The 142,876-nt window shown below is 42.9% G+C and overlaps 3 protein-coding genes, 2 non-coding genes and 1 pseudogene across 15 annotated transcripts in view; 3 read left to right on the top strand and 3 right to left on the bottom strand.

Moving 5' to 3' along the window:
• Positions 1-16,382, bottom strand: part of DIO1 (iodothyronine deiodinase 1) — a 17,019-nt gene extending 637 nt beyond the window's left edge. Inside the window, exons 1-4 of one of the 5 annotated variants that reach the window (XM_025399779.1) lie at positions 16,028-16,382; positions 5,879-6,022; positions 4,148-4,347; positions 1-500 (exon numbers count right to left, since the gene is read on the bottom strand). The exon at positions 1-500 is cut by the window's left edge and continues 637 nt beyond it. In XM_025399779.1, the coding sequence (XP_025255564.1) occupies positions 432-500; positions 4,148-4,347; positions 5,879-6,022; positions 16,028-16,364 (750 nt within the window). In that variant the 5' untranslated portion in view covers positions 16,365-16,382 and the 3' untranslated portion in view covers positions 1-431. The remainder of the gene's footprint in view (positions 501-4,147; positions 4,348-5,878; positions 6,023-16,027) is intronic. The other 4 variants (XM_025399795.1, XM_025399803.1, XM_025399787.1 and 1 more) reach the window with 4 other exon arrangements.
• A 4,487-nt stretch (positions 16,383-20,869) lies between these two features.
• On the top strand, positions 20,870-60,487 carry YIPF1 (Yip1 domain family member 1). Of its 5 annotated transcripts, XR_003115726.1 has the most exons (12): positions 20,870-20,991; positions 21,243-21,461; positions 21,727-21,806; positions 27,482-27,645; positions 32,065-32,145; positions 32,385-32,472; positions 39,601-39,717; positions 44,248-44,414; positions 44,789-44,971; positions 51,099-51,196; positions 56,855-56,905; positions 59,935-60,487. XR_003115726.1 is itself a non-coding variant. In XM_025358065.1 (11 exons), the coding sequence occupies exons 3-10, from the start codon at positions 21,776-21,778 to the stop codon at positions 51,186-51,188; spliced, it is 921 nt and encodes a 306-aa protein (XP_025213850.1). In that variant the 5' UTR covers positions 20,870-20,991; positions 21,243-21,461; positions 21,727-21,775; the 3' UTR covers positions 51,189-51,196; positions 59,935-60,487. The 5 variants fall into 5 exon arrangements, 3 of the variants coding, with proteins under 3 accessions (XP_025213850.1, XP_025213875.1, XP_025213866.1); XM_025358065.1 differs by lacking the exon at positions 56,855-56,905; XR_003115729.1 differs by lacking the exon at positions 21,243-21,461 and having other exon boundaries at positions 20,890-20,991.
• Positions 60,488-71,144: 10,657 nt separating this feature from the next.
• On the bottom strand, positions 71,145-71,474 carry LOC112627389 (annotated as a pseudogene).
• A 2,675-nt stretch (positions 71,475-74,149) lies between these two features.
• Positions 74,150-142,671, top strand: NDC1 (NDC1 transmembrane nucleoporin). Of its 3 annotated transcripts, none has more exons than XM_025396904.1 (18): positions 74,150-74,838; positions 77,396-77,516; positions 80,483-80,584; positions 84,911-85,085; positions 87,193-87,331; positions 93,753-93,861; positions 97,961-98,012; positions 99,917-100,052; positions 101,512-101,604; positions 103,694-103,775; positions 106,555-106,710; positions 110,538-110,783; positions 110,879-110,994; positions 114,718-114,768; positions 119,186-119,249; positions 121,437-121,537; positions 135,498-135,658; positions 140,110-142,661. In XM_025396904.1, the coding sequence occupies exons 1-18, from the start codon at positions 74,782-74,784 to the stop codon at positions 140,171-140,173; spliced, it is 2,025 nt and encodes a 674-aa protein (XP_025252689.1). In that variant the 5' UTR covers positions 74,150-74,781; the 3' UTR covers positions 140,174-142,661. The 3 variants fall into 3 exon arrangements, with proteins under 3 accessions (XP_025252689.1, XP_025252698.1, XP_025252707.1); XM_025396913.1 differs by having other exon boundaries at positions 74,491-74,838; positions 85,031-85,085; positions 140,110-142,671; XM_025396922.1 differs by lacking the exon at positions 77,396-77,516 and having other exon boundaries at positions 74,491-74,838; positions 140,110-142,671.
• LOC112615627 lies at positions 97,328-97,431 on the bottom strand. Its single transcript, XR_003117425.1, has one exon. It is a non-coding gene; the product is annotated as a U6 spliceosomal RNA (small nuclear RNA).
• Positions 136,828-136,963, top strand: LOC112616107. The gene has a single exon (XR_003117566.1). It is a non-coding gene; the product is annotated as a small nucleolar RNA SNORA58 (small nucleolar RNA).
• Positions 142,672-142,876: the final 205 nt, after the last annotated feature.

The raw sequence follows: 142,876 nt of genomic DNA, 5'->3' as shown, positions 1-142,876 counted from the left end.
TAAATGCAAATTGGATAAAATGAATTTCCCTAGTAGAAGGAATGCCAGCTTGAATTACTTGGTATCGGAGTGGCTGGAGAGAGATACCGTACCTCAGAAGTGTGCCTGTACAGTGCAACTGCTCTTTCAAAGATGGTGTGCAGGGAATGTGGTCTCCACAGTGGGAGCAGTGTCAGGCTGTACTTTCTTCAACAGGGAACTAGCCTCAACAGCTCAAGTGTTGTGTCATTTTCTGATAATAACAATTTGTCTTGATTGGGTGCTGTGGCTTGCATTCCTCAGCTGGGAATTGTTTGCTTAGATCAGAAAAATTTGAGCTAGCGATTCAGCTAGGGACACAGGTCAAAGGTAAGAGCCAGCTGGGTCTCAGGGAGAGCCAAGCCTTGAGAAGCCCTCCCGTTGGTCACCTAGAATTGAGGTATCTGTCCAGATTAACTGTAGAGCTTTTCCAGAACAGCACGAACTTCTTCTGGATTGTAGTTCCAAGGGCCAGATTTACCCTGCAAGAGAAATGAATCAGGCATTCCCAGATTTCCAACTTGCAAGGAACATGTAGCTCTGGAGGTTAGTTGCAAGATCTGGTCAAATGATGTCTATGTAGGAGCTGTCAGCATGGCTAATTCAGTGGCAGATGCAACCGTGAGGTGGGTGAGAAAGTGTGTACAGTGGCATCAGCAGTTAACAGGAAGGTTGGACAGAGAAGCAGGAAAACTAGAGGACATAAAGTGACATAGTCTTTCAAAAAGAGAAGAGTTCTGTACAAATAAGCTTTTCTTCCATACTTAGACCTTCAGACTGACCTAATCTTCTCCAGCCTTCACATCAAGTTCTACCCATCCTACCTCAGAACCATCTCTGCCTCTCCAGTTCTACTGCCCTAGGTCAGCCCTTTTCATCCACAACTTGGGCAGCTGCCACCCCTCCCAACTATCCCCAGTCCTTAGTCCCTGCTCCCTCCTGTCCATTTTTCAACCAGGAACCAGTGAACTTTCTTTTTTTTCTTTTCTTTTTTTTTCTTTTTTTTTTGAGACAGAGTCTCACTCTGTTGCCCAGGCTAGAGTGCAATGGCGCAATCTTGATTCACTGTAACCTCCGCCTCCCAGGTTCAAGGGATTCTCCTACCTCAGCCTCCTGAGTAGCAGGGAATACAGGTGCACTCCACCACGCCTGGCTAATTGTTGTGTTTTTAGTAGAGATGGGGTTTCGCCACGTGCGCTAGGCTGGTCTCCAACTCCTGGCCTCAAGTGACCCACTCGCCTTGGCCTCCCAAAGTGCCAGGATTACAGGCGTGAGCCACCACGCCCGGCCATGGAACCAGTGAACTTTCTTTTTCTTTTCTTTTTTAGAGAGTCTCACTCTGTCACCCAGGCTGGAGTGCACTGGCACAGTCTTTGCTCACTGCAACCTCCGCCTCCTGGGTTCAAACAATTCTCGTGCCTCAGCCTCACAAGTAGCTGGGATTACAGGTGTGCGCCACTACGCCTGGCTAATTTTTTTGTATTTTTAGTACAGACAGGATTTCACCAGGCTGGTCTTGAACTCCTGACCTCAGGTTATGCACCCACCTGGGCCTCCCAAAGTGCTAGAGTTACAGCCGTGAGCCAGTGAACATTCTAAGTACAGGTCTGATCATGTCTCTTTCCTGCTCCAAACCTGTCAGTGGCTCTCCTTTGCCCTAAGATGAAGGCCAAACCCCTTGGTCCAGAATGAGACCCCTGTGTAACCCCAATGTCCCCAATTCTTTATTCACACTCTGCCCTACTAGGCCTCAGTGCCTCTGCCCACCCTCTTCCCTATACTGCAGTGATTTTCACTCACTGTGCTCACTGGGCCAACTCCTTACCCTTTAAGGCCCAAGCAATTGCTGCCCCCTCTGAGAAGCCTACCCTTCCCTAGAGGTTGAAAACCTTACAGTCTGAGAGCCAGACCAGTCCTGATGCCTCACATGCTTTCATTTGCATGTTGTCTGCAGCTGCTGTTGTGCTATAACAGCAGAATTGAATTGTTGCAACAGGGATTACTTGGCACAAAGTTGAAAATATTTACTATCAGGCCCTATACAGAAAAGGCGTTCTGACCCCTGCTCTGGAGTCCCCCAGCAGTTGGGACACTGTAATAGTCTTATTTGGGTCTTCCTTATCCCTCAGCCTGTGAGTAAGGGTGTGGGCCATTTTCTTTTTTTCTTTTTTTTGAAACGGAGTCTCGCTCTGTTGCCAAGGCTGGAGTGCAGTGGCACAATCTCGGCTCACTGCAACCTCCGCCTCCCGGGTTCAAGCAATTCTCCTGCCCCAGCCTCCCAAGTAGCTGGGATTACAGGCACATGCCACCATGCCTGGCTAATTTTTGTATTTTTAGTAGAGACGGGGTTTCATCATGTTAGTCAGTCTGGTCTTGAACTCCTGACCTCATGATCCACTTGCCTCGGCCTCCCAAAGTGCTGGGATTACAGGCGTGAGCCACTGTGCCCGGCCGGTCCTTTTTTTTTTTTTTTTTTTCAAGATGGAGTTTTGCTCTTGTTGCCCAGGCTGGAATGCAATGGCGCAATCTCAGCTCACCGCAACCTCTGCCTCCTGGGTACCAGCTATTCTCCTGCCTCAGTCTCCCAAGTAGCTGGGATTACAGGCATGCACCACCACAGCCATCTAATTTTGTATTTTTAGTAGAGACAGGGTTTCACCATGTTGGTCAGGCTGGTCTCCAACTCCCGACCTCAGGTGATCTGCTTGCCTTGGCCTCCCAAAGTGCTGGGATTACAGGCGTGAGCCACCGTGCCCAGCTAGGTGTGGGTCATTTTCAATTCATTTTTGTGTTTCCGGTATTTGCACAGGGTCTAACTCAAGGTAGGGACTCAGTGCCCAGGGTACCTCAATCATGCCTGAACCATGTCCCAAGGTACAGGAAAGGATGAAGGACCCAAATTCTTCTACCGTGACCATTGCACCATGGGGAATTTGCCTGCAAGTTTTTGCTTGTTTTATCTGAATAAGTAGGGTCAGCTTGATCTTGATCTGTGGACAGAGGAGCATCCATATACTTGGTTTCATCTGCTCCCTAAGGCTTGAAATCCCTTCAATCGCTTTAAAACGTAGTTTCTACCTTCTTAAGGGAGGCCAAGCCAACTGTGTCTAAAGAGTCAGAGGCTATGCACTTACCTCCCTCACCCTGACCAGGCTGGAACTTTCGAGAGGAAGCAATCACAAGAAAGGGAGCCTGAAATGCATTTCTGCCTCACATCCCTGTGTCCAGCATTTCCAGCTCCAAACCACGGGTTCCATTCCCCTTGAGCCTTCTACACCACCAGTCCTGGTTCAGGCCTGTCTCAGATGTTAGCAGCTTCAGACCTTCTCATTTCTGGCCCACCCGATCAGGGGATTTAGAATCGAAATCAGAGCCTTGCCCAGTGTGACCTTGGACAAGTCAATTCCCCTCTCTGAATACTGTTTATAAAACAAAAACAGACTGGGCATGGTGGCTAACACCTGTTATCCTAACACTTTGGGAGACCAAGGCGGGCAGATCACTTGAGGCCAGGAGTTCAAGACCAGCCTGGCCAACATGACGAAACCCCGTCTCTATTCAAAATACAAAAATTAGCTGGGCATGGTGTGTGCCTGTAGTCCCAGCTACTTGGGAGGCTGAGGCAGGAGAATCGCTTGAATCCGGGAGGTAGAGGTTACTTGGGAGGTTGAGCCAAGATCACTCCACTGCACTCCAGCCTGGGCAACAGAGTGAGAATCTGTATCAAAACCAAACAAACAAAAAACAAAACAAAAACAAAACAAACAAAAAAAACCCAAAAACCAAAACCAAAAACAACATTCTCTGTCTCTCAGTTTGAAACCAGACCAGGACTGGGCCATCATCTGGGTTCGAAAGGCAGCCGGGAGGATGCAGCTCCAGTCCAAATGCTAGGGACTTTTGTGTGCATTATTTCATCCCCTGTGAGGTGGAGACCAACATTCCCATTTTGCAGAAGAGGAAACTGAAGGTACTCCAAGAAGTGAAAACACTCGCCCGTGGTCACATGGTTGGTAAATGGCTAGGTGGTGATTTGAATCCAGTTCTGCTTGATGCAAAACCTTCTCTTTGCCCTTCCCCTCCCTGGGCCCCTTTGCCCTCCCTGGACCCTCTGTCCCCAGGTCACCACCTTGAAGAGGATCCTGCCCTCCTGGATTACGTAGAGCCTCTCAGGCAGTGCTGCGTAGAGCTGGCTGCTCTGGTTCTGCATGGTGTCCACCACCACAGGGCACTGGGGGCTCCTGGCCAGCAGTAGATGGGCTGCCTGCAGGCGGTCCTGAAGGTTCCGGTGATTTCTGATGTCCATGTTGTTCTTAAAAGCCCAGCCATCTACAAGAGAAAGGCCAGGCACCAAGTCCCACTGACATAGCACACACTTCCTGCAGACTAAATAGCCCCTCACTTTTTTTTTTTTTTCTTTAAGACACAGTTTCGCTCTTGTTGCCCAGGCTGGAGTGCAATGGCGCAACCTTGGCTCACCGCAACCTCTGCCTCCCAGGTTCAAGCAATTCTCCTGCCTCAGCCTCCCGATTAGCTGGGATTACAGGCATGCGCCACCATACCCAGCTAATTTTGTATTTTTAGTAGAGAAGGGGCTTCTCCGTGTTTAGGCTGGTCTTGAACTCCTGACCTCAGGTGATCCGCCTGCCTTGGCCTCCCAAAGTGCTGGGATTAGAGGCATGAGCCACCGCGCCCAGCCAATAGCCCCTCACTTTTAACTGAGGTTCTCAGAACCCTTGGCAATGATTTGGTCTAGTTTCCTATTATGGTTGAATGTGCAAGGTCACATCAGGAATTAGTGATTGATCCAGAACTGAAGCCCAGGGCTCCTGGCTGTCAGGCCCCTGCTCTTCAATGTGAAATAGTCCAATAAACCAGCACTCCTTGATCTTGAATGTGCATGAATCATTTGGGGACCTTGTTATAGGAAGATTCTGATTCGGTCTGTCGAAGGTGGAACTGAGAGTCCTTCTAACTCCCAGGATGCCAAGACTGCTGGCACCTAGACCATACTTGGAGAGGCAAGGGTTTAGATCAGCAGTTCTCTAAGTGTGTGTCCCCAGACTAGCAGCATCAGCATCACCTGGAAGTTTGTTAAGTAGTGCAAACCCTAGACCTCAGCCTAGATGGACTAGGAATGGGACCCAGACATCTGCATTTTAACAGCCTTCCAGATGATTCTAATTCATACTGAATTTAAGTACTACTGCTCCAGAGTCTAAACACTTTTCTCCTAATTCTTCACCACAGTGTTCTTTCAAAAATGCAAATATAGGCTGGGCGCAGTGGCTCATGCCTGTAATCCCAGCACTTTGAGAGGCCAAGGTGGGCAGACTGTTTGAACCTAGGAGTTTGAGACCAGCCCAAGTAACATGGTGAAACTGTTTCTACAAAAAAATACAAAAATCTAGCTGGGCGTGGTGGCGTATACCTGCAGTTCCAGCTACTTGGGAGGCTGAGACGGGAGGATTGATTTAGCCCAGGAGGTTCAGGCTGCAGTGAGCCATGTGAGTGCTACTGCATTCCAGCCCCAGCCCAGACGACAGAACAAGACCCTGTCTCAAAAAAAAAAGTTCTTCTCCCTTAACTTCCCTATTTATCCAATCAAAATGTTAGAATCCTCTCCTAGCCAGACCCTGTCACTCCAGGTGTTCTGCTCTCTGTACCCTGGTTGAAAGCACAGACTGTGAGGTTAGCCTAGTGCAGGGCCTGGGAGTGATGGGTGCTCAGTGAATAGTGGCTCTTTCCCTCTCCCCTCCTCTTCCTTCTTCTACCTCCCAACCTTGAGATGGGGTCTGGGGAAAAGGGAGAGAGAAAAGAGAGTGAGAAGAGGTAGAAGAGGCAGAGAATCTTTCTGTACCTGATGCATGTGCTTCTTCAATGTAAATGATGAGAAAATCTGCTATGGATCTAAAGTCTTCAATAAGCCTCTTGAATTGGTCGAATTTGAACATAAATGAAGGTCAGGTACAACTTCCAAAATTCAGCACCAGTGGCCTATTGCCTGAAACAGCAAGAGCCATCACAAACTGAGAATCCACACACAGTTTTCTTTTACAAGCACCATTTTCACTCCTATGTTCAATTCTGTTATTTTTATTGCCCCCCCACCCCCAACCCCAGGATGGGTCCTAGGCACTGGGGTCCAAAGCCTAGACAGCATGACTTAGCAGGGCATGAAACTGGTTTACTCCTCTCCAAAATGAGAGGTTTTTTTAGGTGGTCTCAGTGGACCACCTGTAGTTGCCGCATGGTAGTTTAAATATAAGAGGAGTCCCTTTCAGGCAGTTTATAAGGCAGGTATGCATCCATTCTCTCCTGCGATGGGATTAGTAATACAGCAAGGTTGGTAATTTTTCCCCCCATTTTATAGACAAAGAAACTGAGTTTTACATACTTGCTTCAGGTCACACAGCAGGTCAGTGAGGAGTTAAAATGAACATTCTGGTTTCTGAACTCTCAATTCAGTGCTTTCTATTCATAGCACTTCAGTTTCCTCATCCACAAGGGGGCATAATAATACTTTGTAGCATTGTTATGATGATTAAATAAATTAATAGAGATAAGGGCTTAAACTGGTTCCTGGCCCATAGTAAGTGCTTAATAAATGTAAGCTCTTGCTATGAGCTTTTATCTCCTCCCTGAGCTATGAAGTAGGGAGGCACCGAAGGCAGCTCCACAAAGACAGTGAACGCTAGGAGCAGGACCAGCTGCATAATTTGCTGGGCCTGCTGCCAAATGAAAATGCAGGGTTCTTTGTTCAAAAAGTGGGGGAAAGTGCCGTTAAATTTATGAAAATATAAAGACTTTTCTTTCTTTTTGAGATGGAGTCTCGCCCAGGCTGGAGTGCAGTGGTGTGATCTCAGCTCACTGCAACCTCTGCCTCCGAGGTTCAAGTGATTCTCCTGCCTCAGCCTCCTGAATAGCTAGGACTCCAGGTGTGCGTCACCACACCTGGCGAATTTTTGTATTTTTAGTAGAGATGGGGTTTCGCTATGTTGGGCAGGCTAGTCTTGGACTCTTGACCTCAAGTGATCCGCCAGCCTTGGCCTCCCAAAGTGCTGGGATTACAGGCCTGAGCCACCATGCCCGGCCCAGAATACAAAGACATTTCTAATCTTCTGCAGTCCCTCTCTTGACCTGGCATCGTGTATTTTAGTTGCTATTTAATGTCATATTCCCCTGGCACAGGGATATTCATAGAGTGAGAGCAGATCCTCACAGCTACCCAGCACCCCAGAGACCGAGTGTGCGTGTACTTCCCTCTCCCTCCAGCCACCAGACCAACATGCCATGCCCTGCCCAGCATCACAGAAGTTGAGCCAGACATGGCCCCTTCCCACCTGCCCACCACTCCAACCCACAGGGTACTGCAACCACTGTAAGGGACATACTAGGTACCTTGATGGGGAAAAGGATGGGCAAGAGGCTTCCCCCACCCTCAGTCACTTGGCGAATTGCACCATGGCACTGCGAGTCCAGGATGGGGACAGCTGCCATGCAACACGGGGATGTGACACCTGCCCCCACCTTCCTCACATCTGTATCCAGGCCCACTCTGGGGTCAGGAGATGGCAGAAGTCACTGGGTGGGGGCAGGAAGGAGCACCTGGGGATGGGAGAGTGGGCCTTAGAGAACATGTCCTGGAGGGGCAGGGAGGCTGTGGAAGACAGGAGCCTGTGTGAGCAGAGGCTCCAAGTCCTCGGGACATGCTCCATTGTCCCATAGGGTTTCACTTACAAAATGCAGATTCAAAGATAAAATTACGAAGAATTTCAAGACATACTTTGCAACTCTGGTGTGCTAAAAACAACAGCAACAAAAATTCAAGACAGCTGCTGCAGAACATTAAACCTCAAGGACAAGGCCCTTTTGAGTGTAGGTCCCTGTGTGCTTCACTGGTCCCATATCCATGAAGCCAGCCCTGAGTGGAAACCTTCTGTAACTCTCCATCCTAGACCAAGGACAACTCTGAGGAGCAGCCGACCCCCTCTGGTTTACGACCAGAGCTGACGTTGTTGAGCCCTTACCATATATTTATTGGAGCATGGCTGGTCTTGCACTGTGACATGGCCTGTTTAAGTGTCCACATACCCCCAAATCCCCCTACTCATTGTCCCCTGAGGGCAGGGCCTGTTCCTCATTCATCCTCAAATCCCCCGCATGTAGCACACTCTCATTCTATCTACAAGTATTTATTCAGCACTTTAAATATGCAAGTCTCCCTGCCACACACTGGGGATCTGGCAGAGAATGAGACCAGCAGCTCTCTGGCTGTGTGCAGTTTGAAGTCTGCTTAATGGGGAGACAGGCAAAAAAAAGGTAAGTAAATGCATAAATGAAGAAGTTTCAAATTGTGATCAGTGTTATGAGAGAGGCTGTAAAGGAGTGACCTACTTTAGACAGGTGGGGTAGGGAAGGCCTCTGAGGAGCTGCCATTTAACCTGAGAAATGAAGGACAGGAGAGAACCAGCCATGGGCAAAGGGAGAAGGAGATTCTAGTCAAAGAGACTCACACAGAGCCCCCAAGGAGGGACAGAACTTGGTGTGTTCAAGGCCCCACAAAACCACTGGCAGGAAGCAGGCATGGAGAGCAACAACAGAAGGGCTAGAGAGTTAGGGATGGACCAGAACAGGCAGGCTCCCATAAGCCTTTGTAAAGAATCTGGATTTTATCCTAGGTATGTGGGCTATCATAGGAATATAAAGCAAGGGTGGTGAATATTGTTGCATATTTTCTTTCTTTTTTTTAAGAGACGAGATCTTGTTATGTTGCCCAGACAGGAATGCAGTGGCTATTCACGGGTACCATTGTAATACACTACAGCTTTGAACTTCTGGGCTCAAGTGATCCTCCTGCCTCAGCCTTCTGAGAAGCTATAACTATAGACACACTTGACTATATCTGACTCATTTGTTGCAATTTTGGCTGCCCAGCTCTTAACTCTCCTTTCTACTTAGAATTCCCTATTTTGTATTCTATTTATCAAACAGTGTGCCCAGCCTTGCTCTATGGAAGACAGAAGGGCCGGGTTCACACTCTGCCCCTGGCAGCCAGGGCTCAGGCAGTGAACCCAGCTGGGCTAATTATACCCTTCCACATAGATCTTTGATTCTGGGAGTCATTGAGATGGCAGAATTCATCCACAGCCCAGTTGTGGTGCCCCGTAAGGGATGGTGATGGGTTCCCATGGCAACCACAATGACAGCAGGATCCAAGCCCAACTATTGATGCTAAAAGACAGTCCAATCAAGACCAGCTGGTATTGTTTCTGGAAAGCACTCAATATCTTTCCAGTATGTTCCTTTATGTACAAATGTGTGTGTGACCAAGAAAACCAGAGGGAGCTTCTGTTGCTTACAAGCCAGAACCCTGACAGCTACAGTAGGGCCATGTAATGACCAGACGTACACTTGAAGATCACTCTGGCTGCTCTGCGGAGAAAGGACTAAGAGTGAAAATGAAAGTGAGGGATAAGCAGTTAGGGGGCACTGGAGAAGTCTACATGAAAGACAACGGGCCTGGACGCAGTAGCTCACACCTGTAATCCCAGCACTTTGGGAGGCCAAGGCAGGAGGATCGCTTGAGCCCATGAGTTTGAGACTACTCACAGTGGGCAACATAGTGAGACCTCATCTCTGTAGTCCCAGCCACTCAAGAGGCTGAGGCCGGAGGATCCATTAAGCCCAAGAGGTTGAGGCTGTGGTCAGCTGTGATTGTGCCATTGCACTCCAGCCTGGGCCACAGAATGAGACCCTGTCTCTAGAAGAGAAAGAGAGAGAATGGGAGCCTGGGCTAGCTAGTGTAGGGCAGTGGAGCTGGGGAGGAGGCAGAATTGACAGAGTTTGCTGAGAGATGGGGAGTAGAGGGCATCTTAACTTGCATGTGGTTTATTTGGTTAACTATATCCCCTCTGTGTTCTGCAAAGAATTTAAAGCTCCTTACACCTATACTAACACATTAAATCGAATTTTTTATTTTTTATTTTTGAGACGGAGTTTTGCTCTGTCACCCAGGCTATAGTGCAAAAGCGTGATCTCAGCTCACAGAAAGCGTGATCTCAGCTCACAGAAACTTCCGCCTCCCAAGTTCAAGGAATTCTCCTGCCTCAGCCTCCCAAGTAGCTGGGATTACAAGCGCACACCACCATGCCTGGCTAATTTTTGTATTTTTAGTAAAGACAGGGTTTCTCCATGTTGGCCAGACTGGTCTTGAACTCCTGACCTCAAATGATTCGCCAGCCTTGGCCTCCCAAAGAGCTGGGATTACAGACGTTAGCCACTGTGCCTGGCCAGAATTTTTTAAATCATGCCCCTCTGGGAGGCAAAGAACAGGAGGGGAAAATGGAATACACACAGGCCATAGGTCCCATGCATTTGTTGTAACTGAGCTATATTTTGACTCTGAGTTTCCTGGTGGCCAAGTAAAAGAAGAAACAAAATTGGCTTATAGTCCTCAATGTTTAGTATATGAGAGGAAAGCAGACTAGTTTCACTGGACACACGCAGCAGCTCTCCTTGTCTTTGAGTCACAGACTTTTTCCTAAGAGGCCTGAGGAGGCATTAAGTGACCTCAGTCTCTGCTGGTTGACTGCACTATGATTCCTCACCCACGTGACAAGGAGGTCCAGGCTTCAGGAGGGCAGCTAGCTCAGAGGTCAACTGTGGCCAAGTGGCCGGTCACTGGCCTCCGATGACCCCAGAGAGTCAGTCACTGTGTCACTCTTTAGGTAGGAACCCAAAAAGCCTGGGCAACATAGCAGGACCCCATCTCTAACAAAAAATTATCCAGGCGTGGTGACACATGTCTAGTCCCAGCTACTTGGGAGGCTGAGGCCTCAAGACCGCTTGAGCCCAGGAATGAGGCTGCTGTGAGCTATGGTCATGCCAGTGCACTCCAGCCTGGGCAACAGCGTGAGACGCATCTCAATAAAAACAAAAAATAAAGAACCCGAAAGACTTATGGTCATGATCAACTCTAAGTATCAGCGGTATGAAATTTTGTTTTTAATTGGGAAAAAAACTCAACATCCACTGATTCAGATGCTGGAAGAAACAGTCATTTGTTTAATTATTTATAGTGTGGGTGGGTACAGTGGTCAGTATTGAGGGCAAAGTTTAAACTAAGTTCTCTGCTTTCCTCAGCAGCAGAGAGATAAAGGATGGGTGCATGGGGGCTGGCACCCTGCCCATGTCCACAGACCACAGTGCAGAGAACACCATTTCCAGAATCCAGTGAAGACTATCAAGTCCAACTCCTTTGTATAAATGGGAAAACAGCCCAGACCACTAAATTACCCCCGACATCAGGATCTCTCAACAGAGAAATCCTATTTATAGTTATTGGACAACACTTGTAAGTACACTTGGAAAGATGTTAGAAGATTTTAAACAGGGGCTGAAATAAAACCAGTTTCAGATTAACTCTCAAGTATCCAGAAAGTAAATCATCCAGAACTTGCCTTCTGCCACACCATGCCAGTTACTCGATGTTTTATTCTGTGTGTGTCCAAGAGTGTGTGTATATTGTGTTATTGTGTTTGTGCATGTGCATGGACACACAGAGGGCTGGAGGTGGCTGAGAGTTTCCCTGAGCTCCTGTTGTCTTATCCAGGAACAGCAAGTGCACGAGCTGAGAGTCAGAAGTCCAGTTCCGGCTCTTCTAAGAATTCACTGTGTGACGCCAAGCAAGTCATTCACCTCTCTGGGCCTTTGCATCTCAAAAACGAAGCAGTTGCTTTAGATTATCAGTAAAGATTCTTTATGTCTCTCTGTCTGTGGCTCTGAGTTCAGAGTTCATACACAAAGCATACAACAGAGCTTTTTGGTGGCCTGGTGGGTTTCCAAAGTAGTTACAACATGTCTTTTTTTTTTTTTTTTTTTCGAGACAGAGTCTCGTTTGTTGCCCAGGCTGGAGTGCAGTGCTGTGATCTCAGTTCACTGCAACCTCCACCTCCCGGGTTCAAGCGATTCTCCTGCCTCAGCCTCCCAAGTAGCTGGGATTACAGGCACCTGCCAGGATGCCTGGCTAATTTTTGTATTTAGTAGAGACAGGAGTTCATCAGGTTGGCTAGGCTGGTCTTGAACTCCTGACATCAAGTGATCCACCGGCCTCGGCCTCCCAAAGTGCTGGGATTACAGGCGTGAGCCACCGCGCCTGGCCAATGTCTTTCTAATAAGCAGAACTGATCATGTTTACTTCCTGCTTGGAAACCACTCCAGAACTCACCAGTACTCTCAGGATACAGTCAACCTGCAGCTATGACACACAAAGCCCCATAAGCTCTGGTTCCTGATGATGCCTTCAGCCTCATCCTTCACCCCTTCCTGCCTCTGGGACCCGACTTGTCCCAACCTGAATGTTGCTCCTCCAACTGACCTCTGCTCCTCCTCCTCTCTGCCCTGCCCAGCTCCCCATGCCCCTCTTCCTCACCCACCCCAAGGTTTCACTGCCCCTAGACAATCAGCTCACCATCCTTTCCTCTAGGAAGCTTTCCCTTGGCCACCTCCTTACCCTACTCTTCCCCTAGTGCCCTCTGCTTCCCTGTCATGACACCATCTCTCACTCTGGGTTATGAGGCCTTCCAGGACAGAGGCCCATGGTGTTTATTTCCGTATTGTTAGTACCTATGATTTCAGGGGACTTTAGGTTAATGTGTTGAAAGTAAACTCTATTTTGCAAATAGATTTTTTTTTGCCTCAGTCCCGTCCTCTTACCATTAAAAAATTTTAAATTAATTAATTAATTTTTGAGACAGGGTCTTACTCTGTCACCTAGGCTGCAGTGCACTAGCACGAACACAGCTCACTGAAGCCTAGACCTCCTGGGCTTAGTGACCCTCCTAACTCAGCCTCCTGAGTAGCTGGGACTACAGGCTCACACCACCTCATCCCACTAATTTTTAAATATTTTGTAGAGACAGGGTTCCACTCTGTTGCACAGGCTGTTCTTGAACTCCTGGGCTCAAGAAATTCTCCCACTCAGCCACTCACAGTGTTGGGATTATAGGCATGGGCCAGTGCACCTGGTCACTCTTACCATTTTTTAGTCTCAGCTGCAGCAGCAGGGAGCAGAGACAAATTGAACAGTTTTTTATTTTATTTTATTTTATTTTATTTTTTTATTTTATTTTGAGACAGAGTCTCTCTCTGTCACCCAGGCTGGAGTGCAGTGGTATGATCTCGGCTCACTACAACCTTTGCCTCCTGGGTTCAAGTGATTCTCATGCTTCAGCCTTCTGAGTAGCTGGGATTACAGGTGCATGCCACCATGCCTGGCTGATTTTTGTATTTGTAGTAGAGACAGGGTTTCATCATGTTGGCCAGGCTGGTCTTGAACTCCTGACCTCAAGTGACCTGCCCGCCTCAGCCTCCCAAAGTGCTGGAATTACAGGCATGAGCCACCGGGCTCAGCCCAAATTCAACAGTCTTTAACATGTAAACTGCCTCACTGAAAGTGGACAGTTACATGATGCAAGTACATTCGTTTCAGGGAACTGATCTGCAGATGATTGACATTCAGCAAATTGGCCTGGTTCTGTTATAGTGCTTGGCACATGGGCATGTGGTAAGTTAGTTATTACCATTCCTCTTACTACCAGTGGAATTAGTGAACATTTGTTGAATAAATTGAGGTCATCTGTGCACTGTGGTTTAAAATTATGAATGAACAACAACAACAAAAGAAGCTCTTGCCTTCCCCTCTGAAACACTCTTCCCTTTTTCCTTGTCAGGCTACAAAAGTCTTACTCATTCTTCAAGGCCTAGTTCCAGAATCACCTCCTCCAGGAAACCTTCCAAGTCCTCCAGGCAAAAGTTCTATTTTTTATAGCCTCCCCCATTTCATGGGACTGTAAGGATTTGTTTATTACCTCCATCTGTTCTATGGAACTGTAAACTCCTCATGTGCATACGCTCATATGCACATGAAATTCCAGGAGGAGGATATAGTATTCAGGGATTCCCAACTACTTGGACCAGGCAACACTACATAGTGAAGCATATCTGTGGAACTTAGGTTCTAAAGAACATGCTTTCAAAAACACAGGATAGGCCAGGCACAGTGGCTCATGCCTGTAATCCCAGCATTTTGGAAGGCCGAAGTGGGTGGATCACTTGAGTCCAGGAGTTCGAGACCAGCCTGGGCAACATGGTGAAACCCCACCTCTACAAAAATTGCAAAAATTAGCCAAGCATTGTGGTGTGCACTTGTAGTCTCAGGTACTAGGGAGGCCACGGTGGGAGGATGACTTGAGCCTGGGAAGTCGAGGATGCAGTGAGCCGTGATCATACCACTACACTCCAGCCTGGGCAGTAGAGTGAGACTCTGTCTCAAAAAAAAAAAAAAAAAACAACAAGAAAAACACGGAATAAACCAACTGCCTCAGGTGCCTTCTCTACCTGCTGTATCTAGGCCCTGGGCCAAGCATGCTGAAGAATCCAGAGAAAAATCAGACACACACCCTCTCCTGAGGCTCTCCATTGGGCAGGGAAATAAGACTTGTGCTTAGGTACCAGGTGCTGAGCAGGAAGCAGCAGTGTACAAGGACAGGTGCAGACAGAGATGCATGAGCCGAAGGGAGAGAGCACATGCCTAGCTGTAGGGAGCTGAGGTGGCTTCATGGAGGACAAGGCGGCATGAGAGCTGGACCCACATGAATGAGGGGGATTTAGACAGCAATGGAGAGGGGAAGGGCATTCCTGACCAGCTGATATCAGCAAAGGCAAAGACAAAGGAAAGTACAAGAGATGCATAAGGCCCAACAGTTTGTCCGAAAGAACTGAGTGTGGTGGGGAGCTTGGAGGTAGAATTGAGAAGAAAAGCTGGAGCCTGACCAGAGAGGACCTAGAATCCACAGCTGAGCCTGGGCTTCATCCTAAATGCAGAGGGGAGCTGCTGAAGGTGGTTGAGCTGGGATATACTCACAGAAGAGTAATCTGGCAGTCATTCACAAGCTGGGATGGCTGAGTGGGCAAGTAGGGGAGAAGGAAGTTCTGGCAGGAAGAGAAGCTGGGAGGACAAAAAATAGAAAACTGGAGAGGTCAAGAAAAGTAGATGAAACTGGTTTTCCTGGACTGGGGAGTGGGTGGAGTTAGAGAAAACTGAGACTTTTTTTTTTTTTTTTTTTTTTTGGTGACGGAGTCTCTACTCTGTCGCCCAGGCTGGAATGCAGTGGCGCAGTCTCTACTCACTGCAATCTCCGCCACCCGGGTTCAAGCGATTTTTCTACCTCAGCCTCCCGAGTAGCTGGGATTACAGGTGCATGCCACCACGCCCGGCTAATTTTTGTATTTTTAGTAGAGACAGGGTTTCATCATGTTGGCCAGGATGGTCTCAAACTCCTGACCTCGTAATCCAGCAGCCTCAATCTCCCAAAGTGCCGGGATTACAGGCATGAACCACCACGCCCAGCTGAGAGCTCTTTAACAAGTATTTACTGAGCAGGTACCATGTCCCAGCATCAGGCATGGGTGTAATAGTGGGTGAGAGCAATGGTGTCAACCTGCATTGAGTTTGCAGGCTAGTGAGGGAAACAGACATGAATCCTAGCCAGCCATACATAATTACAAACCACGACAGGTGAAATAAAGAAAAGTTTAGGATGTTAAGCAGGCAGATGAGAGAGGGTACTCTAGTATGGGGGAGTTGGGCTTGGCTTCTCGAAAGAAGTGTCGTTGAGCAACAGTCTGAAGATTGAACAAGAGTTAACCAGGCAGAGGGGTGGGCAAAGAGCAGCCCAGGCAGATCAGCCTGTACAGTAAGAGCAGTGTTCCAGGGGCTGAAATGCCAGACAGGATGGTTTGCGATTTGAGTGCCTGGGAAGGTGGTGATGTTTCTTAGAGAAACAATCTACAAGAAGTCCTAATTTCAGGAAGCAGGAAGAGGACAAGAAGGTCCAAAAGGAGCAGCAAGAGTAGTAGGAGAATTCAGGACTTTCCAACCCATCTCTTCATCCCCCTCTACCACTGCTATTTCAAGCACCCCTCAAGTGTGCGGCAGCCTCCTGACCTTGCATAAAGTCCCAAATGTTGCACCTCTGTCCTGAGAGGCGGACCACTGGGCAGTTTGGGGCCAGACCCCCTAGCTCAGTCGTGTCCTCTAGTCGCTGCCAACGGACCTTCAAGACGAACCAGAAATACTGGGTGCTGAAAAAGGTCGGGATCCAGTTGTCGTGGCTGAAATGGGGGTTCCTGGTCATACCGGTCTTCTCGCCCATGGCCAGGATGTTCCGCTTGACTCTGTCTGGAAACAATATCAGAAGCACTTTACCCACGACCACATGGACAGCCACCTCCAAGAGCACCCAGAGCTTCTTCACCCACAGCCCTGACTGGGGCAGCCCCATCTCGGCACAGCCAGAGTAAGCTCTGAGGCCTATGGGCAGAGAGGCTGCAGCCAGGCGACACTGGGCGGAGCCGAATGAAGGCTCAGGGTAGAAGCAGCCAACCCTGGGCCAGGGGAAGGAGTCAGGTCAGAAGGTGTTTGCCTTTCTGTCATGAGACAGAAAATTCCTAACCAGGTGCTCAAAGGTCTGTTCTAATCACTATCATTTCTGATTCTTTGCCTTAGCTTTTGAGAGATTCTTGGATTGGTAGATTCCACATCTTAAATTCTCCCTCTGATTAATTTTTTAAAAAACAAATACTTAAAAAGACCACACTTAAAGAGACCCTGTTAGATGCTCTCTCACAAGTCAGTAGGTTTGGATGTTAGTTTTCTTTATACACAAACTCTTCTGCTACTAATGAAAGATGTTTTTCCCAATCATGGTTTTTTTTGTTTTTGTTTTTGGAGATGGAGTCTCACTCTGTCACCCAGGCTGGAGTGCAGTGGCATGATCTCGGCTCACTGCAACCTCCGCCTCCGAGGTTCAAGCAGTTATCCTGCCTCAACCTCCTGAGTAGCTGGGATTACAGGCGCCTGCCACCACACCCGGCTAATTTTTTTTTTTTTTTTTGAGACAGAGTCTCACTCTGTTGCCCAGGCTGGAGTGTGGTGGCGTGATCTCGGCTCACTGTAACCTCCGCCTTCCGGGTTCAAGCAATTCTCCTGCCTCAGCCTTCCAAGTAGCTGGGATTACAGGCATGCACCACCACACCCAGCTAATTTTTTGTATTTTTAGTAGAGATGGGATTTCACCATATTGGCCAGGCTGGTCTTGAACTTCTGACCTTGTGATCCGCCCACCTCAGCCTCCCAAAGTGCTGGGATTACAGGTGTGAGCCACTGTGCCTGGCCCCCCATCGTGGCTTCTAGCTGGTGGTTGACTATTTCTGTAGTCAGAGCCCTCCCCAGGGAACATGGATCTGAAACCTTCCAGGGCAGAGACAGAACTGGGACCATCCCTAACAAAACCTGGGGCCTGCAACTCCCCTTAGCACTGGGAGTAGAGCAATAAATAAAACATCCTCTCCTCTCAAGAAGTCATGGTTTAGTGAGGGGAATAGACAAGTAAACAGAAAACTACCATTTCCTAAATGAAGTCCAGAGGCGGAGTGTGTGTGGGGGCTACCAGAGCAGGGAGAAGGGGAAGCTTATTCTGATTAGAGAAGTCAAGAGGACTTCACTGAGGAAGTGATTTCTATGCTGAAACCAGAAAGACGGCAAGCAGTCAGCTGACCAAAGTGGGGCTAGTGTACTGGTGGAAGGAAGCACGTGGCCAAAGGCCCAGAAGCCAGAGACAGCATGGCTCATTGGAGAAACTGAAAGAAGAATCGTAGAGCTCAGAGTTGGAAAGTGTTTTAAAACACAACCAAGATTTTGTTGTTGTTGTTGTTGTTGTTTTTAAATAATTGAGAGGGGGTTTCCTTGTTCTGTCACCAGGCTGGAGGGCAGTGGTGTGATCATAGCTCACTGCAGCCTCAAACTACTGGGCTCAAGCCATCCTCTCACCTCAGCCAGGGTAGTTAGGACTACAGGTGTGCCACCCAAACCCAGCAAATTTTGTGACTATTATAGTGTCTCCTTATGTTGTCCAGGCTGGTCTTAAACTCCTGACCTCAAACAATACTTCCTTGGCCTCTCAAAATGCTGGGATTATGCGAATGAGCCACCACGCCCAGCCCCCAACTTCTTAAAGTAATCAGGGCCGATTTTCCCTACCATGTGTCACATTTATTTATTTATGAGACAGAGTCTCGCTCTGTTGTCCAGGCTGGAGTGTAGTGGCACAATCTCGGTTCACTGCAACCTCTGCCTCCCAGGTTCAAGCAATTCTCCTGCTTCAGCCTCCTGAGTAGCTGGGATTACAAGCGTGTGCCACCACACCCAGCTAATTTTTGTGTTTTCGGTAGAGATGGGTTTCGCCATGTTGGCCAGCTGGTCTCGAATTCCTGACCTCAGGTGATCCGCCCACCTTGGCCTCTGAAAGTGCTGGGATTACAGGCGTGAGCCACCGTGCCACTCTTTTCTTTACCTGCTGGTGCAGTGGTATGAGAAGCCAAAAATGCTTAAGTGGCAGTTACAGCTTCCAATTCAGCGGAACTGTAACTGGAGTGGAAGTGTTCTCTCTCCTCCTTCCCTACTTCCCTGGGACCAGGATCTCCAACCAAGCAGAACTTGTGAGGTAGGAGGCACACATTCTATGTGTGTAGGTTTCACTGAAAGTGATAGTAAGAAGTGCTACCCCTTGGTTTGCAAATCTATAGGTATTTAGAACAAAGTACCATTATAAATAATTGATAAACCATTGGTTTAGTGTATGTACTCCGTGCTGGAAGACAATGCCTCAATCTCCTGAGTGTTTTCCCCAACCTGGAGCCCTAACTGTGCCTTTAACAAGCCATTCCACCATCCTATTAGGCCACCTACTGTTGGATGACTGAGTCACATGGTAAGACCAGTGGGTAAGACCCATGGTTTTGTGTCACTGTTGCATGTTCTTTACAATTAAATTGGTCCCTTAGTCCAAAGCAATGTTGTGCAGGTAATCATCACAGGATCTCTAAGCAAGAGGACTTCGCTTTCCTCTAACAAGGGGGAAGGGACTACTTCTGCCACCGCCACCTTTCCCTTGAAAGATTCAAGAGAAACTGGAAACGAGGGATGGTCAAGTCTCAGGCTTTCCCACCCAAATATCCTCATCCCAGTTCTCCGGTTCCCATTCATTTTCTGACAATGCCCCAGCTTTGATGGAGGAGACCTACAGAGGCTGTGCATTCAGTCTTCGTTGCAACTTTGCCACCCTTACAATTAGATCTTGGGCCTGATTTTCAGTCCAGTCTTTCTCAAGGCTATAGAAGAATAAGAATCTTCAAAACTTCCATAGAGGCTCTCTAGCTTTCACAAAGTGCCTCAAGTTGACAGTTGGCTGTTCTAACTCTGCCATTTTATTTTCAAGGTTTCCAATGGAGTTAAGAAAACCCAGTTAATTCCATAGTCCTTATAATTACCATTGTCCTCTTAATGTTCCAGTGCCACAGCCACTAGCTAACTTAGCACCTTATCTTCTACTTGCACCTTATCCCAATCAACTGTAGACAGACACCTTAGTAATTGTGATGCCATTCTATTCTAAGTGTTATCACACCACCACCACCATCCTCCTTCCCTCTGCCCTTAACACCAGCAATATATTTGTTGTTGCCATGTGACTGGTGAGCCGTTCAGTTGCAAAATGCCAACCTAAGGTTTTATTTTCTGGGGCCACTTTTGGTACCAACATGCCTTCATATTGGTTCCTCATATGAGTAGTTTATTGGTAAGTATGAATCCAAGGACCAGGAGTGAAGGACAGGGCTTGTAAATCAGGGAAGGAAGGAGACCTATTGTGAAGATGCATTATCAAATGCGTCACTTCTAAAGGCATTTGGTTGCTTAATCCTGCTAGGTAGTTTGAAAGCTATATGAAAAGGCGCCTGAGGGGAAAAACAGGAAAAGCATGTATTCATCAATTGTTGACCCCATTGGTCAGAGATTTGCCTCGTGAGAGATTAACAACTCTCTACCTCTACACTTCTGGGATGCATCTGTCTGGGTGCTGAGTAGTTCCAGCAAGGTCCCATGACCTCATAGTATCAATAAACAAGCCTTGAAGCAGAAGGTGAGAAGCCTGAGGCATAGACTGGAGGCAAAACTCAGTCAGGTTATATCTGCTGACGCTGGAATAAGATGAGTGGCGGTGAAATAAGCAGCAGGCCAGGCCAAGATGATCTGAAATGGGACATAAGAGGTGGCTGATATACTAGCACAGCTGAATTCATGAACTGAGATTCATTCCTGGTACATATTCAACCAAAAGTGCCCTGCTCATGCTCTAAACCTCAGCTTTCTCTTTGTAAAATGAGGATAATCACCCTAAGATAGCAGGATTATTCTGATAATTAGAGATCCTGCATGTACAAAGCCTGATCATAATAATCTTGGGGAAAAAAAATACACTATATATGGCTACTATTAGATGTAAAGTCTTTCCGATTGCTCACTTACTTGGGGTGTTCATATGAACAGACATCAAGCTTTCGATCACTCATTCAGAATGTAATTGACTCATGCAACTTCTCACTGGTGAAATTTTTATGGCCAAAAGAAACTGAGGGACTGGTAACACAGGTGACTTATTTTTTTTCTTTCACAGTCGTCTTCCATTACCCGATTTTATATTTCCATAGCAAAAGAGGTATAAACACACAGTAAGAAAACCCTAAACTCGAGAATTTTCTGCGTTCCCTGGAGCAAGGCCAGCCAAAGTAGTCACACTCAGCGACCCCACCACTCCGCCCTCGCCTGTCTCTTTAAGAACCCGAGACTCACCCTCGGGAGAAGGGCGGGAGGGAGCGGGCTCTGAGCGCCGCAGCACGCAGGTGTCTCTGGGAGCTGCTGCCTCTTTAAGCAGGCGGGGCTCTTCCCGGAGGAGGCGGGGAAGTTCCACCCCCCGGATCTCCGGCTTCCGGCAACTGGGCTGGACCGAAACCGGCGCGGAGCGACTGAGGCCCGAGCTTTGCCGGGACCCGGGGGACGCCTAGCCCCGCGAGGTGAGGCGGCCGGGTTTGCGGGACCAGTACGGGGCTAAGGGGACTCAGGATCTCCTGCTCGCCGGGGCCGCCGTAGCCCAGCTTCTCTCCCTGAAACACTGCCTCTGCTTCGCGGTGTCCCGGGCTGCAGGGTCCCCGACACCCCATTGCCTACTAATTGCCTGACTCCGCGCTAGGCATCTTACACGCACTGTCCCATTTAATGACCCCCGCACTGTGTGACTAGGTACCATTATGCACCCATTTTACAGATGAGGAAACTGAGGCCGCGGGGAGCGCGCACACAGCAGAGAAGCAGCAGAATCGGGAATCAAACCCAGCTCTGTCTGACCCCAGAGCCTGTGCCCTTAACCACTGGCTAGGCTGAACTGCCTTTGTTCTTCACTGTCCCCATCACCTCTTTCAAACCTCAGCCTCATCCTTTCTCATCGTTATATCTCTAGGCTGCACCTGGTCTCTAAACTTACACAGTGAGTTGAGATTCATTCCTGGTACATACACAACAAAATAAGGTTGAATTGGAACCTTTGGACCCCCGGGGTTAGTTTCTTTGTAACAATTTTAATATTTAATAATACCTGACGCTTAGTGGTTATCTTTATATAAACCTATTAAACCCCACTGAAAAGGGAGGCAAGGTAAAGTGATAACATTTCTAATACTGAAATAAGATTTGTTTGCAGATGCTTTATACTGTTATCCTATTACGTTTACCTGTTTTTTTTTTTCTTTTAGACCCCTGCAAATTTTCTTCCTCACAACTGGGAGAAGATTCACTGGCCGAATGGCAGCAGTAGATGACTTGCAATTTGAAGGTATATCAGTTGGGTGCCCACCTTTATATTCATGATTACTATTTCCACAGTTACAGCAAGTACTTTCATTGCTATACTGCCTCACACATTGAAGGATATTATTTCAAACATCTTGGTGGCTGTTGGCCACATCCAGGTATTTTCCGTTTGTCCACACCAGCTGTTTTTGTTTTTTTTGCCAGATAACCCTTCAAATTGGTAGCAAGTATCATAAATTTAGTACAGTGGTTACAGAAAATGTTTATACAGTTCCTGCTTTAGTTCAGAAAACATTTATTGAGCACTTACTTTGTGCTTAGAACCGTACTAGATACTGGAGATAAAAAGATGAAGAAGTTTATCCACTGGTGGAGTAGATAAAAATGTAAAAAGATCATTAGGATGAAATGTGATCAGAGCATTCCCTCATTGAATCAGTAAATATCTCCTGATTGTGACCAGGAACTGGGCAATTGTTCTAGTTATCAGAAATAGAAGAGTGAACAAAGTAGTCAGTTTCCTTCCTTGTGAAGCTCTCAGTCTAGTGAGGGGGACATTTATTTATTAAATGATCATTTAAATATATACCTACAAACTATGAAAGTGCTAGAGGAAAAGTTCGAGATATTAGAACTCATAACCCAGAGCCTGACTTAGGCTGGGTATTGATGAACACTTTGTTTGTTTGTTTGTTTTGACGGAGTCTCGCTCTGTCACCCAGGCTGGAGTGCAGTGGCGTGATCTCAGCTCCCTGCAACCTCTGCCTCCCGGGTTCAAACGATTCTCCTGCCTCAGCCTTCTGAGTAGCTGGGACTACAGGTGCCCGCCACCACACCTGGCTAATTTTTGTATTTTTAGTAGAGACGGGGCTTCACCATATTGCCCAGGCTGGTCTCGAACTCCTGACCTTGTGATCCACCTGCCTTGGCCTCCCAAAGTTCTGGGATTACAGGCGTGAGCCACCATACCCGGCCCACTTACTTGTTTTATTAACACCTTACCTAACACTTACTATATGTCAGGCACTGTTCTAAATGCTTTACAGATAACTCAATCCTTATATCAACTTTATGAAATAGTTACTTTATTCCCCTGTTTTATTAATGAGGAGACTGAGGCACAGAAAAATAATTTGCCTAATAGTCACACAGTTAGTAAGGGATAAAATCAGGATTTGAACCCATCCAGTCTGGTGTCACAGCTTATGCTGTCTCTGTTATCTAAGGAAGAGATACACGGTTTAAAAATAAATCTATTTCATTTGCAAGTACTAGAAATCCACCTCAATTTGAAAATACTGTCAACTCCATCTTCAAAATTAATCTAGCATCTGACCACCTCCGCCACTACTCTCACCATGCTCAAGGTCACTGTCACCTTTTGTCTGAATTATAGCCCTTACCTTCCTTCTGGTCTTTCTGCTTCCTCCCTTACTCCTCTACAGTCTGTACTTTGCAGCTAGAGTAGTCCTTCTAAAACTCAACCAGATCATGTCATTCTTTCAGAACCTTCCAGTAGCTCCCATCTCACTAGAATAAAAAGCCAGGCAGTGTACAGTGGCTCACACCTGTAATCCCAGCACTTTGGAAGGCCGAGGAGGGCAGATCACCTGGTGTCAGGAGTTCAAGACCAGCCTGGCCAACATGGTGAAACCCTGTCTTTACTAAAAATACAGAAATTAGTCGGGCTTGGTGGTGCACGCATGTAGTCCCAGCTACTCTGGAGGCGGAGGCAGGAGAATTGCTCAAACCCAGAGGTTGCAGTGAACCGCGATTGCACCACTGCGCTCCAGCCTGGGTGACAGAGCGAGACTCCATCTCAAACACAAACAAACAAACAAACAAAACCCGAAAAAGCCAGAGCCTTTACTGTGGCTTAGGAGGCCCCTACATGATGCAGCCTCTATGCCTCTTATTTCATCTCCTACTGCTCTCATCCTTTCTCTCTCTGCCCAAGCCGCATGGGCTGTCGTAGTTCTTCCTATGCACCAAGTACATTCACAGCTTGGGACATTTGTGCCATCTTTCTGTGTGGGACACTCTCCCTTCAGATAGCCTTATGACTTGTTCCCTTGCTCTGTTCGAATCTCTCCTCATTAGAGAGGCCCTCCTCAGCCATCCTGTCTCGGAGTGCAGTGCAAGAAAGTTCAAGCATAGACATTGGCCCTTGCAAAAGTCCCTGTGGAGTGAGGAAGTTTAATTTTTTTCCTGAAGGATTGGGAGAACGCCTGTGTTCAGATCACGGATGGTGGGGGAAGCTGACACAAGGTGATGCTTAGGAGGAGGCAGGTGACAAATCACCTAGGGCTTTATCAACTGTGTTACGGACTTGGGTCTTTAGAAAAGCACACGGGATGCTGGGGGTGGGGTGGGAGGGGTGGGTCATGGAAGGCTTCTCTGGTGGGGAACGGTAGTGTTGGATGAAAAAGTGGAGGTCAGAAGCCTTCAGGTGAGAGACATTGTTTCAGGAAAGGAGCAGAGGCCAAAACTAGCTTAGGATATGCCAGGATGTAAAAGCAGAGAATGTTGGTGGCAGAAATAAGACACATACCAGTTTTATGCTCAAGGAGCCGAGATGGACAAGAATAACCAACACAGAGCGGACTGTGAAGAGTTGTCACGTTAGGGGTGCACGCAACCCACACTCCAGTCAAACTATGCCATCACTGTCCCTCCATCATGGGGCACACTTTCCATCTTCTGGGTCTTGCTCATGCCCTTCCCTTGGCATGAGATGCCATCCCCAGCGCCTCTGGCCATCCTTCTCATATGGTATCTTCTCCAAGAAACCTTTCGTGATCCCAACAACTAGAGGAGTTACTGTCCTCCTTGGAGCCTTTTTACCCTTTATATTTGTAAAGTGGTACTGTCTGTTCCTTCTTTTGGCATACCTTCCCCCTGGTAAACTACTGCTTTTGAAAAATTTTTTAATTTTCGTGGGTACGTAGTAGGTGTATATACTTACAGGGTGCACTCATGTATTTTGATACAGGCATGTAATGTGTAGTAATCACATCAGGGTAAACAGGGTGTCCATCACTTCAAGCATTTATCCTTTGTATTACAAACAATCCAATTATACTCTTCTTCTTCTTCTTCTTCTTTTTTTTTTTTGAGACCGAGTCTCGCTCTGTCACCCAGGCTGGAGTGCAGTGACACGATCTTGGCTCATTGCATCCTTCACCTCCCAGTTTAAGTGATTCTCATGCCTCAACCTCCCGAGTAGCTGGGATTACAGGTGCCCACCACCATGCCTGGCTAATTTTTATGTTTTTAGTAGAGATGGGGTTTTACCATGTTGGCCAGGCTGATCTCGAACTCCTGACCTCAAGTGATCTGCTCGCCTCAGCCTCCCAAAGTGCTGGGATTATAGGCATGAGCCACTGCATCTAGCCCAGCTATACTTTTCTGTTTTTCTTTCTTTCTTTCTCTCTCTCTCTCTCTCTCTCTCTCTTTCTTTCGGCAGAGTCTCACTCTGTTGCCAGGCTGGAGTGCAGTGGCGTGATCTCGGCTCACTGCAACCTCGGTTTCCTAGGTTCAAGCGATTCTCCTGCCTCAGCCTCCCAAGTAGCTGGGACTACAGGTGTGCGCCACCATGCCCAGCTTCAGTTATACTTTTCTGGTTATTTTAACTACTGCTTTTTGATTGTGAGACTTAAGTATATCCTCATTGGTCTAATTCCCTCCAGCAAAGTTGTGACTGTCTTTTTAAATGTCATTGCCCTGTACAATCAATAAGAGGTACCTGTAATGATAGTTACTATTTCATCATCCTCAAAATCTCTTTGTGGGGTAGGTATTATCTATGTTTTATAATTGAAGAAGTAGAGACTCAGAGCCATGGAGTAATTTGCTCAAGGTCATGGAGCTATTGAGTATTAAGAGTCTTACCTTGAACAAAGGACCATCTCACTCCAGAACCTCATGTTGCTTAAACTACCCAAACATTGCCAATTGAGGCTTCAGTAATTGTTACATATTAGCTACCCAGTTAATTTCAGTCAGAGAAGTTCAGATAACTTTAGTGTTCTCCATAAAATTGCTCATATAGTTGAGAGGCAATAAGAGTGAACTCAGTTATCCTACTACCAGGACTGGTGCCCTGCTTGTAGTGTTATAATGGTGCCCTGCTGGCACTCTTCCTTTGGCCTTCAAAGGTTCAGAGCTGCCCTGAGTTTTGTTCAAGAGCAGCTGAAATAAAGTATGTTAGGATATTCAGAGACAGGAAGTCTCAATCACTGCTGGTGGACATAAATAGGGAAGGTTCTTTTGGAAAGCAGTTTAGTAACGTGGTTCAGGAGCCTTGAAAATGGTTTGCACCCTGTTGACCTAGTGATCATACTGATAGGTGTTCATCTTAAGGCTGCCCCCCAAAAAGCTTTTTCTACACAGACACTCCTTTTGTATTTGTAATAAAATCTTCATTGATGGAATATTATGCAGTCACATAAGTGATCATTTTAAAAGACTGTTATAATATGAAAAATCATTTTTTTGTATAATCCCGAATTATACATAGTCTTGACAAAGCAGGATGCAAAATTAATTATAGTATCATATTCTAGATCAGTACTTGGCACATTGGGGACATGCAGTAAATATCTGTTGAATAAATGAATGATCATCAGTGGCATGAATCTCACTATGTGAAGAAAAGGAAATATACTAAAATGTTAATAGTGTTTGCCTTTATATGGTGGAACTAAGAGTGTTTTTTTTTGTTTTTTGGGTTTTTTTTTCTTTTTTTTTGAGACAAAGTCTTACTCTGTTGCCCAGGCTGGAGTACAGTGGCATGATCACGGCTCTCTGAAGCCTCTACCTCTGGGGCTTGAGCAGTCCTCTTGCCTTGGCCTCCCAAAGTGCTGGGATTACAGACATGAGCCACCATGCCTGGCCTAAGAGTGATTTTTATCCTGTGATTTCTATTTTCTTTTTTCCTTTTTTTTTTTTTGAGACATAGTGTCTCTCTGTCACACAGGCCAGAGTGCAGTGGTGCGATCTCGGCTCACTGCAACCTTTGCCTCCCGGGTTCAAGTGATTCTCCTATCTCAGCTTCCAGAGTAGCTGGGATTACAAGGCATACGCCACCACAGCCGGCTAATTTTTGTATTTTTAGTAGAGACGGCATTTCATCATGTTAGCCAGGCTGGTCTTGAACTCCTGACCTCAGATGATCTGCCTGCCTCAACCTCCCAAAGTGCTGGGATTACAGGCATGAGTCACTGTGCCCGGCTGATTCCACTTTCATTTTTGTTCCCATATTTTCTGTAGTGATTATGTAGACTTACTGGAAAAAATAACTTTCATTAATATTTTTTGGACTTGAATCGAGAGAAGTTTAGGACTTAGGTTATATTCCTAATTCTCCCAAAAGTATTCAAAATAAATGTTATTCTACCCATGATACAGATGAAAACACTGAGGTTTAGAGAAGTTTAGTTGCTTACTTAGGCTTGTTTATTTAGTAAGTGGCTAGCTGAGCCAGGACCAAAATCTAGGTCTGACTCCAAATTCTGTTGTCTTCATAGTCATTTTTCTGTCAGATTGATCTGATGAGATTTTTTTTTTTCAAAGCCTTTTGTATCAGGTAGGGTCTATAGCAAAGCTGAGGTTGTGACAGCTTGTCTTTAAATGGAAAATAGAGCATTTCTAGTGTGGGTAAGGTTTCTGAGGCCCTTGTGCTCTAATTGATTTCAGAATTTGGCAGTGCAGCCACTTCTCTGGCAGCAAACCCAGATGCCACCACAGTAAACATTGAGGATCCTGGTGAAACCCCAAAACATCAGCCAGGACCCCCAAGAGGCTCAGGAAGAGAAGAAGATGATGAGTTACTGGGAAATGATGACTCTGACAAAACTGAGGTTTGAACTTGTCTTTGAGATCTTTTTTGAACAATTTTTAAAACTTGTTTATGTGCTTATTCACTGTCTACTGTGTGCCAGGTATAGTGTCAGGCAGTGACAGCTCAGAGATAAATGACACATGGCCTCTTCCTTGGTGGGGGAAACAAGCAAGCAGACCGTTATTATTTGTAAGTACACTGGTGGAAGGGAACACTGGGGTAGTGAGCAGAGAGCCTAGCTTATGGAATGCGGGACTCCCATGCTCAGTATTTTCTAATATTGGAGTAGGAAAGAACCTTCATGGCCCCCTGTCTTAGCGTCTCTCCCAAGATATTCCTGGCTGTGTAGGAAGGATAACACTTGGAGCCAGGCGTGGTGGCTCACGCCTATAATCCCAGCATTTTGGGAGGCTGAGGCGGGCAGATCACTTGAGCCCAGGAGTTGGAGACCAGCCTGGGCAACATGGTGAAACTCCTGCTCTACAAAAAATACAAAATATTAGCCGAGCATGGTGGTGCACACCTGTAGTCCCAGCTACTCGGGAAGCTAAGGTGGGAGGATTGCTTGAGCTTGGGAAGTGAAGGTTTCAGTGAGCTGAGATTGCACCACTACATTCCAGCCTGGGCAACAGAGTGCGACCCTGCCTCTGGAAAAAAGAAAGATTGAAAACCCTTGCTTGAATACCTCCAGGAATGGGCTGCTGTTTACCACCATGTAAGGCAGTTGCTGCCATTGTCGACTTTAATTGTGAAAATGTTTTTCTTAATTTTTTTTTCTTCAACTTTTAAGTTCAGGGGTCATGTGCAGGAGGTACAGGTTTGTTACATAGGTAAACATGTGCCACAGTGGTTTGCTGCACAGATGACCCCATCACCTAGGTATTAAGCCTAGCATCCATTAGCTATTCTTCCTGATGCTCTCCCTCCCTTGTGTCTATGTATTCTCACCATTCAGCTCCCACTTATAAGTGAGAAGATGTGGTGTTTGGTTTTCTGTTCCTGTGTTAGTTTGCTAAGGATAATGGCTTCCAACTCTATCCATGTCTCTGCAAAGGACATTATCTCATTCCTTTTTATGGCTGCATAGTATTCCATGGTTGTATCTATACACACACACACACACACACACACACATACACACATATATATATCATATTTTCTTTATCCAGTCTATCATTGATGGCCTTTTAGGTTGATTCCGTATCTTTGCTATTGTAAATAGTGCTGCAGTGAGCGTATATGTGCATGTATCTTTATAATGGAATGATTTATATTCCTTTGGGTATAAACCCAGTAATGGGATTGCTGGGTCAAATAATATTTCTGCCTCTAGGTCTTTGAGGAATTGCCGCACTGTCTTCCACAATGGTTGAACTAATTTACACTCCGACCAACAGTGTAAAAGCATTCCCTTTTCTCTGCAACTTCATCAGCATCTGTTGTTTCTTGACTTTTTAATAATCACCATTCTGACTGGCATGATATGATGTCTCATTGTGGTTTTGATTTGCATTTCTCAAATCATGATATTGAGCTTTCTTTAATATGTTTGTTGGCCACATGTATATCTTTTGAGAAGTATCTGTTCATGTCCCTTGCCCACTTTTTAATGGAGTTGTTTTTTTCTTGTAAATTTGCTTAAGTACCTTGTAGACTCTGGATATTAGACCTTTGTTAGATGGATAGATTGCAAAAATTTTCTCCCATTCTGTAGGTTGTCTGTTCTGTCTGAAGATTGTTTTTTTTGCTGTGCAGAAGCTCTTTAGTTTAATTAGATCCCATTTGTCAATTTTTGCTTTTGTTGCAATTGCTTTTGGTGTTTTCTTCATGAAATCTTTGCCCATGCCTCTGTCCTGATTGGTATTCCCTAGATTTTCTTTTCTTTCTTTCTTTTTTTTTTTTTTGAGATGGAGTCTTGCTCTGTCGCCCAAGCTGGAGTGCAGGGGTATGATCTCGGCTCACTGCAACCTCTACCTCCTGGGTTCAAGCGATTCTCCTGCCTCAGCCTCCCGAGCAGCTGGGACTACAGGTGTGCACCACCACACCCAACTAATTTTTGTATTTTTAGTAGAGACGGGGTTTCACCATATTGGCCAGACTAGTCTCGAACTCCTGACCTCGTGATCCACCCATCTTGGCCTCCCAAAGGGCTGGGATTACAGTCATGAGCCACCACACCCAGCTGGTATTCCCTAGATTTTCTTCCAGGGTTTTTTTAGTTTTGGGTTTTCCATTTAAGTCTTTAATCCACCTTGAGTTAATTTTTGCATATCATATAAGGAAGGGGTCCAGTTTCAATTTTCTGCATATAGCTAGCCAGTTCTTTCAGCACTATTTATTGAACAGGGAATCCTTTCCCCATTGCTTGTTTTTGTCAGATTTGTTGAAGATCAGATGGTTAGAGGCGTGCATTCTTATTTCTGAGTTCTCTATTCTGTTCCCTTGGTCTATGTGTCTGTTCTTGTACCAGTACCATGCTGTTTTGGTTACTGTAGCCTTGTAGTTTAAAGTCAGGTAGCATGATGCCTCCAGCTTTGTTCTTTTTGCTTAGGATTATCTTGACTATTTGGGCTCTCTTTTGCTTCCATATGAATTTTAAAATAGTTTTTTTCTAAGTCTGTGAAGAATGTCAATGGTAGTTCAGTGGGAGTGGCATTGAATCTATAAATTACTTTGGGCAGTATGCCATTTGCACAATATTGATTCTTCCTAACTATGAGCATGGAATGTTTTCTCATTTGATTATTTCTTTGAGCGGTGGTTTATAGTTCTCTTTGAAGAGGTCCGTTACTTCCCTTGTTAGCTATATTCCTAGGCATTTTATTCTTTTTGTAGCAGTTCATTCATACAAAAGAATGAGAGTTCATTCACAATTTGGCCCTCTGCCTGCCTGTTGTCGGTGTATAGGAATACTAGCAATTTTTGCACATTGATTTTGTATCCTGAGACTTTGCTGAAGTTGCTTATCAGCTTAAGAAGCTTTGGGGCTGAGACCATGGGGTTTTTTAGATATAGGAACATGTCGTCTTGCAAACAAAGGTGATTTGACTTACTCTCTTCCTATTTGAATACCCTTTATTTCTTTCTTTTACCTGATTGCCCTGGCCAGAACTTCTAATATTATTGAATAGGAGTGATAAGAGAGGGCATCCATGTCTTGTGCTGGTTTTCAAGGGGAATGCTTTCCTTGGTTGTGGGGGGTGGGTGTTCCTTTGTCTCCATGCTGCTCCTTGGTGAGCCATCGCCCCACCCTGCTTTTCTTCATTCTCCATGGGTCGAGCTACTTGCCTAGTCAGTCCCAGTGCAAGAACCTGGATATTTCAGTTGAAGGTGCTGGATTCATTCAACGCTTTCACTCCTCTCTGTGAGTACTGCGGACCACAGCTGCTTCTAATCGGCCATCTATTTTCCTTTATAATGAACAAAAAATATCTGCGTATAGCACCTACCCTTGTCCTGCAAAGCAGCTCAGTGTTCACCTGTACTTTTTGCTGTATGAATTCCCTTCATACAGCAAAAAGATGACAGGCATAATTCCTGGCATTGGGCCTGCATTCCGCCACCAGAGAGCTGTGTTATTGGGATAGGTGTGGCCCTCCTCGTGTGCCTCTTCTCAATTGGAATTTTTTTTTTTTTTGTCAGAGTAGTAATATTTTTAGTACTTTAGAGTGAGTCAATATATCAGATTTTTGAGAATTCAGGTGGCCATAGTAGGGAGGATTGTGGATGGACTGGGGAGGAAGAGATATTTACACTGCTGGGTGCAGTGGCTCATGCTTGTAATCCCAGTGCTTTGGGAGGCTGAGGTGGGAGGATCACTTGAGCCCAAGAGTTTGAGACCAGCCCGGGCAAAATAATGAGACTCTGTCTCTACAAAAATTAAAAAATCAGCTGGGCATAGTGGTGCATGCGTGTAGTCCCAGCTACTTGGGAGGCTGAGGTGGGAAGATTGCCTGAGCCCAAGGGTTCAAGGCTGCAGTGAGCTATGATTGTGCCACTGCACGCCAGCTTGGGAAACAGAGTGAGATGCCATCTAAAAAAAAGAAAAAAAAAAAAAGCGAAAAGATATTTACACTGACTGCCTTCTGTATGTGTTGTATGTATGTATATGTATTTATTATTGTACATAATTCTATATACTATTGAATCTAGATGAGAGAACTAAGCCTGACAAGAGTCTAGTGATTTGCCAAAGCTTCCGTCAGTGCCGGGGGGCAGGATTTGAACCCTTTTGGTGTGACTTCAAAACCAATGCTTGTTTTTCGAATCAGGCTGGGAGCTGTGAATTGGCTATTTCAGAGTTAGTTACTGAATGCAGATGAGCCTATTGTTTCAAATGTTTTGATTTTCCATTAGATCAGATCCCTCCTGCACCCCCACGCAGCTGGAATTAAGAAATTGCTTATGTGTTCGTTATGTTTTATTTTATTTATGACAGTTACTTGCTGGACAGAAGAAAAGCTCGCCCTTCTGGACATTTGAATACTACCAAACATTCTTTGATGTGGACACCTACCAGGTTTGGAAACCAATTTCACCTTCGCTTTTACGTGTAATAGAGACTTGTTTCTTTAATGGTTGAACAACCAAATAATGTGAAAGCCTTTATATGCTGGAAATGGTCTTACAAAAGTAAAGGGTTATAAGCATTTGAAAATACTGTCATAAAAGCTCTAATGACTGAGTTTCAGTTTTGTAGTAGTTGAATTTATTAAAGTTAAAAAACTTCAGTAGAATTACTGCTATGTTGTTTTCCAGGTCTTTGACAGAATTAAAGGGTCTCTTTTGCCAATACCCGGGAAAAACTTTGTGAGGTTGTATATCCGCAGCAATCCAGATCTCTATGGTATGTGTAGTACTGATTTGTTTACCATATTTCAGTTGACTTGGGTGAGTGTGAGGGTTGCCTGGAAACGTGGAGAACTGCACTATTGGTGGGGCATGCCATGTTTTATTTGACTCTTCTGAACTTCAGTAGCAACTCTTGGAAATAATTTTGGAGAAATACAATTATGTGTTATATTAGTGCCATGTCGTCATTACAAGTACTAGTATATCTTTCAAAGGTCTTTAAATGGGGCTGGGTGCAGTGGCTCATGCCTATAATGCCAGCACTTTGGAAGGCTGAGATGGGAGGATCACCAGAGACTAGGAGTTTGAGACCAGTCTGGGCAACATAGCGAGACCCTGTCTCTACTGAAGGCTGGGTTGGCACAGTGGCTCCTGCCTGTAATCCCAACACTTTGGGAGGCCGAGGCAGCAGAACTGCTTGAGCCCAGTAGTTTGAAACCAGCCTGGGCAACATAAGGAGACCCTGTCTCAACTAAAAAATAAAAATAAAAATAATTAAAAAAAAAATTCTTCAAATGACATTACAACTTGAGACAAATTTAGTCACTTTGACTAAGTGGAGATTGGACCATTTGATGTTGGAGGAGAAGGTATTCTCACACTTTTTCATTGATATGCTGAGTTCCAGCTCTGCCCTCAGATGAGCTGGCTCCTTTTAGGATTTGGTCACCAGCAGTGGAAGTCTGAAACAGGATTGGGCCAGGGATGGTTGTCATCCCTGACCTTAATGCTGTCTGAGAAAAACTCAGAGGTCCACCCAGTACTCCTGAGGAAAAGGCCCCAACAGTGGCCTGTGTTTGAGGGGAGAAGAGAGTGCTGTCCGTGTGCCAGGTGCTATACCAGAGACTGTGTGTGTACTTGATCATATCTCATTCTTGCAACAACCCTTGCAAAGTATCCCCACTTTTCAAATGAGGAAGCCGATGCTCAGTGAGGATCATTGATATATATGCTGAATCTGAAATGATAAATAGTAAAGCAGTCATATATGTTGATTTTAAATATGGACTCTAGGGAGCCTGGTGTGAAAACCATTGCATTGGCCCATGCTTTTCATCTGAGGGTTGTCAAGCGGGTGTCGCTGTCTATCTCATTCATTCTTACTTGTAGCCTGAGAACATCCTGAGGGGCAGGCTCTGTGTGTCAGTGTCTTTAGTGCCTGGCAGAGGCCTTGGCACACAGCAGGTGCTCAAACAATTTTTAGCACCTTATTTTATGCTAGGCCCTGCGCTAGAGGCTGAGGATTTAAAGATAAGGCCATAGTCCCTAGCCCCAGTGAGGAAGAAGAGAGAACACTAACATCTGTTGAATACCTTATAAGTGCCAAGCGTGGAGATAAGCACTATTTTAGTATTTTATGCTATTTTATTTCCTATACTCCAAGGTGGCCTTATCTTACAAAAGAGAAAACTGAGGTTAAGGAGATAACTTGCTCGTAGTTACAGAGTTAGCAATAATAATGGCAAACACACATATAGTGCTTATTATGTGCCAGACACTATTATGAGGGCAGTACTTATATTAACTCATTTAATCCTTGTGACAGATCCAACTTTATGAGGCAGATACTATTATTATGCCCATTTTATAGATGAGGACACTGAGTCACACAGAGGTCCAGTAACTTGCCTAAGATTATACAGCTAATAAGTGCTGGGCTCAATTTTCAAATCAACACTGTAGCTCATAATCCATTTTTTCATCACTGTGCTATGCTGCCTCTCATGACAAAGCCAGGGCTTGAATCCAAGGCTTGCTTCTTTTCTGTGACACTAGTAGCCTCATTAGCTCATAGACATGGTTAAAAGAAGAAGGTACAATATAGGTGAAGTGTTTGACAGCAGAGAGGATTAGGTTTTGTTGTGGGTGGAGGTTAGAGGAAGGCAGTTAAGAAAAAGATGATAATTTGACCGGGCGCGGTGGCTCAAGCCTGTAATCCCAGCACTTTGGGAGGCCGAGACGGGCGGATCACGAGGTCAGGAGATCGAGACCATCCTGGCTAACCCGGTGAAACCCTGTCTCTACTAAAAAAATACAAAAAACTAGCCGGGCTAGATGGCGGGCGCCTGTAGTCCCAGCTACTCGGGAGGCTGAGGCAGGAGAATGGCGTAAACCCAGGAGGCGGAGCTTGTAGTGAGCTGAGATCTGGCCACTGCACTCCAGCCTGGGCCACAGAGCGAGACTCTGTCTCAAAAAAAAAAAAAAAAAAAAGATGACAATTTACAGAGTGTAAGGAAAAGATTGATAACTTTGACTGAATTTCAACTAAAATTTAAAATTTCTACACAACAAAATAAACCATAAACAAAGTAAAAAAATAAACCACAGACCAGGGGACATACTTCCAATGCATGTAACTAACAAACAGTGAGAAACAAGAATATATGTCAAACTCCCACAAATTACAAGAATAATAACAAGCAACTCTGGAGAAAAAATGGCCAATAAATATATGAAAAGATGCTTAGCCCTACCTGCAACCAGGGAAATAAAAAGTAAAATAAGATTATTTACGCTCATCATTTTAGTAAACATATACAATTTGGCTTGTCTTCATTTATTCATTCAATTCATTCAACATTGAGCTCTTACTGTTCTAATACTGGAGATACAGCAGTGAAAAGAGATAAAAATCTCTACCCTTAGGCAATTTGTAATGTACTGAGCTTAACAATAAGCAAAGAAAAGTAAAATATATAGTTTTCTAGTAATGAATGCTTAGGTGAAAATTTAAGAGCAGACAGAAGAAGGACATGAAGTGTTTGTATAAATGTGTGAATTTGAAAATTTAAAAGGGTGAATTTTGAGTAATGACCTGAAGTAATTGGGAGTGATTTATGTAGATAGATCTAAGGGAAGAGCACTTGAAACAGAAGGATCAGCAAGTGCAAAGGCCCTGAGGCAAGAGCTTGCCTAGTACGTTCAAAGAACAGCAAGAGGCTACTAGCACTGGATGAGAGTGAACATGGGGACCTAGAAGGAGATGAGGTGAGAGAGACTGTGGAGGGGCAGGTAAGGTCTCATAAGTCACAGTGAGGACTTTGGCATTTGCTTGAATGCAAAGCCATCGGAGGGTTTGGACAGAGGAGTAACATACTTTTTTGTTTTTTGGGACAGGATCTTGCTCTGTTGCCCAGGCTGGAGTACGGTGGCATGATAATGGCTCACCGCAGCCTCAAAATCCTGGGCTCAAGCTATCCTCCCCAACCTCATCTTCATGAGTAGCTAGGACTACAGCCATGTGCCACCATGCCGGGCTAATGTTTGTATTTTTTGTAGAGACAGGGTCTCACTATGTTGCCCAGGCTGGCCTCAAACTCCTGGCCTCAAGCAGTCCTCCTGCCTCACCCTCCCAAAGTGCTGACCTTACGGGCATGAGCCACTGCACCAAGCCAGGAGTGACACACTCTAAGTCAGATTTCATGAACATTGATATTAAGTGTGGTCAAGGATATGGAGCAGTGGAAACTTTTGTATGGTGGGTATGTAACTGGTGGGCAGGTAACTGGTACACAAGTTGGAGCAGTTTGAAGATGCTCATACCCTATAATTCAGCAGTTTCACTCCTAGGTAGATAATTTTAGAGGAATTCACATATATATGGGACAACATGTAGAATATTATTCACTGTAGCAGTATTGCTTGTAATAGCAAATATTTAGAAACAACCGAGATATCCATCAGCAGGAGAATGGACACATTATACTACTGTATTCATACATGGAATTCTGTAGCTTAAAAAAATGAACGAGAGCTAAAAGCATAAATATAGATAAATCTCAGCACAATGATTTTAAAAAGCATGTTGTGGAAGGATATAAATAGTATGACACCATTAAAAATATATATATATTTTTGAGATGGAGTCTCATTCTGGTACCCAGGCTGGAGTGGCAAAGGCGCAGTCTTGGCTCACTACAACCTCCGCCTCCTGGGTTCAAGTGATTCTCCTGCCTCAGCCTTCCCAAGTAGCTGGGACTACAGGCATGGGCCACCACACCCAGCTAATTTTTGTATTTTTAGTAGAGACGGAGTTTTACCATGTTGTTCAGGCTGATCTCGAACTCCTGACCTCAAATGATCTGTCTGCCTCGGCCTCCCAAAGTGCTGGGATTGTAGGTGTGAACCACCACGGCCGGCCTAAAAATATTTTTTAAAAGTGACATGATAGGTAACCAGTGTTTGTGTTATTCTTCGTGCTTTTCTATATGTTAGAAATTTCATAATATAAAAATGCATAATATGAAATTTTAATTATAAATACAACCTAAATTAAGGCTCTCTCCCACCCCCATCCCATAATAAGAGTAGGAATTTGGCAAGAAACAGGGAGAAGGCAGTATGAAGCAACATGGCGGGTCCTGGGATGAGTGGGTGTCGTATGTCTCTGGAGTCCAGCCTTCTGCTGGGGGTAGCTGGAGAAGTTACAGAGCCCAGATCCTGGGGCCTTTTATATCAGCCTCAGGAATTAGGATTTTGTCCTTAAGCAGTGGAGGTTCACTGAAGAGTTGTAAACAGGGGAGAGGGATGATAATAGGAGAGGGACAAAAATGCTGAGGGCTGGGAAGGTTTTCTTGCTTGTGTCCAAGGATGAGCATTGGGCCACATAGAGGTGGTGGGTGCGCAGGTGTTGGACCTTTCAGGCCACCTGAAAATATTGTTTCTCCAACTGTTCCTGTGCCAGAGTTGTTAGGTAACTTAGAGCATGGGGCAGCTAGAGAATGCTAGACAAGTCTTCAAATTAGTATAAATATCTTCCCATACCAGCCTGCCTTTAAAAAAATTAATTAATTAATATTTTAGTGACAGGGTTTCATCATGTTGCCCAGGCTGGTCTTGAACTCCTGAGCTCAAGTGATCTGCCTGCCTCGGCCTCCCAAAGTGCTGGGATTATAGGTGTGAGCCACTGCATTCTCCCCCGCCCCCATCATTTTTTTTTGAGATGAGGTCTTGCTGTGTTGCCAAGGCTGGAGTACAGTAGCTATTCAGAGGCATAATCATAGCTCCCTGCTGCCTCAAACTTCTAGCCTCAAGTGATCCTCTCACCTCAGTGTCCTGAGTAGCTGGGACTACAGGCTTATGTCACCAGGCCCAGTTCACAGGCTTCCTGTTGCCCTCAAGATAAATTCCTAACTCAACAGGGCTTCTAAGACCCCTCATGATCTGACTCTGGCCCATCTCTTCAATCTCTGGTTACTCCTGACCTGAAACTTGGCCTTGAACTGTTACCTCTTACTTCAGAGTCTCTGCTCCTGCTGTTCCCTCTTCCTGGACCTCTCTTCAGTCCTCACTTGGTGAACTCCTGTTCTTCTTTAGATCCCAGCTTACACATACCTTTCTCTAGGTTTTGCACCCTCCCTATCTGCTCCCATAGGCACCCTGTACTACCCTCTGAGATTAGATATTTTATTGACTGTCTCCCCGAAGTGCATGGATGCACTAGAGGCAGTGACTGTGTCTCTGTTCCACATCATCGTGTCCCCAGTAGAGGGTAGTGGGTACTTAGTAAATAATGACTGAGAAGACATGATATTCTTGGTTTTCTAGTTATATGGGTATCGTAAGTTAATATTTTGGCCACTTGTGGTCATATGCTTGGATGGTCTCAGCTCATCTATAACACATGGTCAGTTTTATTCATTCATTCAATAAAGCTTTTTGGCTATAGGGGTTTTGTGGTGTTTTTTTTTTTTTTTTTTTTTTGCCGCTCTTATGTGTGGGCCCTCAGAACAACACTGTGAAATTTAGTCCTTGGCTACAGCAGAGAGTTTCCGCCTAGTGAGTAAAGAGACAGTTTGTGGAGAGCTAATATTGGTGACTTTTTGAAGCACCCCATTTGATTGCTTGTGTTCCTTTTCCCACACTCAGAAGCCAGTGCTTGGCTTTGAAAAGTATAATCTGTTTCTGCTAGTCATGTCGCCTATGATAGTAATGTTCTTAATTTTGTGACGTGTCAGGGTACCTGAAATTATCCCAAAGGGTGTTGCAAAGTATTAGTGAAATTGAAAAATGAAATTCATGTAATTTATTAAAATCTCTCAATCTAAAGATTGTATTTGTTCCACATAGTACTTTTTCTAGATGGGGAGAAACAAGGATAGTATTCATGAAATCATGCAAATAATGTAAGAGATTTGCAAAACATGGTCCACTCATCTGCTCAGTGGTATATCTTAAAACTATTAAAAAAGAATAAGCTGATTTTTATGAATAGTTGTGATAGACTCTCCAGGCTATATTAAGGTGAAAATAGCAGGATACACAGGAGGACATGTATGTATCTTATCTGTATAAAGTGTACACATACACACATATGCATTTGCTTATGTACATGAGTGGAATATTCCTGGCAGTTTTCATCAGAAACAGGTTACTTGGTGAGCTTTAGGGAGGAACGATACAGAGCCAGGGCACAGAGAGGGAGTGGATCTTGCTGTTCTCCATATTCTTTTTGTACCTTTTGAAACACTGGACCATATACATGTATTACTTTTTAAAAATTTTTTATTTTAATTTTTGTGGGTACATAGTAGGTGTATATAGTGCATTGTATTACTTTTTCATTAAAAAAAAGACAAAGCCTTAAGCACACACACACACACACACTCACACTCAACACGGCCGCGGTGAGCTGGTAGGTTTCATCGACTCTGCCCTCGTGGGTTCTGCTTGCCCTGCTCTTTCTGTGTGCTGCAGAAGCTCTGTCTGATTTCACTTCTTTTTCTGTGATGCTAACGTTTGGCACTTAGATAAGGGAAGTAATCTTTACTTCATGTATTCCGGTGGAAGGTTTAATAAAAAGCCTGTGAATTTTTCTTTGTCGGTGGTGATCCTCCAATAAAAGAAGCTATACACAAATCAGTGTCTTCATTCACCTAATTGTGGAAGGCATTTTGGCCTTTGGATTGGAATACCAACCCCCCACCTTCTTTAAGGCAGCTAATTACTGAGTTGTGTTTAACCTTTGAAAAAAGAAAATTTCCTTTAAGCAAGTGTTGATCCCATCTAGAAAATTCATTTTCTTTTGCTAACATGAATTCAAGAGGAAGATAAGAAATTCTGTAAGAATCTAAAGGCTTGTGCTTCATTTTCTTGTTTCTGAATTTTCTGGTTTCCTTTGCAGGCCCCTTTTGGATATGTGCCACGTTGGTCTTTGCCATAGCAATTAGTGGGAATCTTTCCAACTTCTTGATCCATCTGGGAGAGAAGACATACCATTATGTGCCCGAATTCCGAAAAGGTTGGTGAATAGCTTGACTCATTTGGAATGCTGTCAGTTTCTAGCTTTGAGTTCTTTTTACCCCCTGAGCTCCTGGGCCCCATCTCTAGGTGCTGTAGCCCTGCTTTTGTGTTTTAGGGTTCAATGTATCTACTCAAATGTGTAGATGAGCTTACCACCCATCTATATAAATCCACTTAATCTTTTTCTTCTTACAGTGATAAAATATATGTTACATAAGATTTACCATTTAAATGTGTAATTCAATGGCATTAAATACATTCACAATGTTATGAGTCCACATAATCTTTGGGAAAGCTGTAAATCAAGGCCCAATAACAACTGCAATTTATTTCCCCCACTTTTTTTGAGATAGTATCTCACTTCATTGTCTGGGCTGGAGTGCAGTGGCGCAATCACTGCTCACTGCAGCCTCCACCTCCCTAGGCTCAGATAATCCTCCCGCCTCAGCCTCCTGAGTAGCTGGGTTCATAGACATGCAACACCATACCTGGTTAGTTTTTACATTTTTTATAGAGACAGGTCTTCCTATGTTGCCCAGGCTGATCTCAAACTCTTGGGCTCAAGTGATTCTCCCGTCTTGGCCTCCCAAGGTGCTAGGTAGGATTACAGGTGTGAGCCACCACAGCTGGCCACAAGTGGAATATATTCTAAGACAAGGGTACAAAATAAGTTAAAGGTGTGCGTGAAGGTCTCCTGTGTGGCATGATTTGTATTATCCACATTTTGGAGACGATGGAAACATTGTTTTAAGTTGTGATGGCTCAACTAGCTGGGGTCATCTGCAATTGCCAATCACAAAGCACCTAGAGCAATGTGGAAAATTCATAACTTATTCCAAACTGGTGCCTATTCTGTTAGCAACTTTGTTGAAGAGAAATCTGGGTTGGGCATGGTTGCCCATACCTGTAATCCCAGCACTTTTGGAGGCCAAAGTGGGAGGATTGCTTGAGCTGAGGAGTTTGAGATCAGCCTGGGCAACATAGTGAGACCTTGTCTCTGAAACCCAAAGCTAAAAAAAAGTTACCGGGTATGGTGATGCATGCCTATACTCCCAGCTACTCAGGAGGCTGAGTTGTGAGGATCACTTGAGCCCAGAGATTGAGGCTGCAGTGAGCTGTGATTGTACCACTGCACTCCAGCCTGGGTGACAGAGCGAGTCACTGTCTCAAAAAAAAAAAAAAGAAAAGAAAAAGAAAAAAGACACCTGGTGTGGTGGCTCACGCCTGCAATCCCAGCACTTTGGGAGGCCAAGGTGAGTGGATCACAAGGTCAGGAGTTCGAGACCACTCTGGCCGACATGGTGAAACCCCCTCTCTACTAAAAATACAAAAATTATCCGGGCACAGTGGCACGTGCCTGTAATCCCAGCTACTCAGAAGACTGAGGCAGGAGAATCGGTTGAACCCGGGAGGCGGAGGTTGCAGTTAGCCGAGATCACGCCACTGCACTCCAGCCTGGGCAACAGAGAGAGACTCTGTCTCAAAAAAAAAAAAAAAGGAAAAAAAAAAAGGGAGAGAGGTCTGTAAATGATCAAAGACTGGAAGGGAAAATGCAGAAATGAATGTGTCCAGGGATGGGCTTGTGAATGACATTCTTGTTTTAAAACGTCCTTTCTTGTGTCAGTATTGGTACTTAAAAGAAAAAGCAAAACAGCTTTTAGAGACCTACAGGTGACAGCTGCCCCCAAATGAGGAGGTTTGGCTTTGTCAGAGATTGACCTGTACCACTTTCTCGGTTCCCTGGCTCCCTCCCTGCCTGCTCTGCTGTCGGGGGGCTCTAAGTAGCCTGGATAAGAGCACTAGTTCTGGAACTAGACTGCTAGCTTCAGTTCCAGCTCCACCACTCACTAGTTTCTACTCTGTTGGGCAAGCTATTTCATCTGTCTTAGCCTCAGGTTCTTCGTTGGTGAAATGGAAATAATAATATTTCTGTTACAGGACTATTGTGAGAATAAAGAGTTAATATATATAAAAAGCTTAGAATAGTGGTTTGTACCAAAAAAAGTTCAATAAACATTACCTATTACTACACACACACACACGCACACACAAAAATATGTACACATATATTCAATCCCATTATTTATCCAGTAACCTTGGTTTGAGTTTAACTCAATAAATATTAACCATGAGATAGAACCCTGCCTTCAACTAGTCCAATGTATGTGCATAGAAAGATATGTATTTGCCTGTGTGTGTGTGTGTGTGTGTGTATGTATGTGTGTGAGAGAGAGAGAGGTGAGAGAGACAGAGAGAGACAGAGAGAGAGAGAGAGAGAGAGAGAGAGAGAATGTATCCATGTATCCTTCCTTCTTTTCTTCCCCTCTACCTTCCATGCCCACTTTCCCTTCTTGTCCATCATGGAGTCAGACTTGGATTCAATCCCAACTCTATCAAATAACCTTGATTTGAGTTTAACTCAGTAAATATTAACCATGAGATGTAGATCTTGCCTTCAAGTAGTTCAGTGGTTAGAAAGCTAGTGAATGACTATTGCTGTAAACAGTTTACAGCAATAGAGCAATAATATGTTTACAATGTAAACATATTAACCTCTATATCAGAGATAAGTGTAGGTATATTGACATAGAAGAAGGAGTGACCTACTTTGCCTGGGGATCTGGAAACTCAGGAGAGTCTTTATCTGTTCTTATCCTCTTTGGCTGGGCATCCCAGTATCAGGAAGAGTTGTCATGTATATACTGGTAAAGTGGTCATTGACCCTATCAATAAACATTTTTCCATTTCATGTAAAAAGTATGAGTCACATCTGAGATGAGATCCTGCTTCTACCAACTTGTTAATTATGTGACCTTGACCAAACAACTTAGCTTCTCTGACCCGTTTTCCTCATCTCTAAAATGATGATATAGATTGTATGAAATAAATGTAGCTGCATATTAGTTAACAAAATAAACACTAATTCTTGACTGAGCATTTATTGTCGATCAGTCACTCTTCTACTTAGAACAGTTCTTACCTGCTTTTATTCATTTAATTCTCCTATTAATCTTAGAAGGTAGTATATTATTTTTCTTCCCATTTTATAGATGAGGAAACTGAGACAGGAAGGCTAAGTAACTTACCCCCCAGAGTTACTTTTCCTAGGACTAGAACCCATGGAATCTGCATACAGAATCTGTGCCCTTGACCATTATTCTACATTACCTCTCAAAAAAGCACCGAGTGTAATACCTGATGCCCAGTAGTTGATCAGTAAGTGACAGCTATAGCCATGGGAGTAATTCCCTCCTCGTCCCTTAGTTATCCAAGAAAAAGGCAGTATATCAGCAGAATTACGTTTGGCCTAATGAGGCAATTCCCAGTGTGAAAAAACTGTTCTGGGAGCTCAAAAAGTTTTGGGCATTCATGTCTTAACCAGAGTCTGACTATAATTGTTAGGGGTGCCTTTGTTCTTGCCAAGATGCATTAAGTGAGTTACCTGCTGATTTCATGTAGAAAGGGCTGATGCCATGGTTTACCCATAACTTCATGACCCTCCACTCCAGAAGAGGGAAAGGAAATCCTCCAGGGCATGCTGCTACTAGAGGAAGAGGAGAGATGTACATGGATATGCAGAATGTTGCTGTTCTGAGGAGCCACTCAATAGCATTTTTTTTTTTAAGAGACAGAGTCTTGCTCTGTTGCCCCGGCTGGAGTACAGTGGTGTGATCTCAGCTCACTGCAAGCTCTGCCTCCCAGGTTCACACCATGCTCCTGCCTCAGTCTCCCGAGTAGCTGGGACTACAGGCACCCGCCACCACGCCCAGCTAATTTTTGTATTTTTAGTAGAGACGGGGTTTCACCGTGTTAGCCAGGATGGTCTTGATCTCCTGACCTTGTGATCCACCCGTCTCGGCCTCCCAAAGTGCTGGGATTATAGGCATGAGCCACCACGCCTGGCTCTATTCAATAGCATTTTTGCCACAGTGGCAGAATTGTTTATTTAAGGAAGAAAGTAAAACTGGAGAATATTTCAAGCAGTTAATCAGTGAGCTACATCTCCCAATTTCAGAGACAGAGGAACTCTAGAGAGCATGCAGAGTGAGTTAATCTCTACCCAGGGCTTTTTGATACATTTGCTAAAGAAGTCAGTGTCAGCTCTCGTTATACCAAGGAAGAGAACGTGTTCTTCCAAGGGGATAGTCGGTTTTTATTTGATTGAAATATCTCCTATATATAAACATTTGCAGTGTGGCCCTCTGAAGTATTTCATTTGCATAGTTCAACTGTTTAATAATATTAGTTGTTAGTTATTAAATGAATTATAAAAACCATATGAGGGACTATTGTTCCTCACCACAAAGACGAATGGTAAAGGTTCATTAATTCAACAAACATTTCTAGAGTACCTACTGTGTGTTAGGTATTGTGCCAAGCTCAGGGATTACAGACCAGTAAGACATGATTTCATGGTCCAGTGAAGTCAATTGACATGTTAGGATTTAAGTACAATAAGGTGTTGGAAGTGCTCTGATAGTCTATTAAGGCATAATGGAGATTGAAACTTGTATCCTGTCATCCTCAGTGTCCATAGCAGCTACCATCATCTATGCCTATGCCTGGCTGGTTCCTCTCGCACTCTGGGGCTTCCTCATGTGGAGAAACAGCAAAGTTATGAACATCGTCTCCTATTCATTTCTGGAGATTGTGTGTGTCTATGGATATTCCCTCTTCATTTATATTCCCACCGCAGTAAGTACCACACTTAGGGAGCAGATTCTGAGTGATGCCCTGTTCTTGGTGGAAACTGCAACCAAGAATTTGACCTAACATCATTATTTCCAGTGCAACACTCATGTGCTCCTGAAAAATCTCCTTTGAATTTAGAAGTTCAGCATGAAAGGGGTCTGGGGAGCCAAATGCCTTCACTGGATCTTGGGCCCTTTGTTATGAAAGTCTATGCCTCAGTCTACATGCTGGTGGTGTTCCTCCAGCCTATACTGAAAAACCAGAGTGGCAGTGGGGGCCCAGCTGCCGATTGGCTCAGGGGCCTTTGTAAACATATGTGCCTGGAATGAACGAATGCCTCCCAAGACCTCCCCCCTCCTCCTTTTCTCTTCTTTCAGATACTGTGGATTATCCCCCAGAAAGCTGTTCGTTGGATTCTAGTCATGATTGCCCTGGGCATCTCAGGATCTGTCTTGTCAATGACATTTTGGCCAGCTGTTCGTGAGGATAACCGACGGGTTGCATTGGCCACAATTGTGACAATTGTGTTGCTTCATATGCTGCTTTCTGTGGGCTGCTTGGTATGGGTTCATTCCTATATTCTTTTGGTGTGTTTTATATCCAAATGCTAAAAGACCTCAAACTCTTAGACACAACAGTTCTTTTAAAATTGACTCCATGGGCTGGGCACATTGGCTTATGCCTGTAATCCCAATATTTTGGGAGGCCCAAGTGGGTGGATCTCTCGAGCTCAGGAGCTTAGGACCAGTCTGGGCAACATGGTGAAACCCCGTCTCTAGTAAAAATACAAGAATTAGCTGGGCGTGGTGGCTTAAGCGATCCTCCCACCTCAGCCTTGCAAGTAGCTGGTACTTGGGAGGCTGAGGTGGGAGGATCGCTTGAGCCCAGGAGGTGGAGGTTGCAGGCAGCTGAGATCACACCACTGCACTCTGGCCTGGGTGACCGAGGGAGACCCTGTCTCAAAAAAAAAAAAAAAAAAAATTTGATTCTGTGAAATAAAATTTCATTTTAAGTAGACTCATCTACATGGAAAGTGGTGAAATTATGAGAATTTGGCTTTAGTCTTTGGTTTTGCCTAATTTCAGTAATCTGATCAGAATTTGGGGTCTGACCAGAGCAAATAGAGATGGATGAGTGTCTATATACATTTGTTCCTCAGTATTGGGGTTGTGGGGGTGTGGTTGGTTCCAGGACCCTCTATGAATACCAAAGCATGGATGCTCAAGTTCCCTATATCAAAATGGTGTACACACATCCTCCTATGTGCTTTACATCATTTCCAGATTAGTCATAATACCTAGTGCAATGTAAATGTTATGTAAATAGTTATTATATTGTTTTTTAAAATATGTGTTATTTTTATTGTCATATTGGGTTTTTTTACTTATATATTTTTAAAAAATATTTTTCATCATGGTTGGTTGAGCCTGAGGATGCCGAGCCTCTGGGTGTGGAGGGCTGACTATATAGGGCTAGGGAGCTGGGGTGGGGGATTCTGTTTTTGGATGCCTTTGCTGATTTTCTGCACATACCTAGAAAGATTTTTGAAATTTAAAGTTTTATTTAAATGTAGAAAGTTTAAAGTTTAAATTTAAAGGTAGAAATTAAAAGTTTTAAATTTGAAGGTAGAAAGCTTGAAAATGAAGTCAGATATGGGAAAGTGGAGTTACTTTTAAGGTGAACAACATTTAAAATAGTGTTTGGGTTCATATGTAGATTCTTTTTAGGGAGAGCATGTGCTTTTGAGTCAGATTAGCAGATTGAAGACCAGCTCTGTCACTCATTGGCTGTGTGAACTTGGAGATGTTATTGTTCCTCTCTGAATCTTAATTTCTTAATCTGTGACATGGGTATATTTCCTGCCACAAGATTGTTCTGAGAGCCAAATAAAATGATATCTATAAAGCACTTAACATGGAACTTGTCCTATAAATGCCCATAAATTAGGTCCCTTTCCTTTGATCCTAAGGAGCCATGGTTCTGTGTCTTCTGTATGCATTGTACACAAAATTTGCTGTCCACGGCCTTAACAAGCCCTGTTGCAGGTTTTGAAAAAAAAAAATCCGAGTCCAAGAATGTTAAGGTCCCTAATGAAGGAAAGGACATGGCCATAGGAAGGTGTCTTATAGCACTTAGAAAATTGTCCACATGGCAGGTTTCCAAACCCTTGGTCATGTTTTGCAATTTTAGGAGTAAATGTTTCTTTGGCATCATTTGATCTTTAACATTTTTGTGTAGATAACCTGTCTCATTAAATGCATCAATGAGATCCCAATGCTTTATCATTAAACAAGTTTCATAAAAAGTGCCAAGTTGTGAAACACAAACCTAGTTTTCATGCACTTTACATGTGCGTAAGCTTTAAACCCTTGAGGCGGGCCTGTTGGTTTGACTCATGGCAGAATGACACTATTCATTTCTGGCACTTGGAATCTCTGAGTTGATCAGTTAAAATGCTGCCGTGATTCTTCTGGAACTTTTCTGTCTGCTGAAGAACATCCTTTTCATTGTGACCAACTCTCACTGGCATCTCTTGTCCCTCACTGGCATCTCCCGTCTCTCTTCTGAAGTTCTTCCGCTCATGTACATGGCTGAGAAGTTGGTGAGGAGAAGGAGGCAGGAGAGGAAGCATTGCCTTTCTCATTTCTCTAAGGAATAGGAGCAGGGCAGGTTGAGCAGTGGAGCAGGGAGGTATTATGGTTATTATTAAGAACCCATTTCAGGCCAGGCTTGGTGGCTCACGCCCATAATCCCAGCACTTTGGGAGGAAGTCGCAGGCAGATTGCTTGAGCTCAGGAGTTTGAGACCAGCCTGGGCAACATGGTTAAACCCTGTCTTTACCAAAAATATAAAAAAATCAGCCAGGTATGGTGGCATGTGCTTGTAGTCTCAGCTACCAGGGAGGCTGAGGTGTGAGAATCGCTTGAGCCCAGGAGGTGGAGGTTGCAGTGAACTGAGATTGCACCACTGCACCCCAGCCTGGGTGACAGAGCGAGACTTCATCTCAAAAAAAAACAAAAAACAAAAAAAGAACCCATTTCATCTAGTACCTATGGCAGGACCTTTTACCTCCTGTGCCTATTGTTGCATTTCGGGGCAGAAGGCGCTGAACCCAGCATTTACCTGCCCATCTCGCTGCTCAGGAACTTTCTCAAAGAGAGTATAATTCTGAAGCAGGGAGTGCCCTGGACTGAGAGGTGCTCAGCGCTGCAAACATAGGCAACAGACTTGCTTCTCAGAACCTTGGTTTCCTCATCTGTGAAAGGGATTGTTGTTTTCATGGGGTTTTGTGAGATGCCGTGAGCTGGCTGTGAAAGCCCTCCACATACTGTGAAGTGTTCCTCAGATGCAAAGTCATTAAAGGAGCCTGTGTTGTCAGACGCGGTCAGGGCCAGTATGCTGCCTATTCCTCCACAGCACCCAAGTGAGAGTGGTCCAAGGTCCCACAACTAGTACTGAGGCCAAAGCTGAAGTCTCCCACTCTTAATGACAATGCCCTTCCTTGATGCCTCTCACTGACATCTTCTCATCTCTCCTGAACTTTTTACCCATTACACACCTGGATGAGAAAGCAGTGGAGATGAAGAGGCAGGAGAAGAGGCTGTTCAGTCTGTAAGGGACTCAGAGGAGCAGGACGGGTTGGACTGTGGAGCAGGGAGGTCCTTGTGGGGTACAGGGCCTCTTCCTGGAGCGGAAGGCACAGTTTTCTCCTTCTGGAGGAAGGGAACCATCCTGTGGTCAGGTGTCTAGCCAGGGGCCTACCATGTCTGGGTTTTGTTCTCCACAGTGACCAGCCCCTCCTTTTTCTTCTGGAGGCGTTGTTTACTGCAGAAGGACTGAGCCAGAAGTTAGGAAACTTGGGTTCCAGTCCCAGCTCCACTACCGCCTGCTTGGGTGATTTCCCTTCTCTGGATTCCTGCCCTCAGTTAGAAACGGGCCAATGGTGCATGCCATGGCAACGTCTTTACTGTTGCAAGGATTGAATGATATATGCAGCATGGAAAATATGATGAGTCATGTAAATGGAAGACATTATTGTTAAGGCAGAGGGAGGAACTGGCAGGGGAGTTATTTGAGCTGAGGGGTACCGGCTGAACCAGACAGCTTGGCTTGCTCACTCTCCCCTGGGGAACACAGATTGGTGTTTTTGCCTTAGTGCAGTGAAGCATATAACAGCCCCACACCTGCCAGGGGCCCCTCGGTGATTGCACATGTAAATGATGTCTAAGTTATACCAGAACACACCTGGCAGGGATGACTAAGGAAGCACCTAGAGGCTGCACCCTTGGTGTATGTTGGGAGATGTACAAGCCTAAGTTTGAGGTGGTTACTGCCGGCTTTTACAGAGAACTGTGCCCTGTCTCTACTCACAGAAAGCCTGCTGATTCAGCTTCGAGGTCTCCATGGTGCCTAGATCTGGACTGGACATAGACTAGGCAACAAATCGCAGGAAGTGGTGGAGAATTAGAAAAGCACAGACTATGGAGATGGACTCAACTGGATTGAAATCCTAGCTCAGACACATAGTTGTCTAGCCTTGGGAAAATTCCATCTGTTTGAGTCTCAGCTTTCTCATCTTTAAAAGGGATAAAATGGCCTGTTATAGCATTTTTTGAGCAGATTAATGATCAAGTATGTGTCTGGTGCACAGTAGGCATTCCCCAAATGATGGCTGTGATTATTATTAAGCATTTGTGGAATTAATGAATCATAGAATTCAAGATTGTTCAAGGAATGGTCCTAAGAGATCATCTTTTCTTTTTCGAGTCAGGGTTTCCCTCTGTCACCCAGGCTGGAGTGCAGCAGTGTGATCTAGGCTCACGACAACCTCCGCCTCCTGGGCTCAAGCAGTTCTTGTCCCTCAGCCTCCTGAGTAGCTGGAATGACAGGCATGTGCCACCACGCCTGGCTAATTTTTGTATTTTTAGTAGAGGTGGGCTTTTGCCATGTTGGCCGTGCTGGTCTTGAACTCCTGGCCTCAAATGATCCACCTTCCTTGGCCCCCCAAAATGCTGGGATTACAGGTGTGAGCCACCACATCCAGCTGAGATCTTATTTACTTGCCTGCCTTCCTTCCTTCCTTCCTTCCTTCCTTCCTTCCTTCCTTCCTTCCTTCCTTCCTTCCTTCCTTCCTTCTTTCCTTCCTTCCTTCCTTCCTTCCCTGCCTTCTCTCTCTTTCTCTCCCTCTCTCTCTTTCTCTCTTTCCCTCTCTCTTTCCACCACACCCAATCTCTCTCTCTCTCTCTCTCTGGAGCCACCACGCCCAGCCCCAAGATCATCTTTTCTAATCCTTAAATTTTATAGATCAGAAAGCTGAGGCTGAAGTGGGTGGAGCAACTTGTCCAAAGTCACAGTGTGAGCTAATAGCAGAGCCAGGTGTAGAACCTGGGCGTCTTTGCTCATTCTGTCTTACAAGGGTGTCCTGCGGTAACCTGGAAGAAAGACTTTGTTCCTGCATCCTGGGGGCCTGTGGCACAGTGCACCTGTGGGAGAACTGGAGGAGCCCAGCACTAGCACTGCGGCCCTATCCCCCACTTAAGTTAGGGACTCTTCTTTTCTTGCCTCAGAAAACAGCTGCTAGAAGGGTTCCTAGGGAGGAAGCTTCTTAAAAGTAATAGAGTTACTCTGGGAATGGGGCAAACTAGAGGGAGTCTGCAGAGAAAGGCATCATCTGGAAACTTCAGAAAGTTAACACGGAATAGCAACAGATAGGGTAGAGCTCCAGCATGTTGTGTTGGTGCCCCCTTCTGGCTGATAGAGAGCAGAGCTGGTGAAAGATGGTTGTTGGCTTTCTAACAGTGTACCTTCCTAAGGGCACTGACCCCAAGGTGGTGTCATGAATATTCAGTGGGCCTTGATATAGTAACAAATTCACCTTTCCTTTGAACAACCAGTATTCAAGGGTAGTGAGATTGGTATTTTCCTGGGCTCAAGTTAGGCTTCGCTCAAGTTAGGCTTCTCTAGACCTTGAGATGGGTGGAAAGATTCTCCTTATGTCTTCCCTCCTCTACCTCCGTCTGACTTTTGACAGCTAAGTTGTAGATGGTGAGTGGAAGCACTTAGCAAACCTTTCGTTTCCCAGCTGAAAAATTTTTAGGGAAAGCATGCCTAGCACTTTCTTTTCAAGGTCTTCGCAGAAAGCCAACTAACTAGTTTAGCAGCAAGCTGATGTAGTTCAGTTCATTCGGTATTGATTGGTTACCTAGTATGCCAGGCCCTGTGCAGGGGTGCTGGTGACACAAAGATGAAGAAGGATACAGCCTTTGCCCTGGAGGAAAGACTGTATAATGTAGTGATTAAGAGCTTGTGCTTTGGAGTCAGACAGACCTAGCTTTGAGTTCTGGCTTCACCACTCATTAGCCATGTTCACCTGATCAAATGACAATCTCTCTGAGTCTTAGTTTCTTTATCTGTCTAATGAGGATAATCCTAACAACCTCATCGGGTTATTAAGAGTAAGTCATGTAATATAGTAAGTGCTCAATACATGGTAGCTAAATTTTTAAAAGTACTCACAATTTAGTGAGACAAAGGTAAACAGATGGTTGTAGTTTAGTGTGATGACAAATATGGTGGGAAGAACTTAGGGACCGTGAGAGCCCAGAAGTACTGTTAGCATGGACTCTAAAAAATACTTACCCGGACCATTGTCTTTTTAACTCCCTGCTGGGTCTTTGTTTCCCACAGGCATACTTTTTTGATGCACCAGAGATGGACCATCTCCCAACAACTACAGCTACTCTGAACCAAACAGTTGCTGCAGCCAAGTCCAGCTAATGAGGAAAGTAAGAGATTCTATTTTTATTTTGCTGTGTGGTGCCATAAAACATGGGCAGGTGTATCAATTCTGTTACTGTTAGCTTTAAGCACAGAGGGCCAGACCCTTTTATCCTTCTGCCAGTTCAGTGTGGGTTTGTGCATGTGCATGTCTGTGTTTCTGTGTTCCTCTTATTGAAGGCCTCTATTTTGAAATCCACATGATACTGGCTTTATACAGTTGGATAACATGAGCTGTTAGGTTCTTCTGTAAGAGGAGCTCCTGCCTTTGGTCCCAGCAGAGAGGACTCTCTTCTCCTCCCTGAACCCTTTCCTAGAGCACAATATGGGTTTGTTCCATTTTATAACAATCCTGGTGATTTTTTTCTTTTTCTTTCTTTTCTTTTCTTTTTTTTTTTTTTTTTTTGAGACAGAGTTTCACTGTTGTTGCCCAGGCTGGAGTGCAATGGCATGATCTCAGCTCACTGCAGCCTCCATCTCCTGGGTTCAGGTGATTCTTCTGCCTCAGCCTCCTGAGTAGCTGAGATTACAGGTGCATGCCACTAGCGCCTGGCTAATTTTTATATTTTTAGTAGAGATGGGATTTCACCATGTTGGCCAGGCTGGTCTTGAACTCCTGACCTCAGGTGATCCACCTGCCTTGGCCCCCCAAAGTGCTGGTATTACAGGTGTGAGCCACCGTGCCCGGCCATTTGTCTGGTCCTATCATTTATCTGGTGATCCCATTACACTTTGTATTAAGCATCACTCTCATGGTGCTTGAAACACTAATGGCTGACTAATCATGTGTCCGTCTGCCTATTCATTCATTTGTTCAGCTATTTATTCATTCATTTGTCCACTGTATACTACAGTGTTTCCCCAGTTAGACTGAGCTCCACAAGAACAAGGAATGGTGTTACTCTGTATCTTCATTGCCTACCACATAACCTAGTATACAGAGGGCACTCAGTAAATGTTTGTGGCAAGTATAAATGAAGCACACTCTGCACATGATCTTGCTGCATGCCAAGAACCTTTACTTTGCTTTGTAATCACAGACTGTCCTTTCTGCCCAAGCTGCTCTCTCCCAGAGCCACGAGATATGTGCAAAAACCAGGGGCTTAGAATTAAATAAAATTACAATTTAATCCCAGGCTGGCTGTGGTGGCTCACGCCTGTAATCCCAGCACTCTGGGAGGCCAAGGCAAGCAAATCACTTGAGCTCAGGAGTTTGAGACCAACCTGGGCAATATAGCAAAACCCCATTTCTACAAACAATACAAAAAATTAGCTGGTCTTGGTGGCATGGTCCTGTAGTCCCAGCTAGTTGGGAGGCTGGGGTTGGAGGATCACTTGCGCCTGGGAGATGGAGGTTAAAGTGAGCTGTGATTGCTCCACTGTAGTCTAGCCTGGGTGATAGAGAGAGAACCTGTCTCTAATAATAATAATGATAAATCCCAGCCCTACCATGTATTAGCAATGTGCCTCGGGTAAGGGGCTTATAACTCTTTGAGCCTCAGCTAACTTGTCTTTGAAATAAGAATGACACAACCTATATAAGATTGTAGTGAAGGTTGGAGATCATTTTTATAAAAGCTCCTGGCACATAGTTAAGGTGCTCAGCAATAAAATCAAAGCTACTACCCCTCTCAGAGTGCATCAGTAGTTTGTGTTCGGTGGCTCCCACTGACTTTACCTTGATCCTTTTTTCCTTTTGTAAAACAAATGGAGATTTTCCCTTTTAGCTGAGGAATCCAGGTTGTAGGCCCTGCAGGTTGACTAGATATGACTGGTCAAATGCTTCCAGTTCCTTGATGGTAAGACAGTCACCCTGGCCAGTAGAATGACTGGGGAACTATTGTAAAATGTCATAGTCTACCACTTTTGCCTCTTTCTCTCTTCTCATGAGTATGCGATGTTAGAATCAAAGAAGGTCAGGCCGGGCACGGTGGCTCACACCTGTAATCTCAGCACTTTGGGAGGCCAAGGTGGGTGAATCACGAGGTCAGGAGATCGAGACCATCCTGGCTAACAGGATGAAACCCCATCTCTACTAAAAATACAAAAAGAATTAGCCGGTGGCCGGGCGCGGTGGCTCAAGCCTGTAATCCCAGCACTTTGGGAGGCCGAGACGGGCGGATCACGAGGTCAGGAGATGGAGACAATCCTGGCTAACACAGTGAAACCCCGTCTCTACTAAAAAATACAAAAAACTAGCCGGGCGAGGTGGCGGGCGCCTGTAGTCCCAGCTGCTCAGGAGGCTGAGGCAGGAGAATGGCGTAAATCCGGGAGGCGGAGCTTGCAGCGAGCCGAGATCCGGCCACTGCACTCCAGCCTGGGCCACAGAGCGAGACTCCGCCTCAAAAAAAAAAAAAAGAATTAGCCGGGCGCGGTGACAGGCACTTGTAGTCCCAGCTACTCAGGAGACTGAGGCAGGAGAATGGCATGAACCTGGGAGGCAGAGCTTGCAGTGAGCCGAGATTGAGCCACTGCACTCCAGCCTGGGCGACAGAGCGAGACTACATCTCAAAAAAATAAATAAATAAATAAAAATAAATAAAAAATAAAAGAATCAAAGAAGGTGAGAGCCCTTGTACACATTAAATAGCATAGGCTTCCCTCCTCATTTTACAATAAGGTAGCTGAGGCCGAGAGAGGACAGTGCCTTACCCAAGGCCACCCCAGAGTTCTGGGGCAAACTAACATGTGTCTATCACATTCCATTTGACAAACCACCTTTTTTTTTTTTTTTTTTTTTTTGAGATGGAGTCTCACTCTGTCGTCCAGGCTGGAGTGCTTGGTGCAGTCTTGGCCCACTGCAACCTCTGACTCCCAGGTTCAAGCAATTCTCCTGCCTCAGCCTCCCAAGTAGCTGGGATTACAGGCATCCGCCACCACGCCTGGCTAATGTTTTGTATTTTTAGTAGAGACAGGGTTTCACTGTGTTGGCCAGGCTGGTCTCGAACTCCTGACCTTGTGATCCACCCACCTCAACCTCCCACAGTGCTGGGATTACAGGTGTGAGCCACCGCACCTGGCCTGACAAAACACTTTCTAGTTTATTCTTTCATTAGCCACTCTTACCCGCCCTATTGACCACATTTTATGTATAGATGAGAAGGCTGGGCTTAGTAAATCTGGGTTGACTAAGATCACCTATCTCTTAGAGGCAGAGCTGGGACTCATATCTAAGTCTTGGGGAGCCAATTTTTGAGGTTTTTCACTTTCCCATTTTTTAGACAAATGTTCTTTTTATCACTAAAATGCAGGTTCTTAACAGCCTTTGGCTGTTTGATGGAGCCTTCCTCTGTGCGTCTAAAGGTGTTTAGTAGCAGTCTCCACACTCCTTTGATTGCATGTCTTATCAGCTGAGAGTTTGCGTGCTGTGTTAATTATCTATTGCTGCCCAGTGGCATTACCACAATACACATTCTCACAGTTTCTGTGGGGCAGGACTCTGGGGATAGCTTAGATTGCTCCTCTGCTTCAGATTCTCTCCCAAGGCTGCGGTCAAAATGTTGGCCAGGGCTGGTGTCTCACCTGAAATCTAGACTGGGAAAATATCTGCTTCCCAACTCACAAGGTTGCTGGCAGAATTCTATTCCTGTGGCTTTGTAGAATGAGGACCTTCTTGCTGACGGTCATTTGGAGACCACCCTCAGTTCCTTGCCACGTGGGCCTCTCTGTATGATCACTCACTTCATCAAAACCATAAAGGGAGAGAGAGGCAATCGAGTCTGATAGTGAAATGGAAGTTGCTGTCCTATATAATGTAAATATAGAAGAGATGGTCATCACCTTTGCCATCTTCTATTGACTCGAAGCAAGTCACAGGTCTTGCCTACCTTCTAGGGGAGCGAATTACACAAAGGCATGAATGCCTGGAGACAGGCAGGGATCATTGAAGGCCATTTTAGATTCTTGTACACAAGCATAAACTAGTGATATGTGTATATTTGAAGTATTTGCATATACTGTTGTCAATCCATATAGGAACTATTAAAGCTTTAAATGCCATAGCCAAGTTGTCAGTGTAGCATTATAGGGTCAAGAAGGGTGGGACTCAGTTGGAGTTGGCCGGGAGGGAAGCGTCAGAGAGGGGCTCTTCTTTGAACTGGGTCACGAAGGTTGAGCACAGTCAGTTAGCTGTTCTGGAAAAAGCAGTCTGTTTCCCATGGCTTTTGGGAAGGTGAAGACCTAGGCTGTACAGGGGAACATGATAACACGATGTGGACTCACATCACTGAGAACAAGACAATTCGAGCCCAGCTGGAGAGGGACAGAGGTAGAGAACGCAACGGCAACAGTTTCCTGGGTCTCTCTTTTGGCCCAAAGTACCTGACATCGCCATGTTGAGGTCTTTCTCAACCTGGCCCTGAGCTAGGACTTAAGTTACTTCATTTCATTTTGGTTGTAAAGGCCTTCAGAGAGTCAGAGCAGCATCTGAGAAGAGCCTGGCCCTCAGGGCCCTTGAAGACTTCACAGACTGGTGTACACAGATTTGACACCTCTGCGCTTTGCTCAGATCTATAACGTGGGTGTTAGTGCCTCCATTTGGGTGTCAAGTCTCCAAATGAGATAGTGATTAACAGCTTCTTTGCAACCTCCCTGGCAGAAGCATCAATTGCTTCTGAGAGACTGTCCAGAGCCCTGAATGCTGCTGATTTATGAGCTGGCTGTGCCTTCTACTGTCATCTCTGGACTCCCAGCTTTCACTGAAAAATAAAGGTTTCCTTCTAATCTCACCAGTAACCTACCTTCCCTGTGTAAATCTGTGTATTGGAAAACTTAGCTTAGGGCACATTCCCAGGAGAGCATTGGAAGGCTTAGGTTAGAACACATTCCAGGGAGAACCCCTTCTCTCCCTGGAACCTCAGGATCATAGGGGAGCTTCCAGTTACAGTCATGCATTGCTTAATGACGGGATACATTCTGAGACATGCGTCATTAGGCAATTTCATCATTGTGCAAATATCATAGAATATACTTAAACCTAGATGGTATAGCCTACAACACACTTATGTGGGATAGCCTATTGCTCCTAGGCTACAAACCTGTGTGGCATGTTACTATACTGGATACAGCAGGCAGTTGTAACACAATCGTAAGTGTTTGTGTATCTAAACATAGAAAAGGTACAGTACAAATATGATGTGATCTTATGGGACCACTATTGTATATGTGGTCTGTTGTCAACTGAAACATCATTATGCAGTGTGGGACTGTACTTGTAATCAGCATGCTACCCCTACGTAAGTTACTGAAATAATATAAAGAATATCTGGCTTCCATCCTTCCTTCTTCATTAACTTTTCACCTGAGGGCAGTGCTATGTCTTCTCCGAGCCAAGACCCTGGTAGAGCCTGGAAACTGTACCTGGGAAGCCCTGCTTTGGCTTGAGGGATGGAGTATCTGAAAAGCAGCATCCAGATTGGGGCGAGCTTTTGAGGGGCACTGACAGGTGGGGCTGTGCAGAGGAGGGCCATCAGCAGATTATCATATCGCAGTGTGATCAGGGCTTTAATTAATGATGCAGAGAGGGCTTCTGGAGAGTCCTGTGTCATTAAACCCTCCTGACTGGATACACAGGGTTTGTATGCTGGTATCCTTTCAGTCACTCACGTTGTCAAGAGCGTGCATTTCACAAGCCTTGTCTACTTGGCAATTTCCTGTTTATTTTTCAGGACTCTATTCAGATACCCTCTGCTTGCTGAAGTTTTTCTTGACTTCTCCAGGTACTATTACTTATTTTCTTTTCTGTGCTCTTCTACAGCTCTCGTATGTTCTTTTATTATGGCAGTTTGCTTATTCACTGTAACTTCATAGACTGAGAGTTCCTTGAGGGCAGAACTTTATTTACCAATATAGCCCCCTAGCACCCAGCAGACACTCGGAGAAAGCTTCATTTGAACAAGTTGTTAGGCCTATCATATAGCATCAAAACTTTCCTGGGTTTATGTGGCAGGTTACTTGGGAAATCTTTACTTGTTCATTCATTGAAATTCTACTGTGTGCTGGTGAACGACGGAGATCGGTCCTTACCCTCCCAGATTCTATACTCCAGTTTTACATCTCATGTGCCACACAGACTAGAAGGCCCTTTTACATTAAAGAGAGAATCATGATTATAGGAACTTCTGATTGGAACATCCCAGATCAGACAGTGGTGACATTGGAAGGCTTGGCTGCAGGGCTGAGCCGAGGAAAGGGACAGAGAATGCCCATGCCATAGTGTAGCCACCCAAGATGGGAGCCAAAAGTGGTCAAGAGTCAGGTCTTAGGCCAAGAGGTGGTAGAGGCAATCTTCAAGAGATAAGGAAGTGCTGGCTGATGGTGACACTGGGGACCAAGTTTGGCACAAAGGGCAATAGCGTCTTACTTTTCTCCCTCTGGCCTAAGTGCCAAGAATTCCCAACGTCTTTGCTTCCGGCCCCCCATTAAAAGTTGGCAGCAGGAGAAGGAAATTTCTTTTTTCTTTTCTTTTTTTCAGACAGTCTCACTCTGTTGCCCAAGCTGGAGGACAGTGGTGCATTCTCGGCTCACTGCAACCTCCACCTCCCAGGTTCAAGTGATTCTCATACCTCAGCCTCCTGAGTAGCTGGGATTACAGGAATGCATCACCATGCCTGGCTAATTTTTTTGTATTTTTGGTAGAGATGGCATTTTGCCATGTTGGCCAGGCTGGCCTCTAACTCCTGGCCTCAAGTGATCTGCCTGCCTCGGCCTCCCAAAGTGCTGGGATTACAGGCATGAGTCCCCATGCCCTCCTGAGAAGGGAATTTTCTAGTCTTCAAATTCTTCCCTAGTTTTGACATTAATTTGGAATAGACAGCCAGAAAGATGAGAGAAAAACAGAGTACATATCTATGCAAATAAAATCTTGAGTGCTTGCTCTGTGGGCCCGTTTGTCCCTGCCATTACTTAGCATTTCAGAACCCAAGTTGATGGTTACTAAAAGGCTGATCAGGGCTTTAGGTTCTTTCACGCCTGCAAATTACAGTGTCTGACCTTCTCCAGCCACTTTTTACAGATATTTCATTAGCAATGTTTCTCTTTTCTTGAGCCAGTAGACTTGGGCAGATAGCCCTTGCCTCAGCCTCACCTTCGTGGTATCATCAAACGCTGACATCTGAATGTGGTATTGCCCTGTTGATGTCTCCAGGAAGGCCTAGCTCATTCTCCCAAGTGGAAGGCTATGCATTAGGAACTTATTCTCCAACATATTCCTTAGTCTCCCCTGGATTTAACTCTCTCTCTGGCCCCTCTTTCCAAGTTTCTGTCTCTTGCAAATCCCCAGCTAGGTATTCCAACAGTTGCCTCTAATTCATTACATTCCAAGCTGTACTCATCCCCCACTACAACCAGATCCTCCTCATGTTTTTCTGTCTCAGGGAATGGCACCATCATTTATATTGTCCCTGACTGCAGAGCAGGTTAGATTCTTTATTACACCCTCGCCTGGCAAGTTAAGATTGTAATTAAGGCCGGGCATGGTGGCTCACGCCTGTAATCCCAGCACTTTGGGAGGCTGAGGCGGCGGATCATGAGGTCAGGAGATCGAGACCATCCTGGCTAACACAGTGAAACCTCATCTCTACTAAAAATACAAAAAATTAGCCAGGCGTGGTGGCAGGTGCCTGTAGTCCCAGCTACTCAAGAGGCTGAGGCAGGAGAATGGCGTGAACCCGGGAGGTGGAGCTTGCAGTGAGCCGAGATCACGCCACTGCCCTCCAACCTGGGCAACAGAGCGAGACTCTGTCTCGAAAAAAAAAAAAAATTGTAATTAAATAAATAATATTTTCTATATTTGTTTGCCTGCCCTGTTGCTTCTCTTGGTAGACTGGTTCCTCGACAGTTGGGACCGTGTCTGTCTTGTTCATCACCATACCCAGTACCTGGCACATGGGTCCTCAATATTTGTTGGATTAATTAAGAAATCCATCCAGTCACCCAAGATAGAAACCTCAGCATCAAAGTAGATTGTAGATTTCCCCCACTCACCTTCCACATAGTATCAGTCAGCAAGACTTGTCTTTTCTACCTCTGAAGTATTTCTTGTCTCTGTCCTGTCGTTATCATACCTAGCCTTCAGGACCGATCATTTCGTATTTGAACTGTAGCAGTAACATGATGGCTTTCTCTACTTCTTTTCTTTTTCTCCTTCCAGTTCATCCTATACACAGCCACAGGGGTCTTTGAAAATTTATAATTCTGACCACGCCTTTAACTATGTCACTTCCCTACTTAGAAACTTTTTTTTGGTCCCCTATTGCCCAAAGAACAAACTTGAAACCCCTGTATTGCCACAATCTATCCCTGATTTATTTGACCTGCCTCATATCCTGCCATTATCTCCTGTATAACCTTCCATTTCAACTACCATGGTTTTCCAGGTCCCAGATCTTTAAGTCCCTCCATATCCACTCTTACCTTTTCTCCTCTAGTGCTTAACACAGTGCTGTCATGGAGAAGAGAGAGAGAGAAGGATGGGCAAAGGTAGCTTTGGGATCTGGCTTGGAGAGAGTCACTGGGTTTCCAAGGAACTAGAAGAAAACTTTTTAAAGCATCATCTTTCTTCCAACAGTAAGCTCTACTTTGAGCATCAAAATCAGACTCAAGCCTCAAGATTTGGGGAATTGGTGGCAGCAGACTGCTCTGGTGTTGGAGTTATACCTCTAAACATACATGAATATCCTTTTCTACAATGTGGTCTTTCCTTTTGTGGGGGTTCTTTATCTTGAAAGTGTCCCGTTTTGTTTTTCAGTTCTCTTTTGTTTTTTGGAGCATGGTTCTTTGGGAAGTGGCATCCACTGCAGGAAAGCAGAATGAGCAGAGCCAGCAGAACTGATGGAGTGGCACAAACTCCCAGTGTCTGGATGGGGCCATACTGGTGCCTAATCACCCATTTAACAAGCAGAAATTAAATGTTGCTCAGCACATGTGTCTTTCAGCTCTTCTTTTTCACACATGGATGGTCATTGTGAGCATGCGCTGATTGGACTGAAATGCCGGGGAATGGGTTAGGCATGCTCAGTGTCGTCCCTTTGCCACCCACAGTCAAATGACATGCTTCACTGTGGTACCTTAATACCCAAAACAGACCCATGCTAAATTCTGATGTCCTCTCTCTGAATTATGTACAGACTACCTGGGGGATCCTCTTCTCTCCAAATGCTAGCCATCCTGAAGTAACTGAACAGTAGAAACTTTGGTGGAGATTAACCGGGAGCTTGAAAATTTGTCTTTGGTAACCTGATACTGGACAGCTGAACTGAATGGTTGCAAAATAAATACCTCACATGATGTCTGTGACTGCATTTTGTGACTTTGACCTTAAGTTTTTCCTTGATGGTTTGTCTGTACTGGAGGCTGCTGGGAATCGGATTGAATGTGCTCGGTGTTATGATGTGTGGGTTAAAACGGGACATCTGAATGTTTCCTCCTGTAAGAATGGAGTATCAGTTTTAAAGAACACATTTAGGCCGGGCGCGGTGGCTCAAGCCTGTAATCCCAGCACTTTGGGAGGCCGAGACGGGCGGATCACGAGGTCAGGAGATCGAGACCATCCTGGTTAATACGGTGAAACCCCGTCTCTACTAAAAAGTACAAAAAACTAGCCGGGCGAGGTGGCGGGCGCCTGTAGTCCCAGCTACTTGGGAGGCTGAGGCAGGAGAATGGCGTGAACCCGGGAGGCGGAGCTTGCAGTGAGCTGAGATCTGGCCACTGCACTCCAGCCTGGGCGATAGAGCGAGACTCCATCTCAAAAAAAAAAAAAAAAAAAAAAAAAAAAGAACACATTTGGCCAGAAGTTGTGGCTCACGCCTGTAATCCCAGCACTTTGGGAGGCTAAGGTGGGTAGATTGCTTGAGCCCAAGAGTTGAGACCAGCCTGGGCAACATGGTGAAACCCAGTCTCTACCAAAAAAAAAAATACAAAAAGTTAGCTGGGCATAGTGGCGCATGCCTGTAGTCCCAGCTACTCGAGAGGCTAAGGTGGGAGGTTTGCCAAGGTGATGTTAAGCATCCTCAAGAAGCTGAGCCCAGAGGTTGAGGCTGCAGTGAGCCCCTCCCGCCTAGGTGACAAAGTGACACCTTTTCTTTAAAAAAAAAAAAAAAAAAAAAAAAAGCTCATTTACGTCCCATTTTGACAAATTTCAGAAAATTCTCTTAGGGCACTTTGAGTACCTGGCACTTTGACTTCTTGGCTAGTGTGCATTAAAGAGAGAAACCAGTGACACTGCAAAGATAGCTTTAACATACTTTTTGTTCAAAATGCCTATGATCTGGGAGGCTGAGCTTCTGATGGTCAGGATTGCTGATCCCCTACTGTTTCTGTTGTTCTCTGTATTAGTCTGTTTGCATGCTGCTGATAAAGACATACCCAAGACTGGGAAGAAAAAGAGGTTTAATTGGACTTACAGTTCCACATGGCTGTGGAGGCCTCAGGATCATGGCAGGAGGCAAAAGGCACTTCTTACATGGTGGTGGCAAGAGAAAATGAGGAGGATGCAAAAGCGGAAATCCTGATAAAACCATCAGATCTCGTGAGACTTACTCACTATCATGAGAAGAGTATGGGGGAAACCACCCCCATGATTCAAATTATTTCTCACCAGGTCCCTACCACAACATGTGGAAATTATGGGAGTACAATTCAAGATGAGATTTGGGTGGGGACACAGAGCCAAACCATATCATGCTCTTCCAGACAGAGTTCCCTATGTATTTCTGAGATAGCTACAAAGACACATTTGGACTTAAAAGGTTGACCATGCAGGTAAAGGAAGACACACAAATTAGGCTATAAGGAGCCTAACATCACCTTGGCAAACCTCCCATCAGATGCTGAATATATTCTGAGCACCTACTCTGTGCTGGGTAGTATTGTAGGTACTGAGGCTAGAACAGTGAGCAGAACAGACAAGCTCCCTGTTCTGGATCTCACAGTCCAGTGATCACTGCTCAGTGGCTGCCGGCGTCCGGCTTTCTCCAGGCAACGTTTCCTCCTTCAGTGGCCTGTTCTGTCAGAAGTGCCTCTGCAGCCATCACTGGGTGGTCTTAGCTCTGCCCTTGGGCCTAACAAAACAAGTCTGAGCCTTATTCCCTTCAGATATTTGAAGACAGCTGTTTTGTGTCCCCCCGCTTGAGTCTTCTAGGTTTTTTTTTTCTTTTTTTTTTTGTCTTGCTCTGTCTCTTACGCTGGAGTGCGGTGGAGCCATCATAGTCCATGGGCTCAAACCCCTGGGCTCAAGGGATCCTCCCACCTCAGCTTCCCAAGTTGCTAGGACTACAAGCTCCTAAGTACTTTTAAGTTGGTATCACTGATCAATTTTTCCAAAAATATGTTTAGAGATTCTATAATAAAGTGGCCAGGATTTAATTTTTGAGTAAGGATTTTAGACACAGCATTGTCAGCACCATTATCTTTATAGAAGAAAGGACGTTATAATATCAAATAATCTGGAAGGGCAATATCACTAAAAACTTGATAAGTTTAGCTTTATGAAAAACTTAATTTTTTCTCGCCTAGCCAAGACCAGTGAAAGTTTCATGAACCAACCAGCACCACCATTTGGGAGCCACTGCCCTTGGGACCTCCATGCAGCTCTTACAAATTACATTCAGCTGTAAAAGAACCCTGAGAAGCAGTAGCTTAAATAAATTTACCATTTTGTCTTTCCTATGTAAATAGAAATTTAGAGATAGTCTGAGGTTAACATGGCTGCTCCATGATGCCATCTCTTTTTATTTTTCTTCTGCCCAGCAGTCCTTAGCATGAATTTGTCATCTACTCCCAAGATGCCTGTGTTACCTCCAGCAAAGAGTAGGTGGTATGGTATGTGGCTCTAGGCCAAAAGTCTGTGCCTGATCTTTCAGGCCTGACAAGAGCCTTACCCAACAGGCCTCTTGGGAAAAGCTGCCTGCCCACACCAGACTGGGTGCCCAGTGAGTGCCACGTGTCTCTGAAGGGACTACAGTCAAGGATACTTTTATGCATATTTGCGTTTCATGCCCAGGGTCCTCCATTTGGATGCCTCCTAGCCGTAGCCTTTTTCAGGTGCCTCTGCAGAGACCGATTTATCTGTAGGGGACCGGGGAACTTGAAGATATTTTTTTCACTCCCAAGGCTCAGTACTTTTCTACTCCTAGCTCTTCCCCCTCTTCCTCCTCTCAGCCCCTAGGCCTGTGAAATGGCAGGAGCCTTTTGTTTAGGGATCAGTTGGCAGTGAGACCATCCCCACGTTTGCGCTGATCCACTTGACCCTTGCCTGGCACTGGTCCATGGTGGGAAATGGAACATTAGGGGAGCCAGTGCTTTCTCCTGGTTAGCCTCTTGCTTATACCATCACAGTAAGTGATGAAAGGCTTGCTGTTACTTCATTTTCACTTGTCTTAACTCTACTCCAAGTCTTGGCAGCTCAGCTGTTTCCAGCTCAACTCAGATCTCGACAGGCAGCAGGAAGGGAAAGGGTAAAAGAGGGTTGGCCAGTGGAGTTGGCCTGCCTTGTAATGAGCTTTCTCCAGAGAAAAAGGTCATGTCTTATTGGTTAGAACTGTATCCCATGGTTACCCCTAGCTACAAGGGAGGCTGGGAAATGCTCTTTAGTTGGGCACACTGTCACCCTGAATGAACCAGAGTGCTGTTGGTAAGGAAGGAAGAGAGAATGGGTTTTAGACAGATAACTAGTACATCTTGGAGCTCCTACTTTTACAAAAGTTGATGGTGGTTTGTCCATTATCAGGTTGATTTAATTGGTTGGTATCATACAAAGAATTGAGAGAAATGAATTTTGGGAAATTGGCAGTGGCACTAGTATACTTTTTGAAGCTCTCTGAATTCTCTCATAAAAACAGGGCATCTGGGATAGCAAAATCAAAAACAAATCGGCATCTACAACAAAAGGTGAAAAGGTATCCGCACAAACACAAAAATTCAAGCAGAGAGAATCTTCTGGCAGTGCCAAGACTTACACGGTATCAGCATTTTTATAGAAAGAAGCACAGGAAAGCAACAGAGTGTCTGCGAAATTGGAAAATAAGAGCACTCCAAAACAGCCTATAGGTACTCCCTGGAAAGTGTAATGGGCTAATAGGAGAACAGCAGCTGGAACTGGAGTTTCGTAATACCCAGTGTGCAGCACATGCATGCAAGGGATCCGCAGCAAGGTCTGAAGAAGCTGGAGCAACCAGGCACCAGAAAGCAAAACGCAAACAGAGCAGGCCAGTGATATTTGGGGCAAAGGAAAGAGAAGTCCAGATGAGAGTCGGGGAGGGGAACAGAGCAATGTCAGAAAGATGAAGCTGCATTTTTGAACATGTCATGAAAACAGAAAAGGAAGCTGTAAAGCCTTGAATTTAGAGAAGCTATTCTGCCTCACCTCTTCCTCCTAAATGTTCAGGAAAACTAATTTCACGTAAGAAAGAGTAACAGAAAGGATCACAGTCAAATCTTGTAATGAAGTTATTGTGTGAAAAATGAGAACAAGGAGCAGAATAACATCCCTAATGGTAATGAAAGCATTCCAGACAGTCATGCCCACAAAACCAGATAAAAGCCATAACTTAATATTTTAAAATGAGCTAAAATAAGAAAATGGTACAGGATATGAAAGAAAATCACTAATCAGAATTATAAGGCAGAAATTAGGTAATAGTACTCAGGAAAGAATTGGAAAGAAAAGAGAAAACTCATTTCACAAATGAAGGCTGAATTATAATAGAAGGGATATTAGAGTGAATAAGCACAATAGATAATGCTTTAGGGAATACAAAGTGAAAAAGGAAAACAGATTAAATTCCAGAATGAATAAAGAGAAATCAAAGAACTTAAGAAAAAGCGACCAATATGGGCCAGGCGCAGTGACTGACACCTGTAATCCCAGCACTTTGGGTGACTGAGGCGGGTGGATCACCTGAGGTCAGGAGTTCAAGACCAGCCTGGCCAACATGGCGAAAACCTGTCTCTACTAAAAATACAAAAATTAGCTAGGTGTGGTGGCGGGCGCCTGTAATCCCAGCTACGTGGGGGGCTGAGGCAGGAGAATAACTTGTACCCGGGAGACAGAGGTTGCAGCAAGCTGAGATCGCACCACTGCACTCCAGCCTAGGCTACAGATCAGGACTCCATCTCAAAAAAAAAAAAAAAAAAAGAAAGAAAGAAAGAAAAAGTGACCAATATGGAAGATAGGCAGAGAAGATCTAAAGATTTATTATAGATGTCCAAAGAAAAAACAAAAGCAATGGAGAAGAATACACTTTAAAAAAACTGTAATTAAAATTTTCTGGAATAAAAGACTACATATAAAACAGGCACACTCATACCTGGGGAGATCAACACAGAAGATCAACACTGAGACATAGTTGGTGACACTGGTTTATGTCCAAAGACAGTGGTAACATATCTAAGATACCCAAAGAAAGAAAATATGAGCTAAGGGTTTTACATCTAACCAAACTGGCCACAGACAAGACATTATGAACGTGGAAGAACACAGGGAATATTCCCATGAGACCTTTCTGAGGTATCTTCTAGAGAACGTACTTCAGACAACCAAAATGACTGGTAAGACATTGAAATAGCAGGTGGTGAGCACTAAATATGTGTTCACCTGTAGAACTAAGAGTAAATAATGCTTATGAGGGAGAAAATAGAGTTTATAATGGTTATGTGCCCTTAAAAGAATCTACAGTATAACTAAAAAAAGAAGAAGGAGAATGGGGAGAGCATGTTTAAAGCAGAATAAGCCTGCTGGTTGCCTTATAGATATAGCAAAAGAACTTTGCTTCAAATCACCTGCTGGAGGAGAAGAAGGGGAGGAGGTAGAAGTTACTAAATAATGTCTATGTTGTTCATAAGAGGAAAACAGTAGACAATCATTACCTCTCTCCCAAACAGAGGGGATAAAAGATGTTATAGATAGGAAATGAGGCTGGGTGCAGTGGCTCACACCTGTAATACCAGCACTTTGGGAGGCCAAGGCGGGCAGATCACCTGAGGTCAGGAGTTCAAGACTAGCCTGGCCAATATGGTGAAACCCCGTCCCTACTAAAAATACAAAAATTAGCCAGGTATGGTGGTGCGTAGCTGTAATCCCAGCTACTTGGGAGGCTGAGGCAGGAGAATCGCTTGAACCCAGGAGGCAGAGGTCGCAATTGAGCTGAGATGGAGCCACTGCACTCCAGCCTGGGTGATACAGCAAGACTCCGTCTCAGAAAAGAAAAAAAAAAAGGCCGGGCGGGGTGGCCCAAGCCTGTAATCCCAGCACTTTGGGAGGCCGAGACGGGCGGATCACAAGGTCAGGAGATCGAGACCATCCTGGCTAACCCGGTGAAACCCCGTCTCTACTAAAAAATACAAAAAACTAGCCGGGCGAGGCGGCGGGCGCCTGTAGTCCCAGCTACTCGGGAGGCTGAGGCAGGAGAATGGCGTGAACCCGGGAGGCGGAGCTTGCAGTGAGCTGAGATCCGGCCACTGCACTCCAGCCTGGGCGACAGAGTGAGACTCCGTCTCGAAAAAAAAAAAAAGGAAATGATTAGAACAAAAATACAAACCTTCACAAATTTTTTTTTAAAAAGCAAGCAAGCAAATAAGGTATAACAAACTGAAAAATTATTTATATAAAAGAGCTGAAATGTTAAAATAGATAATGAGTGTGAGTCCATGTTTCATTTTACCTCTCTCAGCTTGGCTTACTCTCCAAAATATTTTATATATATCTAAATATCTAGATATATATATATCTATCTAGATATCTAGATATATAAATATTTATATATATTTATATATATTATATATAAATATTTTGGAGAGTAAGCCAGGCTGAGAGAGGTAAAATATATCCAGATATCTAGATATATTTTGGAGAGTAAGCCAAGCTGAGAGAGGTAAAATATATCTAGATATATATATATGAAATCATTCTTGAAGGGCAAGTGTGATAATTAAATTTATATGATGTGGCTTAAGAGTGTCCAGTATATAATAAGCATTCAACCAAAGCATGGTCTCCAGCCTTCTCATTTAGGAAGGGGCAAAGCTAGGACTTAAGCCTAGGACTGTCTGGCTCCAGAGTTTGCTCTTTCTCTACGATGCTACTGATGGCAGGATGTATTCAATAAGGGGTAAAATTCTAGGGTTTTTAGAGGAGGAGGAATTCAACAGGAAATACTTCATGGAAGACATGGAATTTGAAGATGCAGAGAGTCCAGATGAAGCAGAGGTATGAAGGCAGAAAAAAAATAAACATGATGTCATGATGTGTTGGTGAGGGGATGAAGGATCTGTCAGATCGGCTTTAGTGTCTTAAACCTGTACTTCGAGCCTTCTTCCATTTTCCAAGGACAGCCTGTAAGGTAAAAACAGATAAAGCCATTTCTACCAGATGCATGCACTGGTTGGGAGTATGGTTGAAGAGTGTGTCTAAGGATGAGGCCTTGTGTACTCGACAGAAGGGTCCTGACAGCAGAGACTGCACTCCTGTGTCTACCCCCACAGAGTCTAGCAAAGTGCCTGGCCGATACTTATTGCCTGGTAAATGCTGGTGGGGTGAATTAATAAGGTGATGCATAAAACAAAGTTTTTCAAGGACTTTTAAAGTCCTCTTCAGGTAATTGCATTTATTGATTTACTACTGGCATCTTTGGGGATAGGTTAGGCTCTTTTAAAATAATCAAGAACTGGCTGGGCGCGGTGGCTCACGCCTGTAATCCCAGCACTTTGAGTGGCTGAGGTGGGCAGATCACAAGGTCAGGAGATCGAGACCATCCTGGCTAACATGGTGAAACCCTGTCTCTACTAAAAATACAAAAAAATTAGCTGGGCGTGGTGGCGGGCACCTGTAATCCCAGCTACTCGGGATGCTGAGGCAGGAGAATGGTGTGAACCTGGGAGGCGGTGCTTGCAGTGAGTCGAGATTGCGCCACTGCACTCCAGCCTGGGTGACAGAGCCAGACTCCTTCTCAAAAATAAATAAATAAATAAATAAATAAATAAAATGAAATAAAATAATCAAGAACTGTAAATGATAGTTTAAAGCAGCTTAAATCAAAGTTTTATTTCCTGCTCATGTTGTAAGTCAATCACAGGCTGGCAGGAGACTGTTCACTGTGGTCACTCAGGCATCTGGGGGTGATGGAGTAACAAACATCTAAAATATTGTTGATCCGTGTGCCAGAGGAAAGAGAGCTCTGGAGAGTCTCATAATGGCAATTCAATTCCACCAGTAAATGATACATGTTATTTCTCACAATTTATTGGCTAGAACTGTTACATGGCCATACCTAACTTCAAAGGGGGCCACGAAGTGCAATCCTATCATGTGCCTGGAGTATTAATGACTGTCACATTATTTGAAGGGTGGGGGCTCAATTTAGATAGGTCCATAGAAATAAAGGTCCATAGAAATAAGGAGCAGTGCACACTGCACCTGTAATCCCAGCTACTCGGGAGGCTGAAGCAGGAGAATTGCTTGAACCCAGGAGGCGGAGGTTGCAGTGAACCAAGATCGCGTGCCGTTATTGCCCTCCAGCCTGGGTGACAGAGTGAGACTCCGTCTCAAAAACAAAACAAAAAAAAAACAGTGCAGAACAGTGCACACTATTATCCCCCTTTTCACAGTTGAGAAAACTGGTGTACTAAGAAGTTGAGTTACTTGCTCAAGCTAACCACCCTGCCATGAAGCACGGAGCCAGGACTCACATCCCCATTTGACTCTAAAGCCTTTACCTATTGCCTTGCATATGTATTTATGTGAAAAGCCTTTGATCCTGCCTCTTCCTCATATCCTTGGAAATGAGACACTATGGAGCCTTACCTTCAACCACAGATTTTATTTTACTGTCTCTGTGTCACAGGCAAAGGGGTAAGTCAGTTTTTTTAACAAATTAGGCAGAAAAAACCTTTTAAAAAACCTTTTAAAAATCTAGGAGAGAAAACGTTAAAAAGCCTAGATTACACACTTTGCAATATGATATGAGTTTCCCCTCCTGGATCTCCTTCTCTCTTCATCAGCCTTTACTTTGAGATTTCACCCCAAAGAAGCAGGCAGCAGAGGACAGCCCACCAAACTGCCAACCAGGAGTGCAGCCTGGCTCCAGAGAGGGGGCATCAAAGGAAGAAGGAGGAGCCTGACTTTTCTTTCCACGTTGCTATGCCTTTTGAATTGTTCCCAGAGGCTTGGAGTTTGGCAATAAAATAATAATAATAATAGATAGTTCAGAGTTATTCTGGGATATGTGTTCTCCATACCCCACAGGCAAATACCATCTATATGTTTTAAATTTATTTTTTGTTTGACTCACCACAAAAATGCTGTTGTACAAGAGACGTTGTATGTCCAAGGAGCTGTCTTTCAAAGTGAATGTCTTTTATTTTGTCTTTGCAAATGGCTAATCACTTTTTTTTTTTTTTTAGATAGAGTTTCACTCTTGTTGCCTAGGCTGGAGTGCAATCTTGGCTCACTGAAACCTCTGCCTCCCAGGTTCAAGCAATTCTCCTGCCTCAGCCTTCCGAGTAGCTGGGATTACAGGCACGCGCTACCATGCCCGGCTAATTTTGTATTTTTAGTAGAGATGGGGTTTCTCCATGTTGGTCAAGATGGTCTTGAACTCCCGACCTCAGGTGATCCGCCCACTTCAGCCTCCTAAAGTGCTGGGATTACAGGTGTGAGCCACTGTGCCCTGCCGGCTAATCACATTTTATCACAAGTTAGCAGTCTTTCTCTTGGATGGACTGAATTTGAAACAGGTTACAGATTGGGAGAAAGAAGGGCTATTTGCCACCACCACCCTTTATATTTTTTAGGCTATAAAATATTAAAGGCTATGCAACAAGTGAAGATTTTGAAGGAAAAACTTCAAGCAAATGTCAACTCATTTAAAAATATTAGAGTAATTTAAAAACAAAAAGGAATTCCCACATCCCTGCGTGTTGTTGGGCGAGACAGTGATGGTTTAAAATGAGATTCCAGAGTCTTCAGGGACTCCCGTTATTCATATGTTAGATCTTCTTTGCCTATTTATTTGTCACTTAAAATTGTTTTTGTTTCTTTGTTCCTTTTTGATTAAAAAATGTTCTTCTTGGCTGAGCGCAGTGGCTCAAGCCTGTAATCCCAGCACTTTGCGGGGCCGAGACGGGCAGATCACGAGGTCAGGAGATCGAGACCATCCTGGCTAACACGGTGAAACCCCGTCTCTACTAAAAAAATACAAAAAACTAGCTGGGCGAGGTGGCGGGTGCCTGTAGTCCCAGCTACACGGGAGGCTGAGGCAGGAGAATGGCGTAAACCTGGGAGGCGGAGCTTGCAGTGAGCTGAGATCCGGCCACTGCACTCCAGCTTGGGCAACAGAGCAAGACTCCATCTCAAAAAAAAAAAAAAAAGTTCTTCTTTTGTTATGACATCACTGTTGTGTTTCTTTGCTCTTCTAATTCAACTTCCATTTTATAATAATTATTTAAATTTTGATTTCTTCCCTGAGTTCTATCACATAATTTCTGAGTTTTTCTAATACTGACTGGTATTGTTCTTCATGTCTTGTATCATTTTTTTTTTTTTTAAGTTTTTAAAAACCAGAACTTTTTTTTTTTTTTGAGACAGAGTCTCACTCTGTCATCCAGGCTGGAGTGCAGTGGCGCAATCTTGGCTCACTGCAACCTCTGCCTCCCGTATTCAAGTGATTCTGCTGCCTTAGCCTCCCGAGTAACTGGGATTACAGGTGCCCACCACCATGCCCAGCTAATTTTTGTATTTTTAGTAGAGATGGGGTTTCACCATGTTGGCCAGGTTGTTCTTGAACTCCTGACCTCAAGTGATCCACCTGCCTCAGCCTCCCAAAGTGCTAGGATTACAGGCATGAGTCACCACGCCCGGCCAACCAGAACATTTATTGGGTGACTAATCATCAAAATTCTTTTTTTCTTTTCTTTTTTTTTTTTGAGATGAATTTTCGCTCTGTTGCCTAGGCTGGAGTGAAATTCTCAAGATGAACTGGATGCTGCAACAGCTGCCTTCTTGGGTTTAGGTGTTGTTCCTTCACGGGATCCATACCTGAATCTGTGATACACACTTTTTAGGTGCCTTATTTGACTAGCCCTGGTGGTGTTTCATCTTTCAGCACTGGCACTCCAGTTTTACTTCCTCTTGTGCTTGGCAGCGTAGCCACATTTGCCACGGGTTGACTTCTGAAGGTGGTAGGCCTTAGAGGCACAGCGGCAGCACAACGTGTGTGTCTTATTGCAATGCTTTCCAAACGATGATGTTCCCTTTGTCTCGCTTCTGTGACTGAGACCAAAGAGGTCTTGTATCATTTAAAAAATTTATTTTATTCTATTTCAAATAATTAGTTTATAGCTTTCTTTTTCTTTTTTCTTTTTTCTTTTTTTTTTTCTTTGAGATGGAGTCTCGTTCTGTCTCCAGGCTAGAGTGCAGTGGGGTGATCTCGGCTCACTGCAACCTCTGCCTCCCTAGTTTAAGCCATTCTCCTGCCTCAGCCTCCTGAGTAGCTGGGACTACAGGCGCGTGCCACCACGCCCAGCTAATTTTTGTAATTTTAGTAGAGACGGGGTTTCACCATGTTGGCCAGGATGGTCTCAATCTCCTGACCCTGTGATCCACCCACCTTGGCCTCCCAAAGTAATCCAAACGGATTACAGATGTGAGCCGCCACACTTGGCCAGGTTATAGCTTTCAAAGGCTCAGAGAGCAACTCTGGATAGTTGCAGGCACTTCTGGGTAGTGCTTTCAGCAGCTACAGGGTGCTCAAAACAATAGTTCTGACAGCAGCAGGGGCACCACCCTCAGTAGCTCAGCATTCAGTGTTGTCTCATGGCTCTAATGGAAGTAGTAGCTTCCTGGTATTTGGGCAATAACTCCTTTCTGCTGTTTGCTACTGCAGCCCCATTCTTTCTTTCCCATACTTTTTCAGCCTCTCCAACAACTTTGTTACCAATTCCCTGCATTAAATCCCCCTTTGCCATAGGTATCAAAAGTTGTTGTCCTGAAGAAACACTGTCCAATATAGTTAATTTCCTCCACTCATTCATTATTCATTAAATAAAAATTCATTGATTACTTACTAATGTAATGGCTACTTTGGAAGCAATGATAAACAAGACAAAGTCCCTGCTGTTGTGAAGTTTGTATACTAGTGAGAAGTCAGACAATAAGAAGTAAACAAATACACAAGATGATTTAAGATTGTGATAGGTGCTATAAAAATAGAAGCAGAGGCCAGGCGTGATGGCTGATGCCTGTAATCCCAGCACTTTGGGAGGCCAAGGCAGGTAGATCACCTGAGGTCAGGAGTTTGAGACCAGCCTGGCCAACATGGCAAAACCCTGTCTCTACTGAAAAATACAAAAATTAGCCAGCATGGTAGTATGCACCTGTAATCCCAGCTACTCAGGAGGCTGAGTCAGGAGAATCACTTGAACCCGAGAGGTGGAGGTTCGGTGAGCTGAGATCATGCCACTGTACTCCAGCCTGGGCAAAGGAGTGAGACTCTGTCTCAAAAAAAAAAAAAATATATATATATATATATATATAGATAGATAGATAGATAGACAGATAGATGTGGCTTAAACAATAAATAATTGTCTCTCTTGTATAAATGAAATTAGGAGGTAAAGGCAGGTAGCCTAGGACTGATATGGTTGCTGTAAATAATCAAGTCTCCTTTAAGCTCAGTACTTCATTTTCCCTACAGTGTGACCCCCTTTCTGTGGTCCAGTATGGTGCTAGAGCTCCAGCCAACACATCCCAAATCCAGGCGGCTGAATGGAGGATGGGATTAAGAAGAGGCAAAGACCACCATGCAGAAGCTCCCTTTTAAGGGGGTTTCTAGGAAGCTACCATGCAATACTTTGATTATATTTTATTGGCCTGAACTCAGTCAGCTGGCCACACTTAGCTGCAAGAGAGGCTGGGAAATGTAACTATATGCCCAGTTAAAAACTGGGAGTTCAATTATTATGAAAGAAGGGGAGAATAGATATTGAAGCAGACAACGAGTAGTCTCTACCACAAGAACCTTAGAACGTGAGGTATCTTTATGAACACTCATTTGGACTAATTTTTTTTTTTTTTTTTTTTGGACAGGGTCTCACTCTATGGCCCAGGCTGGAGTGTGATGGTGCCATCACTGCTCACTTCAGCCTCAACCTCCCAGGTTCAAGCAATTCTCCTGCCTCAGTCTATGGAGTAGCTTGGACTACAGGTGTGCACCACTACACCTGGCTAATTAAAATTTTTTTTTTTTTTTTTGGTGGAGATGAGGTCTCACTATGTTGCCCAGGCTGGTCTCAAACTCCTGGCTTGTGATCCTCCTGCCTCAGCCTCCCAAAGTGCTGGGATTACAGGTATGAACCACTGTGCCTGGCCTGGACTAATTCTTTACAAGTTTTCTCCACCACCAGATGGGTCTCTTCTCGGCAGAGACTTGATCTATCAGTTGTATTCCCAGTTTGTCCTGCAGTGCTTTAGACACGATTGATAGTAACATGGTTTTGGAAGTGAATAGGATATAATCTTAAAGCATTCAGGAAGCCGTTGTGGGCAAACATTGCAGAGCAGTAGGTGCGATCTCAATTCCTCTCACCAGCCTATGCATTTCTTTAGTCAGTAAATCACTGAATCTATTTCTGTCTTGAGTATTGAATGTTGTCTGTGGCATGTGATTGAGCATGAAAAGGTGTTAGCGATATGCATCCAGGGATCTCACTGAGGTCTAAAGCACTGAGAAGACTTCATTAGATGAAACTTGGGTTGCTGAAAAACCTTTTTTCTTACCGGCAGTATATTAATGATAATATTTGTATAGCATATTATTTACATCCTCACAGTATCACCAGGATATTTTTATTTTCATCCTTATCTTACAGTTGAAGAAATGGAGGGTCAGAGAAGATAAAAATATTCAATTTAGCAAGTGGCAGATCTGGAAGTAGAAACCAGATTTTATGAAACCAAAGGCATCTCTAGAGAATTTTTTTTTTTTTAAATTTCTGTAAAATTACTGCGTACCTATTGTGGAGAGGACCACCACATCCTTTGATTTCACTTTTAGGTGACTGATAAAGTAATAGGGAGAAATGAGGGCAAATCATTTTGCTAGCTCTTTCTAACTGCAGAATTCCAATCAATCAATACTGTGGCTGTTATCGGCTTTATAAAAGACTACTATTCCCAGCATGCCTCAAGGCACCTCCAGGAAGACCCCGACTCCCTGCATTCTGTACTTTGGAACTCCGAGTCCCAGAATGCAACACTCCTATTTTCTCCCAGGGGGCCGTCGAGACTACAGTTCCCAGCATGCAGCGCCGCCACCTGCTTCTGGCGCCCCGCTGGACCCTGCTTCGAAGAGACCTTTCGGACGCCACAGGACGGTTCCTGTAGTTACAGCCCCGTTTGCGGGATGTGTCTGCGCGGCAGTCCTGGCCCGTTGAGCTTGTCCAGACGAGGCCTCGCAGGGATGGGTTGAGGCCTGGGCCAGGCTTCGCTCAGGCAGCGTTTGAGGCAGCCCCAGCAGGGTCCTCCTGGGGCTTTCCTCCCTTTGAACTGCGGTGGCGGGCGGGCTCACTGTCTCCCGTACTCCCTAGACTGGGGGCCGCCATCTCCATGGCCACGGCCGTGAGTGGGCCCTGCGCTGGCAGGTCGCGGGACATACTGTGGCGCGTGAGTGCGGCGTGCACTGGGCACGCGCTGCCAGGATCGGGCCGGGCGAGGAAGCTCTGACCGCGCGTGCGCGCTGGGCGGGGGAGGGCCCGTCCCAGGGTAGCGTGGAGAGAACGCGTGTGGAAGGCACCACCTGGGGGTCTGATTGCGGGGTTGTGGGGCGTCCTGAGTGAAAGCTGGTTACGGGGTAGGAGAGGGGTCCCGAGTGGAAGGAAGTTGGTCAGAACGGGACGGATGTACTGAATGGAGATTGGAATAGGGAGTAAGGCGGAGTTTTACGCAAGGGTACCGTCTCCAGTAGGTGCAAAATAAATAACTTTCGTTAAGAAGTGGGAAGGAATGCACGGAATTGGAAAGAAATGTGGCATTAATAGAGGCTGGGGTTAGGGTCCAGTAAGCAGGGCAGGTGTTCTTTGTAAGGTAGAGTGGGACTGAGCTGAGGGTAATAGTACTTCCTCCTTAACAAGTTGTAGAATTAACAGTACTACATCCTTTCTCTGGAGTGCAAAGAGAAAGAGAAGAAAGATCCCTTTTGGAAAAGTGCTTCTATCCCAGTGCACTGCCATCTCCCCTGTATTCCAAACTAAAAACTTTTGAGTCCTTAAGTCTTATCTTTTTTTTTTTTTTTTAAACGGAGGCTCGCTCCCTGTTGCCCAGACTGGAGTGCAATGGCGTGATGTCGACTCACTGCAACCCCCGCCTCCCGGGTTCAAGCAGTTCTGCCTCAGCTTCCTGAGGAGCTGGAATTATAGGCACGCACCACCACGCCCAGCTAATTTTTGTATTTTTAGTAGAGATGGGGTTTCACCATGTTGGTCAGGCTGGTCTTGAACTCCTGACCTCAAGTGAGTCATCCACCTCGGCCTCCCAAAGTGCTGAGATGACAGGTTTGAGCCACCGTGCCTGGCCCCTAAAATTTTTTTTAAAATTATTTTTATAATAGAGATAGGGTATCTTCTCCAGGCTGGCCTTGAAATCCTGGGCTCAACCAGTCCTCCGGCCTCAGCCTCCTAACTATATGGGACATCAGGTGCATGCCATCGTGCCTGGTGCATGTTTAGCATGCATGAGTACTTCATTCCTTTTTGTGGCTGAATAATCCACTGTATGGACATACCGTATTTTGTTTATCCATTTATCAGTATGTGGGTATTTGGGTTGTTTCCACCCTTGGCTGTTGTGAGCCACCGCACCCGGCTGGCAGTGTCTTTTGAGCAAAAAAGTTTTAAATATTGCTGATGTCCAGTTTATATTTTTCTTTTGTTGCTTATGCTTTTGGTGTCATATCTAAGAAACCATTGCCAAATCCAAGATCATGAAGGTTTACTCCTATGTTTTCTTCCAAGAGTTTTATAGTTTTAGCTCTTACATGTAGGTCTTTAATCCGTTTTGAGTTAATTTTATATAGAATGTGGAGACTGGGCACAGTGGCTCAGGCCTATAATCCTAGCACTTTGGGAGGCTGAGGCTGGAGGATCACTTGGGGTCAGGAGTTTGAGACCCCGTCTCTACTGAAAAAAAAAAGATTAGTTGGGTGTGGTGGAGGGCACCTGTAACCCCACCTACTCAGGTGGCTGAGGCAGGAGAATCACTTGAACCCAGGAGGCAGAGGTTGCAGTGAGCTGAGATGGCACCATTGTGTCTAGCCTGGGGGACAGAGCGAGACTGTCTCAAAAACACAACAACAAGAAGAATGTGGGACAGGAGTTGAACTTTATTCTTTTTTTTATTTTAGATAGAGTCTCGCTCTGTCGCCCGGGCTGGAGTGATGCTTGGCTAATTTTTAAAAAAATTTTTTGTAGAGACAGGGATTTACCATGTTGACCAGGCTGGTCTCAAACTCCTGGCCTCAAGTGATCTGCCCGTGCTGCTCTCCCAAATTGCTGGGATACGGATGTGAGCCACCACACCCGGCCTCAACTTTTTAGTGGACTGCCTCCTAACTGCTTTGTCTCCTGTTTAGTTCTTGTCCCTTCTGATCCTTCTTCCTTAAAGCCAGCTTTCAGTAAAAAGACATGTTTTACCTTGAGCAACTTGAATTTGATTGTCACTTCCATGTTTAAAACCCCTCTATATCTTCTTGTATTATTCAGCAGTAAAGATTTTCCTCCTATATGATAGATACTGGCAATTCAAACATGAATAGAATACTACAGTGCAGTAGTTGCCCAGTAAAGGTTCATGTCTGATGATTGTAAATACAGTATACAGGTGGTTCGCATAAAATGTGTACAGCCTTTATATATTAATATAGCTATCAATTAAGCCTAGAGGGACAAGTATTAGTTGCTCTAAAACAGCTGTAAATCAGTGCCCACCACCCCTTATACAAAGTATGATATTTGATGTTGCACCTAACTTTGTACTAATGCAAGCATCAGCTCACTGATATTATAAATTCTTTAGTGGTATGTAATGTTATTAGTAGAAGTGAATATTTGAGTTAACGGATTATGATCTGAGTTAGTGATTAACATCCTGTATGAAAAGATAGGATTTGCATAACTGAAATAATTTAACTGACTTCATGATTGAGGGTTTTTCTTTTTGTTTTTAGGTTTTGGGCTGGAGGATAGTTGCAAGTATTGTTTGGTCAGTGCTGCTTCTACCCCTCTGCACCACAGTGTTTATAATTTTCAGCAGGATTGATTTGTTTCATCCTGTACAGTGGCTGTCTGGTAAGTGATACTCAATTTGGAGAGAAAGTTATAGGACCTACTTCTCAACATAAAATTTGCATTATGTTTCAAGCAGTTTATTTTTAATTACTGCCTATGTTATATTGACACATCAAAACATTCACTTTGAGATAATTTTAAGATGTCTCCTTCATAACATAAATCACCTTTTTATTATGTAATAAGATTAATAAGCTTGTCAAAGACTATATGTGATCATAGGAACAAAAACATCATTAGAAGACCCCATAAATGAAAACTTAGTTTCATTTGTTTTTTCTTTGGACAGCTTTATTGAGATTGTTTGTCTCTTTAAAATAGAGAACTGTTCCTGTCATTGATTTGAAATTGTGGGTAGAAAATATGACATGTAGCTCTTTTAAAAATACATCTAAATTAAGAGCATTTGATTTCTTTTTTTGAAACAGTCTCGCTCTGTCACCCAGGCTGAGTGCAGTGGCTCAGTCTTGGCTCACTGCAACCTCTGCTTCCCATCTTCAAGCAATTCTTGTGCCTCAGCCTCTTGAGTGGCTGGGATTACAAGCATGCACCACCATGCCTGGCTGATTTTTGTATTTTTAGTAGATATGGGGTTTTGCCATGTTGCCCAGGCTGGTCTTGAGCTCCTGACTTCACAAAATCGACCTGCCTTGGCCTCCTGAAGTGCTGGGATTACAGGCGTGAGCCACTGCACCTGGCCTAAAATGTGCCTTAAATTCCTTAGAGACTAAATAAGATTACTAAATTTATTAAAAGTAACTTGTTTTCTGTTAACAACTACCCATTATTGCCTGTTTACTGTATGCCAGCTCCTTACGTATATTACCTCTTATCCTTCCTGTAACTGTGTAGTTAAGGGTTATTATTTCTACTTTATAAATGGGATAACAGATTCAGGTTAAATAATCCATGCATAGATATACAGCTAGTGAGGAACTGATTTAGGATTGAAAATTGGTCTTTCTTTTGCCTTGTGAAGTGGGAAGTGAGTTTTTAATTTCTTTTTTTCACAAGAAAATGCCAGTTTTCAAGGAGTTGGACTCTTTACCTATGACCTTTGGAGATAATTGGTGTTAAGTTTCTTGTTGACGTATGTCCATCACGTTTTTGATAGGTCCCACTGGTCAGGTGAAATTAAGCCATAAGTCAGCACAGGCATAGCAAATATTTCTTTAGCCACCTTACCTGTGTCTGCTTTACTTACTGATCATGACTGTCTGGTGGCAACCTCAGAGTACTCAATATTGTATTTGAGAGCCATTACCAACTGTTCACAATTGGCACTGGGGACAAAAACTTTTTGTCATTTCATGGCCAGAGGTTTTTTAATCCTCATAACACTTTCTCTCCAGGTTGGATTTGATTTATGCCATTTTCCTCATCAGAAGCTTGAGTTTAATTGTGGATGCTTAGTAAATATTCCTCATTAATTTAGGTCCATGGGCCAGGTGTGGTGGCTCACCCCTATAATCCCAGCACTTTGGGAGGCTAAGGTGGGCAGATTGCCTGAGCTCAGGAGTTCATGACCAGCCTGGGTGTGGCAGCGTGCACCTGTAGTCCCAGCTACTCGGGAGGCTGAGGCACGAGAATTGCTTGAAGGGGGAAGGGGGGCAGAGGTTGCAATTAGCTGAGATCATACCGCTTCACTCCAGCCTGGGTGACAGAGTGAGACTCCATCTCAAAAAACAAAAAAATTTAGGTCAATGAATCGTACTTTTAAAAATAAGTGGTTTTATTAAGTCTTAGCCTATTTAGCAAATATGTTCTTGTTTTTATTTCTTTTGTTCATGTTTTTAGGCATAATATATATATATATTTGAGATGGAATATCAATTGTTGAACTACTCTAAAATGTGAATGTATTAGTATTTCATGGGGACATCCTAATTTTTTTGTTTTTTAGTTCTGCTCATTTAGATGATGTGTGGATTATTCTATTTCCAAAAATGTTACTTTCGCTATATGAGGTAATTGCATTTATGAAGAAGAGATCTGAAAAATACTCTTTGTATTTTAAGAAAAAACTTTGTTAGTGTATAACTAAATATGGTACTTCTCTTTCACGTGATTAAATATTTGCATATGCGTGGCTGAGTGGCTCATACCTGTAATCCCAGCATTTTGGGAGGCCGGGGTGGGTGGATTACTTGAGGTCAGGAGTCCAAGACCAGCCTTGACAAAATAGTGAGATGCCATCTCTACTAAAAATACAAAAAATAGCTGTGGCGGGCATCTGTAATCCCAGCCACTGGAAGGCTGAGGCAGGACCCAGGAGGCAGAGATTGCAGTGAGCCAAGATCGAGTCACTACACTCCAACCTGGGCGACAGAGCAAGACTCTGTCAAGAAAGAAAGAAAGAAAGAAAGAGAGAAAGAGAGAGAAAGAGAGAAGGAGAAGGAAGGAAAGAAGGAAATGTTTGCACATTCTAGTATTTTGTCTGATGTTAGCTAGGTCATTTAAGAAATTCTAGTATAATTTTAAAGTACCTGGGGCCAGGCACAAATAACTCGTACTGTACCTCCTTTTTTTTCCCCCCCTTTGTTTTTGAAACAGGGTCTTTCTCGGTTGCCTAGGCTGGAGTGCAGTGGCATGATCACTGCTCACTGCAACCTGAAACTCCCAGGCTCAAGTGATCTTCCCACCTCAGTCTCCCGAGTAGCTGGAGACTACAGGTGTGTACCACCACACCTGGCTATTTTTGTATTTTTGTAGAGATAGGGTTTCGCCATGTGCCCAGGATGGTCTTGAGCTCGCTGGCTCAGTGATCCCCCCATACCCAGCCGACACTTTAGTTCTTGAGTTGATCTCTCATTGAAACTGTCAGCAGTGTACAATTAAATTCTTGAAGAAAAGATGACCTTTAAAATTAATGATAATTGTGGTTCAAGCTCTTTTTATATTGCAGTGTACTAAACATGACTACATGACTGAATAACCTTTACTAATTCATCTCTCTTGTGTTTTAGATTCTTTCAGCGACCTGTATAGTTCCTATGTAATCTTTTACCTCCTGCTGCTGTCAGTGGTAATAATAATAATAAGTATTTTCAATGTGGAGTTCTATGCAGGTGAGTTTTCAAATGTTAACCTTCTTAGAAATATCCGAATTTATTTAAGGGAAAACTTAGTACATTTTATGTGTGAATGTGTTTTGTGTCAAAATTTTAAAAATGTATACAGAATCATATGCTTTGAATGTTGTACCTTAAAATTTATTTGGGTGTTACTTTCTGTTTTTAAAATATATTTAGACTTTTTAGGACAAATATGATTCTACTTATATGAGGTATCTGGAGTACTCGAATTCATAGAGAAAGAAAGTAGAATGCTAGCCTGGGGGAGGGGAGTGGAGAATTGCTGTTTAATGGGTAGAGTTGTGGAGATAGAAACGTTTGGGAGCTGGATGGTGGTAATGGTTGTACAACAATATGAATGTACTTATGCCACAGAACTTTGTACTTTAAAATGATTTGAATTGTGAATTTTGTTATTTTACAACAATAAAAAAATTTAGACCTTTTAATAGTTCATAGCTAGTATTAAAGCTGTGATTTAGTAGATACATTATAAAAAGAATTCCTTTATAGGGAAGACCAGGTGATTTCTAAGTTTTTTTTTTTTTTCAAATATAATAATCTATAATACTGTGATTAAAAAAAACTTGTTTTTCCTTGGAGAATCACCTGCTGGATTCCAGAACTTTTAATTTTTCTGTTTCTCTTCATACTCTTTCTGCCTTTTCAGATTCCTTGAGTCTGCCCTTAAGATACAAGTTGTGGCAGATTTCACATAAGGAAAAAAAGATAACAATAAAAAGCTTTTCCTGACACTTATTTTTTAGCATTTTCCTTTTTTTGTTGTTTTTTTGGTTTTTTTTGAGACAGAGTCTTGCTCTGTCGCCAGGGTAGAGTGCAGTGGTGCGATCTCAGCTGACTGCAACCTCTGCCTCCTGGGTTCAAGCGATTTTCCTATCTCAGCCTCCCAAGTAGCTGGAATTACAGGCATGTGCCACCACGCACGGCTAATTTTTGTATTTTAAGAAGAGACGGCGTTTCACCATGTTGGCCAGGATGGTCTTGATCTCCTGACCTTGTGATCCGCCCTCCTCGGCCTCCCAAGTGCTGGGATTACAGGCATGAACCACCACGCCTGGCCAGTTTTCCTTTTTTTAAAATTTAAAAACATTTTTTTAAATGTACATGTTGAATGTGCACTAACATGTCTAAACCTTAGTTTATCATAATGACATGTTTTAGATTTTACATTTCATTGATTATATGAATATTTTGTTTATTGATTTATTTATTATTATTTTTGAGATGGAGTCTTGCTCTGTCTCCCAGGCTGGAGTGCAGTGGCGCAGTCTCAGCTCACTGCAAGCTCCGCCTCCTGGGTTCACGCCATTTTCCTGCCTCAGCCTCCCGAGTAGCTGGGACTGCAGGTGCCCGCCACCATGCCTGGCTAATTTTGTTTTTGTATTTTAGTAGAGATGGGGTTTCACCATGTGAGCCAGGATGGTCTCGATCTCCTGACCTTGTGATCTGCCTGCCTCGGCCTCCCAAAGTGCTGGGGTTATAGGTGTGAGCCACCATGCCTGGCCTTTTTTTTTTTTTTTTTTTTTTTTTTAAAAGAGAAAACAGATGCAGTGGGATCATAGAATACTCAGACCGGGAGGATTTTTTTTTTTTTTTTTTTTTTGAGACAGAGTTTCGTTCTTGTTGCCCAGGCTGAAGTGCAATGGCATGATCTCGGCTCACCGCAACCTCTGCCTCCCGGGTTCAAGCGATTCTCCTACCTCAGCCTCCCGAGTAGCTGTGATTACAGGCATGCACACCACACCCAGCTAATTTTTTCTATTTTTAGTAGAGACGAGATTTCTCTCTGTTGGTCAGGCAGGTCTCAAACTTCCAACCTCAGGTGATCGGCCTGCCTCGGCCTTCCAAAATGTTGGGATTACAAGTGTGAGTCTCCGCGCCCAGCCTACATCATTTTCCTTTTTAGCTCTTCAGTACTTCTTTGTAAAATATGGTGTAAATTTTTAAATTCTAACTCTGGATGTTACAGTACTTATCCTTTTCCCTTGCTTGCTTTCTTTTTTTGGTCTCCAAGACGGAGTCTAGCTTTGTCGCCCAGGCTGGAGTGCAGTGGCGTGATCTTGGCTCATTGCAACCTCCACCTCCCAGGTTCAAGCAATTCTCCTGCCTCAGCTGCCTGAGTAGCTGGGATTACAGGCGTATGCCACCACGCCTGGCTAATTTTTGTATTTTTAGTAGAGACGGGGGTTGGGCAAGCTGGTCTTGAACTCCTGACCTCAAGTGATCTGCTTGCCTTGGCCTCCCAAAGTACTGTGATTACAGACGTGAGCCACTGGGCCTGGCCTCGCTTTCTTTCTTTCTTTTTTTTTTTTTTTTGAGATGCAGTCTCGCTGTGTTCCCCAGGCTGGAGTGCAGTGGTGTGGTCTTGGCTCACTGCCACCTCCGCCTCCTGGGTTCAAGTGATTCTCCTGTCTCAGCCTCCTGAGTAGGTGAGATTACAGTTGCCCACCACCACACCTGGCTATTTTTTTGTATTTTTAGTAGAGACGGGGTTTCACCATATTGGCCAGGCTGGTCTCAAACTCTTGACTTTGTGATCTGCCTGCCTCGGCCTCCCACAGTGCTGGGATTAGAGGCGTGAACCACTGCACCCAGCCTGCTTTCTTAATTCCTCTCTATTGGCTGGTAGGCTTTTTCCATGCAAGCCCTGTTCAAAACTCTTTGGCTTACAGCCACACTTAAACAGAGTGTTCTTTCATACTCTCCCTTGTGCGTGGGTCATCTTCTGTATGTAATATGTCAGTCGAGGGGTCCCCAGCCAGTCCTTCTTAAAGCCTGACTATTCACTTTGGCTCATTCCTTTGGTAACCATCCCTTATGCATTTACTATGTGCTATGCATTGTGTGAGGAGAAGAGAGAAATGATACGGTTCCATCTTTCTCCAGAGGATCGTGGTTAATGGAGAGACAGACAGTAAACATGAAGCATATTTGATTACAGTACATTGGATGGTAAGAGCTTATATAGGAGCACCACTTGCCCCAGCATGGGGGAACTTGAGGAGATGATGCTTAAACCAAGCCTTGCAGGATGAGTTGAATTAAGTAAACAAAGAAGGAATATGATGTTCTAGAGAGAAGGTATAGCATATAAAAAGGCTTAGTGACATGAGAGGATTTGGTATATTTAGAGTGTTACAAGTTAGTTGCACAGTCAGTAGGACCTTGTGGGCATTTCTGGTAGGGAGGGAGAGGTGATAGGAGCCTCTTCCTCAAAGTGTAAAGCACCTGAAACTTGTCCCTTCATACTTAATTTTCTACCTCCTGCCATCTCTTTACTTTGAGTATAGTAAGAGGAAAATACCTGCATAGATAGATCAGGGAACCCTAGGCTAGCTGTTTCCAAAGGTTAACATCCCTCATGTCCTACCCATACTTGCCTCCCTAGCTCATTTGCAGAAAATGTTTTTGGATTGTCTGAAGGGTATTAAAAATCCCCATATAAGCATTTATCTTAGCATTTATGTTGTCAGTATTTACCTTCTTTATGGTTTTTTTTTTCATAAGTGGACTATATATTGACAGTTTCAAATGCTGATGGTAGGAGCTCTTTTTAAAAAGTAGGCCAGGCATGGTGGCTCATGCTTGTAATCCCAACACTTTGGGAGGCCAAGGTGGGTGGATCACCTAAGGTCAGGAGTTTGAGACCAGCCTGGCCAACATGGTGAAACCCTGTCTCTACTAAAAATACAAAAACTAGCCGGGCATAGTGGCAGGCGCCCATAATCCCAGCTACTTGGGAGGCTGAAGCAGGAGAATCGCTTGAACCCGAGAGGCAGAGGTTGCAGTGAGCCAAGATTGTGCCACTGCACTCCAGCCTGGGCAACAACAGTGAAACTCTGTCTCAAAAATAAATAAAATAAGATAAAATAAATAAATAAATAAATAAAAAGTCAGTATTCAGGAGCTGAGCCCAGTCACTCTCCCACACTGCAAGACCATTGCAGTAGTCCGTATATGAAAAAAAAAAATCATTACTCTTTTATGGTGCTTACGAGAATACTAGGATAGGCACTATTTGAACTATTAGGAAATTTTAATGAAAAATGTTCATCATGGTGCCCTTAGGTTTCATCTCTAGATTCTTTGGATTTTTTTTGTGTCTGTTTATTCATGCTTTCCTCAAATTTTTTTAACTTAGAATTTTTAACTTTACATTTTTCTGTTTTGTGTTTTACATTGACTGTGGGTTTCTTTCTGCCTTTGGAGCATTTGTGCCAGCATGAGAGGGGACAGTTTAGATCCTCTAACTGCATATGCTGCAGATTATAAAGCCACAGTAATGTGTTTCCTTTGCAGTTGTGCCTTCTATTCCTTGCTCCAGACTTGCTCTGATAGGGAAGATCATTCATCCTCAGCAACTCATGCACTCATTTATTCATGCTGCAATGGGAATGGTGATGGCCTGGTGTGCTGCAGTGATAACCCAGGGCCAGTACAGTTTTCTCGTGGTCCCCTGCACTGGTACTAACAGGTAATATTAAATATATTTTTCCTTAGGAACTTCGTTTAATTACTAAGCCAAAGGTGACCTATATAGGTTAATCCTATGAGTAATCTTTGCTTTCCAGACTTCTGTGAAAGGTGCTTTTTTGTATACATCAAATGTTTTTAATATTTTATGTTTATTGAATTCAGCAATTAAAAAAACTATGTGCAAGGTGCTATGCGATTTATGAGAGTGATTCAAACATAGACTATAAGCTCCTTGAGAGTTGAGAACAATAGAGAAATTAAGACATGGATGCAGAGGAATGTAATAGGACGAAGAAAGTGAGATGTGCAGATAAAACCTGTGGAAGTTCAGAAAACGAGGGATCCACACATGTTCTTGGAGGAGGTAGCATTTGGTTGGAGTTTGAAGGAAGGGTAGTATGGAAAGAATGAAGAAAAAATTTTAAGAAATTGTAACTGCCTTTTATAGAGCGCTTTTATAATTTTGAAACTCCTATAGTTCTTGAACACATGGCATTGATACTAATTGCAAGTTGATATTCTGACTTTAAAAATTAGAAAAGATTACTGGGAGCCAGGAGTGGTGGCATGCGCCTGTAGTCCCACTGCTTGGCAGGCGGAGGCAGGAGGATCCCTTGAGTTCAGGAATTGGAGGCTGCAGTGCCCTGTGATTATGCCTGTGAATAGCTCCTGCACTCCAGCCTGGGCAGTGTAGTGAGACCTTGTTTTTGTTTTTGTTTTTTTTTTTAAACAAAGATGATTGGAGTGATCTTAAATTCTCTGTTTTCCACTGACTTTAAAACAGTGTTACATATTACTACTGAATACTTGATTTTCTTTTTGCCTCCAGCTACTATTATATAAGGCAGGTAGTTTTTTCCCCCCTTAACCTCATAAGCTTTCTTGGTGAAACCTGTCCTGTTGATAAACATTAAATGATAAAAGACTGTGAGTACAGGATTGCTATGAAAAAGGAAATCCCAACTGCTCACCATGGATGAGTCTTGAATTCTTTTTTGCACTTCTCTTCCTAATGGAGGTGGCAGTGAAGTTCCAGGGAGCAGAAGGCAACCGTAAGCTACAAGTTGTTGAAGACATTATAGTGCCTATTACAAATACATTTCCTGATGATTTCACAGTCAGAATCTTTAACAAAACGAATCTTTCTTCATCATTTTGTAACTCGGAGTTCAGATAACAGTTAACCTTGAGTCTTACCTCTCCTGGAGTTAGATGGTGGGGCAGGCCTACAACGTGTGTGCGTCTGTTAAAAATGGCGTTCTACTGAATTATGATGTTGTCTCTGTATACCCCCAGATATCTGATAGATCATAGAGATTCTCAAAAAACTCGCAAAGGAGTTCTTTTTTTTTAGAAAGGAGTTTGAGAGCTTGTTGTTTACCAAATAGATCTTATGCTTATAATGAAAGCTATTGTAAAATAATAGGGGAGGGGGCTAACAGCAGTGTCCAGCAGGGGGATCCTCTTAGATTTGGGAAGCATCAGGAGTTCCTCTTCAGCAGGAGTCCTTCAGGCAGTTCAAAGAGATGATAAGTCCCATAGCCACGTGGGAGCTGCAGTCTTGTCTGTGGATACAACTCAGGTACAAGGAGGAAAAAAAATCAGTATCAGACATGTATGGGACTCTCTGCTTTAAAGACCTTGTGCCCCACAAAATCCAGTAGTATCTCTTGTAGCAGTTTTTTGGGCACAGCATCCAGGATCCCCATGAGGGAATACTCAGTTTTAAAGAGATAACACAAACCCAATGTTATGGCATCTCTATCAGGTATGTGTAACTCATTTATAGTTGCTCTCAGCCCGGACACAGTTTACCAGCTTGTAAGCAACACTGTTTATTATTATAGTAGATATTCTAATCATATCAGATTTCCAGGGGAATAGAGGTAGAATTAATTAAAGATCAGAGTTTCATGATTCAGGAAAAAAGGTTTTGTTAATTTTGTTCACACTTACCGAAAACGAGCCATCTTGTTAGAATTTGGGACATTTCCTAAGTCTTAAGTCATTAAAGTAATTAAGCTTTGCCTTCGGTAAACATTGAGCCTAAAACAGTGATATATGTCCCTGACTGTTGAATTAATAACTTAATTTTTTCCCTTCAGCTTTGGTAGCCCTGCTGCGCAAACCTGCTTGAATGAATATCATCTTTTTTTCCTACTGGCTGGAGCATTCATGGGCTATAGCTATAGCCTCTTGTATTTTGTTAACAACATGAACTATCTTCCATTTCCCATTATACAGGTAAGATCACTTGAGCATTGCTTTATGTCAAAATTTGGCTGAGGTAAAATTGCCTTGGTGCTTATGTATATAACTGGATTTATCTGATTCATTCAATATTTGGTAACCAAAACTTAGAACTGAAATCCTCAAAATGCCATTTAGAGAGAAGATATTTGTCTTCATGAGACTTCAGCATGTTTTTGAGAGTTGTAGCTACCTTTTGCCATTCTCAGAATACCTCTTTGCTACACTGTTTCTCTTCCTGCTAGGTAGTGGCACTTGCTGTGACCCACCAGGGTTTGATGACGTTCATACATAGTAATCTGTAGCTTCTTTTTTTTTTTTTTTTTTTTTGAGACAGAGTCTTGCCTTCACCCAGCCTGGAGTGCAGTGGGGCAATCTCGACTCACTACAACCTCCGCCTCCCAGGTTCAAGCAGTTCTCCTGCCTCAGCCCCCACATGCCACCATGCCCAGTTAATTTTTGTATTTTTAGTAGAGACAGGGTTTCACCATATTGGCCAGGCTGGTCTTCAACTCCTTACCTCAAGTAATCCACCTACCTCGGCCTCCCAAAGTGCTGGGATTATAGGCATGAGCCACCACGCCCAGCTGCTGTTTTTTTTTTTTTTTTCTTTTTTTTGAGACAGAGTCTCACTCTGTCACCCAGGCTGGAGTGCAGTGGCATGATCATGGTTCACTGCAGCGTTGACCTCCTGGCTCAAGCAGTCCTCCCACCTCAGCCCCACCGAGTATCTGGGACTCCAGGTGTGCAGCACTGTGCCTGACTAATTTTTGTATTTTTTTGTAGAGACGGGGTTTCTCCATGTTGCCCAGGCTGGTCTCAAGCTCCTGGGCTCAAGCTATCTGCCCGTGTTGGCCTCCCAAAGTGCTGGGGTTACAGGTGTGAACCATCGTGGCTGGCCTGCTAGCTTCTTTTTGAACTTAAGAACCTTGTGAGTTTGGGGATGTGCAAGTAATTTTAGAATATGTCACTTACTGTCTCCTACCATTTTCAGAACAAGGCAAAGTTTGTATAAATAAAACAGTTTCAGCTGGTTTGAGTGGTAGAGCATAATCTACCTTTCAGTTAGGTCTTAAAAATGTAATCTGATAGGAGTCATTCCTGGAACTGAGAAGCACTCCTCTGGCAGGAGAGGGAAAGATGGTTGAGATGTCTCACGGATGCGTGAGGGCTCTTCCCAGCCTGTTTCTGCTGCTCCTCATTTGCACAATTCTATTACTTCCTTCATTCATGCCCTGGTAGAGTGAAGACTGGACATTGGAGCAAAAATTATTGTTTCTACCATGTAATGTCAAAATTTGTAAAATTTTAGTACTTTTTTTTTTTTGTGATTTCTTTTGGTAAAATGTTAGATTTATTCTTAATCCCAAAAGTTTATTCTGTGATGGTAATAGCTTTGGCTTCAGCTTTGGCAGAATATTGATTTTTAACAATTGGTGATTCAGTATTTGGTCAAAAAATGTATTTGGGGCATGTCTTATAGCCATGAGTGTATAGTGGTATTGGTCTGCTGAGTTGGGTGCTGTTCTCCAGCCTGGGGATAGTTGGAGCAGGTGTTTTGCTGGGTGGTGCGATGGAAGGGCAGTGGAATGAAGAAGCTGAAGATTTGGGAAGGCTAGTGGAAACGATGGCTCTTGATGCCCAGGACCATAGTTTCCTGCCCATCAGGTTTGTAAGTGTCTTGCCCAGCAGGATAGGTTTGCCTCCCGAGAAGACTAAGAGGGAGGGATGACACCATAGCTTATCCTTCTTTCATTAATTCTAGGAGTGCGGCATACGGTGTATGACCTTTCCATGTGCATTTTAAGTTGCTAAGGAAGCAAGTTGGATTGTCAGGAAACTGTGAGAAGTCAGACCCATTCCCCTTCTGACCCTCTGTAGAGCGCGATGTGGTGATTAATAGCCAAGTTGACCAGAGAACTTTAGAGCTTAAAGAATTTTATAAGCAATAACAACAATTAACATTATCATCGTTATTTATTTATTTATTTATTTATTTATTGCCAGACAGTCTGAGTATGTTTATATCACCATTATTTATTTTTTTTTTTTGAGGCTGAGTCTCGCTCTGTCGCCCAGGCTGGAGTGCAGTGGCCAGATCTCAGCTCACTGCAAGCTCCGCCTCCCGGGTTGCCGCCATTCTCCTGCCTCAGTCTCCCGAGTAGCTGGGACTACAGGCGCCCGCCACCTCGCCCGGCTAGTTTTTTGTATTTTTTAGTAGAGACGGGGTTTCATTGTGTTAGCCAGGATGGTCTCGATCTCCTGACCTCGTGATCCGCCCGTCTCGGCCTCCCAAAGTGCTGGGATTACAGGCTTGAGCCACCGCGCCCGGCCCATCACCATTATTTTTGATGCTACCTGTCAGGTAGCTTTCCAAGAATGATAATATTTTTATTATAAAATATTTAAATATCATATTGATAAGTTGAATGTTCCCTTGATCACCCCGTGGCCAGTCTCAATCTCTGTCCCACTGGTAACCATTGTTACCAATGGGATTAAGGATAATACACTAAACTGGTAAAGTTTATATTCTTCCAGACCGTTTAGTGTACATTTACATGTATGTACTTATAACATTATATATTTTGTGGAGTGGGGTTTATATAAGTGGTTTTATCTTATATACATTATTCATTAACTACTTTTTTCATATAACTATGAAAATTTAAGGCTTTTTTTTTGAGACGGAGTTTTGCTCTTGTTGCCCAGGCTGGAGTGCAGTGGCGCAATCTCGGCTCACTGCAACCTCCACCTCCTGGGTTCAAATGATTCTTCTGCCTCAGCCTCACGAGTAGCTGGGACTATAGGTGTGCACTACCACACCCAGCTAATTTTTGTAGAAAAATTAAGGCTTTTAAAAGATCTACTAATTTTAACCAATTTGCCATTAGTCCATTAGTTTTTTCTTTAAACTTGCCTACACTACTAAAACCAATTCTATTGCCTTTATCAAATTCATTGTTCTATGAGTTACCAGGATTGTAAAAAATACAAATAATAAAAAAGATGAAAACAAAACCAACCAACCAAAAAAGAACATTAACAAAAAATAATTCTTAATGATGGACCGATAGGGAAAAGCAGACTGTTAGTATGAAGTAGGGCACAAAGAAATGTACATCAAGACAGGGCTTGGCAAACTATGCCAACAAGACTGTTGAAAGTATTAAATGAGATTTATAGAGTGTTTAGCATAGTGCCTGGCACATAGTAAATATTTAGTGAAGGGTAGTTCATAGCCAAATCACAGAAGAAATCCAACAGAGAATTGAAAAACACTTCAGCATGGGAGCAAGAGGTGGGGGAAATGGTATTTTCTGCCTGTCTGCTGAAATGTCTCCCTGCTTCCCTAGCCTCTCTGAACCTTTGTGAAGAATGGTTGAGGTGAAAGCTGTGGTAGGAATAGTATAGGAACTATGCCGTTTTTATTGGGGCAGGTGTGTGGTAGTGGTAGCACCCAGTGGCTACACAGAATAGTGCAATTCCACATCTTGTACTTCGAAAATAGTTGAACAGACCAATATAATTGAAGCAATATGATTAGTGACCAAGTATTTATATGGACTACTTTTTGTTTGTTTTCTTTTTGAGACATAGTGTCGCTCTGTCACGCGGGTTGGAGTGCAGTGGTGCGGTCTCAGCTCACGGCAACTTTTGCCTCTCAGGTTCAAGCAATCCTCCCGGCTCAGCCTTCTGAAGAGCTGGGATTGCAGGCGGCTGCCACCGTGCCTTATCTTATATATATTATTTTTGTATTTTTAGTAGAGACGGGGTTTTACCATGATGGCCAGGCTGGTCTCGAACTCCTGACCTCAAGTGATCTGCCTACCTTGCCCTCCCAAAGTGTTGGGATTACAGTCGTGAGCCACTGCACCTGGCCTGGGCTGCTTTTTGTAAGATACTGTAGGCATCTCCATTCATGATATGAAGATATAGCTTCTCAGTACTATAATTCTTTGCTATTCTTAAGCTTCTGAAATTCCTTAAGGATCAGTCCTAATATAAGCATACAGGTGCAGTGGCTCATGCCTGTAATCCTAGCACTTTGGGAGGCCAAGGTGGGCAGATTGCCTGAGCTCAGGAGTTTGAGAGCAGCCTGGGCAATATGGCAATACCCCACCCATCTCTACTGAAAATGTAAAAATTAGCCAGGCGTGGCGCACCTGTAGTCCTAGCTGCTCAGGAGGCTGAAGCACAAGAATTGATTGAACCTGGGAAGTGGTGGTAGCGGTGAGCTGAGATGGTGCCACTTCACTCGAGTCTGGGAGGCAGAGCAAGACTCTTATCTCCAACAAAAAAAAAAAAGAGAAGTTCATCTTTTTTTCTTTTTTTTTCTTTTTCCTTAGATTCCTTCTAATCATTTATCTTGTTTTCCATTGGTATTTTAGAGGCAGAGAGTGAGAAGGAGAGAGAGGCAGACAACCTTTGTTTCAGAAAACGTGTAGGTTTTTCAAGAAAAGACATTTGATTTTTTTTCTTATTTGATTCCTTTCTCTTAGATCAAGCTTTTCCAACCTGTGGCCCAAGGGCGCATGTGGCCCAAGACAAATTCATAAACTTTCTTTAAACATTATGAGATTTTTTTTTTCCTTTCTTTCTTTTTTTTTTTTTTTTTTTGAGACAGAGTCTCACCATTGCCCAGGCTGGAGTGCAGTGGCACAGTCTTGGTTCACTGCAACCTCCGCCTCCTGGGTTCAAGCGATTCTCCTGCCTCAGCCTCCCGAGTAGCTTGGATTACAGGAATGTGCCACCACGCCTGGCTAATTTTTGTATTTGTAGTAGAGACGGGGTTTCACCATGTTGGTTACGAACCCCTGTCCTCAAGTGACACGCCTGCCTCAGCCTCCTAAAGTGCTAGGATTACGGGTGTGAGCCACTGCACCCGACCCTTTCTTTTCTCTTTCTTTCTTTTTTTTTTTTTGAGACGGAGTCTAGCTCTGCCGCCCAGGCTGGAGTGCAGTGGCCGGATCTCAGCTCACTGCAAGCTCCGCCTCCCGGGTTGCCGCCATTCTCCTGCCTCAGCCTCCCGAGTAGCTGGGACTACAGGCGCCCGCCACTTCGCCCGGCTAGTTTTTTGTATTTTTTAGTAGAGACGGGGTTTCACCGTGTTAGCCAGGATGGTCTCGATCTCCTGACCTCGTGATCCGCCCGTCTCGGCCTCCCAAAGTGCTGGGATTACAGGCTTGAGCCACCGCTCCCGGCCTCTTTTTTTTTTTTTTTTTAAGCTCATCAGCTATCGTTAGTGTATTTTATGTGTCGCCCAAGACAATTCTTCTTTCAGTGAGGCCCAGGGAAGCCCAAAGATAAGGCACCCCTGTCTTAGATCATTAGAATTTTCAGGTTCCCAGGAACTATTTAGCTGGTTCAACTTTCTTATCTTTCACATAATTAGAGAGGAGGCATGACTTACTGAGGGTTATACAGAAAGAGGGAGCACTAGAACTCACAATTCTTTATTCCTAGGCTAGTATCTTCTTTTTTTTTTTTTTTTTTTTTGGTTGAGACAGAGTCTCGCTTTGTCGCCCAGACTGGAGTGCAGTGGCCGGATCTCAGCTCACTGCAAGCTCCACCTCCCGGGTTCACGCCATTCTCTTGCCTCAGCCTCCCGAGTAGCTGGGACTACAGACGCCCGCCACCTCGCCCAGCTAGGTTTTTGTATTTTTTTAGTAGAGACGGGGTTTCACCGTGTTAGCCAGGATGGTCTCGATCTCCTGACCTTGTGATCCGCCCGTCTCGGCCTCCCAAAGTGCTGGGATTACAGGCTTGAGCCACCGCGCCCGGCCTTAGGCTAGTATCTTCTTCACTGCCTCCCATTTTTCTGCAAATAGCATTTTAAAAAATTTAGTACAAAGGCAGTATGCATTATTTTTAAGGTTGGAGGCTCTGAGGCTAGCCTGCCTGGATTGATAGCTCAGATTTTCCTTTTTGCTGGCTGATAACATTGGTTGTTATTTAATCTCTCTGTGCCTTGTTTTCTTCATCTCTAAGATGAGGGTAGTAGTAAAAACTCCCTCATAGGGTTCTTATGAGGTTTAAATGAATTCAAATATGTAAAGTGCTTAGGACAGTACCTGGTACATGGTAAGCAACAAAAAAATGTTAACTGCTGTTGTTACTGTGTTTCTTGTACTTTCTTCATCTCCATAGTGTTTAGTACCAAGTATGGATTGATACGGTTAATTTTCTTATTTCTCATTTTATATCAGTGAGATGTTGAATAATATAAATATTAAATTTTTTAACATCTGAAATAGTTGATGTTTTTGCTTCTGCAATACCCTTTGTCTTCTTGTACAATAATTATGTTTTTTATGTAGACTGACTGTTACAGCTAAGTGCTTGCTTTAAGATGATGTTGAGTGTATCATTTGATTTGGATGTGTCATGTGATTCTGGTTTTTTTCCCCCACAGCAATACAAGTTCTTGCGTTTTAGGAGATCTCTGCTTTTACTAGTTAAACACAGTTGTGTGGAATCACTGTTCCTGGTTAGAAATTTCTGCATTTTATATTATTTTCTTGGTAAGAATTTCTGTTTTTTGATACAGTGATATATTATCTCATAACCCAGAAAATGTCAGTTACAAAGTCATTCTTGTGTTTGTGCGTTTTCTACATTTATAGGTATGTGATTAGCCCAGCTGATTCATTGTTTAAATTGTCAAAGAGAATGTATTTAGTCGTATGTATTTAGGAAAATATTGTTAAAGAAAATGTGACATATACCTATAATGAAATATTGTTTAGCCTTTAAAAAGAAGGAAATCTTGTTATGTACTACAGCGTGAATAAACCTTGAGGACATTATGCTAAGTGAAATAAGCCAGTCACAAAAAGACAAATACTGTATTATTCCACTTATATGAGGTATCTAAAATAGTCAAACTGTTAGAAAACAGAATGGTGGTTGTTGGGCTAGAGAGTTGGGAAGGGGTGGAGTTTCAGTTTTGCGAAATGAAAGGTTCTAGAGATCTGTTGCACAAAAATGTGCATATAGTTTACTGTACTGAACACTTAAAGATGGCTAAGATGGTAAATTTGTTTGTTTTTTTTTTTGCGCTCTGTCACCCAGGCTAGAGTGTAATGGCACGATCTTGGCTCACTGCAACCTCCACCTCTTGGGTTCAAGCAATTCTCCTGCCTCAGCCTCCCAGGTAGCTGGGACCACTACCAGGCATGCACCACCACACCCGGCTATTTTTTGTATTTTTAGTAGAGACGGTATTTCACCCTGTTGTCAGGCTGGTCTCAAACTCTTGACCTCAGGTGATCCGCCCACCTCTGCCTCCCAAAGTGCTAGGATTACAGTCATGAGCCACCACGCCCGGCCTAAGATGGTAAATTTTATGTTATAGGTTTTTTTTACCACAATTAAAAACAAATGCATTCTTTTTTTAAAAAAGAAAAAATACTGTGCATCATTTGGTCATTACTTTGTCTAGAAATGACATACTCCTTTTTATAACTCGTAACTCAATACTAATATGATGTATTTTGTTGGTAAAGGAAACTTATGGCATTTATTAACATGACTATTAAGCACAAAAATGCAGTTTATTATTTAATATCACGAATAGTGCAAGGTGAAAACATTAATCTTGTTAGCAACATGTAATAATTTAAACAAAATCCGACCTTCAGGTGTTCTTTGTGCTTCTTGTATTTGGATGTCTGGGTCTAGCAAGGCCAGGGAAATTTTCTTTGATTATTCCCCCAAATAATGTTTTCCAAGGTTTTAAAATTCTCTTCTTCCTCAGGAACACCGATTATCCTTAAGTTTGGTCGCTTAACATAATCCCAGACTTCTTAGAGACCTTGTCCATATTTTCCTATTCTTTTTTTCTTTGTCTTTGTTGGATTGGGTTAATTTGATGATCTTGTCTTCAAGCTCTGAATTTCTTTCTACTTGTTCAGTTCTATTGCTGAGACTTTCCAGAGCATTTCACATTTCTAAAAGTGTGTGCAAAGTTTCCTGAATTTTTGTTTGTTTTTTCTTTAAGCTATCTATTTCTATGAATATTTCTCCCTTCACTTCTTGTATCATTTTTTGGCTTTCTTTGCAATGGGCTTCGCCTTTCTCTAGTCCCTCCCTGATTAGCCTAATAACTAACCTCCTAAATTCTTTTTCAGGTTAAGTCAGGAATTTCTTCTTTGTTTGGACCCATTACTGGTGAACTAGTGTGATTTTTTGGGGGTGTTGAAGAACCTTGTTTAGTCATATTACCAGGGTTGGTTTTCTGGTTCCTTCTCATTTGGGTAGGCTCTGTCAGAGGGAAGGTCTAGGGCTGAAGGCTGTTGTTCATATTCTTTTGTCCCACGAGGTGTTCCTTTGATGCAGTACTCTCCTCCTTTTCCTATGGATGTGGCTTCCTATGAGCCGAACTGCAGTGATTATTGTTTCTCTTCTGGGTCTAGCCACCCAGTGAGTCTACCAGTCCCTGGGCTGATACTGGGGGTTGTCTGTACAGCGTCCTGTGATGTGAACTGTTTCTGGGTCTCTCAGCCATGGATACCAGCACCTGTTCCAGTGAAGGTGGTGAGGGGGTGCAGCGGACTCCATGAGGGTTCTTAGCTTTGGTGGTTTAATGCTCTACTTTTGTGCTGGTTGGGCCTCCTGCCAGGAGGTGGCGCTTTCCAGAAAACCTCAGCTGTAGTAGTATGGAGAGGGACTGGCAGTGGGTGGGGCCCTAGAACTCCTGAGATTATATGTCTTTTGTATTCCGGTAGGGAAGGACCATTAGGTGGGGGTGGGCTCAAACACTCCTTGGTCAGGTTTTGCTGCAGCTGCTGTGGGGGATGGGGGTTAGATTCCCAGGTCACTGGAGTTGTGTACCTAGGAGGATTATGGCTGCCTCTGCCAAGTCATGCAGACTGTCAGGGAAGTGGGGGAAAGCTGGCAGTCACAGGCCTCACCCAGGTCCCATGCAAACCAAAGGGCCAGTCTCACTCCCACTGCCCCACAACAGCCCTGAGTCTGTTTCCAGGTGGAGGGCGAGATGGGCTTGAAAACTTGCCCTGGGCTACCCGCCTCCCAGCTGGGAGAGAAAAGAGCTTGGTTGGTTCTTGCCCGCCTGTGGAGTCTGCACATTAGATTTGCCCCCTTCCCCAGGTTCTGGCCAGGAGGCTTCTTGCCTCGTTCAAAGTGTTACAGAGTTCAGCTGGAGATTTCCTTCCCCCTGTGGAGTTTTACCCCCTGCTGCTCTGGTCACCCGTCCGATGAAACCCTGTGGTGCCAGGCAGGAATGGCCTGCTAGGGAACGCAGCGAGCTCCCAGGGCCTTTCTGCTGCTTCCTCTACCCCTGTATTTCTCTTGACTCTCTAAATTGGTTCAACTCCAGGTAAGGTCAGAAACTTCTCCTGCAAACAGACCTTCAGCTTCTCCAGTGGGGGTGTGTGTTCAGGAGAGGAGGGTCTTCCTTTTCCACTTCCACAGTTGGGGCACTCACAGTATTTGGGGTGTTTCCTGGTTCCTCAGGAGCAGTCTGCTTCCTTCAGAGGGTCTGTGGGTCCTCTTGGGATTGCTGGTTTGTTCTTGCAGTTGATCTGGAGCTAAAAATCACGACACTAGCTTCTGCAAGCTGCCCTGTGTGGAGTTTTACCACCCATCCGCCATGATGATTGGTAGCGGCTCTTTTCTTTTAGAGATGGGGTCTTGCTGTGTTGCCCAGACTAGTCTTGAACTCTTGGCCTCAAGTGATCCTCCCACTTTGGCCTCCCAGAGTACTGGGATTATAGGCATGAGCCATCATGCCCAGCCTCATTGTAATGTATTAACCTACTACATACAGTCAGCCTGGTTGTTCCTCTAGAGTTGTATATTTGGGCTAATTTAGTGACTATGATCATTTCCTTGATTTGCTTTTTCTCTTATAACTTCATTTATGTTCAATTCAAGTTTCGTTTTCAGCGTTATCACTTTTCATTTCTTTGTTGCACTTTGATTTTTTTTTTTGCCAGTTTCTTTTTTTTTATTAAAACCATTTTTCTTTTTTAAATGGAAGGCTTCATGAATTTGCATGTCATCCTTGTACGGGGGTTATGCTAATCTCTCTATCATTCTGATTTTAGTATATGTGCTGCTGAAGCAAGCACTACTTTCCTGTTTTAGTTATTCATTTTTTAAAAGTATCATTTGGATTTATTATGGGAAACAAGGAGGCAACACAACTACAGGCTTTGCTGTCCGTATCTGTACTGAATAACAGATCCAAGTGACCAATCAGCAACAGACCTTGAGAGAACTGATGGGATTGGGTCACAGATTATAGTGCGCATCTGTTATCTACATACTGATTTGCATACTGAAAAGTTAAAAGTACTGTATGCAGTCACTTATAGTTAATATACCACAGTAACTAGAGTTTGAACTATATTTTTGGGTGACTGGTATTTTTTAACTAAACCGTGGTAACTGAAATGTGTGTATATCAGAACTGTGCAAAGCAAAGACTTCCTGTGTTAGTAAGTACTGTCTTTCCTACTGTCAATTCCTAATCAGTCTAACATTTTGACTGAGGTCTTGGTGTTTATGTGGCCATGTCATTGACCTTATATTCTAAAGCTTGACTAAAACTTGTTTTATAACTTTTTATGTTCATAGCTTGGTATTTTTTCCCCTCAGGCTATATTCCCAAAGCTTGGATTAGCACTGCTATGAACCTTCACATCGATGAGTAAGTGATACATAAAAAGTCTAATTTTAACTCTGTTTCCATTCTCTTAGATGTTAGCTATTTTCCAGATATTTTGTTCAGATTTTGCCTTTAACATATTTAAAAAAATTATATTCATTTTTGAATACATATAGTTTATATGGTTTAAAATTCCAAAGGTGTATAAAAGGGTAAAATTAGCAGGAGATGGTGGTACATGCCTGTAGTCCCAGATACTTGGGAGGTTGAGGCAGGAGGGTCGCTTGAGCCCAGGAGTTCAAGGATGCAGTGAGCTATAATTGTGCCACTGCACTCCAGCCTAGGCAATAGGGTGAGACCCTGTCTCAAAAAGTAAATAATAGTAATAATAGGGTATAAAATGAAAAAGTCTCCTCCTCTGTCTCCACTCACCCAGTTGTCTGCAGAAGTAAGCAATGATAATTGTTCTTAGATGCAGCTTTTATACTCTACAAAAATGGATTTCTCGAGTTGCATGGTCCAGTCCTCTGCTTTGTCTTTCTCCCCAACAATCATTCGTTCTCTGGTGTCTCATGATATATACCAATGCTGTGGCATTGTTCTAATTTAGCCTGTGAGGAAACCAAAATTGAGCAAGGTCAGGTGATTAGTTGAAGGTCACAAGTGGCAGTCGAGTGACAGCAATGGTGTATATTGTTCTGGTTATCCTCTATGCACTTTGCACATAAAGGTTTAATCTCTTGTATTTGCTGAATAAAAGTCAGTTTCTCTTGGTGTTTGTTCTTATTGTGTATTCCATTGTAAGGGTTTTTGTTTCATATATGAAATTTACTAATAGCAGTTTTAGGGAGTGGGAATATTGACATGCATGGTATTTAAGAGATATTATGGTTTCTCACTTTTCAAAGTTTCTAGGCAAAATTCAGTTTTGTCTTCTGCTTAATTGCTAGGCATGAAACCAAATGCATGAGTCATTTATTGTTTTAGTCCAGATTTTAAACTAGGTGAAATGGAAAGAGAAAAGTAATAATGGCATTTGATAGAGATTTAACAATATTTTTTTCTTCTTTGCACTCAAAAAATGTTTTGTGGGTATGGCTGAGTGCCTGATATTCTGTCCTTCATTTATGTCAGGGCCTCAATAAATGTTTACTTAGAAGTTAAAAATAACTTCATCATTGGTTGACTCCCCCAGTGAATGTCAAGCACTGTATTGGGCACTCCTAATGTAAGCTGTTTTAAAAATTGTGATAGGATTAAGAGGAAGAATGAAGAGATTATGCCACTGTTATATGGATGAGGAAACCGAGGGTGGGATGGGTGGAGTGATTTACCTAATCACAACACTTAGAAATGGCAGAGTCAGGTTCCAATCCTGGTTTTCACAGTGCTGGTTGTAGGATTATAATAACTTTGCCAATTGATCTAGTCAAAGTTTTGGAAAGATGGCAGCATTAGCTTTACTTAGCATTCTAACAGAGTATCTTAAATTGCTTTAACATTGTTTAGGAGCATGTGCTTTTAATGACTGCGAATCTGTGGTTTATAGGGCATAAGGATAAAGCTGAAATCTGGTCCAGGAGAGGTACTAGTCATGTTTAATGGTTTTGCGGTATTAGACTACAAAGCAACAATAATAATCTTTTATCCAGCTGCTCGTAGTAAGGCTTATAAGCTTAGCTCGTTCTTCCTTCCTAGTAAAAGTCATTGAAGATTTTTAACACGAGAAACTGTAGTCCCGATTTAGGTCCGTGCTTTCCTTAAAGCTCCCTCATGTACCTTATAGAAAGTATTAGGGAAAGAGCTCTACAAGGGTACCAAAGGAGAGGAGTCTGTCAACATTGTTATTTAGAAATAATATTTGTGTCTCAGTGTGGAGACTTCAGTGTGTTAGTATTTAGATTGCATTTTTCCTAGAGGATTAATAGTAATTTCTGCGTTCACAGGCAGGTTCATAGGCCACTTGACACAGTGAGTGGCCTCTTAAATCTCTCACTACTCTACCATGTCTGGCTGTGTGGTGTCTTTCTCCTGATGACTTGGTATATCTCATGGATACTCTTCAAAATCTATGCCACAGAGGTATGTTTTTTAAAATACTTTTTGTTAATACGTCTGTGTTTTGGAGTGCACGGTTGATTTTTTAGCAGAGCATACTGATCAGCACGCCCAAAACGATTTCCCTAAGTTGATTTTTGGTCTCTCTTCTGAGACTATTGGGGCTGTATCATTTGTAACCACCATTTATGTGGTATTTTTTTTTCAGAGGAACAGTGTGGATATTCACTTAATTTTTGGAAATTAAACTGAATGGACTGCCACTATGCTTTATTGACATCCTAGTTGTCTTCTGGGGGCTCCATTTCTCTACTGAGTACATACTAAATGGATTTGAATTTTAAATTAATTTTCCATGTCATTGGCACAGCTACTATTAAAATATTTAAATATGCGGCAGTAGAGGTTTTTTTTTTTTTTTTTTTTTTTTGCGATAGCGTCTCACTCTGTCACCCAGGCTGGAGGGCAGTGGCCTGATCTCGGCTCACTGCAGTGTCTGCCTCCCGGGTTCAAGTGATTCTCCCACCTCAGCTTCCCGAGTAGCTGGGACTACAGGCGTGTGCCACCATGCCCGGCTAATTTTTTTTGAATTTTAGTAGAGACAGGGTTTTACCATGTTGGCCAGGCTGGTCCCGAACTCCTGACCTCAAAGTGATCTGCCCTCAGCCTCTTAAAGTGCTGGGATTAGAGGCGTGAGCCACCACACCCAGCCAAGATATTTGTTTTCTGAAGGGAAGTTTTAAAATTTATATTAAAGAAATGATTTTGGAAATTGAGGTGAGCTTCTGGATAATTCCCACAGAAATCTTTTTAAGAGATTTGATTGAGAATTACATTGTTTTTGTCATCCAAGTGTTTGTCTTAGAAAATTAGTGTTTCTGTTTTATTTTACCATCTGTGTAGGTTTGTATTCTTCAGTGGCTTCAGAGAATCCTTGTTTGTGAAATTGGTTTTTGTTATTCAGAACCAGAGTCTAGTAAAGTTGGGAAAGTAACATTAAAAAAAAATGGTGTGTTGGCCGGGCGCGGTGGCTCAAGCCTGTAATCCCAGCACTTTGGGAGGCCGAGACGGGCGGATCACGAGGTCAGGAGATCGAGACCATGCTGGCTAACACGGTGAAACCCCGTCTCTACTAAAAAAATACAAAAAATTAGCCGGGCGAGGTGGCGGGCGCCTGTGGTCCCAGCTACTCGGGAGGCTGAGGCGGGAGAATGGCGTGAACCCGGGAGGCGGAGCTTGCCGTGAGCTGAGATCCGGCCACTGCACTCCAGCCTGGGCGACAGAGCGAGACTCCGTCTCAAAAAAAAAAAAAAAAATGGTGTGTTTGGGTTTATGTAACTTTAACCTGTCTTTGCAAGGAGCACGAAATATGTCAGTTTGGTTGTGCTGTCTATTTTTATAAGAAGTTTTAATTTGTGCATGCTTATTGAATGTAAGATGATCATGAAAATAATCATTTTTGGTTTTTAATTATATTTGATAGGCTCATGTGTTTCCTGTTCAACCACCATTTGCAGAAGGGTCAGATGAGTGCCTTCCGAAAGTGTTAAATAGCAATCCTCCCCCCATCATAAAGGTACCAAAACTGTGTTTCATATCTTCACATAGTTATCTCTAACTTTATTCAATAAACTTAATATTTAGCATATTTAAGTAGTTGTATTTTTTGAGGGCCTATAATATTCTCGTACTGGTATAATAAAAATCACCTACTTGCTAATGCTGTCTGTTTTTTCAATTTTCATTCCAAGTGACTAAAATGCAGGTGCACAGTACAGTCTATGTGTGTAAGCTAGTTAATTCTATATTCAGAAGCAGAATATTTCCAAGCATAAAATACAGTGATGTGCAGTCATCTACATTAACTTCTCACAAACAGTTTATGATAGCATAACAAAACATTATTGATTTTTTGATCATTGGATCAAAACTTTCACTCTTGTAGTATTAGTTGGCTTTTGTGATCAAAGATAGTGCTTAGTAATGTATAGATATTCGGTGAACTCTCCTTAAGTATGAATTGCTGGTAATGATCCTAAAACTAATTACAATCAAGAATTTAAAGAAATTGCAGTAATTTTACAAATCAATCTAAGTAAGCATAAATGGTTTCGATTGAATTTGCAAGTTGAAATTTTAAGCTAGATCTACAATATGTGTATTCCTGTTAAAAGATCCTTTAGAAAGAGCTAAAAGAGGCCGAGTGTGGTGTTCAGCACTTGGGAGGCCGAGGTGAAAGGATCACTCGAGCCCAGGAGTTCAAGACCAGCTTGGAAAACATAGGGAGACCTCATCTCAACAAAAATTAAAAAATTAGTTGAATGGCATGGTGGTACATGCCTGTGGTCCCAGCTACTTGAGAGGTGGAGGCAGGTGCATTCCTTGAGCTTAAGAGTTGGAGACTGCAGTGAGCTGTGATCCTGCTACTGCATTTTAGCCTGGGTGACAGAGTGAGACCTCATCTCTAAACAAACAAACAGAAATGCTAAAAGAAAGTAGTTAGAACCCAGTTTTGATCACACTCTAAAAAATTTATAAACAAATAAGGAAATGAATTGAATTACTTTTAAATACTAATTATAACTAATTTGTTAGAGAAACTTAAAAGTATCAGTTACTCATTTGGTTATTTACCAAATATTTATTTGATGGTACATCAGTCTCTGCTAGTTGTTTGTGGTAGAATGATGAATAAGACATAGCACAGCCTAGTGGAAAATACAGACACCCAAAATAATTAAAATGTACCGTGGCAAGTACATTGGGACCTCTTACTCTGCTTGGGACCAATAAAAGAAAACTTCAGAGAGGGATGGTGTCTTGAAGGGTGAGTAAAGAGATTTGCCTGGGAAAAGATGAAAATTTTCAGTAAAGAAAAAAAAAGTGATAGGGCAGGTGGGCGTGGTGTCTCATGCCTGTAATCCCAGCACTTTGGGAGGCCAAGACAGGTGGATCACTTGAGGTCAGGAGTTCGAGAGCAGCTTGGCCAACGTGGTGAAACCCCATCTCTACTAAAAATACAAAAATCAGTTGGATGTGCTGGTACGTGCCTGTTGTCCCAGCCACTTGGGAGGCTGAGGCAGGAGAATCGTTTGAACCCGGAAGGTGGAGCTTGCAGTGAGCCGAGATCACGCCACTGCACTCCAGCCTGGGCAACAGTGTAAGACTTTGTCTCAAAAAGAAAAAAAAAAAAGAAAAAAAAATTAATAGGTATCACGTGCTAGGCACTGGCTTTGGATGTGGTAGCAAGATTTTCCATTTTTTTGTGGGCCGTACAGTTTGGTGGGTGGAATCAGATGAGACAATAAACATTCAATTACGATACATGATGTTAGTGCCATGGTCGAGAGCTATGTGAGTGTACGTTTGTGTGAGGGAAACCAGGGAAAGTTCCAGGAGGAAGTGATGTTTCAGTTTCCCACCACAGAGATAGGAAAGAGCGCAGAGAATTCTGTAGTTCCTTGTAGCTGGAACTTGTTGTAGGTAGGGAGGGTAGAGGCAGGAAAGTTCTGAAAGTCTGGAAAGGAAGGTTATGGTTCTGAGATTTTTTTTTTTTCATGAAAAAGTTTAATTAATTTCCTCTTGGATATATAATGATGAACCCAATTAGATTTTATATAGAGGTTAAAAAAATTTAAATAATATATGTTTTTTCCCCCTTTTAGTATTTAGCCTTGCAGGACCTGATGTTGCTTTCTCAATATTCTCCTTCACGAAGACAAGAAGTTTTTAGCCTCAGCCAACCAGGTATTGCTAAAAGTAATAGACCTGATTAGGCATATGTGTGTAGAAAGTAGTTCACTTCAAGTTTTTGGTGAGAATGATGTATTTAATAAAATATCAGACGTCGGTGAGTCCATTAAATGAAGTATTGAATTAAATCTTACACAACTTAAGCGTTTATTTCCTTCAGCTCCTTCATTTCCTTAACCTGAAGAAATTATGCAGTACATTGACAATTTTAGGGCAGAAAAATACAGTTTAAGAATTCTAAAAGTTTGACTAGACGTGGTGGCTCACCTCTGTAATCCTAGCACTTTGGGAGGCCAAGGTAGGTGGATTACTTGAGCTTAGGAAATTGAGAACAGCCTGGGCAACATGGTGAGACCCTTTCTCTACAAAAAATACAAAAAATTAGCCTAGTGTGGTAGCATGTGCCTGTAGTCCCAGCTACTTGGGGAGCTGAGCTGGGAGGATTGCTTGAGCCCAGGAGGTTGAGGCTGCAGTAAGCCAAGATTGCGCCGCTGCACTCTAGCCTGGGTGACAAAGTGAGACCCTGTCCCCCTCCCCACCCCCAAAAAGAATTCTAGAACTTTTAATGCTATGACGGATCTTAAAAATTAGGTGGTCTAATCTCTAGATGGGAGATTTAAGTCTCAGAGATTGGCTTAAATAAAGTTAATGTCAGAATTGGAATGAGAGTCCTGTCATTTGGCTCCATGTACAGGACTCCTGCTATGCTACTCTGCCTCCCTTTAAAAAAAATTAGGAAGAAACTAGATTTGATGGTGACTCAAGGATGCTCTCAGCAACTCTGAAACACTTATCCACTGTTCTTGCCATGCTGTTCAAGACTGTGACTTTGCCAGTTCTCTGTTGTTCCTAGAGGGAAAACAGTCCAGTCCCAGGCACCGGTGGGAAACAGAACCTGGGTAACTTTTCTTTTGTTTTTTTAAGAGACAGAGTCTCACTGTATCACCAGACTGGAGTACAGTGTCATGATCACAGCTCACTATAACCTCAAACTCCTGGGCTCATATGATCTTCTCACCTCAGCTTTTCAAGTAGCTGGTATTATAGGTGCACACCAGGTGTGCACCACCACACCTGGCTAATTTTTTTTTAAGTTTTGTTGAAACACGGTCTTGCCATGTTTCCCAGGCTGACCTTGAACTCCTGGGGTCAAGCAGTTCTCCTGCCTTGGCCTCCCGAAGTGTTAGAATTACAGGTGTGAGCCAGTACACCTATCCAGCTTTTCATCTTCTTTTTAATGATTTCTTCATTATTTTGCCAAGCTTGCGAATTACCAGATAAAACACCGGATAATAAACCTTCTACAGTTCAGTGTTACATGGAAATAAAATCCAGTTATATAAAAATATAATTGACTGGAACCACTCTCCTTTTAGTAGCATGAGAAACCCAGAACTGATACTGTGGAAAATTAGCTATAACAATGCTTTTCTATCAGATTTGAGTTAACCTAGGAATTCTATACTCTAAATGTTTTTTACCAGAGATTCAGGTAAACCGTAAAAGGGTGGCATTTGCTCTGCCAGAGAGTGTGCATTCTAGCACATAATAAAATTTAATTGGCTGGTTGCGGCTCACATCTGTAATCCCAGCACTTTGAGAGCCTGAGGCAGGAGCATCATCTGAGGTCAGGAGTTTCAACATGGTGAAACCCTGTCTGTACTAAAAATACAAAAATTAGCTGGGCTTGGTGTTGCACACCTATGATCCCAGCTACTCGGGAGGCTGAGGCAGGAGAATTGCTTGAACCCTAGAGGCAGAGGTTGCAGTGAGCTGAGATCCCACCACTGCACTCCAGCCTGGGCAACAGAGCAAGACTCCATCACAAAAACAAACAAACAAAAATTTAATTGGATGGTTACACAGTTCCTAGTGTACCCACATTACAGTAGTACAAAATATCCTGAGGCCTAGTGATAAGAGTGTTGTGCGTGTGTGTTTGTAGGTGAAGTGGTATTCCTTCTGAGTTGTGCAGTGCAGGGAGTGTTTAAGGAGAGATCCAAGTGAACAGGGAATGATCATTTGGCACATAGGATAGGGAAGCCAGTTTTCAGTGGACTTCTCTGCTATTTATGCATAATGAACCTTGCTTGATTTTTATATAATAACTCTAGGAGACAAAGATCTCCTATGAGAAATAAGGGAATTTTTAAAGGAATAGGACACAGTAGTTTAAGTTAAATAATAAGATAATAGAACTGTAAGCTCTCTGAGTGTGAAGTGTGATCATTATTAATGAGTCATTCCCACAGATGTAACAGCAAATAGGGGCTATTATATACATGAAAATGTAAGGAAGCCCAGGGGTCAGACACAACAGTTTAGAGGTCACTGGGGACCATGGAGGTGTATCTCATTGGACATCTTAGTGTTCATTGTCTTAGTTCATTGTTCACAGTCATAGCAGTCTATTTAATACTGCTAGTGTGGTAACCCTGGTCTTTCTCACTCAACCTGTGATCTAGTGTTTGGCTTTATTTTAGCGACCAATTTGAGAGGTTTTTTTTTCTTTTTCTTTTTTTTGGTATGTATGTGGTAAAATAGTAAAATAGCAAGTTTTTGCTTGCAGACTTTTGGGAAACTTAATTCATCCAAATATTCATTGAACTCCTGCTGTGTATTAGATGTCATGAGTATAAACAGTAGCTTCACTAAGAAAAAGTGGGTCCTGATGCAAAGTGTAAAGTAGAATTTCTTACTGACCTTTTCCCCCACTTCAAGAGGAGAATATAAGATTATTTACATTTTAAAAGCTGGTGTTTGGACCTCCTAGGTGGACATCCCCACAATTGGACAGCCATTTCAAGGGAGTGTTTGAATCTTTTAAATGGTATGACTCAGAAACTGGTTCTCTATCAAGAAGCTGCTGCTACGAATGGGAGAGTGTCTTCATCTTACCCAGTGGAACCTAAGAAATTAAATTCTCCAGGTAATCCCTAGGACTACTAAGAGGGGAAAACATTTACATTTTATTTCCTAAGAAAGATGTCCGTAGTAGACTGGGTGCGGTGGCTCATGCCTATAATCCCAGAACTTTGGGAGGCCGAGGTGGGCGGATCACAAGGTCAAGAGATTGAGACCATCCTGGCCAACATGGTGAAACCCCGTCTCTACTAAAAATACAAAAATTAGCTGGGCGTGGTGGCATGTGCCTTTAGTCCCAGCTACTCAGGAGGCTGAGGCAGGAGAATCGGTTGAACTGGGGAGGCGGAGTTTGCAGTGAGCTGAGATTGCATCACTGCACTCCAGCCTGGCGACACAGCGAGACTCTGTCTCAAAAAAGAAAGGGAGAGATGACCGTAGTTAATCTAAGGATACATATATGAGTGTGAGGTGTATATTTTTAGGGAAAATTGATCCAACATGGCATCTCATATTGAACCAAAAAAAAGACCTGGGTATCATTGTAGATTGAAAAAATTAAGCCCAAGACATCACGTTGTACACTCTAAGTATGTGCAGTTTTTCGTTGGTAAATTTCAAACAAATTAAGTTCAGTGTGGTGGTAGCGTTAAAAACACTACCAAAATGATGGCTATTAAATAGGAGACTTCAGCTTACTTTAGTACAAAGCCAGGTGAATTTTCGCAGATAATATTCGATGCTGTTCTGGTTGCAGTAGCCCAGAGACAAAAAGTTGCTGTCCCAGAGAAGAGCAGCTGAGACGATTGGGTGATTTGGGAGTGGGGCATAATGTTAGTACCCCCTCCATTTAAAAGACAAAAGCTGAGGAGAAGTAGAGGTGGAGGAACCTGTCTTGTGCACCAGATCCCTTAAGTAGAAGATACCTGTGAATGTAAGACTGATAAAAGGACTTAATGTTTCACGTGTTTTGGAGCCAGGCATTTAGTGAAAATGGATGAAACTGGCTGGGTGAGGACAGTGGTGAACCTGCAAGGACGGGCTTCATCTGAAGGGGGAAGCTGTTGGTTAGCCCTGCTTCATTGTTCCCATATGGGACTTTGGATACCATTTGTGAACTTCCGGTCTTTTTGAAAAAGACAAGGCTGAAATCTCAAAATTTTGAGATGAAGTCTTTTAGTTTTTAAACATTGGCAACTAATCTTGATACTTAAAAATCACTATATGGATCAAAGCAAACTCATCGGGTTTCAAAGTCATTACTCTGGTGGGGTCATAGCCCCAAAACAAATAGATTACATATGAAAAATGATTTAAATAAATTCACACATGTCAGATTTTGAAAGGTTTGAGAGTGTTTCAGATGTTAATCAACTTTCAGATCAGCATTCCTCTATTCAACAAATACTTATTGAATTCCTACTGCATACCAAGCAGTGTGCTAGAAGCCAGGGAATCACAGATGAAAAACACTCTTGGATCTGATCTTTTAGTGGAAGGCACATAAATAATGATGCAATATAACTGCCAAAAGGAAATCTGTCCAAAAGGAGTCCGATTGGGTAAGATAATGTTTGATGATGAAAGGAAGCCTTGCTTGCAACAAAAAAAAATTTAGATTTTATTCTATGGGGATATGGAGCCATTGGAGAACTTTGAATAGGCTAGTTCCATCAAATTAGCATGTTAGAAAGATCATTGTAATTCTGAGTCGGGTAGATCATGAGTCTGACCAAATATGGAGCATTCATTATTGTAAGTTTTTGTCATATACCATCACTCAGCCATATTTTGAGGAATAATTGTAAAACTCTTAAAAACTCCAGTCTTAATCTTTTTTTTTTTTTTTTTGAGACGGAATCTCACTCTGTCGTCCAGGCTGGCGTGCAGTGGCCGGATCTCAGCTCACTGCAAGCTCCGCCTCCCGGGTTTACGCCATTCTCCTGCCTCAGCCTCCCGAGTAGCTGGGACTACAGGCAACCACCACCTCGCCCAGCTAGTTTTTTTGTATTTTTTTAATAGAGATGGGGTTTCACCGTGTTAGCCAGGATGGTCTTGATCTCCTGACCTCGTGATCCGCCCGTCTCGGCCTCCCAAAGTGCTGCGATTACAGGCTTGAGCCACTGTGCCCGGCCCCAGTCTTATTTTTAAATTGATTTTTCAAAGATTTCTAATTTCCATTAACTTCTAAAAAGTCATATAATGGGCCAGTTGTGGTGGCTTACGCCTGTTAATTCCAGCCAGCACTTCGGGAGGCCGAAGCAGGCAGATCACTTGAGGTCAGGAGTTTGAGACCAACCTGGCCAATATGGCGAAACACCGTCTCTACTAAAAATATAAAAATTAGCTGGCTGTGGTGTTACACACTTATAGTCCCAGCAACTCAGGAGGCTGAGGCAGGAGAATCACTTGAACCCGGGAGGTGTAGGTTGCAGTGAGCCGAGATCATGCCACTGCACTCCAGCCTGGGCAACAGAATGAGACTCCTTAAGAAAAATAAAAAAAAGAGAAAAGTCGTATAACGAAAATTTGGTATTTGGGATGTTTAATTTCTTATATTTCTTGTGGTGGTTTTATTAAGATGGAACCCAGCTGGGCAAGGTGGCTCACATCTGTAATCTCAGCACTTGGGGAGGCTGAGGCGGGCAGATCATGAGGTCAGGAGGTCAAAACCATCCTGGCCAACATGGTGAAACCCCGTCTCTACTAAAAAATACGAAAATTAGCTGGACATGGTTGTGCGTGCCTGTATTCCCAGCTACTTGGGAGGCTAAGGCAGGAGATTCACTTGAACCAGGGAGTCGGAAGTTGCAGTGAGCCAAGATTGTGCCACCCACGGCACTCCAGCCTGGCCACAGAGTGAGACTCCATCTCAAAAAAAAAAAAAAGAAGATGGAATCGGAATCCTAATGCAGTGTATTTGTTTTTGTGGTTTGTGCTGGAGTGGCAAGAAAAGTTCCTTTGTTTTTGTATAACAGACTCTATTACTAAATTGGAGAATCATAAGATGACTTTTGAAAAAGTTGTTTACAGATCAGATTTATAGATATTCTGGGCAAATTATCCTTTGGTGTGACTTTTGTTAACTTGAAAGAACTTTCAGGCCAGGTGTGGTGGCTCATGCCTGTAATTCTAGCATTTGGGGAGGCCAGTGCAGGAGGATTCCTTGAGCCTAGGAGTTCAAGACCAACCTGAGAAACATGGCGAAACTGTCTCTACAAAAAGTTAAAAAATTAGCCAGGCATGGCAGCGTGTGCCTGTAGTCCTAGCTACTCAGGAAGCTGAGGTGGCAGGATCGCTGGAGCCCTGGAATTTGAGGCTGCAGTGAGCTGAGATTACACCACTGCACTGCGTCTGGGCTACAGAGCAAGATCCTGACTCAAATAAAAGAAAAGAAAAAGAAAAAGGAAAGGAAAGGAAAAAACTTTGGAGAAAATGGGGTAAGGTTAATATTTTTTTCCTGTATATGTTCACAATATAGATTTGTTTGTTCAGTCAAGTAATACTTAAAATAGTAATGCAGTAAAACTGGATGGATTCTAATGCAGTAATTAAAGTTGCCAATTAGAAATAAAATGTGAATTGATGAGTTCATTCAAAATTGCTTAAAGTTAGATAAACTGACCTTGAAGATGAAGATGTTCATGGAGGGGGAAAAAAAACAAGAGAGACTATATCAGTCTGATAGAAGAAGATGTATAAAGCTCTTTGAGTGGAGCTTGAATTGCAGTAGTAAAATCTGAATCTTGAGACTGTAATCCTAAATGGAAACAATCTACTGAGCTTTGGGTAAATGTGTTACACGAAAATTTGGTATGTGTAAAATTTGAAAGCATTGCTTCTAGCCCGCTTGGATCAGATTGCCTCTTCAGCACTGGATCTGTTCTTTTACAGAAGAAACTACTTTTCAGACACCAAAATCTAGCCAGATGCTTCGGCCTTCAGTGCCACCATTAGTTAAAACATCACTGTTTTCTTCAAAATTGTCTACACCTGATGTTGTGAGTCCCCTTGGGACCCCATTTGGCTCTAGTGTAATGAATCGGATGGCTGGAATTTTTGATGTAAACACTTGCTATGGGTCACCACAAAGTCCTCAGCTAATAAGAAGGGGGCCAAGATTATGGACATCAGCTTCTGGTGAGAATTATATATTTTCTAAGATTTTAAATGTCATAGTTGCAGAGTATCAGACAGCCTAAGTTCTTATCTTGCCTTTTCTTTTTTAAAAATAGATCAGCAAATGACTGAATTTTCTAATCCTTCTCCATCTACCTCTATTAGTGCTGAGGGTAAGACAACGAGACAGCCCAGTGTGATTTATTCATGGATTCAGAATAAACGTGAACAGGTAGGATGATATGGTTATAGGATGTATATTTGCATGTAAAATTGAGAACATTAGGGATCTCATATGAGTAAGTCATCAGGAATGATAAGGGCTTTTCTCTTGATGCTTCATGTATTAAGTTGACTCAAATGAAACAGCCAGTATTTGACTGGTTTGAGCTATACACATTGTAATTTCATATGGCTTAACCTGATAATCTGTGAATTATTTCATGTAAGAAATATTTGAGTTCTTTGTATATCCAAGGTATGCTTTTAGGCACTGGGAAAAAAGCAAACAAAACAGAGTCCTTGCCCATGTAATATTTACATTCGAGTGAGGGGAAATCAGTGAATAAGCAAATGTGTTATATTCTGTTTCTCTGAAATATAAAATATCATTAATTGTAAGACTTATGTACTATTAAGAAAAAAATGATACCTTAAACCATGACATGCTATTATTGACTGTAAGATGCATCTCAATAGGTCATATTCAAGATATGGAAAATATGCATAAGAAGGAAGACATTTGAAATGTCTTTTTTTTTTTTTTTTTTGAGGCGGAGTCTCGCTCTGTCGCCCCCAGGCTGGAGTGCAGTGGCGCGATCTCGGCTCACTGCAAGCTCCGCCTCCCGGGTTTACGCCATTCTCCTGCCTCAGCCTCCCGAGTAGCTGGGACTACAGGCGCCGCCACTACGCCCGGCTAATTTTTTGTATTTTTAGTAGAGACGGGGTTTCACTGTGTTAGCCAGGATGGTCTCGATCTCCTGACCTCGTGATCCGCCTGTCTCGGCCTCCCAAAGTGCTGGGATTACAGGCTTGAGCCACCGCGCCCGGCCCATTTGAAATGTCTTAAGTCTTATCTAGAAAAATAGAGCAAGGAAGACAGAGAGTTCCTAGGGGAGTGGGTATCATTTTATGTGGAGTGATAAGGGGAAGTCTCACTGATAAGGCAATGATTGATCAGAGACCTGAAGGGAGAGCAGGGAGCAGCCCAATGGATCTGAGATGGGAATGGACTTGGCTTGTGTGAAGAACAATGTGGATACCAGTGTGGCTGGAGCAGAGTAAGTGAGAGGAGAGTGGTAAGTGGGTGATAAGATCAGAAATGTAACAGACACCCAGGGCTCACTGGGTCCATCGGCTGTAGTAAAGACTGGCTTCATCTCTGAGTGGGATGGAAAGCCACTGTGTGGTCTTGCCCACAAGAATGATATGATGTAACTTACATTTTGAAAGTGCTACTCTAGGGGCTGTGTTGGCACTAAACTCTTGCAAGATAGGTGTGGAAGCCCAGTTAAGGCTGTTGCAGTAATCTAGTGGGAGATGGTGGTATCTGTGAGCAGAGTGGTTGTGGTGGGGGCTGTAAGATGTGGTCAAAGTCTAGGTATGTATTTTAAAGTAGATGGAATAGGATTAGCTTATGGTTTGGTTGTGGTGTATACTAGAAATAGTGTTAACTGTTAAAGATTTTGGCCTGAAGATCTGGAATCATATAGTTGCAATTTATTGAGTTGGAATTTACTGATCTTTCTGGAGAAGGAAATTTGATAGAGGTGAGGGGAGGGAAATCAGGAGTTTGATTTTGGAGATGCCAATTTTGAGATGCCTATGAGACAACCAGGTGAAAATACCGAGTAAGAAATTAGGCATATAGCAGTAGTGTAGGGGAAAGTTGTGGACTAGAAATGTAACTTTGGAAGTTTTTAGAGTATAGATAGTATTCAAAGCCATGAGACTCGATGCAAACTCTTGAATGAAATACAGAAGAAAAGAGATATCGAAGAAAGGGGCCCTCCAATGACTAAAGGTCTGGGAGATGAAGAATAGCATGGAGACTGAGGAGCAGCCTCTGAGGTGGGTAGAAAACCAAGGAAAGAAAGAGTTTCAAGGAGGAGGAGGTGCAAGTGTCAGATGCTGCTGATGGGTAGCCTGGGCGGGAGCTAAGAATTAACTGTTGAGCTAGAAATGTGGAGGTCACTGAGTCCTTGACAAGAGCTGTTGGCTGGAGTAGTGCAGACAAAAGCCAAAATGCATGAGTTCAGGAGAGATTGGTAGATGAATTGGAGACCACAAGAAAAGCCACATTTTTCAAGGAATTTGTTGTAAGTGGAGCAGAAAAATGGGGCAATAGCTGCGAGGAATTGAGGGGTCAAGGAACTTTTTAAAAATTTTGAGATGGGTTCTTGGTCTGTCTGTTGCTCAGGCTGGAGTGCAGTGGTATGGTCATGGCTACACTGCAGCCTTGAACTCCCAGGCTCAAGTGATCTTCCCACCTCAGCCTCCTGAGTAGCTGGGACTACAGGTGCATGCCACCATGCCTGGCTAATTTTTTTAATTTTTGTTTTTTGTAGAGACACAGTCTTGCTATGTTGCCCAGGCTGATCTCAAACTCTTGGCCTCAAGCAGTCATCCTGCCCGAGCCTCATAAAGTGTTGGAATTACAGGGGCGAGCCACCACGCCCAGTCGGGAGAAATTATAACATGTTTGCTGATGGAATGACTTTATTAATAGGGAATTAATGGTTAAAAGCATCTTATAAACTTCAGGATCCCATATGGCTCTATATGCCATTAGTACTGCCGTGTCACTTTTACCCAACCAGACATGTGCTGCTTACTGCAGCCTTCTGACTAGTCATGCAGCTTTGGGTGAGAGTATGGTAGGAGCAGATTCACTTTTAAGTTAGTTCGATTAGCTTTTAGCTGATACTAAGAACATTTTTCCCCCGGGATTGTCAACTAGTAGAAAAGTACTTTGTGTCTTAAGATATTTTTTTTCCTGTAATCTCAGCACTTTGCAATGCCAAAGTGGGAGCATTGCTTGAGCCCGGGAATTTGAGACCAGCATGGGCAACATGGCAAAACTCCATCTCTACTAAAACTACAAGAATTAGCTGGGCGTGGTGGTGCATTCCTGTAGTCCTAGCTACTTGGGAGGCTAAGGTAGGAGAATCACCTGAGCCCAGAAAGCAGAGGTTGCAGTGAGCTATGAATATGCCACTGCACTCCAGCCTGGGTGATAGAGTGAGACCCTGTCTCAAAAAACAAGATTTTTTTTTCCCTGTGAGAGAAACATACTCTTTTTTGGGGTATTAAGAGGTTAAAGGGCAGGACAGTTATAGAGAATTGAGAAATAATATGGCCTTGAAAAATATCTCCAGTCTGTAATCCTAGCACTTTGGGAGGCTGAGGTGAGAGGACTGCTTGAGCCCAGGAGTTTGAGACCAGCCTGGGCAAGATGGTGAGACCCTGTCTGTACAAAAACATTTAAAAATTAACTAGGCATGGTGGTATGCCTGTAGTCCCAGCTACCCAGGAGGCTGAGGTGGGACAATCTGTTGAGCCCAGGAATTTGAGGTGGCAGTAAGCTGTGATCATATAACTGCACTCCAGCCTGGGTGACAAAGTGAGACCCTGTTTCTGAAATAAAAAGAAAAAAATTTCAACAAAATCACTTAGAATTTTTTTTTTTTTTTTTAATGTCAGGCCTCTAATTTGGGGGTTAAATGTGTATACATGGGAATACAGTTTAGGTTAGTTGGCTCATCTTGGTTATCTAATTTATAGTACAAAGGTATTTAGTTACATGGCGTATCTAAGTATTATTATTCTTTGCCCACAAGATGTGAAGTGTTTCATTTTTTTATTTAAGTTAGTGTCTGGAAGAACTAGGAAATGTGTTATATTAGAATAGAATTTAAAAGGTAAATGTGTTAATTCTTCCTTTTTTCCAACTCAGGTTAAGAATTTCTTGTCAAAACGGGTGCTGATAATGTATTTTTTCAGTAAGGTAAGAATATGTGGTTATAGCGTTAGGAATGGGGAGGGAGGAAATGAAATATGAAATAAAGTAGCAGATAGGATCTGACTTGTAAATATTTTATAGCTTAATCCTATCAAGCCAGGCAGCTTTGCATAGTGCTTCACTGAACCTCCGTTTTAACAATAGTTGCCCTAGACACACATCTCACTTCAGTGGCTTCCGAAGCTTGACTGTCTAGTTGCCTCTCGAGTCTCTTGGCTGCTGGCAGCTTTGTGTTGATAGGCAACATGGACCCCTTCCTGCTGTCTGGATCTTCACAAAGTGAACAAATTTGTGTGACTATCTGGTGCTTCTTGACTCATGTCCTACAAGCATCTTTGTGACCAGTTTGGTGTTCAAAAGAGAGATGATGATATCACAGGTGTTAAATTTATGATGAATAAAAAGTTATAATTCAGACCACACATGAAATGACTCCCCAACTTGTGTATCCGCTGTTCCAGCTGCCACAGGAGAGAAAATCTTAGTTGTAGAAGCTAAAGATTCATTCCTGTTTTTGCTGGCTATGGCTATTGTGTCTTTAATCGTTTGATGTGCAAAACCTTTGCCCTTATGTAGGAGAAAGAATTTTTTTTTTAGTTTTTAAAATCTAGCCTCTCTTTCTGCAGATATTGCAGTATTATCTAATGTCACACTCACTCCATTAATACTTTCAAGTGAAAATTTATATTGGCATCTGTTATATTTATTATTTGGGAGTCATACTCTGGTGGAAAAAGGTCTAAGCAACCCTGATAGAGTATAGATAACACATAACACAGTCATTTCAGGGGCTTGAAACTGCTTTTCCACTATGGTGGAAGGGACGATCCACCCAACTAGCCATTAACCTTTACCAAAAAATAATCCACTCTGGGCTACCCATTAGAGGAAGGTGTCTTGTCTTCCACCAAAAGGAAGAGAGTTTGTCTGAAGTTTTACTTCAGTGCTTGATTTTAAAAGAAGGAGAAAATAACTCACCGTGAGTGTCTTATGTGTGCCATACTCTGTTTTCGCTTCAGTTCCCTCATTTAATTCTAACAGCATTCCTGTGAGATATGTATTCATGCCGGGCGCGGTGGCTCAAGCCTGTAATCCCAGCACTTTGGGAGGCCGAGACGGGCGGATCACGAGGTCAGGAGATCGAGACCATCCTGGCTAACATGGTGAAACCCCGTCTCTACTAAAAAATACAAAAAACTAGCTGGGCGAGGTGGCGGGCACCTGTAGTCCCAGCTACACAGGAGGCTGAGGCAGGAGAATGGCGTAAACCTGGGAGGCAGAGCTTGCAGTGAGCCGAGATCCGGCCACTGCACTCCAGCCCGGGCGACAGAGCAAGACTTCGTCTCAAAAAAAAAAAAAAAAAAAAAAAAAAAGAGATATGTATTCATTTTACAGATAAAAAGTAGCCAGGTGTGATGGTGGGCTCAGAGGAGTCAGGTAGCTAGCCTAAGGCACAGAGACAGTAAGTGGCAGACCACATGGTGACCAAGATCTCCTGTTTTCTTGAAAGTGAAAGGCTAATTTTGATCCCAGTTTTGCAAGTGGATCTATTATGTGATAAATTATAGACAGTGCTGCTATTTGATGTTAAAAAATGTAACTTAATAGGCTTGTTATGTGGTACTCAATAGGCTTCATTGGGTAAATAACCAAAGACAGCATTTGTTTTTTTTTGTTTTTTTTTTTTTTTTTTTTTGAGACGGAGTCTCGCTCTGCCGCCCAGGCTGGAGTGCAGTGGCCGGATCTCTGCTCACTGCAAGCTCCGCCTCCCGGGTTCACGCCATTCTCCTGCCTCAGCCTTCCGAGTAGCTGGGACTACAGGCGCCCGCCACTGCGCCCGGCTAGTTTTTTGTATTTTTTAGTAGAGACGGGGTTTCACCATGTTAGCCAGGATGGTCTCGATCTCCTGACCTCGTGATCCGCCCGTCTCGGCCTCCCAAAGTGCTGGGATTACAGGCTTGAGCCACCGCGCCCGGCCGACAGCATTTGTTAAAATGGACAAATTGTTCCACCCCATTCCATAGTGGTATGTTAAAGAAAGTTAGGCAGCGTGAAATCATGTCATTTGTAGCAACATGGATAGAATTGGACATCATAATCTTTTTTTTTTTTTTTTTGAGATGGAGTCTTGCTGTGTCGCCCAGGCTGGAGTGCAGTGGCGTGATCTTGGCTCACTGCAAGCTCCGCCTCCTGGGTTCACTCCATTCTCCTGCCTCAGCCTCCCAAGTAGCTGGGACTACAGGCGCCCGCCACCACCCCTGGCTAATTTTTTGTATTTTTAGTAGAGATAGGGTTTCACCATGTTAGCCAGGATGGTCTCGATCTTCTGACATCATGATCCTCCTGCCTCGGCCTCCCAAAGTGCTGGGATTAAAGGTGTGAACCACTGCGCCTGGCTGGACATCATAATCTTAAGTGAAATAAGTGAGGCACAGAAAGATAAATATTGCATATTCTTACATATGGAAGCTAAAAAATTTGATGACATGGGAGTAGAATGGAAAGATAACAGAGACTGGGAAGGATGGGTAGAGGGTAGGAGGAGGGTGGAGAGAAGTAGGTTAAAAGGTATAAATACACAGATAGATAGAAGGAATAAATCCAGTGTTTGATACCAGAGTAGGATGATTACAGTTCACAAAAACGTATTATACTCAGGTGATGGATACCCAAAATGCCGTGACTTGATCGTCATGCATTATATACATGTAACGAAATTTCACATGTACTCCATGATTTGTACAAATAAAAACATTTTTTAAACGAAGGTTAGGTGGTTTTTCTTTGAGTGGGGTTGAAGGTAGACAATTTAAGAGCGATAACAAGTAGGCAGTTTTGTTGTTGTTGTCTTTATTTTAGTTTTTTTTTTTTTGAGATGAAGTCTTGTTCTGTCGCCCAGGCTGGAGTGCAGTGGCGCGATCTTGACTCACTGCAACCTTTGCCTCCCGGGTGCAAGCGGTTCTCCCACTGCAGCCTCCCAAGTATCCAGGACTACAGGCATGCGCCACCACGTGGGCTAATTTTTTGTATTTTTAGTAGAGATGGAGTTTTACCATGTTGGCCAGGCTGATCTCAAACTCCTGACCCCAGGTTATTGGCCCTCCTTGGCCTCCCAAAGTGCTGGGATTACCGACGTGAGCCACTGCGCCTGACCAATTTATTTATTTTTATTATTTATTTATTTGTGTTTTTTTTTTTTTTTGAGATGGAGTTTCGCTCTTGTCGCCTAGGCTGGAATGCAATGGCGTGATCTCAGCTCACTACAACTGCCGCTTCCCAGGTTCAAGCGATTCTCCTGCCTCAGCCTCCCAAGTAGCTGGGACTACAGGCATGTGCCACCACGCCCAGCTAATTTTTGTATTTTTAGTAGAGACAGGGTTTCACCGTGTTGGCCAGGCTGGTCTCGAACTCCTGACTCAGGTGATCCACCCACCTCGGCTTCCCAAAATGCTGTGATTACATGCGTGAGCCACCACGTCTGGCCATCCCAGGCTGGAATGCACTGGTGTGATCTTGGCTCGCTGCAATCTCAACTGTCTGGATTCGAGCAATTCTCCTGCCTCAGCCTCCCAAATAGCTGGGACTACAGACGCATGCCACCACACGTAGCTAATTTTTGTATTTTTAGTAGAGATGGGGTTTCAGCATGTTGGCCAGGCTGGTCTCAAACTCCTGACCTCAAATGATCTACCCACCTTGGCCTCCCAAAGTGCTAGGATTACAGGCATGAGCCACTGCACCCAGCTAAGTTTTTTTCTTTTTCTTTTTCTTTTTCTTTTTTTTTTTGAGATGGAATTTCACTCTTGTTGCCCAGGCTAGAGTGCAATGGCGCTATCTCAGCTCACTGCAGCCTCCACCTCCCGGGTTCAAGCGATTCTCCTGCCTCAGCCTCCTGAGTAGGTGGAATTACTGGTGCCTGCCATCATGCCCAGCTAATTTTTTGTATTTTTAGTAGAGACGGGGGTTTCGCTATGTTGGCCAGGCTGGTCTCGAACTCCTGACCTTGTGATCCACCTGCCTTGGCCTCCCAAAGTTGTGGGATTACAGGCCTAAGCCACCGTGCCCGGCCCCTGCCAAGTTTTTTAAAAAGAGTTTCTGTAACCATTCACTTAAGTGATCTTTGTGCTAATCCTCCGAGGTGGTTTGAGTATATGTAACTTTAAATTAGAAACTGAGGCACAGAGATTTAGAGACTTGGCAAGAGCCACACAATGAGTTGATGGTAGAATGCTTTGTTGTATTAAATGAGTAATTACCAAGTTAAATATAAAATAATTTATTTTAAATTTTAATTCTTGAGAGGCAGCTGTGAATTTTTTATTTTATAGTCTACATATTTAATTAAAGGAAATAATGGAGTTTTCAGGGGAACTCACTTAAATGTTTTTGTTTTTATTTGTAGCACCCAGAGGCCTCCATTCAGGCTGTTTTTTCAGATGCCCAAATGCATATTTGGGCATTAGAAGGTAAGCATTGGCTGTGAACTGTAACTGTGATTTTAACTGTCAGTTAAATATTGAAGTATCATCCATGAAAGATGAAAGGTCAGTTCTGGTCCTTGATCTCAGTCTTTGAATGTACAGATTCGTTTTTATATCTTTGTTTTATGTAGATCATTTTGAAAAATATATTTAGGCGTACGTCGATTTGGGCACAATTTTTTCTTGTATGTAAGCAGAGAAACTGAGCCTGGGTTCTTTTTTTTTTTTTTTGAGACAGGGTTTTGCTCTGGTCCAGGCTCAAGTGTAGTGGTATGAATGCGGCTCACTGTATCCTCCACCTCCTGGGCTCAAGCAATCCACCTCAGCCTCCTGAGTAACTGGGGCCACGGTTGCACACCACCACGCCCTGTTAATTTTTGTTTTAAAAAAATTTTTTGGGCCGGGTGCGGTGGCTGAAGCCTGTAATCCCAGCACTTTGGGAGGCTGAGACAGGTGGATCACGAGGTCAGGAGATCGAGACCATCCTGGCTAACACGGTGAAACCCCCGTCTCTACTAAAAAATACAAAAAACTAGCCGGCCGAGGTGGCGGGCGCCTGTAGTCCCAGCTACTCAGGAGGCTGAGGCAGGAGAATGGCGTAAACCCAGGAGGCGGAGCTTGCAGTGAGCTGAGATCCGGCCACTGCACTCCAGCCTGGGCGACAGAGCAAGACTCTGTCTCAAAAAAAAAAAAAAAAAAAAAAAAAATCTGGACCAGTTGCAGTGTCTCACGCCTGTAATCCCAGCACTTTGGAGAGGCCGAGGCAGGCGGATCACCTGAGGTCAGAAGTTCGAGACCAGCGTGGCCAGCATGGTGAAACCCCTTCCCTACTAACAACACAAAAATTAGCCAGGCATGCTGGCATGTGCCTGTAATCCCAGCTACTCGGGCGGCTGAGGCTGGGGAGTCACTTGAACCTGGGAGGTGGAGGCTGCAGTGAGTCGGTATCATGCCACTGCACTCTAGCCTGGGTAACAGAGCGCAACTCCTTCTCAAAAAAAAAAAAAAAAATTTTTTTTATAGAGACGAGATTATCCAGTCTGGCCTCGAACTCCTGGGCTCAAGTCATCTTCCTGCCTTGACCTCCCAAAGTGCTGAGATTACAGGTGTGAGCCACCACACTTAGTCTTTTTTGTTTGTTTGTTTTAAGAGATGGAGTCTTGCTGTGTCTCCCAAGATGGAGTTCAATGGCATGATCATAGCTCACTGCAACCTTGAACTCCTGGGCTCATGCAATCCTCCTCCCTCAGCCTCCTGAGTAGTTTGGACTACAGGTGCATGCCACCACACCCAGCTAAAGAGACAGGGTCTTGCTATGTTGCCCAGGCTGTCAAGCCTGGATTCTTTTATATCTTTCTCTACTTCAAAAAAGTGCAACAGATAGATTGTTTTTAACTTATGTTAACTTATGTTAATTATGAAAACTTAGTTATTAAAGAGCTGTTTCTTTTCATCATATAGATACAGCCTTCTCAGTGCTTAAATGATGCTCAGAGGCCTTTGCTGACCATTCTCTGAAAAGTATCGTCCTCATAAACCGTATGCCCTTACCACATGGTTTTTTTTTTTTTTTCCTGGCACATATCATTACCCAACACTATATTATTTTTAAAATTTTCTTCCTAATAGAATGTAAAGCCAGAGACTGTTATTTTATTCATAACTAATGCAGTTGAGTACTTTTTTCAGTGCCTATTCCGATTTTTTTGCCCATTTTTCTATTGAATTGTTCCTCTGTTTATTTGTTTATTTATTTATTTCTTTATTTTTACTTTTTATTTTCGAGACAGTCCCTCTCTGTTGCCCAGGCTGGAGTGCAGTGGTGTGATCTTTGCTAACTTCGACCTCTGCCTCCTGGGCTCAAGTAATCCTCCCACCTCAGCCTCCCGAGTAGCTGGGACTATAGGTTTGTGGTGCCACACCTGGCTAATTTTGTATTTTTTGTAGAGAAGGGGTTTCACCATGTTGCCCAGGCTTGTCTTGAACTCCTGGGTTTCAGCGATCTGCCCACCTCAGCCTCCCAGAGTGTTAGGATTACAGGTGTGAGGCACCATGCCCAGCCGTTATTTCTTTTTATATTCAGAATATTAATCCTTCCTAAAATAGATGTATTTCAAATAGTTTTGCCTAATTTTGATTTACTTTTAACCTTTTTTTCTTTTTTCCCTTGAGGTCTGTCGCACTTAGTAGCAGCATCATTTACAGAGGATAGATTTGGAGTTGTCCAGACTACACTACCAGCTATCCTTAATACTTTGTTGACGCTGCAAGAGGTAAGCAATCTGTGGGTTGGGAGGGGGTAGAGATCATCTTCCCCTCCCACCCAGTGCTTTGCTTGTTTCCTATATATCACATTTATCGAGTGACAGAACATGTTGGAAGTTAAAATAATGTACTTTTTCGCCCTCAGGAAATTACAATCTAAAAGACAGAAAAGAGGCCGGTGTGGCTCATGCTTATAATCCTAGTGCTTTGGGAGGCTGAGGCTGGAGGGTCACTTGAGGTTGAGAGTTTGAGATCAGCCTAAGCAACATGGCAAGACTCAGTTTTTACAAAAAATAAAAAATTAGCTAGCCATAGTGGTGTATGCCTGTAGTCCCAGCTACTCAGGAGCCCGAGATGAGAGAATCATTGGAGCCAGGAGTTTGAGGCTACAGTGAGCTACGATTCCACCACTGCATTACAGCCTGGGTAACAGAGCGAGACCCTGTCTCTGTTTTAAAAAACAAAACTAAAAGTTTAGGAAGAGAAAACTTTTAATCTGCATATAACATTTTACAGAAACAGAAAAAGAAAGTATACTAAACCTGTAGGGTATGCCCCTGGTATTAAACACATTGTTTAAAATACTAGACTTCTGTTCACTGACAAAAGTGAATCCTTACACAATTTGTAGCTACCGAAAGTGACCTGTAATTAAATGACCCATACAGATAAAGTGCCCTTTTGGGTTGAGGCTCAAGAGCTGAGGCCAATAGATGCCTATCACCAGGCTTGATGGCTAGTTTTAACTAATAGGTTTTCTTGGTCCTAGACTTAAAGAAGGGCAAAAAATAAAACACATGCTTTCTGCTTTGCAGCAGGCTTCTTTTTCTAACTTCATGTTGCTTGGTACTTTTTATGTCACCTTATGTCACATGACAGCTGTAAACACTAAGTGCTAGAGGCATGTAGAGATAGCATCTGGAGGCCAGGTGCAGTGGCTTGTACCTATAATCCCAGCACTTTGGGAGGCTAAGAGGGGCAGATCATCTGAGCTCAGGAGTTCAAGACCAGTCTGGGCAACAAGGTGAAACCCTATCTCTACAAAAAAAAAAATAGAAAAATTAGCTAGGCACAGTGGTGTGAGCCTGTAGTCCCAGCTACTCGAGAGGCTGAGGCAGGAGAATTGCTTGAACTCAGGAGGCGGAGGTTATAGTGAGTGGAGATCGTGCCACTGCACTCCAGCCTGGACCACAAAGCGAGACCTTGTCTCACACACACACAAAAAAAGGCATCTGGTGGATATAGTAGGCCTTCTGGAGGAAGTGGAATTGAACTAGGCTTAAATGATAAAATGATAAAACTGGGGCATCTTTTGGTCTTGGGAAACCATTTAAGATATGAAGAGAAGCTTGGGCAACATGATGAAACTCCGTCTCTACAAAAAATTTTTAAAAAATTCACGGAGTGTGGTGGTGTGCACCTGTAGTCTCAGCTACTTATGAGGCTGACGGGGGAGAATCTCTTGAACCCGGGAGGTAGAGGTTGCAATGAGCCAAAATTACGCCATTGCACTCCAGCCTGGGTGACAGAGTGAGACCCTGTCTTAAAAAAATAAAAGATAACGAAGAGAAAATATGCTTCTCCATTTCTTTCTTTAAAACTCAAATTTTACCTATTAGAAAATCTTATCCATCAAAACCAGTGATTTTTTTGCTTTGAGCACTTTTTGTGAGTACTTTCTCATGTGTGTTACTTGAGATGTGTGTGTCTACATGGATAGTTTTATTATTTGTACTCTTTCCCAAGTACCTTTCTGTAAATAAATAGTTTCCTAGTAATTCCCTGCAGCTTCGAGTATTTGGTTTTTCTGACTGCACAATAGGATGACCATGATTTGGGCATATCTTTGATGCTCATAACATTATTTTTTTTCACTCTCTCAGTATAGTTAAAATAACAATAATGGTACAGTGCTTATAGTCTAGAGAGTAATTTGATATCATTATTATTTGATCTTTATAACTGTCTTGTGAAGTCAGCAAGGTGGAAGTGTTTTCACCCTTTTTTTAATAGATGAGGGAGGCTTAATAGTGCAGCAACTTACCTCAGATCTCACACACAATCTCCTAGGTGGCAGAGCTGAGACTAGAGCCCAGTCTGATTGCAGGGCATTAGCAGTGCAGTAGACCTGGGAAGAAGCTACAGATCCACATCCCTTCCCCGCTTTTTTTTTTGTTGAGACAGAATCTCTGCTCTGTTGCCCAGGCTGGAGTGCAGTGGTGTGATCTCAGCTCACTGCCACCGCCGTATCCTGGGTTCAAGTGATTCTCCTGCCTCAGCCTCCTGAGTAGCTGGGAGTACAGGTGCATGCCACTATGCCCAACTGATTTATGTATTTTTTTCTTTTTTTTTTTTTGAGATGGAGTCTTGCTGTGTTGTCCAGGCTGGAGTGCAGTGGTGCGATCTCAGCTCACTGCAAGCTCCGCCTCCTGGGGATCACACCATTCTCCTGCCTCAACCTCCCCAGTAGCTGGGACTACAGGCACCCGCCACTATGCCCAGCTAATTTTTGTTTTTTTAGTAGAAACAAGGTTTCACTGTGTTAGCCAGGATGGTCTCTATAATCTGCATTAACTCATTCTTGAGAGTGGAGTCCTCCTGACCTAAACACCTCCCATTAGGCCCCACCTCTCAACACTGGTGCATTGGGGATTAAGTTTCTAGCACATCCTTTTTGAGTGACAAATTTAAGTCATAGCAGGCCCTGTTTACTTAGAAACAGGGGAGTTGGAATGGAGAATACTTTGGAGGATACTTTGGAGGGGTAGAGTAGAACAAGGCAAAGAAGCATATTTTTGGATGTTGAGAAAAGGTAGAACAAAGAGAACAGGACCAGTGACCTGATACTTAGCTTCTCAGTATAAAACTCCTCCTTATGTGGGCTTATAATGTCTATTTTCCCTTAAACCACATCATGGTCAACCTTTTGGTCATGCTCTGCCATCATCAGATTTTGCAAACTGCCTCACAGTCTTTTTTTTTTTTTTCCACTCTACATTCTGAGGTTGATTGTAATGAGTAATACAGAGTCTGTGTGGGTAATCTGCCCGACACCCTGTCTGCACAATTCTTTGACTTCCTCCTCTTCACTACCCATTTGTATACCCTCTCAACCCACAACTATCACCTAGGCCCAATTATCCCCTGAATACTCCACCGCCAGAGCTTGAAACTCCAGGATTCTACCCTGTAAGCTAGAGTCCTTAAATGTTTTTGTTCCAAGGATTCCTTTGGCAGTCTGTTGAAGCCCATGAACTTCTTGTCGGAATCATATTCTTAAATGCATAAAGTGCTTAGGATTAGAAAGAAAATCAGTTATATTGAAATATAATTATCAAGATGTTAAATTTATGATACAGTAATATGTGGTTTTTAATTATTGCATTACATAACAAGATCTGTCAGTGAGTCCAGTAACTTATTTTGAGGTAGGGATAGGATGAATGGTATTTCAGGATAACTGTAACAATTGTATTGAGATATGGAGATATTGGTGATTTCTGTTGGTGACAAAGTCACAGGAATTGCTAATGCTACTACGATTTGTTGCTTACATTCATAGTTGAAGGAAATGCTGGATTTTAATTAGATCTTAGTAAAGATAAATGTGTAATTCAAGTTTGTACCCCCGGAATTTTTCCCTTAGGTCTATGGACCCAGTGTAAGAGCCCTTGCTCCAGGCGCAGCCCTTTCATGTCCTTGCTGCTTCTTACAGTTTCTTTGATCCTACCAGGATTTCCAGTTCCTTTTCCCCATGTTCTTTGTCTTTCAGCTCCCTCCTGACTACGTATATGCCTTTCTGTATCCAGTTTGGACCTTGTAGTCTATTATTTCAACCACTTTATTACCAATTCCTTCAACTCCTTTGTCCCCATGTCCTTGAGCTGCACCCATGTGGCAGTTCCACTATCCACCCATTCTCTTGCCGATCCCTCCTGCCTTGCTTCAGGATCTTGGCATTTTTGTCCTGAATTATTACATCCTCTTGCCCCTATAGACTCTCAACTGAGTTACTTCATGCTCTGATTCCAGCCACTCTGCTATTCCCATGAGTCCTCTGCTCTTATAACCACCATAGACTATTCAGTCTCTGCCTCCCACCAAATATATCTTCTTTTCTTAACTTGACTCTAACTCTGCACATGCTGCCTTTTTTTTCCTTTTTTGTCTAGAACATATTTTTCTCCTTTGGTCTGACTCTACTCTATAACTCCCCCCTCAATACTTTATTGTCTTTATTGACTTTTATTGTCTCCTCTTCATATTAGCCAGAGTAGAGGTGGGGACTTTGTCTTACGTCTATTCCCATCATCTGATATAGTAGCTGGCAAATGACAGGCACTTATTTAATGCTTGTTGGATGGCTGCTGGATTGTGTCATTGCTGGTTCAGTGGACAAAGGCTTCTGTTTTGGGGCTTAAATTTAGTGACAATTCTGATGCAATGGGTTGATTAAAATGCTCCCAAACCATCTTTTTGTTTTGAGAGGCAGGAATGTGATGTGACTCATATGATCCCTGTTATATATTTTTGGCTTTCTGTTCTTTGGTCTAGAAGGGATCAAAGTGAAGACAGTAAGTTCTAAGTATCTCTGTAATTTAAGGCAAGTTGTACATTACTGGCTTCTGGGTGTTACTAAGGAACAATTGTGTGGAACTGTTCTATCCTTTTGTTTTACTTTTCAGTATCAATAACATCAGCCATTTCACTGAATCATTAAAGGCAAAATGTGAAAGGGAAGGGGAGCCTTTCACTCTTCAAACTATTTAGAGGGCAAGGAGTAGAGTGATGGAAATGCTAGCTAGCTCAGTGGTTTCTGCCAATGGCCAGACCATCCTGGAGATCACAGTTATTATAAGGGACATACATACTTTCATTTGAATGATTACCATTTCTCCAACATGTTTGCAGCTGTTTTCTCAGATGTTTTTACATGCTGTTTTGGTTAATTAAAATACAAATTCATTTGAAAACATTGCTGAATTCATAGTAGTTATTTCCTTTATCAGTGGATGGACAGCAAGTATTAACCTCCGGAAGTCCACAGGATTTTATTGTTGTTTTTAAAAAGGGTGCTTACATACAAAATATTAGGAACCAAAATGACATATTTTATAATTAAAATTTTTTGGCTAAATGCGTTGGCTCATGACTGTAATCCCAGCGTTTTGGGAGGCTATGAGGCAGGAGGATAGCTTGAGGTCAGGAATTCAAGACCAGCCAGGGCAACATAGTGAGACAGTATCTATAAAAAAACTTTAAAAATTAGCCGGGTGTGATGATGCTAGCCTATAGTTCCAGCTACTTGGGAGGCTGGGGCTAAAAGATCATGTAAGCTCAGGAATTTGAGGCTGCAGTGAGTTATGTGACTGTACTCCAGGCTGGGCAACAGAGTGAGACCCTGTCTTTAGGAAAAAAAAAAAATTAAACTTAGTAAAATATACATAACATAAAAATGACAATTTTTAATCTATTTTTTAGTGTATGGTTCTATGACATTGAATATATTCACATTGTTATGCAGTCATCAGCACCATCCATCTCCAGAACCTTTTCATCTTTAAAATATGTTTTACATTCTTTAGATAGCCTTGGTTTCTGTGGAAAGGCCGATGTCATCCTGATGAAGTTGATCAGCCCTATCTATTATATTTTTTTGCCTCATCATTTGAAGGTCAAATTTTGATGTACTTGGAATATTGATGTTTACCTTTATGCCATTCACAGATCCATCCCTCCAGCAACTATTTAATTATCAAGCAGTTAGCATGTGATACGATACAGAATGGAAAAAGACAGGGTTCCTGCCCTCCAGGAGCTTCCAGGATATAAAACAGATAATCATACAAAGAACTACAGTTGTAGTCAGTGCCACTGTGCAGAGAAATGCAGGATGAGGCTGGGCACGGTGGCTCACGCCTGTAATCCCAGGACTTTGGGAGGCTGAGGCGGGTGGATCACCTGAGGTCAGGAGTTTGAGACCAGCCTGGCCAACATGGTGAAACCCTGTCTCTACTAAAAATACAAAAGATTAGCCGGGCGTGATGGTGGACGCCTATAATCCTAGCTACTTGGGAGGCTGAAGTGGGAGAATCGCTTGAACCTGGGAGGCAGAGGTTGCAGTGAGCTGCAATTGTGCCATTGCTCTTAAGCCTGGGCAACAAGAACAAAACTCTGTCTCAAAAAAAGAAAAAAAGAAATGCAGGATGATCAGAGAACATATGACAGGTGAATCTGAGCTAGTCTTGCAAGTAGGGGATAGAGAGGTGAGATAATTAATGGCTCCTGGAGAATGTAGGGGTTGGAAGGAGGAATGGGGGAAAGAAAGGAATATTCTTGAGGGCCAGAGCTATGGATTTGAAGGCCCAGATACCCTTGACCAACATTGTACCAGTCAGAGTCTATTCTTGGTTTCTGTAAAGTCCTATGCTGCTTTACCTAACATTTGCATAGTATTCCAAAAGAAATTGTTTAAAAATTTTTTTTTGTAAAACCCTGTGAGGTTAAAAGAAGGCTTATTTTGCATCCTGAAGTCTCTTTCAGAAACTGTTTTCTGTGTGAGTACAACTTATTCATGATTGTACCTAGTAAATGGTTGAGTCAAAATTAGAAACTAGGGTTTTGAACCCGAAGTCCTTCGCAGGCCACCCTTTTAGATTACCTTTGGGAGAGCTTGGCAGAGGTTTGCATTTCTTAACCTCCTTTTTTACAATAGAATGGCAGTATGGCAGATATGTCAAAGTGTGAGATCTGGAGTCAGACTGACTTGTGTCTGAATTCCAGCTTCTACTGTTTCCTAGTTGGAAAATAACATTTATTATATTTCTTCGAATCTAAGATGCCATTAATTGGAACATATATCTTCATTTCAGAAAGCATAAAATGTAAAAACAGAAACAAAAAGTATAGAACCAATAAATATGGCGATCACTAAACATCAGTTTTTGTATCTGGAAGATGGGAATGATGATAATGGTAGCTAGCTAACTCATAGGGTTGTGAAGAATAAATGAGATTATCTCTGTAAAGCCCTTGGCATGTATGACCCATAATAGGTGCTTAGTAAAGGTTAGCTCTTATTACTTTGTTGTCATTTTTCCTATGCTGCATGACTTTTTTTTTTTGCGTGACAGAGTCTTGCTCTGTCACCCAGACTGGTCACTGCAACTTCACACGCTGGGCTTAAGTGATCCTCCCACCTCAGCCTCCCAAGTAGCTGGGACCACAGGCATGCACCACTATGCCCAACTAGTTTTTTGTACTTTTAGTAGAGACAGGGTTTTGCCATATTGCCCAGGCTGCTCTTGAACTCATGAGCTCAAGCGATCTGCCTGCCTCGGCCTCCTAAAGTGTTGAGATTATAGGCATGAGCCACTGCATCCAGCCACATGATAATTCTTATACAGGAGAAAACATCTTTCAGATTAAAAGAAAGGTTTAAAAAAAAGTATTGCTGTCAATACTATTAGCAAGCAATCTAGCAGACATAGTGTCAGATACCCAGTTTAAACCATTCATATGTTATCTTCATAATTTTTGTCATAACTATATTATCACATACTGTTGTCATTTAGTCATATCTTATTTCCCTGAGCTTTTATCTACTTAGTGTTTTAAGTCATTCATTTATTCTTTTTTTTTTTTTTTTAATAAAGAGATAGGGTCTCCCTTTGTTGCCCAAGCTGGTCTCCAACTCCTAGGCTCAAGCGATCCTCCTGCCTTGGCCTCCCAAAGTGTTGGGATTACAGGCGTGAGCCACCACGCCCAGCTAAGTCATTTATTTTAAACATAAATTTATTTAAAAGGAAATTTTATGACTATTGTAAAGGAAAACTAGTTTGACTTGCTACAAATAGAATATGGGTCTATAGTCCTTTATCTCAAACCCTAACATATATTTCAGAATTCAGATGTTTTTTAATTTTAAAAATGTGACATAGTGTGTGTATATATATATCATATACTATATTACATTCCTTTTGGTATCTGAGGTAGAATCCCCTTAATCAGATACATTAATGCTTTTCTCCAGTTAACTCTCTGAATATTCAGATTAAGTAGGGTAAAGTGGGATGAAGACTGTAAATAGCCTGTGTCAGCACAGGTCATGTTTTACTGCCAGATGAGTCCAGGTCAGGTCAGCTTTGCCACCAAAAGATTTACATCTTTTGTTACAACATCATATCACTTTAAAAAAAAAGATTGTCTGGGCATGGTGGCACACACATGTAATCCCAGCACTTTGGAAGGCCAAGGCTGATGGATTGCTTGAGCCCTTGGTCAATATGGTGAAATCCTGTCTCCAACAACAGCAACAACAAAATTTAGGTGGGGAGGTGCACAAGCCTATAGTCTCGGCTACTTGGGGGCTGAGCGGGGAGGATCACTTGAGCCTGGGAGGTCAAAGCTCAGTGAGCTGTGGTCATACCACTACACTCCAGCCTGGGCAACAGAATGAGACCCTGTCTCACAAAGAAAAAATAAGGTTACAGAAATTTTTTTGTTTTCAGTGCTTTTTGATATCAGAATTAAGGATAAGGCAATTAAAGTGAGAAAAGTTAATGATTTTAAATTCTAGCTTGATACTCTTATTTGCTGAGGTCTCTAAACCTGAGGCCTGCTTATCTTTTGTTACAAATGTGGCTAGTGTGAGATTAGTGAGAATAAGAGAGGGGTTAAGGACACATTTACTCTAAACTGAGATTTTCCTTCTTAATTTAATGCTTATACCATTAGGGTGTGTTGGACCTAATTGATTTTTTGCATTTCTTTTTTGAGCATTTCTAACTACTTATAAAGATTGCTATTTTAGGACCTTTATTCTTTCTTAGAGGTCTTGTACAGAACAAAGAGAGCAATTACTTATTTAAAAAATTCAACAGGGTTGGGTGTGATGGCTCACATTTGTAATCCCAGCACTTTGAGAGGCTGAGGTGGGAGGATTGCTTGAAGCCAGGAGTTCAAGACCAGCTCGGTCAACAAAGCGATATCCTGTCTCTATAAAAGGTTTTAAAAAAATTAGCTGGGTGCTGTGGTGTGCACCTGTAGCCTCTAATAGTGAGGAGGCTGAGACAGGAGGATTGCTTGAATTTGAGACTACAGTGAGGTATGATTGCACTATTGCACTCCAGCCTGGGCAACAGAGTGAGACCCTGTCTAAAAAAGCAAAAAAAAAAAAAAAAAATCAACAAAATATATTCTCTTGCAATTATCCATATAGGTCTGTTGGGCCCTTTCAAAATCTAAGGTATATTATAGATCTAGTGATTGTACATTTTCACTATCTCGTAACAATTTGCTGTCGATTATCCTAGGAATTATTTTATCATTACTCTTTAGTTATTATGTTGTAAAAAAGACTAATATGAAAACAGAAGAATGATAAAATCATGTAGTATTGCATGATTTTTCATGAAAAGCTATATAAAAAGTCTAGACACACATCTTTGTAGTCTTTTTTAAAGCTTTCACTGAATACAATTGATAATTCATAATTTTTAAATTTTCTGTCCACAATGGTAAAGGGAAGAAAATTGCCAATAAAACAATTACTGAGACACATTGGAAGACAAATGCAGAGAGACAGATAGCAGCACTCTAGACCAGTTCTGTCCAATAGAAATAAAATGCAGTCACCTATGTACTCTTGTATTTTCTGGTAGATAAATTGGCAAAATACAGGTGACATTAATAGTACAGTTTATTTAAACCAGTATTTAAGGTAGTATCATTTTATCATGTAATCAAGATAAAATTACCAATGAGATCTTTTATATCCATTTTTACATGCTAATTCTTAGAAATCTGGTGTTTATTTTTCACTTTGTAGCATATCTCAGTTCAGACCTGCCACATTTCAGGTGCTCAATAGCTACATATGGCTAGTGGTTGCCATATTGGACAGCATAGCTCTAGACTTTAATGATGATGGTGAAATACAAGAGGAATTTCGGGACTGGGCGCAGTAGCTCACGTAATCCCAGCACTTTGGGAAACCGGGGAGGGCAGATCACTTGAGGTCAGGACTTCGAGAGCAGCCTGGCCAACATGGTGAGACCCCTGTCTCTACTAAAAATAGCAGTAAATTAGCTGGGCATGGTGGCGCATGCCTGCTAATCCTAGCTACTAGGGAGGCTGAGGTGGGAGGATTGCTTGAACCAGGGAGGCAGAGGTTGCAGTGCGCTGAGATCATTAGTTATTGCACTCCAGCCAGGATGACAGAGTGAGACTCCGTCTCATAAAAAAAAAAAAAAAAAAGAGGAATTTCAGACTGTGAACCTTCAGTTGATGTATTCTAGATATGTTTTCCTGAAACCTAAGGATTACAGAACAATATGTTTTTAAGGAGAGAAAGGAAATGTATCTGGTATGGTATGCTTATCTAGTAAGTCATTCAACAGGAAAGACTTCATCCCACAGTATTTTATAATAAGAACTTAAATCTCTCATTTTGCTAAGAGTACACATGACCAGTGTTCCTTCATTTTCTGTTGTATTTGTGTGCCAAAATTTACTTTATACAATTTGTAAGGGGATAGGTGCTGAAGGTGGGTGTGTGTATACAAAGATAAGAAGGCAATAGGTGATATCAAAGAAAAAAAGCCACTGGAATTGATCATTTGAATTTGTATTTATAAACCTAAGAATGAAAATGTTTTGCAGCTGGGTGTGGTGACTCATGCCTGTAATCCCAGCACTTTGGGAGGCTGAGGTGGGCGGATCACTTGAGGTCAGGAGTTCGAAACCAGCCTGGCCAATATGGTGAAACCCTGTCTCTACTAAAAATATGAAAAAATGGCCGGGCGCGGGACTCACACCTGTAATCCCAGCACTTTGGGATGCTGAGGCGGGCGGATCATGAGGTCAGGAGATTGAGACCATCCTGGCTAACACAGTGAAACCCCGTCTCTACTAAAAATACAAAAAATTAGCCGGGCGTGGTGGCGGATGCCTGTAGTCCCAGCTACTCGGGAGGCTGAGGCAGGAGAATGGTGTGAACCTGGGAGGCGGAGCTTGCAGTGAGCCAAGATCGTGCCACTGCACTACAGTCTGGGCAACAGAGCAAGACTCTGTCTCAAAAAAAAAAAAAACCAAAAAACAAGAAATGAAAAAATTAGGTGGGTGTGGTTGCGGGCGCCTGTAATCCCAGCTACTTGGGAGGTTGAGGCAGGAGAATCGCTTGAACCTTGGAGGCAGAGGTTGCAGTGAGCCGAGATCGCACTACTGTACTCCAACCTGGGCGTCAGAGCGATACTCTGTCTCAAAAATAAAAAGAAAGAAAAAGAAAATGTTTTGCAATTAAGGTGCAAAAAAAATGGCTGTACTTCTTTGTTCAGCAAAATTATGAGTTGTCTAAAGTTTTTTAAGGTACTGCATTTTGATGGTGCAAATACAAGAAAAAGAACCAGCAGTATTGATGAGCTAGAACCTATTAGAGATACAGCTTAAATTTGGAATTAGTATTTACAAGATGGATGTATTCCAGATTTATGCATAATAGCTGGTGAACAGCTGGTTGCATTCAAAGGACATTGCTCATTTCAGGTGTGTATACCTTCAAAACCTAGAAAATACGGAATAAAAATTTGGATTTGCCATGTTTATATTCTTATTTTCATTTTTATTTTGTTTTATTTATTTATTTTTTTAGAGACAGAGTATTGCTCTGTTGCCCAGGCTAGAATACAGTGACATGATCATGGTTCACTGTAACCTTGAACCCTTGGGCTCAAGTAATCCTCGCACCCACCTCAGTCTCCCGAGTAGTTGTGACTACAGGTGTTGGACCACATCCAGCTAATTTTTAAATTTTTTGTAGTGACAGAATCTTTCTATGTTGCCCAGGCTGGTCTAGAACTCCTGGCTTCAAGCAATCCTCCCGCCTCAGCCTCCCAAAGTACTGGGATTACAAGTGTGAGCCATTGTGCCTGGTCTTCTTATTTAAAGTTTTATGATGTTATTTTACATTACCTTGTCATCTGTAAATTGTTTGTAAAATGATTTTAGACTACCGATATAAAGTATTCATAGGACCCAGGCAGTAATGATGATGACTGTTTTTCTTGGTATACTGAGGGTTAATCAGGACGTTTGCAAGAAAATTGAAAAGAATATAACTTTTCCATTATGATGGAACAAAATTTGATGCATTTGTTCAATCTGCCACGATAACTCTGAGTCCAATCATTTATTTTTTCTACTATCAACTTTAAAAATGTTTCCCAAGACTAGAACATGCTTGAGATAATTTTAGGTAGTAGTTGAAATTCAGTGAAATACTTAAATAGCACTAAATTCAGTGAAATTCAGTGAAATATTAAATAACACTGAAGTTACTGTGGCAGACTGAACACATGCATCAAATTTTGTTCCTTCCCCAAAACTCTACTAAACTATAGAAAAGGTATTTTATAATACATAAAACCATAAACAGGAGAGGACATAATAGCAACAAAACTTTCAAAGCTGGAAAGCAGATGGTTGAGATAGCTAACTTAGCAGATTCCAGAGGCAGATTTCAAATTGGTGGTGGGAGAAGCACAAGTAACTCAAGAACCAAGGGTGAAGGGACAGGTAGCCAAAATAAAGAGGTTTGGGTGAGAGCTGTATGAAAATTAGTTAGATCCCTAGATCCTATGCTGTGGAGTAATTGCTCCTCCTCCACTGTCGTCTGAGGTTTATCCTTTAAGAGAGAGTAGAACACCCAGTCTGGGGGAGTTGTGGGTGCTGTACTAAAGAAGAGGGATGAGTTCAGAAGCCCTGGTGTCCTCTTGGCTTCAGAACATTGGGGCCAGGCCCTGTAGTCAGGATACTAGAAAACTTTCTTTGGGCACTCTGACCAGTCCAAGAAGAAAGACGTAACGTGACTGAGTTGAAGGTTCACCCTGCAAAATTCCCTGCAGATGACCCACTGTGAAGCCCCTTGTCTGTAATTCCCAGTCATGCACTTATAATTGGTGCTCAGCTCTTTAGCAGGTCCCACTTGCATTTGTGAGCGAGGATCGCTAGATTTCTGAGGAAAGTCTCTCATGCAGAAGTTAGAGACTAAAAGGAGCAAAGGGGGAAAATCAGCTTGGAAGAAACTAAAAAACAAAAAAGCTATCAGAATCCTCAGAAATAAAGGATATTGCATCTGTGAAACAAAAATAGGATGCTATTAAAAAAGAACAGATGATGTTAAAGAGCTCTTGAAATTAAGAACATGATGGCAAACATAATTTTAATTATTTTTGTTTTCAGTTCTTTTGGTGGTTACATTCATAACTATAAATAGTATGCTTATACCGTTATATCTTGTCAGTTTATTTTTCCATGGGGACCTCATGATGTAACAGTATCATCTGTCATTGCTCATAAATGCCTTATTTGAATTGAAAAGGAAGATAAACTGTTTAGTGAATAGCTATTTCTGTAAAGTGTAAAGTTTGGTCTTTTTTTTTTTGCTGAGGTCTTTTAATAAAGCTCCTCCTGCCTGTCACACATCATAAGCAGAGTAGGACATTGGTGTTTGGCTTCAGGCTTTGCATTTTCAAGGCTATTGAATGATAGCTTCGTTTCTGAGGTCAAGTCTGGATTTGTGGGGGGCCTGGTAGCTGTCATAGTAGCTGAGCTTCCGTATTGCATTGTTTATGAAAACTATTTTGACTGTGATCTACAATAAGAAATGTGTTATAGCATATCTATAGATATGTATATATCTCTCTGTATATATCCATTTGTATCTATCTCAAATCTTAATTCTTTGGACTAAAGTGACTTTTTTCTTTTTAATTTTTAATTTAATTTAATTTAATTTTTTTGAGACAGGATCTCTGTTGCCCAGGCTGGAGTACGGTGGAACTCCTGGGCTCAAGCAGTCCTCCCGCCTCATCCTTCCAAAGTGTTGGGATTACACATGGGAGCCACAGCACATGGCCTAGGTTGACTTTCTCTATAATCTAAACTGACGTGTTTTCTTTCTTGGTGTAGGCAGTCGACAAGTACTTTAAGCTTCCTCATGCTTCCAGTAAACCACCCCGAATTTCAGGAAGCCTTGTGGATACTTCATATAAAACATTAAGATTTGCATTCAGAGCATCACTAAAAACTGCCATCTATCGAATAACTACTACATTTGGTGAACATCTGAAGTAAGTTTACCTGTTTTGATCCATGATGAGACCCCTTCTGGGGAACTTTCCTTAGAAACAGGTGTGGGAATGATGAGGCTCGTGTGTTGAAAGTGTTCTCTTGGGACCTCGATGATTCTCATTGGGAACTTACAGCTTGGATATGGACTTAATATTTATATTTTACTATTTGGCCCATCCTAAAGCTTTGGGGATTTCTTTCAAACGGACAAAAGAGGACAGAAAGTTATAAATGCAGCAAATTTAATTATATATATATATTTTAATTACCAAAAGATCCTTAAGGGAGAAAAAAGGGCAGAAAATCCAGATACCTTTCCAGAAAAGTGTATTAAAACAATTCTGTTGTTATATCTTGGTCAGCAAACTGAAGACTTGGGGTGAGCAAAGTATTCCAGAAATGAATCCCTGGTGCTTTGTGATTCATGCTGGAAAAACACCGACAGATCACAACACCTTGAGAAGCAGAACCAGAGAGAAAACCACAAATGCCAAGCCTGTTTATATTTAGTTTTATTGATGTTTACTGCTTTCCTCTTGTGAAATGATCTAGCTAGGCAGGATGAGGGATACTAGCTTAGTAACTAAACTATATTTATATTTATCATAATTATAAATGAACTTTAGAAGACACGAGAGATTGCTCTGTTGTTTTTGTTTGCAATCAATGAATAGTTTAAGACTTCCAATTTAAATTAAAGTTAAGTAAAGTTAAAAATTCAATTTGTCAGTCACCCTAGCCACATTTGAAGTACTTAATAACTACATATGTTTAGTAGCTAATGTATTGGATAACAGAAGTATAAAATCTTTCCCTAATTCTAGAAAGTTTTATCAGATAATGCTATTCGACAATTCACTTAGAACTTTGTTTTTTCATTTACTCTTTTCAAATACCCTGTGAAGTGTAGAAATTATCATAATTGTACAGATATGAAAACTGAGGCACAGAGATGTTAAAACTTGCCTGATAGCACAATCTAGTGCATGTCAAACATGAACCTGAAATCAGGTCTTTCTTACTCTTAAAAATCTTTCATCTTTATCTACAACACTAGACTGCCTCCAAGATATAAATTAATATGTAGGACACATTCAGAAAATACTGATGAATGTAAAGAATGAAATAAATATGACGTATATTAATGATGGAACAAAAGCAAGGAGAAGGGCATACCCGTAGACCTTGCCTGACTGTGCTCATGGCCAGGCAGGGGGGACATTGTATGCGAGATTAATTTGAAGTTCCTGCCAGCTTTAGCCAGCTTAATCAGTGGCTGGATAAATAGCAGGACTGTAACATTGCCCTGGGGGAAAAACGACAAGAAGAAAAGGGGAGCATAGGGATTTATTAGATGAGAAAGAGCTATAGGCCAGGCACAGTGGTCCATGCCTGTTATCCCACCTCTTTGGGAGGCCGAGGTGGGCAGATCACCTGAGGTCAGGAGTTTGAGACTAGCCTGGCCAACATGGTGAACCCCATCTCTACTAAAAATACAAAAATTAGCTGGGTGTGGTGGTGCTCACCTGAAATCTCAGGTACTCAGGAAGCTGAGGCATGAGAATCGCTTGCACCCAGGAGGTGGAGGTAGCAGTGAGCTGAGATCCTGCCACTGTACTCCAGCCTGGGCAACAGAGTGAGACTCTGTCTCAAAGAAAAAAAAAAGAGATATAGATGACTGATTAAAAATTATGAGAATAGGCCGGGCGCAGTGGCTCACGGCTGTAATCCCAGCACTTTGGGAGGCCGAGGTGGGCAGATTATCCGAGGTCAGGAGTTTGAGAACAGCCTGGCCAACATGATGAAACCCCTTCTCTACCAAAAATACAAAAATTAGCTGAGTGTGGCAGCAGGCAACTATAATCCCACCTACTCCAGAGGCTGACACAGGAGAATCACTTGAACCCCGGGAAGTGGAGGTTGCAGTGAGCCAATATTGCACCATTGCACTCCAGCCTGGGCAACAGAGCAAGACCCTGCCTCAAAAATAAATAAATAAATAAACAAATAAAATAAAAATTGTGCGAAGGAAATTCTGCCTTAGTTTCTTTTCTCTGAAAAGAGCCATATTTTATATATGCGTCAAAGTTGATAAAATCAGTGGAGGCTATTTGTACAAATGTAGTGAAAAGAATGTTAGATCTGGAGTTAAAATATCTGGATTTCTGTCTGCTTACATCATTGGCTATCTGTGATTGTGAGCAAGTTTCCTAGTGTTTTAAGTAACTTACCCAAGATTATGCAGGTAGTGAGTTGCAGAACCAGGATTCAGATGCAAATCTTCCTAACCCTAGGGTTCTGTCTATAGTGTCTGTACTCCTAACCAATAGACTGGTGTTTCCCCTAACTGCTGAATTTTTCTGATACAGCTTATGTCCCCATGAAAGGGAACGTTCTCACACCCACTTGGTTTCATTTGTTGTTAGTAAAGATAAAATGGATCATACATAGGTAAAGCCCACTGTGCAGTCTGCATTATCGTGATACTTATTACTGTATAATACCTGATTATTCACTATTCAAAGCTCTACCTCTGAGAACTAGGTATAAATGAAGTTAGCTCTTGAGGTCTGAAAATCAACTAACAAACACAGGCTACTCATTGGACACATTCATTCAACACTATTTACTCATTTTTTAAAAGATAAATTGTATTGTGTATATTTGAGATTTATAACATGGGGTTTACATATAAAATGTTTACTGTTGTGAAGTAAATTAACATGTCTGTCATCTCACATAGTTACTTTCTTGTGTGTATGTCAAGGGCAGCTAAAATCTGCTTATTTAACAAAAAACCTAGTACAATACAATTTTGTTAGCCATAGTCCTCATGTTATACATTAGGTCTCTAGACTTGTTCATCCTACATGTGTGCAACTTTCTTTTTTTTTTTTTTTTTTTTTGAGATGGAGTCTCGCTCTGCCGCCCAGGCTGGAGTGCAGTGGCGTGATCTCGGCTCACTGCAAGCTCCGCCTCCCGGGTTCATGCCATTCTCCTGCCTCAGCCTCCCGAGTAGCTGGGATTATAGCCGCCCACCACCGCGCCCGGCAAATTTTTTGTATTTTTAGTAGAGACGGGTTGTCACTGTGGTCTCGATCTCCTGACCTTGTGATCCGCCCGCCTCGGCCTCCCAAAGTGCTGGGATTACAGGCGTGAGCCACCGCGCCTGGCCATGTGTGCAACTTTCTATCCTTTGACCTACATCTCCCCATTCCCTGCCACCTCCCATTTACTCCTAATTTAGGCTAATTTAATTCTGGTTTTCCAGCCTATAACATATCAAAAAAATTTTCTTTTGAGTCCGAGTCTTGCTCTGTTGCCCAGGCTATAGTGCAGTGACAGGATCATAGCATAGTTCACTGCAGCCTCAAACTCCTGAGCTCAAGCAGTTCTCCTGCCTGAGCCTCCCAAAATGTTGGGATTACAGGTGTGAGCCACCATGTCTGGCCCATATGAAAATTTATTTGAGGAGCAGAGATTGCTACTAGAGTCAGGAGTACTAACAGTAAATTGTAAGGGACACTTTACTACCTGCTAGCAGAGAGCAATGTCATGGAAAAGTCACAGATTTGGTGTTTGAGAGAGTTTCAGAGCCATTAAATTAGAGAAGACAGCCTCACTAGCACCGAGAGGGCATCTTTGTGCAGTAAAATACTTGAAATGGTTCAATTAGAGGGTACATGGTTCAAGAAAGCAAAGATGTCTATAAGACATTTTAGGACGATTCATAACAAAATTATTAAAATAAGACTGTTTTGGCACTTTAAAAAGCGGTGACCTATTCAAGAACTAGAAAACCGGAATCTTTCATTATATTCCATTTTTGCCCAAAAGCTTAAGAGGAAGTGTTATACTAGTTTCAGTATATATTTGCCCTAATTTTGTCAAGGTAATATATTTTTGTGATGGTGAGGGTGGAGAGAGAACTCAGTGTTCCCATCTAAAACATAACTTATGTTCAAAGGGAGAAGTAAATCTAAACCACCAAGCTGTTACCTTTGAAAGTAATTAATGGAATCTATTGTGTTTTAACCAAACATTTAAGTTTAAAGGATTTTGTATTGAAGGCAGTTCAGATACTCTGCAGCTCAAAGATAATGTTGGAATCTGGTTTAAATAAAATAATAAAATCCAGAAAATCTACTGCAAGGCCTGGAACTCTGCACAGCAGGTTCCATCGCAGAGCAGGTTAAAGTCAATGCCTTCACTTGTCAGTCTTAATTTGCTTTGGTCTTTTAGAAGATAGAAGCATGCCATTACTGAATACAAGCCCTCCTCTTCATTAGATTAAAAAGACTTTTCATCCAGCTTTTTCAGAAATACTAAAGAAGTGAAGATTTCTATTCATTTTTAATTGTTTTGAAAAATATTGACTCTGTGCTCTGTGGTTCACTTAATATGCTTAATGTAAAATAAAGCTTATGCTTTGAATTTATGTTTCATTTAGTGCTGTGCAAGCATCTGCAGAACATCAGAAAAGACTTCAACAGTTCTTGGAGTTCAAAGAATAGTTAAGTAATATAAACTGTGTTCATTACACTGCTGATACAACTACAGATGGGACAGTAAATGTTCAGCATTCTTGGATCAGAAGAAAACGGACTAATTAGATGCTTCCTTTGTCGTGGTGGTTGCTTTGAAAACTATACTTTAATGGGAGAAATCATGGAAAGAAATTCTCAACAGAATAACTGAAAACTGCCTTTTCTGTACCAATTGCTTTTTGTGTGTGTGGTATAATAAAATCTTTATTCAATTTTACAGAAGCATTGAAGGCAGTCGAAATGTCTCTAGCTCATATAACTTAGTAATAATAACTAAAAAACTTTTAGAATTTACTTTTGAAAAGAGGGAAGCCAGTTCTGAAATGAGTATAGGTTGACTTCATAGTCTTCTTAATTAAGAGTTTAGCTCTTTGTAAACTCAAAATACATAAACTTTTTAAGTGTAGTTTCATTTACTGAAGGATAAAAATGGTAACAGTGCAGCAAAATTCACGGAAAAAATATTGTCTAAAGGACATATTTTGTTAATCTGTTAGGTTGTGTTTTTGTTTCCAGGGACAAATTAAATTTGTATGATTACCCAAAAAAGGGTCTCAGTTTACAGATGCTAACTCTATATAAAGGAATGTGGAAAAACTCAGTTCTTAAGTTACAAGATTAAAAATTCACATTTGATCTTGAAGAAACAATTGACTGACATCTATGAATTTATTTTGTATCATGCTAGTAAACACCGAGTATTAATGTATGGGTATTTGCCCAGCTAGTTTTGCTTTCTTTTTCCAGAACAAAACATTAAGTGATTGCAGAGTTTTTCAAGCAAGAGAAAAAGGTTTGCAAAAAAACCCAGGAAATGTTCCCTTTTTCCCCACCATTCATCTTCATTAGATCAAATTCTGTGAAACTTGTCTGGTCTCTCAAAGGGAGCAGCCTCTGTAGTGTTAAATGGCGAATTAAAATAGGAAGATCTTTATAGTCAGAAACAACTTAGTCATCAAATAGCAAGTGAAACCAAAACGTCAGAGGGATTACTGTACTTGGAAGTATGCTGTGTGTCCCAAATGTGAACGAAGTATTGTTAGAATTTATTAGATCAGCTTCTTTGGAGATCAAAGATTGGAAATCCTAGTCATAGATATTCACTGGACTAGCTTTGGACTGAAATGCTCCTTTGTAATTCTTTTCCTTCTAGTGTCCCAAAATATTTTCTTTAAAGTCAGCACAGTATTGTATATGAATCTTTAATGTGGTATCATATATGTCTATTTTTGTCTGATTCATCAATGTATTATTATATCTTTATAATTGAATATTTTAGCTCTGGGTCCTGTTGCCCCTTCAACCAGTACATGCCAAATTATAAATGGGTGCTACTGGCCTTGAGCGTATCTCTGTGGGACAGTTCCCCGATTGTCAAGTGTTTAGATATGTAGGCTATTGCCATTTGTTTTTTGTTTTTGGCTTTGCTTTGTGTCTGAAGCTGAATTGATTTCTTTTGTTGAATGTGAAAGTTGAATTTCAAATGTAGTCATTTCTTGTAGATGGCCAAGACAGAAAACTGTGGCTAGGTTGACTGAGAACTGTTGTATTCCATGTATTAACACAATTAAGCTTTTTATATTCCACTCTCTGTGCTGACCCTGGCTGAGGCATTTTGGGAGACAAGGACTCGAATCTTCTGCTTCCATTAAAGAAGAACTGTGGTATTCAACCCATTGGATTTCTGAGAATAAAGATAGGATGATTCCTTTGAACTTTGACTTCCTTGTATAAAATGTCCAGCTAGGTTTAGGTTTTTGCCATTTCCTATATACTTTGGGTAAAACTACATTTGATGAGCAATGTGAATGTTTCTGAGAATGTTCATTCATGTTTTCTCTCAAGAGAATATGCTGTGTACTAAATACAGGCCGCATAATGTCTGCCTGTTGAAGATCTGGAAACTGCCTCCCCAGATCTGTATTCTATTTAGTAGGTAAGGGGGTTTTCTTTTTCCCATTGTGTGTGGATAATCTACACACCATCTGTTGGAACTAGGGTGTTATTATGGGGAGCTCCTCCTGCGTACTAGGAGGAGGACCTTAGGGAGACCAAGAGGAGAGAAGCATTTCCTCTGATGAAGTCACATCCTGTCTGTGAGCCCACTGATGCTGTAACATTGGTCTGAAAGAGAGTGTTCTTCAAAAACCTTTCTCGGCTGCTAGTATAAAAACATGATGGTATCAGCTCTTAGCATGTTTGCTTGACCCTTATGGAAGGTATAAATCCACAGAACTTCTTTCCCAGAGAACTGGGAAATTGTCCTAGAAATAAACCTTGTACAGTTGAGTGGACATGGATAAGCAACAATTTGTTATTTTGCAGGATTTGTTCCTTGGTAATTGTTTGGTGTGTCATCTTATAAATATTCATGATAGTCTGTTTATATCCTTTTGTATATCATTGATACTGGATTGGGTAGAAAAATAAATTGGTGATTTTAAAAAATGGAACATTAATTGAAATATGTGTGTCTGTAAGGTCAATTATTTAATTTCTGGGCGGGGGTGGTGGTGGTGATGCTTCCTTAATCATTTCAGTTTAGTCTCAGAGTTGTTGCTTATAAAACCTAAAAGAGCTGAACTTTTTGAGAAGTCAGCTTTTGCCCTTAGCTTAGACTGATTTGGTGGGTTTCGTGGTAACTCTAAGGAGCCTGAATTCAGAAAGTCT

This window comes from Theropithecus gelada, chromosome 1 (assembly GCF_003255815.1).
Source record: "Theropithecus gelada isolate Dixy chromosome 1, Tgel_1.0, whole genome shotgun sequence".
NCBI classification, from domain to species: Eukaryota; Metazoa; Chordata; class Mammalia; order Primates; family Cercopithecidae; genus Theropithecus; species Theropithecus gelada.
The sequence above is the reverse complement of the archived record's forward strand: the minus strand, read 5'-3'. Positions and strand labels throughout refer to the sequence as shown.

Excerpts from the sequence above, each read along its gene's own strand:
- NDC1 (XM_025396904.1), top strand. The coding sequence starts at position 74,782 with ATGGCCACGGCCGTGAGTGGGCCCTGCGCTGGCAGGTCGCGGGACATA. Across the intron at positions 87,332-93,752 it reads TTCCATTTCCCATTATACAG|CAATACAAGTTCTTGCGTTT; the intron begins GTAAGATCACTT and ends TTTCCCCCACAG. Across the intron at positions 121,538-135,497 it reads CTTTGTTGACGCTGCAAGAG|GCAGTCGACAAGTACTTTAA; the intron begins GTAAGCAATCTG and ends TTCTTGGTGTAG.
- YIPF1 (XM_025358065.1), top strand. The coding sequence starts at position 21,776 with ATGGCAGCAGTAGATGACTTGCAATTTGAAG. Across the intron at positions 32,146-32,384 it reads TTGATGTGGACACCTACCAG|GTCTTTGACAGAATTAAAGG; the intron begins GTTTGGAAACCA and ends GTTGTTTTCCAG. Across the intron at positions 44,972-51,098 it reads TGCTTTCTGTGGGCTGCTTG|GCATACTTTTTTGATGCACC; the intron begins GTATGGGTTCAT and ends TGTTTCCCACAG.